We start from the raw sequence: 144,179 nt of genomic DNA on the forward strand, positions 1-144,179 counted from the left end.
GTCTACTGATGTAGATCCATCGTCAATCCTGCCGCCACTGCCGGACCTGAAAAAAAATAAAAAAGATGATGGATCTACATTGGGGGACATTGTTTTTTATTTTTTAATAATGTAATTGTCAAAAATGTATGTACTGTCTTTATTCACTTTTTATACTTTTTGGGAGAATGGGTAGCCATATTCATTCACATGGGGGGCTCCTTGTTAAAGGAGACTTCCAGATTCTGATAAGCCCCCCCGCCCGCAGACCTAGAGGTCTGGGGGGCACTCACTCGCACCTTTCCGCCTCCCCCCCACCTTTCCTGACCTGCTGGGCTGCATGCTCAGATAAGGGTCTGGTGTGGACTTTGGGGGAACCCCAACGCTGTTTTTTTAACATTTTCTATTGCTGGTATTGTTTTGTTTACATTTCAGCTATCAGTGGGGAAGCCCGCTGACAGCTGATGAGTCTTTGGTTGTTAAGCTGTGGGCCAGGAAGCCGTGTCTTTAGCAACCAGCTATTCTTCACACAGAATCAGTTGATCAGTTTTTCGACTGATCCAAATTCAAATCATTCTGACAATGTGGAATTTGTTAAAATTTGTTTAGTTTATTCATTTTGTAACGTATTTCATTCAAAGATTCCAATACATCCGTATCTCTGAATAACCAAAAATGTGTCAGACTTTGTATTCGGACCGAAATGAGTTGCACATGTATACTTGTAACTGTCAGCCTTGCAATGCCTCATTGGAGTTCTGTCACAGCTGGAAGGCCACAGGTTGAGCACCCAAGGCAAAAGTCAAAACTTATTTTTTGTTTTAGATGGAGTAGAGTTGAATTAAAACAACTTTCAGCCTTTTATTGCTGTCTGTGTTCTCATTAGGGATATTTACCCTCTCCATGTATTTGTCCTGGTGACCGTTATCACAGAGAGTGAAAGAGAAATCTGTCACCAGAGCCAGAAAAGAGGGGACACTAGTTGTGGTGACTCTGATGACAACCAGGGATTCCCTCACTTTGGAGGGATTTTCTCTCACTTCCTGTTTTGGCTACAGAACAGGAAGTGAAGAGAAATATCCCGAATGGAATGCAGATGGCAAACAAACTTCCCTTATGCAGGCCATACATCGTCGAATTTCGAACAAATTTTCTTTTCAAAATCAGAATTTTTTATTTTTTTTGTGATCCAAAGATGCCACCATTGATTTTCGAAATTCGGCCGACCAAGCCTTCAATTTCACCTCATGTTGCTACAGAAAATAATTTTCTTGGCCGGGAATCTTCTTTTCTCTCCGTAAATTTTCTTTTCTTATTACATTTCTCGCACGATTCTTCCAAAAATTTACAACATGTCCGATTCCTCAAATTTGATTTCTGTACGAACACGGCTGTTGCTGCAGCCCACTAATGGTGCGAAATTCATACGAAAATTCTTAGATACGATTTTTGAAAGAAAATTCTTTCAAAATTCAAACCATGTATGGCCGGCATTACCCTACGCTATACAAAATGTGGGAAAAAATGTTTTGCCTTTAGTTTTACTTTAACCACTTCCCACCCGGCCAATGTATATATACGGCGGGTGGGAGCCGCCTGCTCCTGATAGGACGTTCAGGAACGTCATTCAGGAGCAGCGGGATCGCGCCCGCGCAGCGGCGCGATCCCGATGTGCTCGTGTCACCCGGACACGGCACATCTCAGATCGGCAGGAGGGCTCTGTGATTGGCCCTCCTGATCACATGACGGCCGTGTCCAATCACGGCCGTCATGTGATGTAAACAAACAGCCGGTTGCTAGGCAATCGGCTCTCCTCTCCTCACACAGAAGTCACCGCTGAGAAGAGGAGAGCAGAACGCTGCAGCCGGCTGATGATCAGTGAGTATGGGCTGCTTTTCACAGCTTTTTACTCACTGATCATCAGTGTAGTGTAAACACACAACACACCACACAGTGAAAACACAGTCCCCACATATGTCCCCAAAACACACATGTCCCCAAAACATACATGTCCCCAAATAATAAAAACACATGTCCCTAATAATAAAAACATGTCCCCCACATATGTCCCACTAAAATCACATGTCCCAATGATTATCTGCACACATATGTACGTGATCACCTGCACACATATGTACATGATCATTTGCGTACATATGTCCGTGATCACACAAACCAATTATTATACACTTAACGGAATTTTTTTTACCAAAAACATGTAGCAGAATACATTTTGGCTTAAATTTATGACAAAATTTGATTTTATTGGATTTCTTTTCAAATAGAAAAAAAGAAAATATTGTTTTTTTCCCAAATTTCCGCTTTTTTTGCGCTTATATCGCAAAAAAAAAAAAACGGAGTCGTGAATAAATAACACCAAAATAAAGCTCTATTTGTGCGAACAAAATGATAACAATTTCATTTGGGTACAGTGTAGCATGACCGCGCAATTGTCACTGAAAGCGCTAGAGCGCTGAAAGCTGAAAATTGGGCTGGGAAGGAAGGGGGTGAAAGTGCCCTGTATTGAAGTGGTTAAAGCATTTACAGTGCAGTTTCTGAATTTCCCTTATTTACAGTGACAGGACAGACAACATGAGGGGAAATGTTTCCAATGTTTCCAATGGGGACGCAGACCTCAATAAGGCAGAGAAATAAAAGCTCAAACTCCATGAGCCCTTAATCAATTTATTTTACTCACATTTAATAGTATAAAAGTTACAGTGAATGAAATCCTATTAAAATTTTGCATCAGAGTGCTACAGCTTTTAGTTTTTTTGGGGGGTTTTTTTGTTACTTTTTTTCTATTATTATTTAATATTAAGGCCTATCTATCAGTTTAAATCTTGCAAATACTCAGAGCTTCTTTTAGCAATGTTCTGAATAAATGCTGTGCTTGTAATGAGATTTGTGTGCGTTGTTCTTGAAAAATGTGTACTTTTTGTGTCCAAGCGATGACCTTTTAGATTGCAGAGCTCCCAGAAATGTGGAAGCTGTTAGACTGAGCGCAGAGCCTCATCTCAGGGGCAGAAACCAATGGCCAAACAAGTGAGAGCAGCAGAGAAAGCAAGTGTCAGATTGCCCTTTACTAGACATATGGCTCTGAGAGGAAATGGCTTTTCTGTCATATACAGCTTTAGACAAATGATATAACTCCTCATTATGTCCCATACCTTAATGGGGATCTTAGCTGGCAATGTATCTAAGCATCTTTAACGTAATAATTAATTACATACACTGTCATTTTTGATCATGTCTACAGAAACTTTGGCAGGGGCTGCAATGTATGTATGTGTGAGGAAGGGGGGCGCTGCATGGTATGTATGTATGAGGAAGGGGGGCACTGCATGGTATGTATGTGTGAGGAAGGGGGGGCTACATTGTATGTATGTGTGAGGAAGGGAGGGCTACATTGTATGTATGTGTGAGGATGGGGGGGGGCTACATTGTATGTGAGTGTGAAGAAGAGGAGCTACATTGTATGTGTGAGGAAGGGGGGGGCTGCATGGTATGTATGTGTGAGGAAGGGGGGAGCTGCATGGTATGTATGTGTGAGGAAAGGGGGAGCTGCATGGTATGTATGTGTGAGGAAGGGGGGGAGCTGCATGGTATGTATGTGTGAGGAAGGGGGGGAGCTGCATGGTATGTATGTGTGAGGAAGGGGGGGAGCTGCATGGTATGTATGTGTGAGGAAGGGGGGGAGCTGCATGGTATGTATGTGTGAGGAAGGGGGGGAGCTGCATGGTATGTATGTGTGAGGAAGGGGGGGAGCTGCATGGTATGTATGTGTGAGGAAGGGGGGGGCTGCAATGTATGTATGTGTGAGGAAGGGGGGAGCTGCATGGTATGTATGTGTGAGGAAGGGGGGAGCTGCATGGTATGCATGTGTGAGGAAAGGGGGAGCTGCATGGTATGTATGTGTGAGGAAGGGGGGGAGCTGCATGGTATGTATGTGTGAGGAAGGGGGGGGGGGGGCTGCAATGTATGTATGTGTGAGGAAGGGGGGGGGCTGCATGGTATGTATGTGTGAGGAGGGGGGGGGGCTGCATGGTATGTATGTGTGAGGAAGGGTGGAGCTGCATGGTATGTATGTGTGAGGAAGGGGGGAGCTGCATGGTATGTATGTGTGAGGAAAGGGGGAGCTGCATGGTATGTATGTGTGAGGAAAGGGGGAGCTGCATGGTATGTATGTGTGAGGAAGGGGGGGAGCTGCATGGTATGTATGTGTGAGGAAGGGGGGGGGCTGCAATGTATGTATGTGTGAGGAAAGGGGGAGCTGCATGGTATGTATGTGTGAGGAAGGGGGGAGCTGCATGGTATGTATGTGTGAGGAAGGGGGGAGCTGCATGGTATGTATGTGTGAGGAAGGGGGGAGCTGCATGGTATGTATGTGTGAGGAAAGGGGGAGCTGCATGGTATGTATGTGTGAGGAAGGGGGGAGCTGCATGGTATGTATGTGTGAGGAAGGGGGGAGCTGCATGGTATGTATGTGTGAGGAAAGGGGGAGCTGCATGGTATGTATGTGTGAGGAAGGGGGGGGGCTGCAATGTATGTATGTATGTGTGAGGAAGGGGGGAGCTGCATGGTATGTATGTGTGAGGAAAGGGGGAGCTGCATGGTATGTATGTGTGAGGAAGGGGGGAGCTGCATGGTATGTATGTGTGAGGAAGGGGGGGAGCTGCATGGTATGTATGTGTGAGGAAGGGGGGAGGCTGCAATGTATGTATATGTGAGGAAGGGGAAGCTGCATTGTATGTATGTGTGAGGAAGGGGGTGGGGGCTGCATTGTATGTGTGAGGAAGGGGAAGCTGCATTGTATGTATGTGTGAGGAAGGGGGTGGGGGCTGCATTGTATGTGTGAGGAAGGGAGCTGCATTGTTTGTATGTGTGAGGAAAGGGGTGGGGGCTGCATTGTATGTGTGAGGAAGGGGGAGCTGCACCGTATGTATGTGTGAGGAGGGGAGGCTACATTGTATGTATGTGTGAGGAAGGGGGCCTGCATTGTATGAATATGTGAGGAAGGGGGAGATGCATTGTATGTGTGGGGAAGGGGGAACTGCATTGTATGTATGTGTGAGTAAGGGGGGGGGGGGCTGCATTGTATGTGTGAGGAAGGGGGGCTGCATTGTATGTATATGTGAGGAGGGGGGGCTAATTTGTATGTATGTGTGAGGAAGCGGCGCTGCATTGTAGGAATATGTGCGGAAGGGGGAGATGCATTGTATGTATTTGTGGGGAAGGGGAGCTGCAATGTATGTATGTGTGAGGAAGGGGGGGCTGCAATGTATGTATGTGTGAGGAAGGGGGGGGGAGCTGCAGTGTATGTATGTACAGTATGTGTGAGGAAGGGGAAGCTGCATTGTATGTATGTGTGAGGAAGGGGAAGCTGCATTGTATGTACGTATGGGGAAGGGGGTCTCCAATGTATGTATGTATGAGGAAGGGGGGCTGCATTGTATGTATGTGTGAGGAAGGGGAAGCTGCATTGTATGTATGTATGTATGAGGAAGGGGGTGGGGGCTGCATTGTATGTGTGAGGAAGGGGAACTGCATTGTATGTATGTGTGGGGGGGGGGGGAGCTGCATTGTATGTGTGAGGAAGGGGTGGGGGCTGCATTGTATGTGTGAGGAAGGGGGGAGCTGCACTGTGTGTATGTGTGAGGAGGGGAGCTACATTGTATATAAACTGAATTACCAAAAGTATTGGGACACCTACTTTTACACACAAGAACTTTAATGGATCTCAGTCTTAGCCAGTTGGGTTCAATATTGAGTTGGCCCACCTTTTGCAGCTATAGCAGCTTCACCTCTTCTGGGAAGGCTGTCCACAAGGTTTAGGTGTGTGTCTGTGGGAATGTTTGCCCATTCTTATAGAAGCACATTTGTGAGGTCAGGTACTGATGTGGGTGAGAAGGCCTGGCTCGCAGTCTCCACTCTAATTCATCCCAAAGGTGTTCTATCAGGTTGAGGTTAGGACTACCTCCACCCCAAACTCACTCATCCATGTCTTTATGGACCTTGCCTTGTTCAGTGGTGTGCAGTCATGTTGGAACAGGAAGGGGCCATCCCCAAACTGTTCGCAGTAAGTTGGGAGCATGAAATTGTCCAAATGTCTTGGTATGGTGACGCCTTAAGAGTTCCCTGCACTGGAACTAAGGGGTCAAGCCCAACGCCACACCATAATCCAGCCCAGGGCCATCTTTGATAGTGATTGGACTCTGGGCAAAAAAAATGTTGCCCCCCCCATGCAGTTTCGCTCCCCACCTGCTTTTAGACATACAATAAAAAGCAGCTAGACTCAAAATCAGTTTACTGAATCCGATCAGACAGCGATTGGTTGCCAGAGGTTACAGTGTATCATTACCTCTCACTGACTGGTTGCTAGCGGTTACAGCACATAATTTCTGCTTGTTGATTGGTTGCTAGAGATTACTGTACATCAATTTCTTCTGACTGGTTGCTGTAGGTTACTGCACATCATTACTGCTTACTGATTGGTTGCTAGAGGTTACAGCACATCAACTGCTCACTGCCTGCACACCATGGACTGGGGAGGTGAGGGGGCCCATTACTATACAGAAAACTCCTAGGGATCCTAGGACTCTTGGGTTCAGTGGCAGTGCTGGGGGGGAGGGGAGGGTGTGATCAATGGCAATGTTGATTTTTTTTTTATACTGACTACCAATATAAAGAGGAGTTTCAACACTGGCCACCAATGTAATAGGGGTTTACACTGACCACTATTGTAATAGAAGCATTCACAGTAACCACCAATGTAAGGAGGAATTTACACTGACAGTGACCACCAATGTAAAGGGGACATTCACATTGGCCACTAGTGTGAATGAAAGGATTCTACACTGACCACCAATGTAACTGAGACATTTGGCCTGCATTCACATTTGTGCGTGTTGGGAAAGCATGCAAAATCGCTTTCCTGACACCACAGAAACATGCAGATAGCAGATACACAGCAGTGCCATTAATTAATAGACATGTGCATTCGTTTTCATCCGAATGCATTTTCGTCCGAATTTCAGGTATTTTTGTTATCATTTTGACAAACGATAACGAAAGCACAGAATTCGAAAAACTAAAGATCTGACTTAAATAAATGCTTTATTTTCGTTTTCGATTTGACACAGTTCGATACAGATAGGAGATTCGACGTGTCTCTGACAATAACAATCTGTGTCTATTGAACTCGTATCATAACAGTCCATTCATTCACACAGGGGCAACACGACTTCCAACATGACTTTGGGAGGCAACTTGGACACGACTTGAGTGTGAATCACAGCGCGACTTACAACACGACTTTAATGTACAAAAAAAACGGCATGGGTTCCCCTTCAAGAGCATACTAGGCCCTTTGGGTCTGGTATGGATATTAAGGGGAACCTCGTGCCCAAAAAAATGGCGTGGGGGTCCCCTCAAAATCCATACCAGGCCCTTCAGGTCTGGCATGGATTTTAATGGGAACCCCGCACCCAAAGCCCCTCAAAGCACCTTGTCCCCATGTTGATGAGGACAAGGGCATCATCCCCACAACCCTGGCCGGTGGTTGTGGGGGTCTGCGGGTGGAGGGCTTATTGGAATCTGGAAGCCCCCTTTAACAAGGGGACCCCCAGATCCCGCCCCCCTGTGTGAAATGGTAATGGGGTACAAAACTACCCCTACCATTTCACCAAAAAAGTGACAAAAAAGTGTGAAAAATGACAGGAGACGGTCTTTGACGAGTCCTTTATTAAAATCTTCTTTCTGCTGGTCTTCTTCCTTCTTCCTTTCTTCATCCTTTGGTTTCTTCCTCCATCTTCTTGTGCGTCTGAAGGCAGGCGTCCCAATACTTTTGATGATGATAAAACACAAAAAACTTGTAATTGTTTATGTTCATATAGGGTTAGGGTTTTCTGCTTGAAGAACAAGTTTAGGGTTATGGTAAGTGTTATGGTTTCCCGTTAGGGTAAGGGTTTCCAATTAGGGTCAGGGGGTTATAGTTGGGGTTTTCCCCTTGAAGAACAAATTTAGGGTTATGGTAAGTGTTATGGTTTCCTGTTAGGGTTACGGTTTCTGGTTAGGGGTTATGGTTAGGGTTTTCCCCTCGAAGAACAATTTTAGGGTTATGGTAAGTATTATGGTTTCCCGTTAAGGTTACGGTTTCTGGTTAGGGTTTCCCATTAAGGTTAGGGGGTTATGGTTAGGGTTGGGGTTTTGCGCCTGAATAACAAGTTTAGGGTTATGGTAAGTGTTATGGTTTCCCATTAGGGTTTCTGGTTAGGGGTTAGGGTTTCCCATTAGGGTTAGGGGGTTAGGGTTAGGGTTTTCGTCTTGAAGAACAAGTTTAGGGTTATGGTAAGTGTTATGGTTTCTCATTAGGGTTATGGTTTCTGGTTAGGGTTTCCCATTAGGGTTAGGGAGTTATGGTTAGGGTTTTCCCCTTGAAGAACAAGTTTAGGGTTATGGTAAGTGTTATGGTTTCCCATTAGGGTTAGGGTTTCCGGTTAGGGTTCGGGGTTTCCCATTAGGGTTAGGGTTTTTTGCCTTGAAGAACAAGTTTAACCCTTTCCCGCCGAGCGTACGCAGATATGCGTACTCGGCTTCCGGGGGTTATACCGGGATGATGCCCGCACCTGCAGGCATCATCCCGGTACTGTTTTTTGCAGCAGGCGATTGGCTATCCAGGCATAACAACCGATGCGGCTAAAAGCCACTCGGCTGTTATGCCGGAGGAGCGGGAGGGGACGTCCCCCCCTCCCGCTGCCTCTCGCCGCTGTTACCGGTGCTCCCGCTCGATAGGGAGCACCGATCAGAGATCCGACGCCTCCGGCTGCTGCGGAGGAACTGGAACGAAGCCGTAATCGGCTTCGTTCCAGTCTCCTCATCGTAAACATGGGAGCGACGTCATGACGTCACTTCCCGTTTACTCGGCTGCCAATGGCGCCGGTTTTAAAAAAATATCCGGTATTCAGAATCGCCGTTTTCGGCGATCTGAATACATTGAAGTGTAAAGGAGGGGTGGGGGGTCTTTTAGACCCCCGATACCTCCATAAACAGGACCTGTCACCACCTATTACTGTCACAAGGGATGTTTACATTCCTTGTGACAGCAATAAAAGTGATCAATTTTTTTTTTTTTTTTAAAACAATTTAGTCATTTTAAAATAAATAAAAAAATTAAAACTTTTTTTTTTAAAGCGCCCGCCGTCCCCGCGAGCTTGCGAAGCAAAGAAAACGCATACGGAAGTCGGTGTTCAAATTACACATGTGAGGTATCGCCGCGATCGTCAGAGTGAGAGCAATAATTCTAGCGCTAGACCTCCTCTGTAACGCTAACCTGGTAACCGTAAATTTTTTTTAAAGCGTCGCCTATTGAGATTTTTAGGTACCGTACTTTGTCATCAATCTACAAGTGCGCGCAATTATAATGTGTGACATGTTTGGAATCTATTTACTCGGCGTAACATTATCTTTCACATTACGTAAAAAAATTGGGCTAATTTTACTGTTTTGTTTTTTTTTTATTCATGAAAGTGTCCCTTTTCCCAAAAAGTTGCATTTAAAACACCACTGCGCAAATACCGTGTGACATAAAATATTGCAACAATCGCCGTTTTATTCTCTAGAGTCTCTGCTAAAAAAATATATATAATGTTTGGGGGTTCCAAGTAATTTTCTAGCAAAAAATAGGGATTTTAACTTGTAAACACCAAATTCCAAAAATAGGCTTAGTCATGAAAGGGTTAAGGTTATGGTAAGTGTTATGGTTTCTGGTTAGGGTTTCCCATTCGGGTTAGGTGGTTATGGTTAGTGTTTTCCCCTTGAAGAACAAGTTTAGGGTTATGGTAAGAGTAATGGTTTCCGGTTAGGCTTAGGGTTTCTGGTTAGGGTTAATTAAAAATATTAAAAAAATTGCAAATAAAATTTGCATAAAAAAAGACAAAATAAATAAATAAAATATACTAATCAATTGCAATTTAAAAATGAAATATATATATATAAAAAAAAATTGAGATAGATACAAGTACACTGCTGCTCTCTTAGCTGCTGCTACTCATTCTGGTCTCACTGAATGGCAGAAATTGTTAAATAATACTGTTTTTTGGACTTTAGGAGGGTCCTATGATGTTATCGTAACCGCTTAAGGACCGCCTCCTGCACATTTATGTCAGCAGAATGGCATGGCTGGGCACATCAAAATACAGTTACGTTGCTCTTAAGTGCCGCCGCCGGCATGCTCACGACCCTGTCCTGAGCTCCGTGACCGTGGCCGCGGGATCCGTGGACCCGATCGCCGCTGGTCTCCTGTGATCGGGTCACAGAGCTGAAGAACGAGGAGAGGTCTGTGTAAACAAACCTCTCCCCGTGCTTCCTAGTGTGGCTGCCACCGATTGTCTGTTCCCTGTTATAGGGAAAGACGATCAGTGACGTCACATGCCAAGCCACGCCCCCAACAGTAAAAAAAACACACACGTCACACTTAACCCCTCCCCGCCCCCTTGTGGTTAATTCCTTCACTGCCAGTGTCATTTACAGAGGAATCAGTGTATTTAAATACCACTGATTGCTGTATAAATGACAATGGTCCCAAAAATGTGTCAAAAATTTCTGACGTGTCCACCATAATGTAGCAGTCACAATAAAAATCGCTGATCGCCGCCATTACTAGTAAAAAAAAATATTAATAAAAATGCAATAAAACTATCCCCTAATTTTGTAAACGTTATAACTTTTGCACAAAAAAATTAATCGCTAATTGCGTTTTTTTTTTTTTTTTTACCAAAAATATGTAGAAGAATACGTATCAGCCTAAACTGAGGAACAAAAAATGTTTTTTTATATATTATATTTTATTTGTTATAGCAAAAAGTAAAAAATATTGCATTTTTTTTAAATTGTCGCTCTATTTTTGTTTATAGCGCAAAAAATATAAAAACCGCAGAGGTGATCAAATACCACCAAAAGAAAGCTATATTTGTGGGAAAAAAAGGACGCCAACTTTGTTTGAGAGCCACGTCACAGGACCGCGCAATTGTGAGTGAAATCGACGCAGTGCCAAATCGCAAAAAGGGGCCTGGTCCTTTTGGCTGCAAATTGGTCCGGGGCTTAAGTGGTTAAATAAGGGCTCCTAGACGCAAACACGGCAAAACGTGGCATGCAAACTCCGCAAAATGAGCTTTTTTTAAATGCCGATTTGAAGCTGTCAAAAAATTTGTTCAGAGGAGGTTGCCTCAGCGTCCCGTGTACATTAAGCCTTACTGTGTGGTTTACCAGATGTAAATAAAAGGAAAAAGTAATGAGAAAAAAAGAAAACCAAAGCAGCCTCTTCATATAATGACTGGTAAGCCACAATATTTTTGGTTTGGGGTTTAGATGCTTTTACTATAGACAAATAGCCACTCTTCTCGTGGTCATGCATGCTCGGTCTCCTAAGCTCTCTATCTATTGGCAGGAACATAGAAGGCTGTAAATACAAAGCTGACATAATATAACAACCAATGTATACAAACTGCATTTCTTTATGCTGTCCTTATGTTCTTCATTATTTTTTGACCAAAATCCATGATAAGAGACAGATGGATGAATGGGCATATGTATAAGCCCTCACTTACTCATGTGTTAAGTGTCTGTAAATGCATGTAACTGCCTTTTGTGTATGAATTATTCATTCTGGCCTTTCTGGTTGTTTGCTTTTTTAATGCTCTGAAACGATGGGTGTATAATTAATATTATGGCAAAGGGACTATTAACCTAAAATATCTGGTACTGCAAGATGTTCCTCTTACATTGGAAAGTCTGGAAGCATGTATATATACTTTCAACATTTTTTTTGAGTCTAAAAGCTAAGGCCATTTATCCAATCTTGTGTGGAAATATTTGAAGATCTGTGTAGTGTTTACCCCCAAATGAGCCACTATTATTTTGGGTCCCATGTTGCCACAGGCAGGCAATTTTACATGTAGCACCACACTATCTGCCACACCCGGGATGAAGAGGGAATATTTATTGTAGCAAATTACTGTGTATGTGTGTGTGTGTGTGTATATGTATGTGTGTGTATGTATATATAATATCTCCAGCAACCAGAGAAATGAAAATTGCAACAACCCCTAAAAAAAAATACTGTATAAACAGTAGCAATTGGGGTATACAGTTGGTAGTAAGCCAATGGTCCAGAGAATGACCCCAAATGCTAAGGTCCTGCCTAAGGGACAATAACCGTCTTGTCAGCTGTTGTTCTTTCCTTTCTGACTACCATGTTGGGGCCCAGATCTGTCATTGGACACTCAAGTATAGTTCCTCCTAACGCAGTGTGATGATCTGGGGTGATTAAACTCTAGTGGTGCATGCAAATTGAAGAAATCGCATCAGTCCTGACTGCATTTTCAAGGGCATGGTAACCCATTTTTATTCAAAAGAAACAGAGTTAAAAAATAAACAGATTCCCTTGCAGGGGTATTCAGAATTACAGTCCTGCTTCAGAACAAACAGCATTCAGCCTTCCTGGCTAAAAACGCAGCATTCCTGCTCAGGCCATACACCTTAGGCCTTGGTCTGTCTTCCCCAGACCCAATGCTCAGCACCTCTGTGCTTGCAGCTTTGTGCTGCACTGGCTCCCTCCTGACTCCTAGGCCAGACCTCCTGTCTGCTGGGCAGAGCTGTCTCTAAGGATGAGCACTGACCTCTATTCCTGGGATGATTATGAAGCCAGCGCACAAGTGTGCAATTAGCAAGCCTACCAAAATCAGGCATACACTGCTCCTATGCACCTGTGACATGGGATCGCAATTTCCACAGCAGGTATAGATTTTCAACAGAGAATACTGTTCCTCTTTAATGGGGTGCAGTAGGGTATGGCCAGCGGCCTCTAACCAATTCCTGGGGTGACAGCTGGTCTCCCTCTGTTCTCCTTTTGGCAACATAGAGATGTCAGCAGCAACAGAGTTCTCCCCAAAATCAGGCAGCCTAACAAAACGGTGACAGTGGCATTCTCTGCAGCGATCAGGTGGCAACAACGATTAGCATCCGTGCATTTCTTGCCAATGATCAGGTGGTAGCACCAATCAGCGACAATGGAATTCTCATTTATCAGATGTCCACTACTCTACCTCACTTTGATTGGGATTCAATGCTGATATGTACTGCAGCTTGGTCTGTCTCACACAATATCCTCACCACTTCTACCTCAAGCCTGGGAGCAAACTTTTCTTTTCCTTTTCCTCGCCACAGAGCCCTGGTCATGTTGATATGCATACTCCCATCGTCAATCTGTAATGCATACTCAGTCTGTCTGGGGACTACATCTCCCCCAAGTCATGGTTGCACCCAGCAGGCTCTGTCCTTCATACAGCACCACAGTGTCCTCCTTCTCTCTGTGGTCCCAGGTGGTGGTCTCTCTCTGTGGCTGCTTACAATTCTGAACAACTTGAGAGGAGGAAAGGAAAAACATGGCCAACTTGAGAGGAGGAAAGGAAAAACATGGCAATAGAAAAACATGCAATAGAGAGCAGCACTGTGGACCAGGGGCTACATATAAGACTTACTCCTGACAAAAAAATTATATTGTTTTATTTTGGGATAGAGTGAGGAGGAGTTAAAATTTCTATCAAGTATCGTCTTTGACTGTGACCCCGTAATGGAGATTTCCCCACTTCTATCGATATGACACTCGTGCAAGACATAGGGGAAGTGGTCATCCCTGAAAAAGGAAGGTGCATACAGTAATACAAGAGCTTTTGATCCCTTTTCACTTTTTTAAAGTGTGTTTTTGTTTGTACTGCCAGTGGAGAAACATTCCATCATTTCCTGTCCTGGCAGGAAATAACAAGAAATCACTTCAATAGGGATATACAGTGCCTTGAAAAAGTATCCATACCCCTTGAAATGTTCCACATATTGTCAGGTTACAACCAAAAACGTAAATTTATTTTATTGGAATTTTATGTGATAGACCACCACAAAGTAGCACATAATTGTGAAGTGGAAGCAAAATGATAAATGGTTTTCAATTTTTTTTTTACAAATAAATATCTGAAAAGTGTGGTGTGCATTTGTACCCGCCCCCCTTTACTCTGATACCCTTAACTAAAATTTAGTGGAACCAATTGCCTACTGTGTGTAATATAATCTCAGTATAAATGCAGCTGTTCTGTGAAGCCATCAGAGGTTTGTTAGAGAACCTTAGTGAAAAAAACATATCATGAAGACCAAGGAACACACCAGACAGGTCAGGGATAGTTGTGGAGAAGTTTAAAGCAGGGTTAGGTTATTAAAAAAATATCGCAAGCTTTGATTATCTTACAGAGCACTGTTTAATCCATTATCTGAAAATGAGTATGCCACAACTGCAAAGCTACCGTCCACCTAAACTAACAGGCCGGGGCAAGGAGAGCATTAATCAGAGAGAAGCAGCCAAGAGGCCCATGGTAATTCTGGAGGAGCAGCAGAGATCCACAAAACCCTAAAAAGTAGGGTTGTAAGTAGGTCTTAGACAAAGTATTTTGGCTATCCTGGTCTATTAGGACCATTTTACTACGTTGTCCACTACACTTCACCACAATGCAGGCAATGGAACTTTACAAAAATGTTACTTGTAACATTTCAATAAAGTTCTCACAAAAAAGAAAAAAGTAAACCGTGTGATGTGGCAGAATTGGTGCATCAGCACGATTCCTCTTGGGGTATACCAATGGCGCAGCTGCTTGTGTGAATGAGCCTTTAAATCTTTGTTGCTTTAAAGGTTTAGGAGACTGGAATAAAGTGACAAGATGCTTTCCAATGAGTCTGGCTGGTTAAACTCCGCTTCAGTTATGCTGTCAGCAAGTAATCTTAGCCAGATGGTATACAGTAGTGGGAATGTTATTGATTTGGTGGACTTTGGGAATTCAGACCGGCTAATGAACAGTTGTGGTTAATCACGACGTACAATTTCCATTTCCCAAGAGTGGGGCATTTTGTTTCCTTAATTTCCTGGATTATCAGCTTTCCTACAATTCCCTCTCTTGAAACTGTTCATCAGAAGCAAACTGGGAGCAAATCAAGGCAAAGATGCATATAGTCCAATTAAAGTACGGTTATGTCCCACCGAGGTGATTACTACAGAATTGATTGGTAACTGGTCCCTAAATACAACTCCTTCTTCAGAATGCTTTTAGTAATACCTTCTATTTAAAACTAAAGTGATAATACATATTCCCCCACATCCTATGTATATGTTTTGCTGTATTTCTATTTTAATTATTTATTTATTCAAGCATCTATGCACTCTTTCATGCAAAAAAAAAATACACAAAGGAGAACCTCAAGCAATTATTTTGCTAAGACCCCCAAACAAATTCTACAGCATACACCTTGTAACATTCATGTTTTCTGATAACCCAGCATTTTATATGCAGATTTAGGAATAGGAGTCTTATGACCTGACATGAGATGACTGTTGATAATGCAGATCCCTCTGTCCTTTTACCATTGGTTTACAGGCCATCAGGAGAGGGGTGGGAGCAGGATTCTGATTGGCTGTACAGACATAACTCCGCCCTCTGCATCATGTGGGAGGGAGGAGGAAGGAAGGGGGGCTGTAATTGGTTGGAGGGCAAGTTTGGCCCCAGCTTTTAACCCAAGGAATTAGCCCCTTTACACACGGTCGGAGATTCTGCCAACCAAATTCGTTGGATTTAGTCCGACGGATTGTGTCTGAAACTGTTGCATACACGCGGTCGGACTAAGTTGTCGAAAAATCCGATCTTTCAGAACGTGATGACGTAATTTCGTTACGATGGGACTACATTCAGGCTAGTAGTCAATAGCTTTGATGTATGAATTTGATCTGAGCATGCGTGGCACTTGGTCCGATCAAAATTCGCTACACATGATCGGAGTATGTCCGATCAAACCAGTTGGTCGGGAAATATTTCCAACATGTTGGAAAATTGGGTCCGACGGATATTCGGACGGAATCAGTCCGATGCATACCACACACAGTCGGATTATCCGACGACACGGTCCGATAGGACACATTCCGACGGATTCTCCGACCGTATGTACAAGGGCTAAGAGTGTACATATGTTATGTAGGAGCCCAGAAAAAAAAAAAAAAGGAGAGCTGCAGAGGGACAGTGTGCACAGAACCTTACCAGGGTGAGAAGCCTCGCCAAGTCACGTGGGAACCCAATAGGATCCAGAGGGCCAAGCGGAGGAGTGCTAGTATAAGAACCAGGGCAAGGAGCCTGGCAAGAGAAAGAGCCGGGTGCTGAGCTAGAGGACCCAGGAGGGCACCAGAGACAGAGGTCCAGGGCATTGCAAGCTACATATTGCCTGGCTCCTAGAGACTTGTGAGCAACACAAGAGTGACCATTGAGAATTGGACTGCAGGCCTACGCATGTCGGAGGTCAGGGGCATTTGGCACCTTTTATTTGCTCCTGATATTGCCTCCTCTAAAACCGACCCATGAAGTTCCTTTTTAAACAGTTTTTTCATAGTTTTAATAAGGTATTAGTTTAGTTATATTCTCTGTGTTTGTTTGCTTTGCCTTCTAACGATTGGCTCACATATTGTGGCTGCAGGTTGTAGTGTCATGTCAAATTGATACCAATATTTTCATGTATTGCTGCAGCTAACCTGTCTATAGTGCATGCCTCGCCATTTCGCGCGTGTGTGTGTGTCTGTGTGTGTGTCTGTGTGTGTGTCTGTGTGTGTGTCTGTGTGTGTGTCTGTGTGTGTGTCTGTGTGTGTGCATGTGTGTGTGTGTGTGTGTGTGTGTGTGTCTGTGCATCATAAATGTGACAGTGCTAATATGATAAAATACATACTGTAACTATATGGTGATATCTCTGTTAATTGCTCTGCCTATTTTTGTCTGGGTCAGATCTAATTACTGTGTAGCTCTCCACTTGCATGAGCACTAGATTGAAAGACCAAGGAATTGTGGGAGATGTAGTTCATTCACAGGAACCTTGCTAGAATATATTAATTCGGATACAATCTTAAGAACAAAGAACACGGAGGAAAGATGGGTTTGCTTTAAGAGCATGTTAAAAAAGGTCATTAGCCAGTGCATCCCATTGGGAAATACATTTAAAAGAGCAAACAAAAGTCCTGGATGGCTCAACTCCAGTGTAAAAATGCAATTAAAAGCAAAGGAGAAGGCCTTCAAAAAATACAAGGCTGAGGGATCATCATCAGCATTCAGACCTTACAAAGAATGCAACAAGAAATGTAAGGGTGTAAGACAGAACGCGAAAGAGGCATAGTAGAGGAGAGCAAAATAATCCCAAGAAAATCTTTATATAAACAGTAAAAAAAGGGTGGGCAGACCATATTGGCCTCATAAAGAATGAGGAAGGAAATCTGGTTACAAAGTATGGGGAGATCACGAAGGTATTACATGTATTCTTATACTCCATCTTCACGGGGGAATTGGGGGGGGGGGGGGCTTCAGTAACCAAAACTGCAGTCTTTATCCTCGTGACACATCTCAGGAAGCACCCTCATGGCTAACAGAGGACAGGAATAGACTTGGAAAATGTAACATTAATAAGTCACAGGGACCAGATGGCTTGCACCCGAGGGTCCTGGGGGAATTCGGTCAAGTAATTGTCAGACAATTGTTCCTAATTTTTACTGATAGTCTACTGACTGGAATGGTACCAGCTGATTGGCTTTTCTCCAATCTAGCTATCCAATATTTAAAAAAGGGCCAAAATACATCCCTGGGAATTACAGACCAGTTAGCCTAACATATAGTATGCAAGCTCTTGGAGGGGATGATAAGGGACTATATACAAGATTTTAGTAATCAAAATGGTATCGTTAGCAGTAATCGACATGGATTCATGAACAATCGTTCTGGCCAAACCCTATTAACATTCTATGAGGAGGTGAGCTACCATCTAGATAAAGGAAGGCCCATAGACGTGGTTTATCTGGATTTTGAAAAAGCATTTGACACAGTTCCCCATAAACGTTTACTGTACAAAGTAAAGTCCATTGACATGGACAATAGGGCGAGTACATGGATTGAAAACTGGCTACAAGGGCGAGTGCAGAGGGTGGTGATAAATGGGGAGTACTCAGAATGGTCAGGGGTGGAAAGTGGGGTCCCCCAGGGTTCGGTGCTGGGACCAATCCTATTTAATTTGTTCATAAATTACCTGGAGGATAGGGCTCAATATGTATTTGCGGACGATAATAAGCTAAGCGAGTGCAGAGGGTGGTGATAAATGGGGAGTACTCGGAATGGTCAGGGGTGGAAAGTGGGGTCCCCCAGGGTTCGGTGCTGGGACCAATCCTATTTAATTTGTTCATAAATTACCTGGAGGATAGGGCTCAATATGTATTTGCGGACGATAATAAGCTAAGCAGGGCAATAACTTCTCCGCAAGATGTGGAAACATTGCAAGAAGATCTGAACAAATTAATGGGGTGGGCAACTACATGTCAAATGAAGTCTAATATAGAAAAATGTAAAATAATCAATTTGGCGGCAAAAATATGAATGCAATCTACTCACTGAGTGGAGAACCTCTGGGGGGATCAAGGATGGAAAAGGACCTAGGGGTCCTCATAGATGATAGGCTCAGCAATGGCATGCAATGCCAAGCTGCTGCTAACAAAGCAAACAGAATATTGCCATGCTTTAAAAAGGAATGAACTCAAGAGATAAAGCGATAATTCTCCTACTTTACAAGACTCTGGTCAGTGGCGTAACTAGAACCTTCAGGGCCCCGATGCAAGAAACCACGAAGGGCCCCCCTGGACCCCAGCCAGGGCCCTTCCCTCCGAGTCTGGCGGTGGAACTCCAGGACGTGGTCACAGGTATGATCTTTGTGAGCCCTGTAGTTCCACCACTGGTATCAGTATTTTTTTTTATTAGTTTATTTTTTATTTTTAGGTGCCCCATTGGGGGACTGTCCCTAGGCAGGATGGGGTCCCCATCCCCAGAAGAGATGAGGTCCTTTTCTCCAGGGCAGATGAAGTTACTGCCCCCAGGTGAGAAGGGATCCCTGTCCCCAGGGGAGGTGGGGGTCCCTGTCCCCACGTGAGAAGGGGTCCCTGTCCCCAGGGGGAGATGAAGGTGGTATGTAATGGTGTGTGGGGGATGGAGTCCTCCCAGAAAGACCTTTCATTGTCTGTGTATGATGGGGGAGGAGGGGGGCTGGCAGACAAGCCTTCAGTGTCCTCCAGGAAGCCGGCTCTCATAGGGCTGCACTGCATCTGTGTGCTTAAAGTTTGTTTACCCGGGAGAAGTATGCAGTGCAGTGTGGGCCGGACTGGGGGGGGCGGGACTCTGGCTGGGGAGAACAGACATTGGACTGAGCAGCAATGCATGGAGCAGGAGAGGGGTACTCTGAGGAGCTGGCCAAGGACACAGGTCATGCGGAGAATGCACAACTAAAGAGCAGCCAGTGCGATAGTCGAGAATGGAGCTCTGCTAGTCACCCTCCACCTCCAGCCACCCGTGTGCATGGTGCATTGGTACCCCTAGCTGCCTATGCTGCTGCCTGCCATATGTAGAGGGGGCTGCATGGGCCCCCTGCATCACAGGGCCCAGTTGCGGTCGCGACTGCTGCACCCCCTATAGTTACGCCCCTGACTCTGGTCCAGCCTCACCTGGAGTATGCTGTCCAGTTCTGGGCACCAGTCCTCAGGAAGGATGTACTGAAAATGGAGTGAGTAGAGAAAAGGGCAACAAAGCTAATAAAGGAACAGGAGGATATTCGTTATGAAGAAAGGTTACGAGCACTGAACTTATTCTCTCTGGAGAAGAGACGCTTGAGAGTGGATATGATTTTAATTTACAAATGGCATACTGGTGATCCCACAATAGGAATAAAACTTTTCCGTGGAAGGGAGTTTAATATGACACGTGGCCACTCATTAAGATTAGAAGAAAAGAGGTTTAACCTTAGACTGCTTAGAAGGTTCTTTACTGTAAAATTGGCAAGGATGTGTAATTCACTTCCACAGGCAGTGGTTTCAACGGGGAGCATCCATAGTTTCAATAAACTATTAGATAAGCACCTAAACAACCACAACATACAGGGATATATAATCATACACATAGGTTGGACTTGATGGCCTTTTTTTCAACCTCACCTACTATGTAACTTTGTAACCTGTGCAGTGCCATGAGACATGTCTCATTTTTGAACACACACTTATGACACAGGAGTGTGAAGATTACTATAGGCTTATTCATGGCTCCCAACTGTCTCTGATTTTGAGGGACTGTCCCTGATTTGGAGCAATGTCCTTCATTTTGGCCTGATCAATATAGATGTGTAGAAAATGCACTTTTTATCTATCAAAGTGTTTTCCAGCGCTAAATCTTTTATCTGATTTTTAAATTACTGTATTTGTAAATTCCCAAAAAGTCAATATAAAGGAATAGTAGTGGTACTTGTGGGTTTAACCAATCTTCTTTTTTTGTGTACAATTATCCTTTTTAAGGGGTGTGTGCTATGCCTGCATACTTTTGCGGATAGGTGTCCTTCATTCCCATCTAAAAAAGTTGGGAAGTATGGCTTATGCGTACAGGGCAACAAATTAAACTACATGAACAATGCATATCTTATGCAGTTGAGAACACTAGGTGCAGTTAGAAAGGTACATACTACCTAAGGCCCCTTTCACACTACCAATCCGTTCAGGTCCACCTGTCCGTTTTTCAGGCGGACCTGAACGGATGCTCCATAGAGCTCTATGGAGCGTCGGATGTCAGCGGATGTCACCGCTGACATCCGGCCCGCTCCGATCCGAAAAAGTGTGACGGAGGAAAAAGCTATTTTTCCATCCTTCATCGGATCGGATGACGACAGACACTGCGGTCCATCGTCACCCAATCTCCCATAGGGGAGAGCGGCGCTGTGACAGGACCATCCCTGTACAGTGTGCAGAGACAGACCTGTCATCTTCCTGCTCAGCTGAGCAAGCGGATATCCACGGGGTGGATCAGCACTGATCCGCCCCGTGTGAAAGGACCCTTTATGCCCACAGTCAGGTCTTCCTTGTTATGTTTACATGTTAGGTAGATTTCCTCTCACTTTCTGTTGCTCTGTAAATGGGACGGGAAAAAAAGGTCATCTCTTTGGAGACAGGAGCAGCTATAGAAAATAGATAAGAATTTCTGTCAGGGTTGTTTTTTTTTTTTATTGCTGTCTATGTTTCTATTAGGAAGATTTATTTTCAATTCCAGTAATGTATAATGTATAATATATGTGAGTTAGGGACCTTAGATTGTAAGCTCCTTGAGGGTAGGGACTGATGTGAATGTACAATGTATATGTAAAGCGCTGCGTAAATTGATGGCTCTATATAAGTAACTGAAATTAAAAAAAAAAAAAATATCCTGTATTTCAAGGCTTGATATGGGGATCACTGGGACTGCAGGTTAGGGGTGAGTTCCTGAAATCCTGAACTATTGCATACTTCAGTGGTCTAGCTTTGCCCAATGTAAGTAGGCATGTCTCATGCCTGATGGTCCTCTGAGGAAGCTGAAAATCATTGTAGTAGTTGGCACTATGTTATCTATAATCTTCTGGCTTGTATGCAGGTGCAGTCTGTATTCCCCACAGTAGGTGGCATTAAACTGGCAATGCAGGAGGGGAAGAAAGTTGTGAGGAACTTGGTTCCTCTATGATTTCATTGGTCACAGGGAGAGAGCTGTCCGACTGGACGTTGGCGTCATATGTGCCTTTGTGGCCATCTTGGGTGAGAGCAGATGCTATTTAACCACTTCCCGACCAGCGCACGACGATGTACGTCGACAGAATGGCACGGGCAGGCATATTGGCGTACAGGTACGTCCAATATTCAATGCCGCCCTGCCATCGGGAGCGCGCCGGCGGCGGCGTTCTCCCGCGCTGGTCGGGACCCCTGTGAGTCCGGTCGCGGGACCCGCGGACTCGATCGCCGCGGGCATCCCCGCGATCGTCTCACGGAGTGGCCGAATGGAGGAAATGCCGTGTAAACAGCATTTCTCCATTCTGCCTAGCAACTAGTGATGCTGATCTCTGCTCCATGTGATTGGAGCAGAGATCAGTGTTCACTAAATGAAAGCCCAACCCCCCCACAGTTAGTAACACACCCCTAGGAACACTTAACCCCTACACTGCCCCCCCCTGGTTAACCCCTTCACTGCCAGTGTCATTTACACAGGAATCACTGCATTTATATAGCAGTGATTACTGTATAAATGACAATGGTCCCAAAAATGTGTCAAAAATGTCCGATGGGTCCCCCACAATGTCGCAGTCACAATAAAAATCGCTGATCGCCGCCATTACTAGTAAAAAAAAAAATAATAAAAAATTATTAATAAAAATGCTATAAAACTATCCCTATTTTGTAAACGCTATAACTTTTGCGCAAACCAATCAATAATCGCTTATTGTGATTTTTTTTTTACCAAAAATATGTAGAAGAATACGTATCGGCCTAAACTGAGGGAAAAAAATGTTTTTTTATATATTTTTGGGTGATATTTATTATAACAAAAAGTAAAAAATAATGCGTTTTTTTTCAAAATTGTCGCTCTATTTTTGTTTATAGCACAAAAAATAAAATAAAAACCGCAGGGGTGATCAAATACCACCAAAAGAAAGCTCTATTTGTGGGAAAAAAAGGACGTCAATTTTGTTTTGGAGCCACGTCGCACGACCACGCAATTGTCGGTTAAAGCGACGCAGTGCCGAATCGCAAAAAGTGGTCTGGTCTTTGACCAGCAAAATGGTCCAGTCTGCAAGTGGTTACTGTATGTAGCACTAAATAATACAGTGATTGTCAGTTTCCCCAGCAGTCCCTCAAATTTAAGATTTGCATACCTAATTGCTGCAAGCCGGACCAATGCAAATAATTCCTGGAGTTCAGATTTGAATGGCTACTCATACCCGCTGTAAGCTTTTGATGACCTGAGTAGCGAAGGAGGTTTGCATGGTGCATTGGTCCGTACTTGACACCACAATCCTATTGTTCATAATTACCCTTCCAAGCTTGTGCTTGATGGAACTGAGAAATACAGGAAATAAAGTCCCAGTCTGTTGATGCTCTTCTGCATCCAGCATCTGTGTATACCAGACTTTAGCAGCACCTCTGACATCTGTCACTTGAGCCACACTGAATAATTCACTTTGATTTTTACTGACATGTGCTTGCTCTATTCTGGGGGATAATTGTCTCTACTTCAGAAGTCTTGATGCTTGTCTCTTTCAAGAAGTTGTAACAGTATAGCCCCCTGTTCAGGTGAAATTTGAACAGAGAACTGAAGCGGATCTAGAGACGTGGAAACTCTCGGAGATGGGGCCTGTCTAAGCTGAGTTCTCCTCGGGCTTCACTTTGAAAACTGTTCAAGAACGACTCTTCTCTTGTGTCATTACTTCCCCAAGCCCATATTAAATATCTATCAAGTGAAGCAAGAAAACTTTATGGAAACAATTTCTCTCTGGATTCAAAGTTGCCGTCAGTTGCTAAATATACAACCAGTTCTGAAGTGGGTCTTGTGAATTAACTAAGGATGTTCAGGCAGACAGAGTCTAAAGCGGTAATCCAGGCTCTGCCATGATGGAATAATGACATGGCCCCAGGGGGTCATTTCAAGGTAAACTATCTTTTTTTAAAGCATTCAAAACCACAGCTGAAATAAAATCCTGTGATCTTGTTTCAGTGAGAGGCCGGATAATTTACATGGCAGTCAGCCGTGGGGTAATAGGGTAGTCATGGCTAGGGTAAAAGTGAACTCAGGACAATGAGTTTAAAAGAGAAATTAGATCTTGTAAGAAGTTAGGCTAAGATGCTTTAAAGCAAAGCTTATTTTTATTAAATTTGGGTTTTGAATTTATGTGCTTGGCATATAAATTCAAAACCCAAATTTAATCATTTAATTTATTGGGAGAGACAGATTAGCTCCCTTTCATTCGGAGGATTCCTGTGCCAAGCACGTTCATGCAATACCTTATGCCAATATACATGTAGCCATTAGACAAAGTGGCCCTACCTGTCAAGGAAAATGGCCCAATCACACCAGTCTGGTCTGCTACGGTGCAGCATTAAAGTGTCTTGTGTTGCGCTTTAACATGCAGTGCAAAAGGGCAGCTAATTAATTTGAATGGATTGAGCAACACCCCACAGTGGACCAAAATTTTCAGCACTTTGGAACTGAACTGTAATGCACATTAGTCCTTCAGGAAAGTGTGTTGCATGCCATTCAGAATGAATAATTGTGTCGCACCAACACATGTAACTCCATGCGATATTTTGAATGAGCCCTAACACCCTACTTTACCCAATTATTTTTAAATTTAGGATAGAGCACTGAAGTGTTAGAGCACCTGCCAGGTTTTTATTGGTATCCTAAACTGAAACTATACTTGCCTTTACTCAAGCTCTGCAGTGTCCCGTAGCTCCCTCACCGAACAGTGAGGTCTTCTGTCAGACGCCTTCCCAGTACTGATCTTTGACTGTTTCTGTCACGTCCGGGTAGGGAGGCCGAGATGCTGAGAGGGCTCCCCTTGCGGCCGAGTGCAGTACAACCCTGAAGGTGACACAGGGATGCAGTGCCCACAGTAGCACAGGTTGCCAGGTAGCAGTAGCCGATGATCAGTCTTGGGGCAACTGTGCAAGGAAGTCCAAAGGCAGGGTCAAGGCCAGGCCGAGGGTCAACACGGAAGATCAGTCCAGAGGTCAGAACAACAGGTACCAAGCAGAGAGCCGGAGAGCGGAGGTCAAGCCAAGCCGAGGTCGGATACTGGGAGCAGACAGGGAGCGTCAGATGTAAGCCAGAGGTCGGAGCCAGGAGAATCAACAGAAGCAGGTCAAACGAGCCGGGTCGGTGAACGGGAGATCAGACAGCAGGAATCACGGGCACAGGTATTCAGAAGAAGCTGACGATAATCCAGCGATGAGGCTCTGTCAGGTGAACGTTTAAATAGGCAGGGTGGCTGGGTTACGTCGTGTGCGCGCCGTAGCGTTCGTACGCCTATGACGTGTAACGGAATGCGTTCGTCCTACACCGCGTACTCGCACTCGATCAGACGCAGCTTGGGACGTTCGTCTCGGAACCGTATAGCGCCTTCTTGTTTGCTGACGCGCGTTAACGCGATCGTACCGCGCGAGGTTACGCCTATTTCCCTGACAGTGCCCCCCCCCAAGGGGCAGCCTCCGGATGCCTAAACGAGCCCATTTTTCAGGGTGAAGGTTGCGAAATCTGTGTATGAGCCTAGGGGCGTGTACAAAACTTGCAGGTTCCCAAGAGTTTTCTTCGACAGAATACCCCTTCCACTTAATTAAGAATTGGATTGTCCTACCTCTCCGACGACAGTCCAGGATAGACTCAACTTCGAATTCCGTATCATCACCAACCTGAATCGGAGGCGGGGGCGCTTCTTCTCTTCCTGAAAAAGGACTGACAGTTACATGTTTGAGAAGAGAGACATGAAACACAGGATGGATTCTGAAAGATTTAGGCAAGGTAAGTTCAAATGCCACAGGGTTAATTTCACGTTTGATCTCAAAAGGACCCAGGAACTTGGGTCCCAACTTCCGAGATGGACATGACAATTTTAAATTTGCTGCTGAGAGCCATACTTTATCCCCTATCCTAAAGGTGGGGTTACTCCTCTTCTTCTTGTCATAGTGCTTCTTATATTCCTCCTGGGCTTTCTTCATAGTATCCTGGAGCATTTGATAGTTTGCTTGAATGAAGCTTACCCTATCTTGAACAGCTGGGACGGTAGATTCAGGAATGGTATTTGGTAAAAATGAAGGATGGAACCCGTAATTTGCCCAAAAGGGTGATTGGTTGGTAGAGGCGTGCATTGAATTGTTGTATGCGAATTCCGCACAGGGCAGCAAAGAGACCCAATCATCCTGGGAGAAAGAACAGAAGCATCGGAGGTATTGTTCAAGCGTCTGATTGGTTCTTTCCGTTTGGCCATTGCTCTGTGGGTGATAGGCCGAGGACAGACATATCTTAATTGACAGCAGCTTACAGAGTTCCTTCCAAAACCTGGAGGTGAATTGTACCCCTCTATCTGACACAATGCTGTCAGGTACACCATGTAGTCGGACGATCTCTTTTACAAAGATTTTAGCAGTATCCAAGGCAGAGGGGGTCCCTTTCATTGGCAGAAAATGCGCCATCTTGGATAAACGGTCCACCACCACTAAGATGGTAGTATATTCTTCAGAGGGAGGTAATTCTACAATGAAATCCATGGAGATTTCCTTCCAAGGTTTTTCTGGGACTGGTAGCGGCCTTAGTAGGCCCCAGGGTCTGGCGTTCGACCCTTTGTTACGCTGGCAGACTGAACAGGAGTCAACATACTTCTTACAGTCCGATCTTAGGGTAGGCCACCATAAGGACCGCTGTACTAGGTCAATAGTCTTTCGGACCCCAAAGTGGCCGGCTAGTTGATGATCGTGAAAGGTCCTTAACACGAGTAACCTGACTTGCTGCGGAACAAAAATTTTATTCTGATGCCATAGAAGCCCCTCTTGGCTTCTCAGGGAAGAAGTTTCTGTTTCTGTACATTGGCTGGCGGCCTGCACTAATGAAGCTCTTAGATCCGGTTGGATGAGCAGGAAGTTTTGAGGAGACAGGATTGTACTGGGTGGGATTCTCTCTGGGGAATCTGGGAACATTCGGGACAGAGCATCGGCCTTACCATTTTTTGATCCTGGGCGATAAGTTACGTGAAAGTTGAACCTCGAGAAGAATAGAGCCCATCGGGCCTGTCGGGGTCTTAGGCGTTTGGCCGTGCGGAGGTATTCTAGGTTTTTATGATCGGTAAAAACCAGAATGGGGTGAGCGGCACCTTCCAGGAGATATCTCCACTCTTCGAGGGCGGTCTTGATCGCCAGGAGTTCCCGGTCCCCCACATCGTAATTTTTCTCCGGAGCGCTCATCCTTCGTGAGAAAAAGGCTACAGGATGTAGTAGTGCCTTGGAGCCTTGGCGTTGGGAAAGAATCGCTCCTGTGGCTACCTCTGAGGCATCAACCTCCAGCACATAGGGTAAGGCGGGATCTGGGTGTTGCAGAATTGGTGCGGTGGTAAAGAGGGTCTTGAGCTGGTCAAAGGCGGACTGAGCTGCTGGGGACCAAAGGAACTTGGTATGCTGGCGAGTGGTCTGAGTAATGGGTGCTACAATAGTGGAAAAGTTTCTTATAAATCTTCGGTAGAAATTTGCGAAGCCAATGAATCTCTGGACACCCTTCTTATCAGAAGGGGCGGGCCAGTCTAGGATAGACTTCACTTTCTGGGGGTCCATGGCAATTCCGCCTGTGGTGATGATGAGCCCCAAGAACTGGATAGATTCCTTTTCGAAGTCACACTTCTCGGCTTTAACGAATAGGCCATGAGTCCTGAGAATGCATAATACTTTCCTAACGTGTATTCTGTGGAGCTCCAGAGTGGTTGAGAAGATGAGAATGTCGTCAAGATAGGCGACAACGAAGTGGTCTAAATACTCCCGGAAAATGTCGTTAATAAAATGCTGGAAAGTTGCTGGGGCATTGCACAATCCGAAGGGCATGACTAAATATTCGAAATGCCCAAACCTCGTCCTAAATGCCGTTTTCCACTCGTCCCCCTCCCGGATGCGGACAAGGTTATAGGCTCCACGTAGGTCGAGCTTGGTAAAAATACGTGAAGTATGGAACCTCTGAAGAAGTTCGGGGATGAGCGGGAGTGGATAACGGTTCTTCAGGGTGACACTGTTTAATTCCCTATAGTCTACACATGGTCTTAAAGTTTTGTCCTTCTTTTCTACGAAGAAGATGCCTGCACCGGCAGGGGGACGAAGAAGGACGAATGAATCCCTTGGCCAGGTTCTCGTCTATATACTGTCTTAGGGCCCCAAGCTCGGTTTCGGAAAGAGGAAATATCCGGCCAAAGGGAATGGGAGCTCCTGGTAATAGCTCGATGGGGTAGTCATAAGGGCGATGTGGTGGTAGGACATCTGCTTTCTTCTTGTCGAATACATCTCTGAATTCCTGGTAGGCAGCTGGTATGTTGGGGGCTGGACTGGGTATGGGTTGAACGGTCAGGCAACTGGACAAGTCCTTAGATTCGGGATCCAGACAATATTGTTGGCAGTAGGCGGAGGTAAAGGATATCTCCTTCTTAGGCCAATCAATCCGAGGATTGTGTGCCTGCAGCCATGGGATTCCTAGGATAACGGGAAACATAGGAGAGCATAGGACATCAAATTTAAGGAACTCCCGATGACCCGAGTCTGTGGTCGTTAGAATGGGTCTTGTTTCCCTGGTAACATGGCCAGAGCTTGGTAGGGAGCCATCGGCCAGACGGACAGTCAGTCTTTGTTTCTTGAGGAGTAGTGGGAGAGCGAGATTCTTGGCTAAGGTTAAGTCCAGAAAACAGCTACAGGCCCCAGAATCGAGTATTGCCTGTAAGTGAACTTCCCGACCTGCCACCATCAATGTGACAGGAAGGGTGATATGGGCCGAGGCGGGCTTCGTTACTTGGAGGTGAAGTGGAGGATAGAGGCTTGGTTTGCTTGGTCTTGTGGGACAATTGTTTATCAGATGTCCTGGCTCTCCACAGTAGAAGCAAAGGTGTGCCTGTCGGCGGTAAAGTCTTTCCTCGGAGGTTAAGGGAGAACGAAGCAGGCCTTTCGGAGCGGGGGTTGCCGAGGGGCAGACCAAAGGTGGCGCCAGGATAGGAGAAAGGGTCCGAGCGCGTTCAGACTGGCGTTCCCGTAGACGCCTATCCAGCCGAATGGTAAGTCGGGTAAGATCCTCAAGTGTGGGGGGAACCTCTACTCTGGCTAATTCATCCTTGAGGACTTCAGACAGCCCCATCCGGTATTGATATTTCAGAGCTGCCTCATTCCAGCCAGAATCTGCAGACCATGTCTGGAACTCCACTGTGTAGTCCTCCGCAGGCCGCTCACCTTGACGCAGAGAATACAAGGCTGCCTCGGCTGTTGCTGTCCGAAAGGGGTCGTCATATAGGTGAGTCATGGCTTGAAAAAACTGGTCCAACGTACTGATGAAGGGGCTGCGTTGTTCTAGTAGGCCGTGGGCCCACGTCTGGGGATCGTCCCTTAGCAGGGAGATGGTGAACCCCACTTTGGTTACTTCGGAAGCAAAAGTCTGGGGTTGTAAGGAAAAGTATAAATAACATGAGTGCCGGAAAGATCTAAATTTCCTTCGGTCCCCCTGAAAATACTCTGGTGCAGGAACTCGTGGCTCCGGCGGGGTTGTAGTTATGGTGATAGCACCTTGGCAGGAGGAGTGCTGCAGATGTTCTTCCAGCCGGAGGTACTTTTCTTGGAGTCCCTTAATTGCTGGAGTAAGAGCCATAACTTCCTGTAGGATGGCCTCCATCGGGGAGTCGCCTCTGTCGGCCTCGGACATGGCTGGATTATACTGTCACGTCCGGGTAGGGAGGCCGAGATGCTGAGAGGGCTCCCCTTGCGGCCGAGTGCAGTACAACCCTGAAGGTGACACAGGGATGCAGTGCCCACAGTAGCACAGGTTGCCAGGTAGCAGTAGCCGATGATCAGTCTTGGGGCAACTGTGCAAGGAAGTCCAAAGGCAGGGTCAAGGCCAGGCCGAGGGTCAACACGGAAGATCAGTCCAGAGGTCAGAACAACAGGTACCAAGCAGAGAGCCGGAGAGCGGAGGTCAAGCCAAGCCGAGGTCGGATACTGGGAGCAGACAGGGAGCGTCAGATGTAAGCCAGAGGTCGGAGCCAGGAGAATCAACAGAAGCAGGTCAAACGAGCCGGGTCGGTGAACGGGAGATCAGACAGCAGGAATCACGGGCACAGGTATTCAGAAGAAGCTGACGATAATCCAGCGATGAGGCTCTGTCAGGTGAACGTTTAAATAGGCAGGGTGGCTGGGTTACGTCGTGTGCACGCCGTAGCGTTCGTACGCCTATGACGTGTAACGGAATGCGTTCGTCCTACACCGCGTACTCGCACTCGATCAGACGCAGCTTGGGACGTTCGTCTCGGAACCGTATAGCGCCTTCTTGTTTGCTGACGCGCGTTAACGCGATCGTACCGCGCGAGGTTACGCCTATTTCCCTGACAGTTTCCTTTTTCCTGGCCAAGATGTTGTCATTTCTGCACATGCGTCAGAGTTCATTAATTTCAGCAGATGCCAAATTTGTATGTAGCAGGCATGTTGTAATGTAATGTCTCCTTTTGCCCACAAGATGGAGACAGAGAGATGCTGACTGGCCCTTCCAGAAAACAGAGAGAGAGAATGAGAGAGGAGTTTCAGGAAGTGCGGGAAGTACTGAGGTAAAAGAGAAAGAGAGTGCTTAAAAGAGAGGGACATATCAAGGCTCATAAAGTCCTTTGCTGAGACACAGTGACACTTAACAGTGAGGAGAGGAGGAGTGTGTGAGGGGAAGGAACTGAGGTGCCAGAGTGAGGAGAGAGACACAAGCTGACACCAGGGACTGTGTTCCCCAACAGAGGAGGAGAGATATCCTGAAGCCCGGAAAAAAAAGGTCTGTTGAGGAGAATGAGGAGAGAGAGTGAGTGTGGTGAGGTGACAGGTGTGAGGAAAACCGCTGAGACTGAGAGAGACTCTGGCAGTATCAGAGGGGGAGAAAGCCAAGCTTTTCCAGAGACTGCCAGAAGAGTGTTGCCTGGAGGCGGTGGAGTGAGGACACTTGAGAGGAGCCAGGAGCAGAAACAGCCGTGTGGTCCTCTACTATTTAGTCCAGGGGCCCTACTCAGCAGCCCAGCACCACTCGGCTCAGCAGAGATGACCCACGCCTTTCAGGGATCGAGATACCCATCCGGGTATCGGGTAGGCCACTGCCTGTTCACCTTGCGAGTTTCGCTACCAGTCATCTCGATTGGCCATCAGCAAAGAGATTCAGTGCCTTACAACATCGCTAGGAGCATTAGGAGCCTGAACCAGCACCTGGGACCATTTTTGTGACATCGTACAGAGGACTGGTGAGCGGATGTAAACCCAACATCCTTCTTGACACCATACTGACACTGCATGCAAACACCAATTTCCCTTTTTAGTGTCACTGGATGCTTGTTTGGAGCTGCCATCTCTAGTATTTTTTCCCTTTTAAATCTCTAACGCAACATTCTAGCAGATGACTGCTCCAGGTATGCTTGTTTAAACCCTCTCCTAGAAGGGCCCCACCATTTGCTAGCAGAAGACACTAGTATTCTTCACCTCAGGACCTTCAACATTACAGAACTGTGCTTATTGTACTTGTGTAACCCTTTTTATTTTCGTTGTGTGTTTGCCTCTCAAAGGTGTTTGTGGCCCAGAAGGAGCTGAGAAGTTGACAAGTCTTCTCTCCTGCCTTTCAGCACCTGTGTTAAAGGCATACAGATTACTGCCCTTTCTATACCTGCAGTTGCTAAATATTGAACGTTGTCTTTTCTAATGTATTAGTTATTTGTAGCAAGGTTTAACAGTGTTATAAGTTTCCATATGCTTTAAACCATGCTAATATATTCAACTTGTTTATCACTAACCGGTGTGTGTCTATTTTTGGTGATAATCCACAGCCAGGATAACGGTATTTACCACATGTCCTTAAATGTGTTCGCAGTAATTTTATTTAACCAGGTGTGTCAGAGGGGCTGAGGTCATTCTTGGAGTTGAGGCACAGATCAGAGAATCCAAATTTACCAAGTGCGTCCTTCGGGTTGGCGCTACATTGAGCTGCTCATGCCAGCTCCCACCCATCCAACATCCTTCAATTAAAAAATGAAGGGACTGGGTGGTATATTGTTGACCAGTCGGATACAGATGCTGTTTGTAACTACGTTTTTTTTTTTTTCTTAAAAAGAAAAAAGGCAGCCTGTTATCCAGATCTATGAGATACCCGCTAAAGGTCACATCTTTGTTTGGCCATAAAATAGCTTCTGTATAGGATGAATTATGGTACCCTGGCATTGGGGCCTTATCATGTAGACTATACCTTGGTGCACCTTATTATCTTATTACAACAACACACACAAAAAAACTAAGATTATAAATATAACAACACAAATCATAAATATATCTTTAAAAGTGTAAATATCTGACTTGGTATGAGATTCTGCGCTATGGAAAAGTTACCACCTTGGCTTTGCTGTCTATCAGGATTGGCTGAACATAAATCTAACTGTAGGTAATACAGCTACCATATATGCATTAAGCTGTTTACCTGGAATTCAGCTTCAAACAGAAAACCCATCTCTCTGCCTCTGAAACACCAATTTTCTGTCTGTCATGCTAATTTAATGGCTTCAGAAATTTTCTGATTTGCCAACCCAGAAGTAATATGCAGATCCGAATCTTTTGGCATTACCTGCTGAATACTTTTTATAGTTCATGGCTGAAGTCAGAGCATCAACATGACAGCCAGGCAACTAGCATTTTTATAAAGACTTCTGTGGCAGTGCCCATATTCTGCTTCTTTGATTCAAATGACTGGGCATGGAAACAATGTAACGTTTATATGAGATGAGTATCAACATCTGTTTTAATTAACATTCCCTGCAATAGAAACCTTTGAATACTTGGCACTCCCGTAGGTGGCAAATTGAAACCCTGATGTCTTTAACCGCTATATCCTATGGCAGAACCTTCAAATTCTTCACACTTTCAAGTGCTTGATCTCCTGCTGTACTCTATGGCTTCTACATCTTGACCATGTCTCATTACGACATAGGGCCAGCAGGTGGAACAGCATGCAGCAGGGTACACCAGCATCTGAAACACCAGAAGTGTCAGACTGAAGACTTTGAAGAAGACGGAAATGCTTGGGGTGGTATTAAACCCAAAAGCAAACATTTATTATATTTGTAGCTTGCCAATTCCTAACCGTGATGGCTGCATTCAATTTATTTTTTAGGCTGTATTCCTTTCTTCATCGAATGATGTGACCAGTTTTTATTATTTTTTATTTTTTTTTTTCAAAAGAACAACCTCTCTTGAAGATGTATCACATTACAGAGATGATACAAACCATTTACCATTGACAGGGATGCTTACAATGATCTGTTTCTTGTAAACATTTATCCCAAATGGGAAAAAAAACAGCTGTAACTACTTAAAAAGTATTAGTTTGCCTTCAGCTTCAATTTGTTAGTGTATTTAACCACTTCCTGCCTGGCCTATAGCAGAATAATTGCCAGAAAGTGGTTCAATTATCCTGACTGGGCATCATATGATGTCCAGCAGGATAACATGCCAGCATGTCATATCTCTGATTGTGGTAAGACATGGCGCATCCCTGATTGTGGTAAGAAGCCTCTGGTAGAGGCTTCTTACCACATGATCAGCCATGACCAATCACAGCTGATCATTGCGTGAACCAGGAAGTGCCAGTTAACATCATTCCTCCGTTCACGCTGACAGGAAGAGCCAATCGACAGGTCTGCCTGTCAGGGGGGATCTGTGCAGATAATCAGCACAGCTGCCAGTCAGTGCCCATAAGCTGCCAGTTAGTGCCCCATAACAAAAGACGACACTGCCCATATTCCTGCCAATTGGTGCCCACAACAGTGCCAATCAGTGTCCAGCAGTAAAACCTGTGAGTACCTCATCATCAGTGCTGCCCATCACAGCCGCCTGCCAGTGCGCATTAGTGCTGCCTATCAGTGCCCATCAATTCTACATATCAGTGCCCATCAGTGCTGCCTCATTAGTGCCCATCAGTGAAGGAGAAAACAAAATTGTATAACCGAAGAAATGTTTTTTTTTATTTTTTTTTAATGTTGGTAGTTTTTTAGTTTAGCAAAAAATAAAAAATGCAGAGGTGATGCATCTGTTCCCCGCCAGCTCTAACACTGAAAATTAAGCGACCAAACACTGCCGATTGCTCAGGGAGCTTTGAGAACCGAGCAGAGAGCTGGTGACTGTCAGTAACCAGCTCTCTGCTCTGCCCTCCTGCACTCACTGGAGTGCTGGACTGTGGAGGAGGTGGGGACGGTCAGCTTAGGCTCTCAGCCTGGACCAAACAGGTGAATCTGAAATATTACCTCTGTGCAGTGCCTATTGAGTCTCAAGAACACAGCACATGGCCTGGGAGGTTTCTGCAAACCTCCATGTGCAATCCGTGCAAAAAAGCGAGAAACAATGGTGCTATGGAAGTCAGCTAAAACATCGTTTTATTATAGCATGTGACAAAAAAGCCAACGTGTTTTGGCCATCATCTATTAGATTGTAAGCTCTTCTGAGCAAGGTCCTCTTAATCCTCTTGTATTTTATATTATTGTAACTGAATTGTCTCACTTTTATATTGTAAATTGCTGCATAAACTGTTGGTGCTATATAAATCCTATATAATAATAATAATGGTTCTCAGCCTGGACCGGTTTGGTGGTGTCAGCAGACAGTGTGCTTCAGCCTGCTGTGTGCTGAAACCGGGTCACAGGAGTGCAAAACAAACGGCACTCTTGTGATCCATAATGAGAAGTACAGCCAAACAAGCTTTGTCTGTACTTCTCCTTTAAATCTGCTAGTGCTTCTGTCCAAAGGTGTCTAATATAGTCACCAGATCTAATGATTGTTAAGCTGCAATATATTTTGTTTCTCTTTTTTGGGCCTGGACTCACTATTTGCCAGAAAGGTATTTGGAGGCTTCTATTGAAAAGACCTTTATTTTTTATGACCATCACTTTAAAGCGGAGCTCCACCAAGAAGGGGCAGCCCTGCTTGTCTCCCCCCCCCCCCCCCCCCACCGCTGCCACATTTGACACCTTTTGTGGGGGAACTGGTGCCTGGTTTTGATAGGTACCCACTCCCACTTCAGGCTCACCCACCACGGGTGGTTCAGCCCCCCTTCCATCCCCCGCAGCCTTCTGGGACTGGGACACTTCACAGGTCATGGAAGACTGCAGCCTATTCAGAGCACCACACACTTCACGCATGCACAGTAGAAGAATTGCTGTGAAGCCAAGATGGTGGCGCCAACAGTCAATTAAAGAATCTCCCAAGGGTTTGGACGCCACTGGATGCCTGGACAGGTAAGTACCCTAACATTAAAAGTCAGTAGCTACAGTATTTGTTTTTTGGGAAGCCCGGAGCTCCTCTTTGAGCATTGCCCTAGTAGAATAGGCAGAATGGAGAATGATGAGGAGACCTGGATGGAGCGTGTCTGACTTAAGGGAGGTCACCTGCAAAGAGAGTTTTAGAGGGCAGGAAGACCACTGATCATGCATAATGGATTGCCATCAATAGTTTTGTTGTGAGCTGTACTCTATTGAGCATATAGCCTTTTGGGGTGGTGGGTATCCAATATGATAAAGTTAATGGTGCCATTTGAATAGACCAAGAATGAACCAGCACTCCAGTGACTTTTGTCACACTGTTGCCCATGAGGCCCCAAAACGGTGGAATTTATTTGTGTCAGAAATCCTTCCCAAGTGCTGGTGAATTTCTATGTACATTATATTACCAAAAGTGTTGGGACATCTGCCTTTACACGCACATGAACTTTAATGGCATCCTAGTCTCAGTCTGTAGGGTTCAATATGGATTTGGCCCATCCTTTGCAGCTATAACAGTTTCAACTCTTCTGGGAATGCTGTCCACAAGGTTTAGGAGTGTGTCTATGGGAATGTTTGATCATTCTTCCAGAAGCACATTTGATGTGGACAAGAAGGCCTGGCTCGCAGTCTTCGTTCCAATTCATACCAAAGGTGTTCTATTGTGTTGAGATCAGGACTCTGTGTAGGCCAGTCAAGTTCCTCCGCCCCAAACTCGCTCGTCCATGTCTTTATGGACCTTTGTTTTGTGCACTGGTCCAAATCATTTGGTGGAGGTTGGATTATGGTGTGGGTTTTTTTTTTTTCAGGGGTTGGACTTGGCCCCTTAGTTCCAATGAAGGATACTCTTAAGGCTTTAGCATACCAAAACATTTTGGAAAATTTCATGCTCCCAACTTTGTGTGAACCGTTTGGGGATGGCCCCTTCCTGTTCCAACATGATTGTGCACAAAGCAAGGTCCATAAACATATGTATTAGCGAGTTTGAGGTGGAGAAACTTGACTGGCCTGCACAAAATCCTGACCTTAACCTGATGGAACACCTTTGGTATGAATTTGAGTGGAGCGTGCGAGCCAGGCCTTCTCATCCATATCAGTGCCTGACCTCACAAATGCACCTCTAGAAGAATGGTCAGCCATAGGCACACTCCTAAACCTTGTGGACAGCCTTCCCAGAAGAGTTAAATCTGTTATAGCTGCAAAGGGTGAGCCAACTCACAATTGAGCCCTACGGACTAAGGCTGGGATGCCATTAAAGTTCATGTGCATATTAAGGCAGGCGTCACAATAGTGTATGTAGGTTTGCATTTATTACTTTTCTGAAGCGATCAGACTCTTTTGTGTGTTATGTCTAGCCTTAGCCCTGCTTTTGCCAAGCGGCTGGGTATTATGACAGGTGGACAATTAAGCAAGCTAGTTGGCACAGTCCTACCTATACAGCTTCTAGACTTGGTTCTGCTAATGAATTTAGCCCTAAAGGAGCTATTTCAACTTTGATCTAATCTTTCAGAAGAAATAACAGCACAATTGAAATACATTTTACTCTTCTGTAGCTAATGACTTGCAATGATATATTCTTCATGGGCTGGTGAACTTTCCTAAAAATAAAGCCATCATCTGCTTTCCAGTGAGTCAGATGCTTGGCGCTGCCAACTTATTCAGCCTCAGAATATTTCCCTACTTCAAGAAACATTTAAAAAGCAGAGCTCGAAAAGATTATTTCTTACCTGTTAACTTTGAGGCATTTATTTTCTGGACTCTGGAGATGGCAGACAATCTATATATCCATCTTCGCAAACATAACCCAATGAGGGAGCGAGAGGGGGAAAAAAAGGGCTATGATATAAAAAATAAAGAAAACTGCTTGATTTTCTAGGGTGGATTAGCATAATACAGCTGTCGCCTTTCATTTGTCAGGGTTTGCGGCCATCGTCCTCTTCAGGGAATACAAGCTATGTGAACCATTTACAGTTTTCTATATGGCTGGAATGGGAATATAGGGTACAGTATATAGACACACACAAGTTAAAGTACTTTGTGTTTAAAGTGTCCACCTAAAATAACCTCAGTACAAGTACAGAATAACTTTACACTAGTACTAAGACTCTGGCTTCTGGTGCTCAAAGTTTTTTTTTTTTTTTTTTTAATAGCACATAGCAGCTGCATAGGTCTCCACCAGTATAAAAAAAGGTTTAGTGGTCTATACATAAATACTTTAACACACAGAACTTGAACCCAAGATTTACACATTTCCAATTGAAAAATTCTGTGAACTCTTGGTGAAATTTTGTTTATCTTGGGTAAAAAACATTTATAAGTGGAACCCTTGAAGTCCCAGCATAGTTTTATTCATTTAAAGGGTAACTACCCTTTCATGGAAAAAAAAAGCAAATACAAAAAAAAATATATAGCATATACAATTGCAACCTTTCCTTTTCAATCTGCGGCTCTGTAATTTTCTGTAAAATGCAATGCAATATGGCTACCTGGAGGTTTTCTGTACACAGAATGTGTACAGAACGCTCCCCCCCCAGAAATATTATTTCCTGCTTGTGTGATTGGCTTACTGATTTTCCCAGAAGTCTGCACTAAGAAGAATAATGAAAGGTAGTAATCTGCAACAAAGTTTGTTAAAATTCCTGCAATGCACATAGATCACCCAGATGGGAATTTTGTTTTTTTGTTTTTTTTGTTTTTTTTCCCAACAATAGTAGAGTTACTCTTTAATAAATCACTAGCCCAACAAGTGTAAGATAAAAAAAAGAAACTTGCTCTGCAATACTTGCATCCGACACTGGTCCCGTTCTTTGATCCAGTGCTGGTGCTCTTCTGGGTTGAACGACACCCAGTGTCATTCAACCCACTTCCTGGAGTGCAAAGCAATATAGACCCGCTTTCTCAAGGGGTGTCATAGTGCCCTGAATTTTTGCAGTACAATGAATGAGAGGGTTGTGCTTACATTTTGATGTCAGTGATGCTTTCAGAATTTAGGAGCACCCAGTGTCAGAGAAGAGGTGAGGACCCTGCATGCCAGATGACCAGCCTAAAGAATATACTATTAACATTTTTTATTTTTTTTTCTTATATCTCTTCAATAAAGTTCATAAAATAGCTGAAATCTTGTGAGCTGATGGCTTTCTGTGCTCTCTTGCCTCTTTGCCTGAGAATTTCCTGATTTGGGTTTAGATCTACTTTAAGCATCCCTACTGTAAAGTGAACTTTTTATTCCGCCCATTATGGTGACATACTGCTTGCCTTTTATGTTTTACTCTATTTTAATATACATTATGCAACTGAATATACTCGTCAATAGAAAACCTTGATGTATTTGTACTAGCTGTGGTACTCCCCTTTGCATTACTTTTAGTAGGCAACAAGGGAGAAGATGACACTACATAAATCGATGATTGTGACATAGTGGGCTCAGGAGACAGTCAGGCAACAGCTGTATGTGAGAAAAAGTGAAGCATGGAAAATAGCATTTTGGTGAGAAAATGTATATTAGGATTCACAGATTCTATCAAATTGACTGATGGTAAAAAGGAGATTTCAAAAGACCTAGTTTCTAATTTAAACAGTGTTTACTTTTTGGAATGAATTTTATAAATTCATTGATAGAGTTCATATACACTTTAAAGAGACCCTTCCATTAGAACATTCCTGTCAACAATTTTCCCAAAAGATTATATTTGCACTTAACATATTTTAAGCTTGTGATTTACCAATAAAAAGCTTCCTTGTGTAGACATCTCAAAGCCTTGAGAATGTTGATTGGCACTGCCATCTGGGATGTGATGTCAATGGGAAATACATGAGATGTCACTCAATTTAGAAGAAAAGGTTAAACTGACGAAGGTTTAAAATGGCAATTCTCAACCAGGGGACCTCCAGAGGTTGGTAGAGTTTCCTTGATCTGTGGGTAACTGACCTCCCTTCTGACGGTGCCTGGATCATTCTTGGTCCATTTGCCACTTGGCAGAAAATTTTAGTTATCAGAAACATTATTTTTATTTATTTCCCAATGGATTCATTTTAGCATGGGTTGGCTGGGACCTGAAAATAATTTCGAGGATTCCTCTGGGTTAAAAAGGTTGAGAAAGGATGGTTTAAAATGTTGCCTCCCCTTGCTTAAATACATGTTGTATACTGTTTGTAAAAAATCTCAGTGTAAATTTATATTTTCTTGGATTGCAGTCACCCAGTCGTACAGTTATGGCTACCTCCCAGGCTCACCTTCCCTCTATACATTAGCATGCATGTGCTTATACTATTGAGGCTCTCATTAATTTACAAGAGTTAGGGCTGCAGAAATATTGGGGTGCCTTGGATCAGCTCTGCAGCTTACGTATGTGTAGCACTAACCCCCGAAGGAGCTGCTGAATTTATCTGGGCTCACTGATTACCTCCGCCAGCTCACACTCGTTGTTCTTGTCTAGGGGTTCCCAGGGTTAATGACCCAGTAACTGTAGAGACCGACACTTGAATTCCTTGTTAGGATTTTTATTTTGCATAAAACAGTTGAACAAACTCAGTCTCTAAGTTGGGAATAGAGGGTATCAGGGTAAAGTTTAGCTCAGGTGCTTGGAACTGCTGACTTCAATAAAAGTCTCTCTCTCTCTGTACACAATCCAGGGAACAGACACTCGCAACTGGATTCTTTAACTGTTGGATAAATCCTTAAGTTTGGGTTTAGCAGCCAACAGGTAATTCTAGCTTTTCAAAGTCTCTCATACAGACTTGGTTGGAAACTTAGTTATAATTGGAAGGATAGAAGTAGGAACCTTTCTTACTGTACCAGAATCTTTCATCCGGTCCAGCGATACTGTAAGAATTGTGGATTCAGTCAATGTCCATAAAAGATCAGCTTCCAGGCTCTAACCGAGCAGCCAGCCCTGTGCGTGGCTCTCTTACTGAAAAGTCCTCCCCTGGTCGCGTGTAGAGTTGCTGGGCTTCTCCAAACCCGAGACAGCACCGGAACACCTTAGAATCCTTCTTCCAGTTACTGCGCCTTGAACTAGCCAGTTCTAAGGCTCGGAAATGGATGGATCCACACCCCAGGCCATGAGGGCCCCTGGGGGCTGGTCAGGAGGACCAGGACCACGGAGTCAGCAACAACTTCTGGACCCAAACCCAGAACCACGTGACTTCGCTACCTTAAGTACCCTCTCCCGGATTACACAGTGAGACAAACGCGCCCACTGATTGGCTCCGAGATGAAGATCGGTACCCAATGCGTCAAACCAGACTGCATTCTAAAGCCTCCCACAAGTGTACAACCCCACCTATGACCAGGCAGAACTTCTATACAGCCCAGCCAAACTGATGCCAAAGTACAATTTAGCACAATTAACCCCAAAACTTACTATAGTTTTGAGCAAAAACAAAATTTAAACACATAGAGCATACTCGTTAGGAGTACCGGTGCTACACATGTATTTGCAAATGTGTGCAAACGAAATCGTTGTTTTTAACGCATACTATTAGACAGAATAATTTGGTTGGTAGAGTGAAAAGAAAAAAACACGCCTCCTAAGTGCAGAAATAAAACTTTATATTTCCCAAAAGGGTTATAGGTGGGGGCAGTGTCCAGTTGTTTTGTTATGGCTCCCTTTTTTAATGAGAGGCTGATGGAAGGGAACTCTCTCAACACCCAATGGGTGGTGTCCCATTGTTCAGCCACTCATCGACACAGGAGCCAGAGTTGTATTACTGCTTAGAACAGCCTTTCTCAACATTTTCAACACAGAGGAACCCTTTAAATTGTTCTCCAGTCTCGGGGGAACCCCTGCTAAAAATTAGAAATCTACAACTCATGATACATTAGTGTGATGGTCAGTGGGAAGAAAGGTCCTTACACTTGTGGTCATTGGGAAGAATTACCTCCTTACAGATAGCTAAAAAGATAAAAGGTGTCAGTGGGAAATTATCTGAGGGGCAGAAATGGCCCAATGCTGAAGGAACCCCTAGCAACCTCTGGAGGATCCCTGGTTGAGAATCACTGGCTTAGTGATTCTAAAAAAAAAATTTGGATGAGGGGAGGAGCTGGGCCTGTACATAGAGTATTTGGGCACTCCCAGCAAAGCAGAGGGTTATGGTATGCGCACAGGGAGGGGGCTATCCTATTGAATTGACTATTTTGAAGTAGCAAATTTTACTAGCACGTTCAGAAGCACATTGCAAGTCAATAACACATTGTTAATAAAAAGGAAATCACTGCAAGAAAGCATTGAAAATATATTTCTGTGCTTTAACCTGCAGCTTTTAAGTTGTTGACAGGGTCTCTTTAAACATTTGTCTATGAGTAGCTTATGATCTCTTGCTCCAGAATGCCATTTGTCCATGATCTCTCTCTCTCTCGTTCTCTCTTTTTCTCTCTCTTGAAAGGAAAAGGTAAGCTGTAACTTTATCAGGCACTTTATCCCACCACGAATGATCAGTGCTGCAGTGGCTCCCCTGAGAAGAACACTTGGCCTCTCAAACATCTGGCATTAGATGAAAACAAAGCAAATGAAAATGTCTAAGGTGGAACTAAGCCTATTTTCCTGTGCGCATAGAAGGTGAACTCTACTGGATTTATTTTTCTTGGCTTTCAGAGCGGCTTCGTTTACTAAGAAGAAATGCTTTACATGTTGCTGACATGTGTCATAAAAGTGGTGAGCAGCGGTATAATGTTGCAGTCACAAACTAGATTAGAGCCACATGTCCCTGTAATTTTGGATTGCCGAGCGATTTGTTTGTCTGGGTTTGTTGCCTTTCCAATGCGTTTATTCCGTTGTCATCTCCTGTCAGAGATGACAAGGATGTTTGGTGTCATGGCCTTAACTATCTAGTTGGCTGCATAATCTGAGTTCTAGAGCAGTGTTTCTCAACCGCCAAGCCATGACCCGTTGCTGGGCCGCAGCCTCCCTATTGCTTAGAGTTGCCACCTCATCCCTTTAAACCCAAACACATTAATTACACAGGTTGGCTGATTAAGATGGCAATTAAATGCACTTGGTGCCTTATCTGCATTTGATTAGCCTCAGAACCTGTGTAATTCATATGTGTGCGGGTTCAAAGGGATGAGGTGGCAACCCTACTATTGCTGGGCCATGACTTGATGGCTGTCACATTGTTTTTATGGTTCTTTGCGGAGCCGGTGGTGGTTGTTTATGTGTGCCTGCATTGACCACAGATTGATAGCTACTGCTGTTACAGTCTCTGCAGAGTCTGTCAACGTGTCACGCTTACCCCTAACGCAGGTGGTCACACCCTATAGCTGGCTACTGTGTTCTTCACCTATAGCAGCCCCCTTTCTCATAAGGCAAGCAGGCCTACCGGTACGCAATTGGACCCAGTTCTTATACACAATGTTATAATGCCTGGCTACCGCGCCAGAGCAGGCTCGAACTGGGCAAAGCAAACAGATATTTGCGGTTGGCAGACAGGCAGAGTGGTTCAGGGACAGTTGAGGTTGAGAGATGCATAAAATGCAGTTTTAGGCCCATGTCATGCTTAAAGGGTAACTCCACATTTGAGGGGAAACCAAATTATATTTAAAATTACCTTTGCTTTTCAATCTGCAGCTCTGTAATTTTCTTTTACAATGCAAAGCAATATGTAGAATGTGTACAGAACGCCCCCCAGAAACATAATTTTCTGCTTGTGTGATTGGCTCACTGATTTTCTCAGAAGTCTGCACTAAGATACAAATCAGATTTCAGGCATCACCTGCAACAGAAATTTCATTTTTTGTGGGATACACCCAATAGCAAATGAAGTCTAAAATGGATGCTGGCCCAGCAGATTTCCTCACTGGTGCCCTGCAAGTGCAGGAGCTGATTGATAATTATGAAACCACTCCAATGGACACAGACAGGGATTTCTTCGGAATAACAAAAGGTAGGAATCTGCAACAAAGCTTGTTTAACTCCACATTTGTTAAAGGATTTTATCTTTAACGATCTTTGATGCTGTCAGCAAATGACCAGGAGACAAATTAAGCCATATGAATACATATTTTACATTCTACGTAAATATATTTACTCTATTGGCATACACTTCTTTTTTTGGGGCATGGAAGCTTTTGAAATTTTCACTGTTGGTGCATGGAAGCTTTTTGAAATAAATAAAAACAGGTCTTTGCCATTCTCCAGAAATCGATCTATTGTCCCTGTTAGGGAGAGTTACTCTTTTTCTCTCTCTCTCTCTCTCCTTGTCCTGGTGGCCATTAGCATCAGGAGGTGGGGGAAACTCCACAATTTTGAGTTGTCCACTGTAAAACGAATAGAGGGGAAATCTTCCAATGGTGACAGTAGGGACTTCTTTGTTACTTTTTGTGAAAATAATAAATAATAAAAAATATTGAAACCTAAAACAAAATGTGCCGATTCCCCCATCCACACATTTGAAGTGGATGGAAGAATCACTCCTGTGGCGCTATTGTGCTCTTCTGACAGGGAGCCTTCTCCGCTGGCATAATGCAATGATCACTGTTGCCTGCTATAGCTTGCCGCATTGATCGGGCAAAAAAAGACCTGGCAGGTTGGTTGTACAAAAATCGATTGAGAAACTCCCCATAGATAAATTGAAGTTCGGCCCTGCTGAACCTCGATCCATCTATGGTCAGCTTAACCACTTCCCACCCGCCGTATACAGAATGGTGGCTGGGAAGTGGTCCAGTTATCCTGACAGGGTGTCATATGATGTCCAGCAGGATAAGCCGCTATAGCTGGTGTGGTGTGTCAGTCTGATGAGCTTTTGGCGAAGGCTCTTTACCACGTGATCAGCTGTGTCCAATCACAGCTGACCAAGGTGTAAATAGGAAGAGCCGTTTTCAGTGTAGCCCCCCCCCCCCGAGGATGCCCACCCAGGACCACTAGGTATGCCAATCAATGCCCAATAGGGATGGCACTGAGTGCCCATCAGTGATGCCTGCCAGTGCTCTCTGATCAATGCTGCCTAACCGTACCATTTATCAGTGCCTTCTATTAGTGCCACCTATCAGTGCCCAGTGCCACTTATCAGTGCTGCCTATGAGTGTCTGTCAGTGCTGCATATCAGTGGCGCCTATTCTTGCTGCATGTAAGTGCCTCATCATCAGTACCATTGTGTCAATCAAAATGCGACAGCACTGAAAGCTGAAAATTGGTCTGGGCAGGAAGGGGGGGGGGGAGTGCCTGGTATTGAAATGGTTAAAGTGGATATAAACCCAGTGAAGATAACAGCCTCAGATGATACACAGAGATTAAGCAAATCTCTCTACATAAGCTTTACATGTATATCTTCTCTTTTCCTCTTTATATACTGTTTAGAATGTACAGGTCCTGTTCGATTTTTCACTTCTTCATTTATCTGTAGGAGTGAATTATTGCTAGACACTGAGACTGCTGACAGCTCCCCACACATGCAGAGGTTGCCTGTGAATAGTTTAGCTGTCTGCTAGATAGATGTGCCCAGCTCAAATTTCATGAATTGGGGTGCATCCATGTTAAAGAGGAGTTCAACCCAAAAGTGGAACTTCTGCTTTAAGTACTCCTCACCCCCTGACATGCCACAATTGGCATGCCATTTATTGGGGGGGGGGGGGGGGAGGGACTGGTTACCTGGTTTGAAGTGGGAGTTCCTGTCCCACTTCTGACTTCTGGCCCCCTAGGCGACTCCTAGGCGGCCCCTTCCTCCCGGCAATGTTCTGGGACACGCCACAGATCCCTGAACATTGCCTGGCCGTTGACGGGGTGCATCTGCAAACTGTCACAGCTGGGTACCCACACTCAAAATGTCGGCACCATGAAGAGGAGGGTCAGAGAATGGAGGCATCAGGCGGCTGCATCGCTGGACTGGTGGAACAGGTGAGTTTCTGTTTATTAAAAGTCAGCAACTATACTTTTTGTAGCTGCTGACTTTTAATAAACTCAAAAACCGCTTTAAGCTGACCATATAATCTTGATGCACTTTTAACCACTTGAGGCTTTTAAATATAGGATATAATACTCTAAAAACGTAATAAAATATCCAGCTTCACACCTCGTGTTGCTGCCTACCTTCACAATCACAGCCAGGAATTGTATTCCATAGCAGGACTGGCTGGCAAAATACAGCTGCTCATGGTTAAAATGCCACTTACAGATAGTCTGAAAATTGTAATTGAGTAGTACAGTGTTACTATGTATTGTTACATTGTCTATTTCATGCATATTCTGATCAACGTTCATAACTTTGATCTGCATATGAATAAAATGGCAAATACAATGTATAAAATACATAGTTTCACTGTATTGCTCAATTCAAACCCCAATGTCTTCAAGCTCTATAACTTATGGCAGAACCTTCATATTCTTCACTCGTTCAAGTTCATAGTCCCCTGCTGAACTCTATGGTTCCTCTCATTTGCTCCTACATCTTTACCATGTCCTATTGTGACTAGGGGCCAGCAGATGGAACCACAGCATGCAGCAGGGGACACAGGCATCTGAAACTCCAGTAGACATGTGCGCCATCAATAAATGTGCTTCGTTCCGTTTTGTATTAGAATTAATTTGTATTTCCTAATTCGTGTCCAAAATTTTGTATGAAATACAAATTTTCGTTAGGTTAGTTAACTTTTCATAGCAATTCCGAATGTTCGTTATGATGAATTTATCATTGAGGGGCTCCCACCATCCCTGTGCAGTGCTGACTTCCTTGCTTTTTAACTTTTAGGATTGTTAACTTTTCGCAACAATTACAAATGTTCGTTAGGAATTTAGATCCGAAATTTGCAAATTACATTTCGTATTTCGTACAAAATTCAGAAGCATAGTGATTCGTATTTCGGATCCTCCCGAATGTACAAATTTACGCAAATTTGTACGAATTTTCAATTCGTGCGTAACTAATCGCACATGTCTAAACTCTAGAAGTGTGAAATTATGAAGACTTTGATGAAGACTGAAATACATAGGGTGGGTCAATCTAAAGCCTAAACATTTTTTTTTACCTTAATGCATTCCTTGCATTAAGGTAAAAAATGTTTAGGCATCGAATGTGGCCCCCCTCTTATACTTACCTGAGCCCTCATTCGATCCAGCGCTGTGCATGTCTGCTTCTCTTCTTTCCCCTTCCTGGTCTCGCTTCTTTTTTAAGCGTATAAATCTATTTTACTCATTCCTTTCTTTTTAACATTAATATATTTGTTTTCATGTGTTTGTTTTTTAGTGTTGCTGCTGCCTCCTGAGCCTTTTTTTTTATTATTTTTTTTATTATTACATTTAGATCATTTTTTTTTTTTTTTTAGCAACTTTGTCTTGTGGGACTGTGCCGGCAACTGCAATCCAAACAGCTCATGGTTGCAGCATGGCCCCATTCACATACATGGGAGAGTTTCACAGGCTTGTAGCGTTAAATTGCTGTTGTAATGTGTACTCCTCTGAGTGGTCCCATGTATACTTGTAGGTGGGCGACCCCCTGGCCCCCCATATGAAAGGAGCCTTATGCGCTCTTAATTCTCTGTTGACATTACGATGCATTGAAGCGGGGAGGACACAGACCGGATAATGAATGTTTCCCACAGTGAAAGAAAAAGAATAAAATTTGTTAATTGAATTTCTAGTGAATTCAGCAGTTCCTTGTTTTGTTTTTCTGCTTTTCCATCGGACCGAAGTTGTTCTTTAACACCGTCATTTATAGTTTAGCCTCTTCTAATAAAGAAATTCTAAGCTTACATTTTAGTACAGAGTGGAGGTCACAAGTGCCACTATTGAGACTTTTATTAGCTTTCACAGGCCTAAAAAAAAAACGACGACTGTGCTTGTATAACGTTACTTACCATCGACTTTCATTGCGTGGACCTAAAACGAGAAACTACTGATTTAAAGTTAAGAAAACATTTTGCTCTAAATTAATTTTATTGGGCAAGAAAGTCCAATCAAACACAGTACTGTTTCTATACGAGGATTTAAGGGAAGGGGGATAGAGTTCACAGCTGCCAAAATAAATGTCTGTTCACCTAGTCAGAGCATTGTTTATTATTATTTTCCCCTGTAATACGACTTAATTTGCACAAACACACGATGACTCTTTACAGACAAACACTTTCTGTTATGCGTTTTAGATGGAGCTAATGAATACCACATTGGACATGATTAGTTGAAGCTCCCTTGTTACAGCTTGAGAGGGGGCACAACATGGCATCAGAGAGCAAAAAAGAAAAAAAAAAGAAAACATGAAAGATATATTAGACGTATGCAATTCGTTTCGTAACGAATTGAAATTCGGGCAAATTTTTCATCTTTCGGACATTCAGATGCATCCGAATGTCCGAATAAAAAATATGAAGTTCAACTAATACAAAATAAATTATAGTGAATATAATGAATGGATTCGGTAAATCGTTAAAGATCTAATGAAACAAAAGGTCAACTCAAAGTAAAGCTTACAGTCCAATCAGCTGATTAATTTTGTGCTGGAGGTTGGATTACTGACAAAGTGCATTCCTGAGAACTGAGTGAGACGGGTGTTGTATTGTATTTGAGCAGAGGAGAAGAGATATTGTCATTGTGTGTGTTAACAGATTCAATAAATTACTTTCCAAACTACGAATTATTATCACGAATATATATACATACATAAATATCGAATTTCAACTAATACGAAAGAATTTGACATGATTCGAGATTCAGTATAATGAATATCGACACTCTACAGAAAAAACTAATTATCTGAATATGAATTAACATAACATAACGAATATAACAGAATGAAATTATGTATTTTACGAATGACAACGAACCAAAACTAAACCAAATTTTTCGTTGTGCACAAGATATACAGTGGTGTGAAAAAGTGTTTGCCCCCTTCCTCATTTCCTGTTCCTTTGCATGTTTGTCACACTTAAGTGTTTCGGAACATCAAACCAATTTAAACAATAGTCAAGGACAACACAAGTAAACACAAAATGCAATTTGTAAATGAAGGTGTTTATTATTAAAGGTGAAAAAAATCCAAACCATCATGGCCCTGTGTGAAAAAGTGATGGCCCCCTAAACCTAATAACTGGTTGGGCCACCCTTAGCAGCAACAACTGCAACCAAGCGTTTGCGATAACGTGCAATGAGGCTTTTACAGCGTCCTGGAGGAATTTTGGCCCACTCATCTTTGCAGAATTGTCCTAATTCAGTTACATTAGAGGGTTTTCGAGCATGAACGGCCTTTTTAAGGTCATACCACAACATCTCAATAGGATTCAGGTCAGGACTTTGGCTAGGCCACTCCAAAGTCTTCATTTTGTTTTTCTTCAGCCATTCGGTGGTGGACTTGCTGGTGTGTTTAGGATCATTGTCCTGCTGCAGAACCCAAGTTCGTTTCAGCTTGAGTACACGAACAGATGGTCGGACATTCTCCTTCAGGATCTCTTGGTAGACAGCAGAATTCATAGTTCCTTTTATCACGGCAAGTCTTCCAGGTCCTGAAGCAGCAAAACAGCCCCAGACCATCACACTACCACCACCATATTTTACTGTTGGTATAATGTTCTTTTTATGAAATGCAGTGTTCCTTCTACACCAGATATACTTGGACACACACCTTCCAAAGAGTTCCACTTTTGTCTCATCGGTCCACAGAATGTTGTCCCAAAAGTCTTGGGGATCATCAAGATGTGTTGTGGAGAAATTGAGACGAGCTTTGATGTTCTTTTTGCTCAGCAGTGATTTTCTCCTTGGAACTCTGCCATGCAGGCCATTTTTGCCCAGTCTTTTCCTGATGGTGGAGGCATGAACGCTGACCTTAACTGAGGCAAGTGAGGCCTGCAGTTCCTTGGACGTTGTTGTGGGGTCTTTTGTGACCTCTTGGATGAGTCGTCGCTGCGCTCTTGGGGTAATTTTGGGCGGCCGGCCACTCCTGGGAAGGTTCACCACTGTTCCATGTCTTCGCCATTTGTGGATAATGGCTCTCACTGTGGTTCGCTGGATTCCCAAAGCTTTGGAAATGGCTTTATAACCCTTTCCAGACTGATAGATCTCAATTACTTTCTTTCTCAATTGTTCCTGAATTTCTTTGGGTCTCGGCATGATGTGTAGCTTTTAAGGATCTTCTGGTGGACCTTACTGTGTCAAGCAGCTCCTATTTAAGTGATGCCTTGATTGTGAACAGGTGTGGCAATAATCAGGCCTGGGTGTGGCTAGAGAAATTGAACTCAGGTGTGGACAACCACAGTTATAGTATGTTTTAACAAGGGGGGCAATCACTTTTTCACACAGGGCCATGATGGTTTGGATTTTTTTTCACCTTTAATAATAAACACCTTCATTTACAAATTGCATTTTGTGTTTACTTGTGTTGTCCTTTACTATTGTTTAAATTGGTTTGATGTTCCGAAACACTTAAGTGTGACAAACATGCAAAGGAACAGGAAATGAGGAAGGGGGCAAACACTTTTTCACACCACTGTATATATAGGGTCTATTTTTATTTTCATGTTTAGTAAGGCTTTACTTCCTCATTAAGACACTGTCTATATATTTATTATATATATCTATCTAGATAGAGATATATTTGTATATCTCTATCTAGATGAGATATAAATCTTTCTCTCTCTCTCTCTATCTATATACAGTGTGTGTGTGTGTGTGTGTGTATGTATGTATATATATATATATATATATGTATATATATATATATATGTGTGTGTATGGAGAGAGAGAGAGAGAGAGAGAGAGAGAGAGAGAGAGAGAATATATAGACAGTGCCTTAATGCGGAAGTAAAGCCTTACTAAACATGAAGGTCATCAAGCGCTCAGGGCAAAGACGCCAAACTGCGCCCCCCTTTCCCTCAGGGTTAGGGTGCCCCCTACCCCTGCAATAAACCATTGCGCCAGGGGCAGCCGCCCCTTCTGTCCACCCCTTGACCCGGCCCTGCCTGCAAGGCAAAGTCATAATGAGCTAGTATGCATGAATAAATTACCTAAGATGGAAGCCCCCAAAGCGACCCTCGTCGTCCTTCTCCGACACCACCATGATACCCGGAGTGACTTCGGGTATTGCGGCTCTGGCACTGTGACTGGCCGGAGCCGCAATGACGTCACTCACGCGCATGCGCACGGGAGCCGCCACTAGCGGCATGATTGCCATTAGCAGTGCCATTCTTAGTGCGCCTGCGTGCCGCTGTCTACAGCTTAGACAGCAGTGCCTGTCATTTGCAAATATCTCCTAAACCGTGTAGGTTTATATTTCTTGGACCTACACAGGTCAAAGTGGTCTGTAAGGGTTTACAACCACTTTAAAAAGCATTCATGCCCCTTGAAACTTTACACAGTTTGTCATGTTATAATCAAAACCATACATGTATTTTATTGGGATTTTATATGATAGATCAACACAAAGTGACACATAATTGTGAAGTGGAAGGAAAATGATAAATGGTTTTAGACATTTTTTACAAATATATATCTGAAAAGTGTGGCGTGCATTTGTATTCAGCCCCCCTGAGTCAATACTTTGTAGAACCATCTTTCGCTGCAATTACAGCTGCAAGTCTTTTTGGGGATGTCTCTAACAGCTTTGCACATCTAGAGAGTGAAATCTTTGCCCATTCTTCTTTGCAAACTAGCTCAAGCTCTGTCAGATTGGATGGCAAGAGTCTGTGAACAGCAATTTTCAAGTCTTGCCACAGATTCTCAATTGGATTTAGGTCTGGACTTTGAGGCATTGCAAGGCTGGCAGTTACAATTACTCCCAGAGGCATGATGGGACTTGTAGTTCTGCAACAGCTGGAGGGCCCCGGGATGCCTACCCCTGATCTAAACCATTCCATTGTAGCTCTGGCTGTATGTTTAGGGTCGTTTTCCTGCTGGAAGATGAATCTCCGCCCCAGTCTCAAGTCTTTTGCAGACTTTAAGAGGTTTTCTTCTAAGATTGCCCTGCATTTGGCCCATCAACTCCGACCAGCTTCCCTGTCCCTGCTGAAGTAAAGCATCCCTTCAACATGATTCCGCCACCACCATGTTTTGCGACGGGGCTGTTGTGTTCAGTGTGATGTTCAGTATTAATTTTTCACCATACCGAGTGTTTTGCTTTTAGGCCAAAAAGTAAAATTTTGGTCTCATCTGACCAGTGCATCTTCTTCTACATGTTTGCTGTGTCCCCCACATGGCTTTTTGCAAACTGCAATTGGGACTTACCATGGCTTATGGCTTTCTTTCAACATTGACTTTCTTCTTGCAACTCTTCCATAAAGGCCAGATTTGTGGAGAGCACGACTAATAGTTGTCCTGTGGACAGATTCTCCCACCTGAGCTGTGGATCTTTGCAGCTCCTCCAGAGTTACCATGGGCCTATTGGCTGCTTCTCTGATTAATGCTCTCCTTGCCCAGCCTGTTAGTTTAGGTGGACGGCCATATCTTATTATGTTTGCAGTTGTGCCATACTCTTTCCATTTTCGGATGATGGATTGTACAGTGTACTGTGAGATGTTCAAAGCTTGGGATATTTTTTTATAACTTAACCCTGTTTTAAACCTCTCCACAACTATATCCCTGACCTGTCTGGTGTGTTCCTTGGCCTTTATGATGCTGTTTGACGACAAAGATTTTCTAACAAACCTCTGAGGGCTTCACAGAACAGCTGTATTATACTGAGATTAAATTGGATGCAGGTGGACTCAATTTACTAATTACTGTCTTCTGAAGGCAATTGGTTCCACTAGATTTTAGTTAGGGGTATACGAGTAATGGGGGCTGAATACAAATGCATGTCACACTTTTCAGATATTTATTTGTAAAAAAAATTGAAAACCATTTATCATTTTCCTTAAAGCCACTTTGTGCTGGTCTATCACATAAAATCCCAATAAAATTAATTTACATTTTTGCTTGTAACATGACAGAATGTGGAAAATTTCAAGGGACGGCGCTTCGTGGGGTCGGTTGATGATGGGATGTGGGGTTCCAGCACCTCCAGTGGGGTTCCAGTACCTATGTACCCCTTTACATTACACAACACCCTGCACCTCTGGACCCCTTTACATTACACAGCACCCCACAGCTCTGGACCCCTTTACATTACACAGCACCCCACAGCTCCGGACCACTGTTTGTTACACAGACACCCCCCTAACAATTCTGGGTCCCCTACATGTTACACAGACCCCCTCCCTACAGTGCAGACCCCCTCCCTACAATACAGAACCCTCACTACAGAACCCCCCCCCCCCACACTACAGAAGCCCCCCTAAATTACAGACCCCCTTACAATACAGAATCCCTTTTACATTACAGACCCCCCTACATTACAGAACCCCCCTACAATACAGACCCCCCCTACAATACAGACCCCCCCTACAATACAGAACCCCCCCTACAATACAGAACCCCCGCTACATTACAGACCTCCCCTAGATTACAGACCCCCTACAATACAGAATTCCCCACATTACAGACCCCCCTACAATACAGAACCCCCCCACATTACAGAACCCAACCCACCTTGCAGAACCCCCTACTTTACAGACCCCCCCACATTACAGAACCCCCCTACAATACAGAACCCCCCCTTCAGACCCATAATGTACCTCAGATCAGCATGGGACTGCATGTCGAGTCCCCCTCCCCCTGTGTAGACATAAAGGAGGAGGGAGAGGCGGCTTCACTCTGCTCGGCTGTGTGAAACAGCCGAGCCGAGACTGATCAGAGCTGCAGCCACCGTGCCAGAGAGAAGGGGATCGTTGTGGGTCCCGGCCCCCTGATCTACCGACAGGTGTCACTCGAGTGTGCCGAGGATGCTCGCACGAACCCAACCCCCACTGCAAAGCGCAACTACAGTGCTTAGTACACCACTGGTGGAACATCAGTGGCCAGTGTTAGAACACCGGTCCTGCATGTCAGAACCTGCGGCCGACTCTGCATATCTCAGACATGCAGCCCAGCAGCCCGGCGGCCCCCGGCCCACTGGGAAAATGCCCGGTCTGCCCTATGGCCAGTCCGGGCCTGACCACAAGCCTGTTTGTGAACAACATTATCACCCAGGGGTACAATTTGGAGTTCTCAGAAACCCCTCCAAGCAGATTCAGGTCCAGATTCAAACCTACCTCTCTGTGTCTGTTCGGACAGCTATGGCAGTCTTGGGACTTCTCTTCTTCCATTCCAGCCATACAGTGGGACAGACTTCATTCCCAGGCGCTCCAGATGAACATCCTTCAAAGATGGTCTCACCAGGAGCCTCTAGAAAAGCAAATTCAGGTCACCTCAAATGTAAAAAGACTGCTTTGGTAGTGGCAGGATTTGACCAACCTAATAAAAGGGTCTTTCCTCTGGACAAATGTCTAACAACGGATGCAGGTGCTTGTGGTTGGGGAGCCCATTTGGACAGCCAGATGGCACAGGGTTCCAGGTCCAAAACTGAAGCCCTGGAAGTCCTAAAATTTGCAAGAACTGAAGGCCATCTTTCTCTGACTCCTATCCTTCCATCAGATAGTCAGGGGATAGCATGTGCAAGTACTCTCGGACAATACAACAGCTGTAGCCTATGTCCCTTCCCTATTCCTCTCAATTATCTTTATAACATTCCGGGTAGGGTCCGTTTATTTAATAAATACCGGTTGGTACCCCCAAGCCCATTTGGGATTAACTTTATATTCCTTAATTTTATTTTTTCATACATTCCTTAACCTCATGGTTTTATTTTTAATTTTTATTTTTTTCCAATTTTATCTATTTATACACACACAAGTATTCTGCATCCTATGTTGCAAAGATTTATTGTATATTTGTGTTTTAATCTGATGGCATCTGTATAAACTGCCTCAAGTGGGATGCAGGGCTCCACGTAGACTGTCATTACGAAATGTTGTTTTCGATTAGCTCTTACATATGAGCGGGGAAAACATCTCACCACACCCGCAGTCAATATGAAATCTTCGGCTCCAAATACCCACAATGCGGACGAATATTCAGCCTTATAGATAGGGCTGGCATTTCCCACAGTTAAAATGGCGTCTCGCTCCGCGCAGACGCAGTAGAGCACTGCACCCTATTTAACCAGAGAGGTGCACCAATATGGCCGCTCCAGAGGACGTCGTAGTCACGAAACACGTAGGGCGTGGCCATAGTGCGCACTCTCTCCGGCTTAGAACACCGCGGCGGACGGCTGCTGTATTTTGATATGCGATTGATACATTGTGTAAATGTGAGTACATTTTTTAAACAATAAAGTGAGTTTTGAGATGGTTTTACACTATGGATGCCCTTCTCTTTTACTGATACTTGCCAGAGGTACCCCCAACGGAAAAATTAAAGGAACCCCCCCAGAGGAAAACCAGACAGCGACACAGGGGCTCACACTGTGGCAGCGAGTTCACCCCCAAAGGGGGCAGGTGATCTGGTGAGGGCAACAAGAGCACTCTTTTGGATACACGTGTTGGGGGATCTTTCTCTTTGAAGTGGCAACACCCTTTTTCCTTGCACTGTTTGGACTGATTGGCTAATCCTGAGTTGGATTAATTATTTTTTTAACACATTATATTTCACTTATTATGTATTTTGTTTTCACTATAGTTATTAATTAACCATTAGTAGGTTTGATCACCACTTTTACAATATATTTTTCACCATCACGCTTTTATTATTTTTGTGGAAGAAATAGTTTGTCACATTTTATGGATCATTACACGAGAAGTTATTTATTGCATGTATATTAACTATATTTATTCGAGTGGCACAAGCATTTAGCATATTATCCATGCACGAATGGAGTTGGTGTGTGTATATATATATATATATATATATATATATATATATATATATATACATATATAATTTCCCTTTTTTTTTTTGACTCCCACCTCTTCCTATTAGGTTATATTCCACATTTCATAATATTTGCCGGTTATCAATTATACCATTCTAGGGATTTCAAAGGTATAGCGCCACATCTACATTTGTTTATTTATACTATGCACCAGGCATCACCAAATTTTGGACCGTGGCTCGGATTTGGACTATCCCAACTGCAGCTTAGCCAAATAAATGTCTGAGTGTCCTCTTGGAAAATGCCACCCTCCCGATGGCTCGCCACTGCCATCCTTGAGGAAGGGCAAAAGATTGTAGGTGCGACAGGTCTGAGTAGAGGGCGGGGGCTTTCACATTAAGAAGCGGGTGATTGGTTGCTAAGCCACGAAGTCCCGCCCACTATTCAAACCTGCTGCGCCAACAATCTTTTGCCCTTCCTCAAAGATGGCAGCAGGAAGCCAGTGGAAGCGCCACCAAGAGGGCGGGTGGAATTAGATGACACTCTGGCATCCTGCCCACTATTCAGACCTGCCGCACCTTCAGCCCTATGTGTAAGGTAGGACAGTGAAGGTAGCTGGGTGGTTGCTGTGATATGAAGGGGACTTTGGTATGAAGGTACTGTGAGGAAAGAGAAAAGAGTCTGCAATATGAAGAAAGGACTGCAGTGTAGAAGAGGATTGTAATGGAATGGGAGGGGGGTCTAGGAAGAATGTGAAGGGGGGACTGAAGACACTGATTTAAGGGCTCATTCACTTGTGCAGAGAGCTATGTTTTCCTGCACTAGAAAAACATAGGTCTCTGCAAGGGCATTGGAAAACTTTTTTTTGCATGTGCCCTGGTCACACTGCATTTTTTGGCAACTCACTAGAGCTCACCTGAAGGCTCGACAGTCTGTTTCTATGCATCACAACTGAGCTGTGGTGCATAAAAATAAATTAAATGTAATTCTGACATTTCAATAAAGTTGAAATTTTAAAAAAAAGACACAGTGCGACGGATTTAAATGCACACTGCACCACCATCTCCTGGACCACACAATAACAGGTGCCCACACAGAAAAACCCTACATTATACCATGAGGGCCAGGGTCATCAGGCCCAAAGGGTGGGTAGAACTGTGATGCACACAGAAGCCTGTGATGTAAAGAATGTAAATGTAAACATAGCACAACACGAGACTCGGGCCTCCGCTGGTTGAAAATTCTATGGACTTCTGTGAATTTTAATCAGCACCCCTGCTGTATACTCATACTTCCCAACTTTTTGAGATGGGGAAAAAGGGACACACCCCCTGCCACATCATAATTAGTTAAACCCAATTTTTTATTTTATTTTTTAACCACTACTATTCCTTTTATATTGGCTTTTGAAATTTACAAATGCAAAAATTTAGAAATGGGATGGATGAAAGGTTTAGCAATGGGAAACACTTTTTGGAAGACAAGTAGTGCATTTTATATACAATTATTTAGATCAGACCAAAATGAGGGACAAATTTAGGAGGACAGAGGTACTATGTCCCAAATCAGGGACGGTCCCTCGAAATCAAGGACAGCTGTGCCCTCTGGGAGAAGGTATTTAAGATGCGGACGTCACGTGGTTCGGGGTTCCGGTCCAGTATGATGTGCTGACTTCATGGTCCTGGTCCTCCTGACCAGCCCCCAGGAAGGCTATGGTCTGGGGTGCAGATCCACCCAACTTTTAATGCCTCAGAGCTGCCTAGCCCGAGGCAAGGAAACTAAAGGAGGATTCTGAGGTGGCTGGGTGCCGTCTCCGGTTCGGGAGAGACCCAGAGTACTTCAAGCCTTCCAGGGGAGGACTCTTTAGAAGAACACCACGTACGGGTTGGTTTTCTTAACAAGAGCCTGGAAGGGCTGAAGTAACCGAGAGAATCCGGTCTTGTGGATATTGCCAAGCAGGCTGAAAGATCCAGGTATCCTACAAGCATTTCAAGTTTAGTTTCCCTACATGTTCTACAGCAACGTCAGTAGCAGAGACATTATGTTGTATGTTCTACAACAACGTCTGTGGCAGAGACTTGTTCCTGAGTAAGCACCTTGTTGGCTGCTAGGCCTTATGAGAGAGGGACTGTCCAACCTGGGTGACCATCCAGCTGCGAATGGCTATTCTCTGGATGCAGTCAAAGTAAGAAAGTTCTTCAACGTTTTTGACTTTTACGCTAAGAGCACCTGAACTTTCTTTTCCAACCCTCTGATCCCAAGTTGAAAGACTGTTTAATTGACTGAGTTTTGCAAATAAAATCCATTCAAGTGGATCTGTTGTCAGTCTCAAGTCACTGGGCTATTTACCACGGGACATCCCCTAGACGTGCCACAAGGAGAACAGAAGGCAACGGTAAGCCCAAAAATAACCAGCAGCTCCTTCGGGGGTTAGTGCTACATATATATATAAAAACATTATACGGCCGGGTGGTGGTACAGTTAAACTATGACGTCCAGCAGGATATGCCGTAAAAGCACACCCGCAGGGGCACGCAATGCGTTGATCATAGTGGGGTGTGTCAGACTGACGCAATGCATCTTCCGATCCCAGCCTCTGATGGAGGCTTTTTACCACGTGATCACCACAATCACAGTGTAAACAGGAAAAGCCTTGCATCTGCTTTTCCTCTATCGCGTCTGACAGACGTGAGTAGAGTAGAGCCGATCGGGACCCACCCAAGACCACCAGGGATGCCAATCGGTGACCATAAATGATGTCAATCACTGCCCATCAGTAATGCCTGCCATTGCCTCCTCATCAGTGTTGCCTATCAATGCCACCCATCAGTGCTGCCTATGAATGCCCATCAGAGCCACCTATCAGTGCTGCATATTAGTGCCCATCAGTGCCACCTTATCAGTGCCCGTCAGTGCAGCCTCATTAGTGCCCATCAGTGAAGGAGAAAAACTTACATATTTACAAAATGTTATAACAGAAACAAAGAAAAAATATATTAAAAAAAAAAAAAAAATTGTTTTAACAAATAAAACCCCTAGTAATGATCAAATACCACCGAAAGAAAGCTCTATTTGTGGGGACAAAATTATAAAATTTTTGTTTGGGTACAGTGTTGCATGACAGCGCAATTGTCATTTAAAAAGCGACAACGCTGAAAATTGGCTTGGGCAGGGAGGGGGGAAAGAGCTCAACTTTTTTTTTTTTTTTTACTTCTTAATCTAAGCAGTGGGATGAGGCCAGGACAACTGTATTATTTATGTCAGCAGTATGGGGAGCAGATTTGTTCTCTAACAACATGGCTACCTGGGAGTGCTCCCAGCTGCCTCTGGGCCTATTCTGCAATATGTTAATGGACAATAATTTACAGCCTGTGCGAAGAACACGTCTGTCCTTCTGATTTTACGCAAGTCTTTCTGCGAACGCGGCCTGTGTGAGAATCATTTCTTCTCTGCAGCATTTATGCTACTTGTTTTATTTTCCTGTTGAGCTGTGATAAAAGAAGGCGTTTAATATGCCAGCCTTTTCTCATCTGTCATCTGTTTCAAGAATGTCAAGTGTCTGTAAATTAAACCTATTCTGCTTCTCAGCCAGCCTGCAGAGATACTTACTGATGTAAACAAATAATTACTTTGGTGGAAAAATACACTAGAATACATAAACGATAAAAACAAAATGTATAAATTTGAATAAAGTATGTTGAAGATCAAATATTGAGCAAGATAAATGTATAATGTGAAATCAAAAGAAGCCAAGGAGGGGACCACATGCGGTCTGTGAATTCTGCCATTGTCCCTTTTGACCAACGCTTGGTCTTGAATTAAATAATATTTGAGAATGTCTCACCTTGATTTTAATAACCCAGTTAGAATTTAATGCCCGACTCCAGCCAAAACATTTTTTCTTTCAGTTTTTGATAGTATTACTTAGGTAGAGGCCAAAATGACAAGATGGCTTCCAGATACCCCTGGAGTGGAGCACAGGGAGTGAAAGGGCACATGGGCCAAGAGTCCAGTCTATGAAAGCTGACTACTTGAGGAACACTTCTACAGACTGACAGGAAGGTCCCCGAGGGAAAGCAGTTGCAAATTATAATTATACACAATTTATATAGCACCAACAGTTTGCACATCACTTTACAATATAATGGGAGACAATACAGCAACAATACAATTCAATACAAGAGGGTTATGAAGGCCCTGCTCCTGGGAGCTTACAATCTAATCTAATAGTTGCAAATGGTAGCACTTACTCCTGAAAGGGCCACTGAGTTGTGTCTGAGGTTCTTTTCCCTTTGTGTAGTGGTAGGCAGAAAAACCTCAACATTCACTCCTCTGGTTCGGAAAGCAATTTAGGGGTTGCCTTTATAAAAGCTTTTTTCAGATTAACTGGGATGGAGTTCGGGGAGCTATGGGATACTCCAGAACACTATACAGTACTGTGAGGACACTCTTCACTTTGCAGCTACTTCCTAACACAGTCCTTTCAGCAGCAGGATAACAAAGTGGACAGCACTGAGACACCATTAACAATGTTCCAAGCCAGGCAGGCCTTAATTTAGTGTGCCAGAAGTTAACTCTGTGTGCCCAGGGCTTGGACGTCTCCCTTCAAACTCAGACAAGCAGACCCCTTTTTGAAGCTTCCAGATCAGATCCCCAGTGGAAGGAACTCCTCTTTTTGGCTCCCACAGAACTTGTAGCAGGATAGGCCCCCCAGCTAAGCCCGGCTGGGACCTCAATGAGACAGGCAGAACCTTCAGTAGGAGGGACAGGAATGGCAGCAGCCTGGGAACTTCTCCTTTTGGTGAGAACATTGCTCTCCCAGGATCCAGAGTATTTATGCACTCTCCCAGCCACCAGCTGGGGCCACATAAATATTCAGGCTGCTCATCTGATTCTCCCACCCACTATATTCTGAAAGCCTACAGAAGACAGAGGGAAGCAATCAAACTTGCAGCTTGTAGAGCCCTGAGAAGACCAAAGCAATCACATGCTGCTCTGCTGATTACAGAACCACAAAACTACATTTTCCTATCCTAACTAGCTGACTATCTGGAGGGTGCTACACAGTTGTAAGGGTGTCCATGACAGGCTGACAACATAGACTTGGACAGGTGGTGCTCAGCAACAGACAGCAGGCAAGGTTGAAGGCACAGGCATGTCAGGAGGCATGCTGAGGTCACCTGCAACAGAGACCAGCCATGGTCAGGAACTAGCCGAGGTCACCATGGAAATCAGCAGAGTCTAGCTGTTGGACAGGAACTACCTGAAGTCAATAACAAGAAGGCAGAGCAGAGACCAAGTCCAAGCGGAGGCCATGTCAGCAATGTAAAGAAGATCTCAGAAACAGATTTTGGTTAAAGTAGAAGGGTAACAGCTGATGATTATCCTGGAACTGCCTACTTAAATAGGTTGTCTGGTGCCAAACCTGTAATTGGGTGTGCTTGCCAATGCGTCTGTCCAGGGTGCCCATGCAAATAGTCTTCCAATGCCATGCTGACAAATATTGTGGCAAAAGGTTGAAACCTCTGTCAGCACTGTACAAGATTTGAGGGAAAAAATGAGCCAATATATGGTCAACAGTCTACAAAAAGTTTGCCACCGAAACCAGGTTTCAAGCAGCTCACATTTATCAGGGCTTAATAATGCTGGAAAGAAAAGGTCTGGGCAAAACACCCTGGATTCCTCCCTCCTTAGAGTGGGACTGAGTGGCAGAGGACGTGGCCTCCTTCCCCATAAACCATCACAAATGTTTGCGCACACGTGGCGTGCTGACGCCGCTGGCCGTGGGGTGGTTTTGGTGCCGTGGGGGGTATTTCAAGAGGCAGGCCATACGTTACTCCTGGTTCAGGAGCTAGCAAGGGTGTTACTTATCACTCAGTGCTTTTCTATTGTTGGATTTCTCATGTTGCTGCGATATATCAGCCTTTGGCTGTATTTTGGTGTGGGATATATATCTTATGGCCTCCCAAGATGTATTTGTTCTATCTGTAGACTTATCTTGCCTTAAAGGAACATTGTAGCCTACTTCCTGTGATTTATGCCTCTGATGTTAGTCAATCTATATATCAGCCATTGGAAGCTACTAAACAGGTGAGTCAGGGACGTGCAGTCAGGGGAGGCAGGTGAGGGGCTGTTGGGGCTCCTACGACCTATGACTCCAGTGATACGGGACTCCTTGTGCAGCCTGTCAGAAGCTAAATACAGAGTGGCCTCTTTAACCACAAAGTGGCACTGGGGCGCAAAACAACGTACCCATACATCACTCTGTCATGGGCCACTGCAGGTCCCGCAGACTTGATGACCGCCGGTGGCCCGCGATCGTGGCATGGAGAGGCAGAATGGGGAATTGCCTATTTCCCTGTTCTGCCTAGCAACGTGACAGGGATGTACTGCTCCCAGTGATCGAGAGCAGTGATCGGTCTTGTTCTAGTGAGCCCATCCCCCTACAGTTAGAACATACTGAGGGAACACACTTAACCCCTTTATCTCCCCCTAGTTTTTAACCCCTTCCCAGCTAGTGACATTTACACAGTAGTCCATGCATTTTTATAGCACTGATAGCTGCATAAATGCCATTGGTCCCAAATTAGTGTTGAAAGTGTGACCTGTCCGCCGCAATGTTGTAGTCATGATAAAAATCGCAGATCCCCTCCACAACTAATAAAAAAAAATGAATAATAAAAATGGCATAAATCTATTCCTATTTTGTAGACGGGATAACTTTTGCACAAACCAATCAATATACACTTAATGCATTTTTTTTTACCAAAAATATATGTAGAAGAATACATATTGGCCTAAACTGAGGAAGAAATGTTTTTTTTTTATGTATTTTTTGGGGGTATTATAGTAAAAAGTAAAAAATATTGTTTTGTTTTTTTCAAAATTGAAGTTTTTTTTATTTATAGCGCAAAAAAAAAGAAAACGCAAAGGAGATCAAATACCACCAAAAAAAAGCTCTATTTGTAGGAAAAAAAGAACATCAATTTTGTTTGGTTACAACATCGCACAACCGCGCAATTGTCAGTTAAAACAATGCAGTGCCGTATCGCACAAAAGGGCTTGGTCGGGAAGGGAGCAAATCCCTCCGGGCTGAAGTGGTTAAATACAAGCTGACATACTTTGCAGCAGACTGAGAGGTTGAGCTCACAGTGCCGCCTCTTGTCAGAGGCACTGAGCTCAATGATCAGCTTGGAGTCTTGGACCAATAGTAAAGTACCATTGGTCCCAGATGTCCAATAAAAATGCTGCAGTGGAGGCACACCTCTCACTGCAGTGTCATAGAAGGGGCATGTGTTGAAAAGACAAATGCTCCCTTCCAGCCCAGAACTCTTAAGGTTCTTTCACACATGCGGACGTTTAGGTCCACCTGTCTGTCTCTCTTCCCCTGACCGAGTGGTGATCTGTTTGTTTACACTGACAGATCCCTGTTCTGCCTGTTTCTGGAGCGATAGCCGGTGGCCGGTGGACATAGAGTCCGCTGGACCCACCGCTTGGCATACCCCCCGCTTGTGAATGGGTGAACGCATGCCCACAAATCGCCGTGTACGTGCCTGACGCACAATGATGGCCATTTGTGCAAGGGAGCCAACTTGCCACAGTACAATTGTGGCGGTTGGTCAGCAACTATTTAATTTCAGTGCAAATACAGCTGTTCAGTGAAGCCCTCAGAGGTTTGTTAGAGAACCTTAGTGAACAAACTGCCTTATAAAGGCCAAGGAACTGGGTTGGGTTATAAAAAAAATATCCCAAGCTTTGAACATCTCATGAAGCACTGCTCAATCCATCATCAGAAAATGGAAAGAGTATGGCACAACTGCAACCTACCAAGATATGGAGGTCCTCCTAAACTGACAGGCCGAGCAAGGAGAGCATTAATCAGAGGAACAGTCAAGAGGCCCATGGTAACTCTGGAGGAGCTGCAGAGATCCACAGCTCAGGTGGGAGAATCTGTCCACAGGACAACTATTAGTTGTGCAAAAAGAAATCCATTGTTGAAAGAAAGCCATATGAAGTCTTGTTTGTAGTTTGCGAGAAGCCATGTGGGGGACACAGCAAACATATTCTTCCAGTCCCAGGGGAGTCTTGCTCTCCTGTCCCTATCTTCACTGGGATGTCCCCCCCCAGGCAAGCATATTTTTCTGTTATATATGGTTGCACACACCAATATATTTAATGAAACAATTGATAAGTTTCCATGTGTGATTTTGATATATATATGTCATTTTATGTATCTCTGAATCTATAAACAGCACCCACCCAATCAGTCCTAAAGAAGCAATTGTACCTTGTAAAACACATAGACGTTCAAAGTATGGAGTAACACACTGACCGTGATCCTTTGAACTGTTGTGACTTCTGGTTTCTCCATACTTTGGGATTGGATGGAGGGTGTTTTTAATTCCCCTTGGGTACAACCAGCTTGTAAGATTTTGCATGCAATTTATTGCTAATGGCTGTTATAGCCACATGCAATATACAGTGTTCTTCCGGTAGGGATAGCACCCCCCACCGGGAGAAAACAGTCAGTGTTGATGAGGGAATCCAGGGATTTTTCTTTCCTGCATCCACGTCTATTGCAAACCTAACTGGCTGAATCACCAGGTGAAAAAAATGAAAAAATAAATAATAATAAAAAAGAACGAATGCAGCCATCACATCTAATAATTGGTATGCTGCGATATAACAGGATTTTTGCTTTTGGGTATAATACCCCTTTTAAATGTGTAGGCTGACATTCTAACAAATGCTTGATACCTGGTTGTCTTTAAGGCGTTTGTTACCCCAACACTTCATATTCTTGATATGTGCCTGCTGTATTGTATGAGAACGTATCCTGTGCTCTTTGTAGTGCTTCCTTTTATGTGAAATCCCTGGTGTTCCCTTGCTTTCCTGTTAAAAACTGACCACACAAAGCAGGAAATGCTGGGAACTCAGTATGCTCTTCTCCAATGACCAGAATTGTCCTGACATGCCCCCCCCCCCCCCCCCATTCACAGCCATTCACTGGGAAGCTCAGTGTGCTGTTGCTACTCCTTCAACAGCTTTTATGCAGCTGAGAACAGAGGGAATGTGATCACTTATAAAAAAAAAGGGCAAACAAGTGTATTTATAATGTCCTTTGTTTTTTTTTTATATCTATATACCCATATTTTGCCTTTCATTTCTATTTTAAACTGGATTGTTTACAGTCACTTTACCTACACACTTGTAAGCCAGCATGGGACTGCCCATTATATTGATTGGCCAATAGAAATTTGTGAGGAGAGCTTAAAATGTTCCTAAAGCAAACTCACCCTTTTTTGGAAAAGACAAGGTTACACCATGTCCTACCTTAAAGTGTATGTAAACCCTCACATATACGCAGTGAAGTGAATAGTCTCAGATGATACACAGAGATGAAACAAATCTCCCGACATAAGTTTTACATGCATATCTGCTGTCTTCATCTGTATATATCCTTAGAAAGTGCTCTTTGCGTTAGGAGATTTTACTCGTTATGGTTAGCACTGCAGTGAAGCCTGGGCATACAGCCAAGACTGCCGATTGGAGGAAAGGCACACACCCCCTCTAATCATTGGGGCAAAGGAAGAAATTAATGTGCATAGCTCTGTTCTTAGATGGCAAGCTGACTGCTAATCTATTGATAGCAACCACCCCCAACACACACACTTCAGGCTGCCTTCTTGGAGAACTTGTCAAAAGTTATCATGCTGATAACAGAGCTACTGTGCAGCTACTGCAGTGGTCATAAACCCTGTCCTCAGGGCCCACTAACAGGCCAGGTTTGCAAGATAACTGAAATACATCACAGGTGATTAGTGATGGACGAACTTCCGACGGGACGTTTCGCGAACGCGAAACGCGAACGGACACAAACGTTCGCGAAAACGACCGTTCGCCGCGGGCTCCATTGACTTCAATGGGAGGCGAATTTCGCAAACCTTTAGGTCGAATTTGCGGCCACGGGGTAATTATTAGGGGGTAGCACGTAGTCCCACCACCTGGACAATAGCATAATACATGTATGAGGTGAATTTGGGATCGATAACTACAAGCATTTTTTTTTTATTTGGGAAATTGTTCTGACAATTCAGGACTATGGAGCTAATGAAGGCAATGGAGGAGAGGGAAGGTCAGGGACCAGGGTAGGCAAACAAGAGGGTGCAGGAGATACAGAGCACTGACAGCAGCACCGTAATACAGAGCACTGACATCAGCACCGTGACATACAGCGCTGACAGCAGCTCCGTGACATACAGCGCTGACAGCAGCTCCGTGACATACAGCGCTGACAGCAGCTCCGTGACATACAGCGCTGACAGCAGCTCCGTGACATACAGCGCTGACAGCAGCTCCGTGACATACAGCGCTGACAGCAGCACCGTGACATACAGCGCTGACAGCAGCTCCGTGACATACAGCGCTGACAGCAGCTCCGTGACATACAGCGCTGACAGCAGCTCCGTGACATACAGCACTGACAGCAGCTCCGTGACATACAGCGCTGACAGCAGCTCCGTGACATACAGCGCTGACAGCAGCACCGTGACATACAGCGCTGACAGCAGCTCCGTGACATACAGCGCTGACAGCAGCTCCGTGACATACAGCGCTGACAGCAGCTCCGTGACATACAGCGCTGACAGCAGCTCCGTGACATACAGCGCTGACAGCAGCTCCGTGACATACAGCGCTGACAGCAGCTCCGTGACATACAGCGCTGACAGCAGCTCCGTGACATACAGCGCTGACAGCAGCTCCGTGACATACAGCGCTGACAGCAGCTCCGTGACATACAGCGCTGACAGCAGCTCCGTGACATACAGCGCTGACAGCAGCTCCGTGACATACAGCGCTGACAGCAGCACCGTAAGCAGCCCCAGGAGGAAGTCAGCACAGCACAGGGATGGTGTGATCCCCTCATAATAAGAACCCCCAGGAGGAAGTCAGCACAGCACAGGGATGGTGGGAGCCCCTCATAATAAGAACACCCAGGAGGAAGTCAGCACAGCACAGGGATGGTGGGAACCCCTCATAATAAGCAGCCCCAGTAGAAATATGACACCGCTCAACCTCTTCAAAGAGGAGGGTAGGGGCATATAGTACGGTGTGCTTTTTTGGGTCAGGGAAGTGAGCCAAATGAATTAAGAAGGTCTGTGTGCTTGATTCCAAAAATTGTTTATAGACATATACATGGTCTACTGATCACATGTGTTGAATTCCTCCGAGATCCATGCCTCATTCATTTTTAGAAATGTGAGGTAGTTAACACTGTGGTGAGCTAGGCGAGTACGCTTATCGGTCACAATCCCCCCTGCTGCGCTGAACGTCCTTTCGGACAGGACACTGGATGAGGGGCAAGCCAACAGTTCGATTGCAAATTGGGCAAGCTCTGGCCAGAGGTCAAGCCTGCCCACCCAGTAGTCTAGGGGTTCATCACTCCTCAGAGCGTCCACATCGGCCGTTAACCCAATGTAGTCGGACACCTGACGGTCTAGGCGTTCCCTGATGCTGGATCCGGATGACACCTGTCGATGGGTCGGCTGAAAGAATGACCTCATATCCGAAGTCACCAACACATCTTCAAACCGGCCTCTTCTTGCAGGCGCTGTTGGATTGGTACCCGCAAATCCTTCTCTGGGAGTGGGAATTGCTCCTCTGCCAGCGCACGCAAAAGCAGAATGCAGCATTTCTCGAAGCAAGGCCTGGAAGTGCTGCATTCTGACAGCCCTCTGCGACGGCGGTAACATTTCCGCCATTTTGTGTTTGTACCGGGGGTCTAAGTACGTTGCCACCCAGTACTGGTCCTTGACCCTCATGCTTTTTATACGGGGGTCCCTATTAAAACACTGGAGCATGAAGGCCCCCATTTGCACTAAAGTGGAAGCGGTGTGGTGGCCTGGCTCCTGCTCATCATCCAGGATAATGTCGTCCTCTTCATTCTCCTCTCCCCATCCTCGCACAACAGGGATCCCAGAAAGGTTTAAAGCATGCTCTTCTTGCTCCTGCTCATCCGCCCCGGCACCATCCTCCTCTGACTCCTCATCAGACTCCTGTTGTTGACTTGTCTCAGATAGAGTAGCCCCCCCTGGGAATTCATCCAGCATTGCGACTTCCTCATCTTCCCGCTCCTGCTCCTCCACAGCCTGATCAATGACACGACGCAATGCACGCTCCAGAAAGAAGGCATAAGGTACCATGTCACTGATGGCGCCATGGCTGCGACTGACCAGTTTGGTGATCTCCTCAAATGGCCGCAGAAGTCTGCATGTGTCGCGCATGAGCAGCCACTGGCGCGGTGAAAAAAAACCCAGCTCCCCAGAACCGTTTCTTTCGCAGAGTTCATACAGGTAGACGTTAACTGCACGTTTCTGCTGGAGCAGCCTATCAAGCATATAGAAGGTTGAGTTCCATCGCGTCGGGCAATCGCAAATAAGACGTCTGACCGGCAGATGGTGTCGCCGCTGAATGTCAGCAAGGCGAGCCATGGCCGTGTAAGATCTTCTGAAATGGGCCGAGATTTTCCTTGCCTGCCGCAAGATGTCCTGGACCCCAGGGTATTTGACAAGGAATCGCTGCACGACCAAGTTTAAGACGTGTGCCATGCACGGCACGTGCGTGATTTTGCCCTGTTTCAATGCGCTAAGCAGATTGGCACCGTTGTCACACACCACTTTACCAACTGTCAAATTGAGCGGTGTTAGCCACTCATCTGCCTGTGAACGCAAAGCTGAAAGGAGTGCCGGGCCAGTGTGGCTCTTTGCTTCCAGGCACAACAGACGCAGCACGGCATGGCAACGTCTCACCTGGCATGTGGAATAGGTTCTGGGGAGCTTGGGCGGTGCAGTGGAAGAGACGCTAGCAGCGGAAAAGGAGGAGGCAGCTGAGGAGGAGAGGGAGGAGGATGGAGTAGGAGGAGGAGAAGAAGAGTCAGGCCTGCATGCAATCCGTGGCGGTAAAACCAAATCTACACGGGTGCCACGGGTTACATGCTTGACGGCCGTCAGAAGGTTCACCCAGTGGGCAGTAAAACTGATATACCTTCCCTGCCCGTGTTTGCTAGACCACGTGTCTGTGGTCAGATGTATCTTGGCACCGACACTGTGTGCCAGAGATACATTCACTTGCCGCTGAACATGGCCATATAGCTCTGGGATGCCCTTCTCTGAGAAATACTTCCTTCCTGGGACCTTCCATTGTGGTGTTCCAATGGCCACAAATTTGCGAAAGGCCTCCGAGTCCACCAGTTTATATGGCAGTAGTTGGCGGGCTATGAGTTCTGACAAGCCAGCCGCCAACCGTTGGGCAAGAGGGTTATCCGGCGTCATCATTTTTTTACGCTCAAACATTAGGCCCACGGAAGCCTGCCTTTTTGCAGAAAAATGTGAGCTTGGCGTGATGGAAGGTGGAGTGGAGGACAATTGTGAGGAGAGAGGAGAAGGAGAAGTAGAAGACGAGGCTGGACGGTGAGAGCCTGCAGTGTGGCTTTGTGTGTTCCGTTGCTCCCACTGGGCTCGGTGATGGCTGCTCATGTGCCTTCTTAAGGCGGTCGTCCCTAGGTGAGTATTGGGCTTACCGCGACTAACGCGTTGACTGCAAAGATTGCAGATGGCAACGCTATTGTCAGCAGCGGACACGTTAAAAAAAGCCCACACTGCGGAGCCATGTGCCGGTGTCCTGGGAGCGCCAGATGTGACCGTACATGGTCGATGACTCGCTCCTGATACATTTGCAGTCTGCTTTGTCCCTGCTGTGCAATGTAAGTCATTGCTGCTTCTCCTCCCTATCTGCTGGTCCATATCTCCCTCTGAACTCCCCTCCTCTTCCTCTCTTGTGGGCACCCACGTGACATCACTAGACACGTCATCATCAACGTCACCTTCCCCACCGCTATAAGTAGAGTAGGCAGCAACACCGGGGACCAACCTCCTCCTTGGGCTGATCTGGGTACTGGCGTCAGACTGCTGAGTAGCGCTTGTTGCTACCTCCTCTTCCTGATCCAATACCAAGAGTGGCTGCGCATCAGAAATGTCCTCTTGATATGGATCGGAAAATAATTCCAGTGACTCAAGCGGAAGGTATGTGGTGGTGGTGGTGGTGGTCGTGTTGTTGGTGGTAGTGTCTTTGGGGGTGCACATAGCAGAGAGTGAAGAAGAGGGTGCAGATCGAGAGGATGAGGAGGGTGCAGAAGAGTAAGGCTGAGCGAGCCACTCAACCAAGTCTGGTGCATCCTTTAAAGTAATTGAACGCACCTTCTGCAACTTCCCACTTTGGCTCAAGCCTGTTGCTCCTGCCCTACCCCTACCACCCCTGCGGAAGGGCCTGCCTCTTCCTCTGCATGTCATTTTTTAAATGACCCTGTGACAAAACTCTTAGTCCCTATACCGCTGAAGGACTGCTGCAGTATAGGTGAGCGGTCAGCAGTGGTGCACGTCAACCCTATCTATTGTGGACCTATAGCGGTCCTTACAGAACAGCAGACTGTACCGCACTCAAGCCTATGTACCGTAGCACCCTATACCAAGTTACCAGTCCTTATAAGAACTTTTGTGGACCAAGCAGGTTGTGTATTAGTGTTTAGCAGACTGTACGTCAGTCCCTATACCGCTGAAGGACTGCTGCAGTATAGGGCAGCGGTCAGCAGTGGTGCACGTCAACCCTATCTATTGTGGACCGATAGCGGTCCTTACAGAACAGCAGACTGTACCGCACTCAAGCCTATGTACCGTAGCACCCTATACCAAGTTACCAGTCCTTATAAGAACTTTTGTGGACCAAGCAGGTTGTGTATTAGTGTTTAGCAGACTGTACGTCAGTCCCTATACCGCTGAAGGACTGCTGCAGTATAGGGCAGCGGTCAGCAGTGGTGCACGTCAACCCTATCTATTGTGGACCGATAGCGGTCCTTACAGAACAGCAGACTGTATCGCACTCAAGCCTATGTACCGTAGCACCCTATACCAAGTTACCAGTCCTTATAAGAACTTTTGTGGACCAAGCAGGTTGTGTATTAGTGTTTAGCAGACTGTACGTCAGTCCCTATACCGCTGAAGGACTGCTGCAGTATAGGGCAGCGGTCAGCAGTGGTGCACGTCAACCCTATCTATTGTGGACCGATAGCGGTCCTTACAGAACAGCAGACTGTACCGCACTCAAGCCTATGTACCGTAGCACCCTATACCAAGTTACCAGTCCTTATAAGAACTTTTGTGGAACAAGCAGGTTGTGTGTTAGTGATTAGCAGACTGTACGTCAGTCCCTATACCGCTGAAGGACTGCTGCAGTATAGGTGAGCGGTCAGCAGTGGTGCACGTCAACCCTATCTATTGTGGACCGATAGCGGTCCTTACAGAACAGCAGACTGTACCGCACTCAAGCCTATGTACCGTAGCACCCTATACCAAGTTACCAGTCCTTATAAGAACTTTTGTGGACCAAGCAGGTTGTGTATTAGTGTTTAGCAGACTGTACGTCAGTCCCTATACCGCTGAAGGACTGCTGCAGTATAGGGCAGCGGTCAGCAGTGGTGCACGTCAACCCTATCTATTGTGGACCGATAGCGGTCCTTACAGAACAGCAGACTGTACCGCACTCAAGCCTATGTACCGTAGCACCCTATACCAAGTTACCAGTCCTTATAAGAACTTTTGTGGACCAAGCAGGTTGTGTATTAGTGTTTAGCAGACTGTACGTCAGTCCCTATACCGCTGAAGGACTGCTGCAGTATAGGGCAGCGGTCAGCAGTGGTGCACGTCAACCCTATCTATTGTGGACCGATAGCGGTCCTTACAGAACAGCAGACTGTACCGCACTCAAGCCTATGTACCGTAGCACCCTATACCAAGTTACCAGTCCTTATAAGAACTTTTGTGGAACAAGCAGGTTGTGTGTTAGTGATTAGCAGACTGTACGTCAGTCCCTATACCGCTGAAGGACTGCTGCAGTATAGGGCAGCGGTCAGCAGTGGTGCACGTCAACCCTATCTATTGTGGACCGATAGCGGTCCTTACAGAACAGCAGACTGTACCGCACTCAAGCCTATGTACCGTAGCACCCTATACCAAGTTACCAGTCCTTATAAGAACTTTTGTGGACCAAGCAGGTTGTGTATTAGTGTTTAGCAGACTGTACGTCAGTCCCTATACCGCTGAAGGACTGCTGCAGTATAGGGCAGCGGTCAGCAGTGGTGCACGTCAACCCTATCTATTGTGGACCGATAGCGGTCCTTACAGAACAGCAGACTGTACCGCACTCAAGCCTATGTACCGTAGCACCCTATACCAAGTTACCAGTCCTTATAAGAACTTTTGTGGACCAAGCAGGTTGTGTATTAGTGTTTAGCAGACTGTACGTCAGTCCCTATACCGCTGAAGGACTGCTGCAGTATAGGGCAGCGGTCAGCAGTGGTGCACGTCAACCCTATCTATTGTGGACCGATAGCGGTCCTTACAGAACAGCAGACTGTACCGCACTCAAGCCTATGTACCGTAGCACCCTATACCAAGTTACCAGTCCTTATAAGAACTTTTGTGGAACAAGCAGGTTGTGTGTTAGTGATTAGCAGACTGTACGTCAGTCCCTATACCGCTGAAGGACTGCTGCAGTATAGGGCAGCGGTCAGCAGTGGTGCACGTCAACCCTATCTATTGTGGACCGATAGCGGTCCTTACAGAACAGCAGACTGTACCGCACTCAAGCCTATGTACCGTAGCACCCTATACCAAGTTACCAGTCCTTATAAGAACTTTTGTGGAACAAGTGAGTTGTGAATGTTTAGCAGACTGCAGCAGAAGGGCAGCAGTCAAGTATAATATCCTTTCTATATTTGGAAGAAAGAATATTATACATGTACAAGCCTATTACTGTACCACTGATACCAGTCCTGAAAAGAACCTTTGTGGAACTAATAATAACAGCAAGTCTTTAAAATTACCCTCACTGCCTGACAACACTGCTTCCTTCCTGTCCCTATACAAATTGGCAAAAAAAGAGAACGATTAGTGGTTACTGGAACAGCTCTTTTGTGGACCTTGATAGTAACAGCTAATGATGATGATGATGATGATGATGATGAAAGACTAATCTGGCTGTCCCTGTAGCATACACCGTCCTTTCCCTTTCTCTAAACTAACAAAAGACACTCAGGCTGCTGCAAGAATCAGCAGCACAGCAAACCTATCAACACCTAACACCTATACCAGTCCTGAAAAGAACTTTTGTGTACCAAATAGCTAGTGGTTTATCTCTCCCTACTCCACACAGGAACCTGTCCCTATCGTAACAGAAGAAAGAATGTAAAATGGCCACCGGATCGGGTGTATTTATAGGTTAGGGGGAATGTACAAGTGTCCATGTGCTGTCATGTCTCAATTGGCTGTCCTGTATCACATGATAAACGTGTCACCAAAGGTTAAAGTTCTTGTATACATTAAACACGTAAGTCCGCCGCGGCGAACGACGGAAAAAGGCGTTCGAACGTGCGGACCGCGAATGTCGGAAATTCGCCGCGAAACGACCGCCGGGCGAACCGTTCGGCCATCACTACAGGTGATATCATTTTCTGCTGTGATTGCAGTATTCTAGTCTACATCTCCCCATGGTAATACTTAAAACCCGGCCTGTTAGTGGGCCCTGAGGACAGGGTTGATGACCACTGAGCTACGGGACTCGTGCTTTGGAGAGCAAAAAGAAAACATTGAAGCTATATGTGCCCAGCTCAAATTGCATGAATTGGGTTTACATCTACTTTAAGAGTTGACACATTTCAGATTGCAAAAGAAAAGAAAAAGAAAAAAAAATGCAAATATTGTGGTGCTGTATAATTTCCTTGTGAGAGTGTAATAACTGGACACTTTTTTTTTTTTTCTGCCCAGAAAAAGCATCCTTTGACAATTTCATGTGCCGCTTACAGGAGTATTCTTACCGTCAGATCCCTGACACATGTTCCTGATAAGATTAAGTTCAAACTAATAAACGTCAGCATGTTTTGGTGTCAGTCCTGTCATTCGTTTGTCATGCTTGGTGTTTGGGGTTTTGTACTAGCAAGGAATTCGCTTTTTCGCTGCTTCACTAGCCATGGCTACAGATTGCAACCTGCACCGGCTAATGTAGCTTGAAGCCTCTTCTTTGCACATTTGACTGATTCAATTAAAGTTCTGGACTCCTCACTTTGTTTGATTAGTGGTGCATTTAATGGCTGCGATCCACCAGGGCCTGCTGCACCATGGCTGTCAATCAGTGACATAGATTAGCTTTAGATTAACTCCTCAGCTAGCTTCCATTTTCGTAGATTGTTGGGCTGATAGCTGAGCAGCACCAACTATGCCTTTGTACATGACTGCTTCACTTGCTATCAAAGGCACCTGAATTAATTTCATATTAACCCCTTCAATCTGAGACATGTAAATGGAGGTGTTTATCAAAAGTGCCAATATGTGACTGACATGTTAGCTCCTGGACCGTGAAATAAATGTATGGCCTAAGAATGAACTCCAGGTAGACAATGAACATCATTTAAAGCAGTAATGGTCTAGATAGGAGGTACGGGGGCCTCACATGTGGCCCTTGACATTACAGATAGGTCACACATTAACTTCTATATACGTAATGCTAAAAAAGAATGCCAGAGACTGTGGATGTCCTGCAGGAGGTGGTCAGAGACTATGGACTTCCTACAGGAGGTGGTCAGAGACTGTAGAGTTCCTACAGGAGATGGTCAGAGACTATGGATGTCCTACAGGGAGTGGTCAGAGACTGGACGGCCTACCAGAGATGGTCAGAGGATGTGGACAGCTTATGGGAGATGGTCAGAGACTGTGGCTATGTTAATCTCTAGGTCAGGGGTCTCAAACTTGTGGCCCTCCAGCTGTGGCAAAACTAAAGTCCCATGAGCCATTGCAAGGCTGACAGTTAAAAGCATGACTCCATCAGGCAGAGGCATGATGGGACTTGTAGTTTTGCAACAGCTGGAGGGCCGCTAGTTTGAGACCCCTGCTCTAGGTAGACTGCTAGAGACTGCTAACCTTACAGTGTCTTTACAAATCAATTCTCCCTCTACTGGCTGATGGTATTTGAGGGCCACACAGTAAGTACCAAAGGGCCACATATGGCCCAGTGGCAGCAGGTTGAGCACCAGATATTTAAATCCCAACTCCAGCAATATCAGAAAGCTTTCATTACTTGAGTGAAATGTCTGTGTTTGTGGCTTTTCTTGTGAATTTTCACCTATACTTGTCAAAATAAATAGAGATCGGTACAAATGCCACTGTAGATAACCTTCTAAAGGTAACATACTTTCCCTTTAGTTATTTCCAGCAATCCACAGTAGCCTTAAAATCTTTTACTCTCTCTATCTATTATGCGGAATGCTTTAGCCTTTCCCCTCCCGTGCCATACTATTACCCAAATATGCTGCCTACAACAATAAAGAACCAAGACTTGCTTTCTAGCTGAAGTCAATCTCTAACTAATAGCGTTTAGTCCTTTTGTCCTGAGTGTCAGAAGGTGTCCTAGGGTGCAAGGAAGATAAATGAAGGCATGAGCAAGCTCCTTTGTGGTACCTGCAGTATTAATCAGATGTTCCTTTTTACAGGTACACTTCCAAATTTTTACTGTAGATGATCAACTTATGTTCAAAGTGAAGAAATGTTCAGCTTAAAGTGATAGTAAACCGCATTGATGAAAAAAAATCCCCTGCAAGGCAATGGCATAATGTGCTAGTATGCATCACATACTACCTACCTACACCGATCTACCTGACATACATACACTGACCTACCTGACATACATACATTGACCTACCTACCTGACATACACACACTGACCTCCTACCTACCTGACATACACTGACCTACGTGACATACACACACTGACCTACCTGACATACATACACTGACCTGACCAGCACTGACCTACCTGACCTGCACTGACCTACCTGACATACACTGACCTACCTGACCCACACTGACCTCCTACCTACCTGACATACACACACTGACCTACCTGCCCAGGAGAAAAAACGTCATGTCTCCAGGTCCTGCAGCAGCAGCTCAGCCGTGGTGTGCGAGGCAGGCAGATGAGAGGAGGAGAGCTGCCTGCCGAGCAGAGATTGATGTGGCGTGGCAGCTGCATTGTAATTCCCGCCTTCTGGAGCCTGCAGCGCCTATGATGGATAAAATAAAATAAAAATTTCTTTGTTTCAATTATAACATTTTGCAAATAAGTAATTTTTCTTCTTCACTGATGTGCGCTAATCTTGCTGCACTGATAACCTGTACTGATAGTCCCTAATATGCTGCATTGATGGGCACTAATGGGGCTGCACTGATAAGTGGCCTGATTAGCACTTTAAACAAACTACTAACAGGCTTGCTGATTAAATGACTGACGATTAGCAGCAAATCTGTTTACATGTGATCAGCTGTGATTGGACACAGCTGATCATATGGTAAAGGGCCACTGTGATGCCCATTCTGGAAAACGAGAGAGCTGCGCTGTAGCCGTCTTTCAGCAATAGCACAGTGTTAAAGTGGTTCTAAAAGCAACATATATTTTGACATAAAGTGTCACTATATACTTCTGTAGGTTATGCAGAAACTGTAGTAGTACTAATTAGGGATGCACCGAATGGGTTTTTTGGTGCCGATACCGAAAATAAATCTTCCTTGATCCCGAAAACCGAAACCGATACCGAAATTGACTGTTTAAAAAAAATATTTTTATACAGGAGATGGTCAGAGACTGGGGACATGCTACAGGAGATGGTCAGAGACTGGGGACAAGGTGCAGGAGATGGTCAGAGACTGGGGACAAGGTACAGGAGATGGTCAGAGACTGGAGACATGGTACAGGAGATGGTCAGAGACTGCAGACATGGCATAGGAGATGGCCAGAGTCTGCGGACATGGTACAGGATTTGGTCAGAGACTGCGGACATGGTACAGGAGATCAACCTCACCAGTGCCCATCATATGCAGTCTCACTGTGCCCAGCAGCTTACCAGTACCCGTCATGTAGCCTGCCTGTTCCTCACCAGTGCATATAAACATACACATATAAAAACACACACACACACACACACACACACATATATAAAAAACATGCACACATATAACACACATACACACATATAATCATGCACACATATAACACACACTAACACATATAACACACATACACACATACATATAACACACACATGCACACACAGAGGCATACAAACATATATATAGACAGTCTTTTTAAAAATTGGCAGCTGCAGCTCTGTACCTTATTCTCCATGCTGGGTACTGCACTTTAGGGGGAGACAGAGAGCACAGCACACACTGCTAGACGCCTCTCCCTTGCTTTCACTTTCATAGTAAACAGCGTGACCAAGCTCCTGCACAGCTGATTTACACATCGGCTGAGGAACCATATGCAGCTACCGCTGGGGAGAGGGGGACTTTACAGCGAGACCCCACGGGCGCCTGCAGCATGGGTGAGGAGCAGGGCCGGGACAAGGGGTGGGCAGGAGGGGCGGCTGCCCCTGGCGCAATGGTTTATTGCAGGGGTAGGGGGCACCCTGATCCTAACCTTAAGGGAAAGGGGGGGCGCAATTTGGCATCTTTGCCCTGGGCCCTGGATCACCTTGTCCCAGCACTGGGGAGGAGGGAGGGGAGGAGGAGAGACTAAAGACAGAATGAAACCCCCTGATGGGCGGGGCCAATCCCAGCAGGCCCCGCCCCATTTTTGGCACCAGTATCTGTGAAAATTCTATTTTGGCTTTTTGCCGAAAGGGCCATTTTCGGCCGATATGTTTCTGTGGATCCCTAGTACTAATGATTATGATGATCAGGCTTGTATACTGTCAAAAAAGTTCTTGGAAAAAGGATATGACGATCATCATATCGAAAAAGCCAGAGACCGTTATAGAGAAGGAATCCTGAGTAAGAACAAGATCACATCTGGAAAAGATCAACACTATACCCTCTTTATCATGACCAACACTGGGCCATCAAAAGAGCAGTCCAAAAGCATTGGCCTATTTTGGGGCAGGATAAAATACTTGGAAAAATCCTCCCTAATAAACATCGGGTGGTCTGTCGGCGTGTTAAAAATGTAAAAAGTCTAATTGCCCCTAGCCACCTTAAAGACAAACAGAATGTAAAAATTCAAAATATTCCCCAGTTTTTTAGCATCATAGGATGCTATAGCTGCAAATGGACTATATGCAAAGCGTGCAAATTTAATTCTCATGGACAGAAGTCTTTTAACAGTAAAGATGGTCGTACCTTCCAAATTAAACAATTTATATGCTGCAACACGCAGTTTGTCATTTATGGTCTAAAGTGTCCATGCGGGTACCTGTATGCAGGTAGAACAGTGCGGGCTATGAGGACCCAGTTTGGCGAACATCGTAGATATATAGAAAAAAAGAATGAGAACCATAGTGTGCCCCATCATTTTAAACAAAAACATGATGGTAGCATCGTGGGGCTGGAATTATTTGGAATAGAATCAATTCCTATGTCCATTCCAGAAGGTGAACGTTTTGCCAGACTGCGCAAGCGTGAATCTTTTTGGATTTTTACTTTAAGCAGCATATCACCGGAAGGATTAAATGAAGAGCTTGAAATAAGTACCCTCGTATGATCAAATATCAAATTTAGAATGCATTTTAGATTACACCTATATATCATATTATATTCTATTAAATTTTGATCTATTAATATTCACATCAATTTTTTATATACATACTTTTGTATACTTATATTTATCTTTAAGCAAAACATAATTAACAAAGCAGACATATATGTGAAAGAAAAAATAATAACAAAACTTTTTTTTTTTACAATCAAAATGAAACTAAGAAGACCGAATTACCCACACGGACGGAAGCAGCAGACCAAAGGACCCATCAAATTCCCCCCGCGGCGGATACGGGGGATTGTACCTAATAGACTCTGTTTATAAGATAACCGTCCTTTGTTACTCCCAGCCCATGCAAATTTGTTGGCCAGCTGAAATAGCTTGGTGAGTGTTTTTTCAGTGGAGTATAGATCCTCTGGTGGACAAGGTGGTGATAATGGGTTTGTTTTCTTATTTTGTCTTCATTTCTCCTCATTCTTCCTTCCATCATACCTCTCCTCACGTTTCCAATTTTTTTCCCCCATTTTTAAATTGTATTTGCTATACCCCCCCTTTCCCCCTCCCCTCCCCCTCTGCTCCCCTCCTTTCCTCTCTAATCCCCTCTGCAGTCCCTTCCCCCCTCCCTCCCCCCCCTTTTTCCATACCCCTTCCACCTGTTCCCCTTTTTTCTTCTTTTTCCCCCTTTTTCTCTTTCCTTCTCCCCCCCCCCCCATCTCACTTCCCCTCCCTCTTCAATTCCCTTCCCGCCCCCCTTTCCCACTCCCTCTTTTTGCCCTACCTTTTCTTCCCTCGTCCCTTTCATGTTTCTATCCTATTCTACTTTCTCGCCTTAGCTTTTTCTTCCCCCCTTTTTCTTCTCTCCTTTTTTTTTTTTTTTTTTTTTTCTTTTTCCTCCTTACACCATCCATCACACATTCGGTTTCTTTGCCACCTGGACACACCTTGTGTGTCCTGAACCTTTCTATAACACAATCCCAAATTCCATCATTATCTTCTAATCAGAGTCTATTAGGTACAATCCCCCGTATCCGCCGCGGGGGGAATTTGATGACTCCTTTGGTCTGCTGCTTCCATCCGTGTGGGTGAGCCGGTCACCTTAGTTTAATTTTGATTGTAAAAAAAGTTTCATTATTCTTTTTTCTTTCACATATATGTCTGCGTTGTTGATTATGTTTTGCTTAAAGATATTATCTATTCTATAGACTATCCTCCTGAAGAAGCGGTTTGCCACAAAGCCGGTTGAGGAATTTTATATACCCCTCTTCAACATAAAACTCTACGGGGGAACCTGACAGTAGCTTGTTTAATTGTGGTGTATATGATTTTAAAGATGTATTGTTTGTATTTATACATTTCTTGTCTTCATTAACTATTATATATTTTTTTATTATTCTTTATTTGTTATTCACTAAGAAGTACCGAGATAGTCCATTCAAACGCAAAGTCTTATAGGTGTGGATGCATAGGGGTCAGCAACTGCCCAGACACTTCCACATCTTCTAGCAGTCTACAACTACAAATTTGGATGATGGTACTTTTATAAGATTGATGTATGTCCTATTTGAATCTGAGGCTATACTCAACATTTGGCTGATTTGAATAGAAGTCGCACCAGAAGTGGGATCATGACGATCCGACTTGCGGTGCGACTTGTGTGCTGAGGATGTTGAAGCCCCTGTCAAAATGAAAAAAAGTTGGCGTGGGGTCCCCCCCAAAATCTATACCAAACCCTTATCCTAGCATGCAGACCATACTAGGCCACATGCAACATGGGGGGTGGGTGCACCTTGTCCCCATGTTGATAAGGACAAGGGCCTCTTCCCGACAATTCTGGCCAGTGGTTGTCGGGGTCTGCGGGTAGGGGCTTATTGTAATCTAGAAGTGAGCAAATTACGATATGTGAATGAGTATGGGGTACATTGTACCCCTACCCATTCACCAAAAAAAAAAAAAATGAGTCAAAAATAAACACGCTACACAGGTTTTTAAAGTATTTTAACCACTTGAGATCCGCGCTATTGCCAAATGACGGCATTAGCGCGGACCTACATTTCCAGGACTACGTCTATTGACGTCGTCCTGGTTACGAGCGGCCTGCGCGCCCCCTGAGGGGCGCGCGCGGCGCGCTCTGTGATCGGCGAGTCCATGAGACTCGCCTGATCACCGATCCGTGTAAGGGGTCGATCCCGACCCCTTATCACGTGATCAGCTGTCAGCCAATGACAGCTGATCATGTGACAGAACGGAGCCGGTAATCGGCTATTATTCCTCCTCGCGCTGACAGCGCGAGGAGAGAAAAAAAAAGCCGATCACCGGCGGCCGTGATCGGGACATCAGTCCCGATCACGGCCAGCAATACAGCTGACCACCTGCCCCCTGCCAGTGCCCACCTGCCCACCGCAGTGCCATCCTGAATGAAAGTAAGTGCCCCCCATCAGTGCCACCCAGCAGTGCCCATAGTGCCCCCAGCGCCACCCACAGTGCCACCCACAATGCCACCCACAGTGCCATCCAGCAGTGCCACCAACAGTGCCACCCACAGTGCCCACAATCTGCCGCAAAGGTGCTGCACCCCAGTGCCGCCCATCAGTGCCCAGCAGTGCCGCCCATCAGTGCCCAGCAGTGCCGCCCATCAGTGCCCAGCAGTGCCACCTATCAGAGCCACCTATCAGTGCCACCTATCAGTGCCCATCAGTCCCATCTATAAGTGGTACCTATCAGTGCCCATCTGTGCCACTTATCCGTGCCACCCATCCATGCCATCTTATCTGTGCCCATCTTTGCCCATCAGTGCCGCCTTATCTGTGCCGATCGGTGCCGCCTTATCTGTGCCTATTAGTGCCGCCTTAACTATGCCTATCAGTGCCCACCAGTGCAGCCTATCAGTGCCCACCAATGCAGCCTATCAGTGCCCACCAATGCAGCCCATCAGTGCCCACCAATGCAGCCCATCAGTGCCCACCAATGCAGCCATCAGTGCAGCCTAATCAGCGCACTTCAATGAAGGAGAAAAATGACCCGTTTGCAAAATTGTATAACAAACTATTAAAACATGATTTTTTATTTTTATTTTTTTGCATCTTTTTTTGTTTGTTTAGCAAAAAATAAAACTCCGAGCTGTAACTAAATACCACCAAAAGAAAGCTCTATTTGTGGGAAAAAAATGATAAAAATTTCATTTGGGTACAGTGTTGTATGACCGCGCAATTGTCATTCAAAGTGCATCAGCGCTGAAAGCTGAAAATTGGTCTGGGACTGAGGGGGGTTTAAGTGCCCAGTAAGCAAGTGGTTAATAAAGCAGCTCCGGCCCTTCTCCCTCTTCTGGCGATGTGTTCTCTCCTCTCCGGTTCTCATCCCCTCTGCACTGCTCTCTCTCTCTCCGCTGTCTTCTACTCTTTTGCTGGGTCTTCTCCCCTCTCCGGTTCTTCTCCTCTCTGCACTGTCCTCTCTCTCCGCTATCTTCTGCTCGTTTGCTGGGTCTTCTCCCCTCTCCAGTTCTTCTTCCGATGTTGACTCGACGCAATCTCCCGGTGTAATGCTGGGTCCGCCGTGTGCAATGACTTATATTGGCATGGGACAGGGCCACCTGCTGACCCACCTCCTTATGACGGTATCGTCCCATCATGCCCTGGGTGGTGACGTCATAAGGAAGAGGAAGAAGAGCCGGAGCTGCTTTTATAAAATACTTAAAAAAAAAAAAAAACACACACCTGTGTGTGTTTATTTTTTATACTTTTGTTTAGGTGAACGGGTAGGGGTACAATGTACCCCATACTCCTTCACTTAGGGAGGGGGGGCAGGAATTGGGTGCCCCCTTTTTAAATTCTCATAAGGGTTGTCGGGACGAGACCCTTGTCCTCATCAACATGGGGACAAGGTCTTTTGGGGTGGGGGCCCCCCATGCCCCAAAGCACCAACCCCCCATGTTGAGGGCATGTGGCCTGGTATTGTCCGGGGGCACTCACTCATCCCTCCCTTATCCTGACCTGCCGGGCTGCGTGCTCGGATAAGGGTTTGGCATGGATTTTGGGGGGACCATTTTGTTTACATTTTGGCGAGGGGGTTCAGCTTCAACATCCTCAGCACACAAGTCGCACCGCAAGTCAGATCATCATGATCCGACTTCTGGTGCGACTTCCATTTAAATCAATGGGCTCCCATAGGGAACCATTGATTTTGAATAGAGGCAGAGAAACGTGGCAAAAGCTAGCACGGCTAAACACGCATTGAAGCCAATGCAAAAAGCTGATAAAATCGTGTTTTTAAAGCTGTGTTTTCCTGCCAGCAATCCTCCGTCCAGAATAACTTTTTGTCCTGTATGCATGGAGCCTAAAGCCCCATACACACTATTAGATTTTCTGCAGATTTTTGTCTTCAGATTTACCAAAACCATGTAGTGCATGGGCCTGCCTGATTGCATGCAAATCGAAAATCCTAAAGTTTGACCTCATATTATATGGTTTTGGTAAATCTGAAGACAAAAATCAGCAGAAAATCTGTTAGGGTCCTTTCACACGGGGCGGATCAGTTCTGATCCGCCCCGTGGATGTCCGTTTGCTCAGCGGGGATCACTCCGCCGATCCCCGCTGAGCAGGGAGATGACAGGTCTGTCTCTGCACACTGCGCAGGGACGGACCTGTCACAGCGCCGCTCTCCCCTATGGGAGATCGGATGACGACGGACCGCAGTGCCCGTCGTCATCCGATTCGATCCGCAGACGGATGGAAAAATAGCTTTTTCCTCCGTCACACTTTTTCGGATCGGAGCGGGTCGGATGTCAGCGGACATGTCACCGTTGACATCCGACGCTCCATAGAGCTCTATGGAGCACCCGTTCAGGTCCGCCTGAAAAACTGACAGGCGGGCCTGAACGGCACGTTGGTGTGAAAGAGGCCATAGTGTGTATGGGGCTTTAGAATGGAGCAGAGTGGTTGGTGTTGGGGGGGGGGGGGGGGGGCATTGGGGCAAATGGTGGATGTGGCAAAACTATGGGAGGGGCTTAAAGCGGTATTAAGCCCCAAACCAAAATGTAGCATATTGCAGGTTACTTAATCATTATTTGTTGCTGCATTATTTTATTTTTTTGGGGGCTTTTTTCCCTCTTTTTTACTTGGTGAACTGGCCAGTAACACACCTGTAGGAGTGTCTCATTCTGAATGAATGAACACAGGGGGCGCCTTTTGGACAGCAAAATTTTCTAGGAGGTAGACTCCATTCAAGGATATGTACTATAAAATATAAGAGAGAGGCTACATGGTGCAGTACTCAAATTTTTTTTCAAAAGTTTCCATGGGCACTGACATCCAACAAGAGTGGTATACAATGTTCAAAATGCTCAAGCCAGCCAGCTGATGCAGACCTTTAGCTCCATCCAACGCATTTCCCCATAAAAGGCATCGACTGGGAAAGGAGGCTGTCTCCTTTCCCAGTTGATGCCTTGTATGGAGAAATGCAAGGGGTTGAGCTACAGGTCTTGGTGTAGCCACGCACTTAGCAATTCTTAGTGCAATAATAACCCCAAAAAAAAACAAAGTGACTTGTGCTCTTTAAAAGTGTCCAGCGCTTTGCAGAATATAATACTTTTTCTTATCTTCTTAATTGGGTTATAATGATGTTGGTGATCTTATCCATGTTCTTATTATGAATGCACTCACCAAATAGCCTTACCCCCTCCCCCCCCCCTGGGGTACTGTGCAGACACAGTATATGCCACTGTGTAGCACACTCTTGAGAAGCTCGATCTGTGTTTTGCTAATAGTGTTCCCCCGTTTACCATATGGAGAAGAGAAGAATGTCCATAGCATAATACCGTTTTGTAAACTATTTATTGTGTTAAAAAAGAAGATATACTCACATTTCCTTTAAAAATTACAAGCATGTAATCAAAACACAGGCGCCCGAGAAAAAACCCTGTCTACGGCCCTGACCGGAAGTGACGCAAAGACATTCTGTAACTCCGCCCTACGCGTTTTGGCAAGACGTTATCTGGAGCGCCAGCTGTGCACCCTGTGCTCCTTCATCCAGAATAAGGGCACTCTGATAGTGGAGGTGTATTACTGACCAGATCACCAAGTGAAAACAGAGAGAAAAATCTGAAAAAAGAAAACAAATGCAGCCACCATATCGGATTGGTAAGCTGCAATATTAGATTTTATGTTTTTGGGCTTAGTACCACTTTAATCTATAAAGCCCAGGCAGATGAGTGATATATGAGATCCTGAACCCTTTGTCTTTGGGAGTTTTCCTAAGAATACTTTTTTTGTAAGCTATGGTAGTGTTGTGCCTATCTACTCTGGTGTCTCCATTACTCTAAACCGTGGCCACAGGAGACAGTTTGTTGGTTGGTTTATCTGCCATTTAGAAAAGGCATGTATGAGATTTACAAAGTACAGCATGCAGAAAACTTTCTGAGGTTTTTTTTTTTTACATATTCATTTATCTTGAATTAATTTATTTTATTTGGAATTTAGCCCAAAAGCCTCTTTTGTATTTATTCATGCCAACAGCTTCACAATCCCACAACAAGTTTACATGAATTTGTAGCAAATAAATAATCTATTCAAGATAGAAAATGGCATTTAAGATGTATTGCAAGATAGGAGCTCCTGGCAGATGGGCTAAATATACAATCAAAACCCATAACTGGAAGCTATTATATCTGCCAGTGAATTTGTAATTTTGTTCAGCCAGTCTACAGCTTTACACGGCCCTTCCAAAGCAATAGAGCTTGGATACCACCCTCCCTCAACCTGTAATTGGGCAGTGAAGGAGCAGCAGACTTAGGAAGTAATAAGTGACAGCACAGGTGCATGCAGCAGACCCTGATTGGCTCAGAGTACTGCCCCTCCCTCTCCCAGTCTGTAATGGTTATTATAAGAGGCTGATATCAAGACAGATTCAAGTACTTACAGTAACTTTATAATGTTGTTATACTATGTACTCCAGTTCTGCGATCACACCTGCAGAACCCGAATTGGCATGATGGGGGGAATGAGCAGGAAAGAGGCGTATATTATGTCACTTCTGGGTTCAGCTGTCACTTTCCATAGTCTATGCTCCATTCCAGTGGCAGCTGATGTTTTTTTGTTTGGAGGGGGGGTGCGGCAAACAACCTCCCCCCCGGCGGTACCACAAGCCCCCCTGATTGCTGTCTGCCCGCCCACCGGCACTTTCCCCATCTAGGCGGCGAGCATTGGGCATTGAGCAGCTGCAGGGATCGGACATCAAGGACTTGCGCGGGTATGCAGGTATCGGGCAGCTGCAGGGATTGGACAACAAGGATCGGGGCAGGCATCTGGGCATTGGGTAGCTGCAGGGATCGGACAAGGATCGGCATAGGCATCAGGGCATCGGGCAACGGCTCCTGTGTCTGACTCTTCTCCTCCTCACTTCCGCCGTTGTGGCCTCCTCCTAGGCATCCAATAAGATCACCTGTCCTTTCAGCCAATCGTGTGATGGGTATCGGATCTGCTTTCCGATTGACCAGGGGAAGGATAAGTGTTGCAACACCGAATGGATGGGCTGCCCCTGCTCCATTTGCTTCAGTGGAGAGGGTGAGAGACATCATAGGTCTAATAGACAACTGATTCTTTTGGTAAACCTCTCATTACAGCATGCTATCACACCTTTCCTCTTAGTGTATGGCCTTGACTCTGTGCAGTCACTTCCTGAATGTAGAGTGACTGAGCTCTAAATGCAAAGCAAAGTATCTTGGGAGGTGTAGTTCAGGAAACTAGGATTTCACTTCTAGCTGGACTGTTTTGAACTAAAACTACTAGACAGCTGGGAGAGAAGAACAGACTGCTGGAAGAGCTTGTAAAAAGGCTGTGCTAGGCCTAGACGGCTCTCTTGGGATCCTGGCCTGGATCTGCAAGCAAGGACTCTGGGTCTGAGGATGCTGTGGCCGGATCGCAAATTGTGCAAGGAAGAGTCGTTGGGTGTGTGTTCGAGGGGCATTCTGTCAGGGAAGTCATCCACGGGAATACAGCTGAAATTCTCAGGCGCACACCTGTGCGCAGCTGCCGACAAAGTATACTCAGATCTGCCAGGGGCGCATCAGTAGATGCGCATGCGCGTGAGCCTGTCACCAGAACTGGCGCCAGACGGCCTATTTAAACACAGAACTCAGTACTGTCTGGTTGCTGCTTGGTCTACAGCGTTACCTGAAACCTTGTTACTGTCACGGTCGATCTGTCGTTCCGGTCGTACATAGGAGACCTGCCCGCAGGTTTCCTTTACGGAGAGCTCGTCGGTATCCTCAGACGCGTGTTAGCGCGAACGAACGCACGCGAGTGCATGTAGATTCCAACAGGCGCACGCGGGTGCGCGTCGGCACGAACGAGCGCACGCGGGTGCGCGACGAAGTGAACGGCCGTACGCGGGTGCGCGGGGTCACGAACGGGAGCACGGTTACCTGTGGGGGCACGCAGACTCGTCGTGCGACCGTTCTTGGCGCCCAAAGGGCTACTTAAGGAATCAGCTTCTGTTCCTTCTTGCTGTCCTGTCTACAGCGTTACCTGTGACTTCTGCTATCTGTTCCTGCTTGTTCCTGATTACCGTACCCAGCCTGTTCCTGACTTCGTTTGATTGCTGCCTGCCACCTACCTCCTGCCTGCCTGACTACGTCTCTGCCCTCTCCTGTGTACTTCTGCTGCCCGCCTGATACCGACCCGGCTTGTTCCCGACCTCGTCTGCTGTCACCCGCTGTTCCTGTCTGTTTGCCAGTGCCTGCTGTACCCGCTGTTCCTGCCTGATTGCCAGTGCCTGCTGTACCCGCTATTCCCGCCAGATTGCCAGTGTCTGCTCTGCCCGCTGACTGCTCCAGCCCGTCCACCTGTGCCTGCTGTTCTCTCGGACTGCTGCCGGCTGTTCCAGTCACCCACCTGTGCCTACGTTGTGACCGCATCCCGTCTGCCATCGGGTTCCTACTCTCTTGGGCTTCTGTGGATCTCTGCTGCTGCATACCCGGCCTGGCACTTGTGCCCTCCGAACTCGTGAATCCCTGTCCCCACTTCCAGGGACTCTCGAGCCGGAGGCTTACGAGGAGCCGCTCCCTGCATTCTGGGCTCTCCAACCAGGTACATGACAGTTACCGTGTGTTTCCTAAATACCGTTCCGGCTTGCTTCCTGACTTCTCTCCTGCCTGCTGTCATATCCGATCTGCCTACCTGTTGCCAAACCTGCCTGTGACCTGACTACGTTCCCGTCTGCTGTCATACCAGATCTGCCTACCTGTTGCTGAGCCTGCTTGTGACCTGACCACGCTCCTGCCTGCTATTGTACCTGATCTGCTTGTCCGCTGACAAGACCTGCCTGTGATCCAGCTACGCTCCACCCTGCTAGCAGTCAAAGTCTGGCTTTCCACCTGTATGTTCCTGGCTACTACCTACACAGACTTCAGGACTTATCCTAGGCACTCTTACTCCACCGTGCTCCAGAACCAGCTGTCCCACTACCAGCGGCTCTTGAGCCGGAGTTGTACGGGAGGTCTTCCTCTACACGTCAGGCTTACCACCAGGTACGTAACACATTCAGTGCCAACATCATTTGGTTGATCGGAGGCAGCCTGGAGGCCATATCTGCTCTACACACATCAGATCCAGCTGGGCTGCGGTGCAACGCAAGTTCGGACACTATCTCCTGAGCAAGGACCTTGAGGAGCCAGGACCCTGAGGGAGTCGCTGTAAAGCTCCACATCTTGTCGCTAACACCACTAGTTGCAGAGATTGGTGAGTGGGCACTTGCCCATTTTCTCCTGATAGAGACAACGCTGCCTACTTCAAGTGTCTATCACTGCCTACATCTGAAACACTTTGTGTCACATTACACCTGGCCAAGCAGCTACAGCTTTCATCTTGTGTCAGAATATCCCAGGCATACTGTTCACCCATTGTTTGCTAAAATACACCAGTTTGAGTTGCTTTGAATTATTCTGTGCACAGAACAACCTCTAACATAAAACACCTAAATTGCTAGCTGAAGACCTAAGGATCCTACTTCTTTAAAGGAACTACATCTAACCTCCCCCCTCCCCTGCAGGAGATTTACATCTTGGTGCCAGAATGGTCTTGTTTCACTTAGGACTCTTTAAAAGAGCAAGTTAAATAGTTTTTTTTTTTATTGAACTTCATGTAATATTGCACTTTGGGGCCTGTGGGTTGAGTTAAAGGAGGGAGTGGTCTGACACTGTCATAGATCATTCCCCTGCCCCCCTTCTGCCTGTTCACATTGGTTTTTCTATTTCTAAACAGGGGTTTGACGGTATCAAATTTTTCCTTTTATCCTGCCATCAGAAATTGTTTGTTGCCATTATTGTCTCTACCTTCGGAGGTGCTCCTCTAAGGTACTGTTGTATGATACAAGTTAAAGACCGTTACCCTTATTGCCTTTATTACAACAGTAAACAAAGCTTAATTGGTTTATCAGATTTGTGTGTTTTTCATTATCTTTGTCAATGATAAAAATATCTGACTCCAGGGTGTCAGAGGTGGCGGAGGACTTGCAGGGTCGGGGGAACCAGTGGGGTACCGATTCAACTAGCAGCCCCCAAGGGGGTAGTGTTACACAGATAACATAAAAAAAAAACACAAATATATAATCTTCTGCCCCCATGTACATGCACATAAGAACATAAATGAAAGTGATGGGTGTGCCTGTGTACGAAAAACATATCGTTGTGAACTTTGAAATGCAAGCAATTCTAGGGCCATCAATCAATGTTAACGCTAAAGTGATAACCTGTAAAGAATTTTTGGGCGAACCTTACGGAGAATTTTGGGTACCAAAGTTTGTCGCCATTTCACAGGCATACACAATTTTAAGACTTGAAATGTTTTGTATCTACTGTACTTACTTGTCGCAACCTCATCTTTTATATTTTGCAAATAATTGGGTAATATATTGTTTGTGTTTACTGAAATGACGCACTTCCTGGTCCGCCTTCTGTAGCTTTACTGCTACAATGTGGCCCCACTGCATTGGATCATGTATATATCCGTGATCCAGCATTTCCGGGAAGGGGGCACATGTCCGTCGCCCCCGGCTGTGCTGTCATTCACTACAGCACAAGCTGTTCAGCAGGTCCCTGCCAATAATTTATGGTTGGGACCTACTGATCGGCTGGGCGAATGAAAGAAGAGAGCACCGTGTGTTGGTAAACACACAGGGCTCTGTATGGAGAGCAGTGATGTCGCTGGTAAAAATAGTCACATCGCTTAGTAAAAGCAGCACATGCTACACACTTTACACTAGTTAGGCACACAGTTAACCCTTAGATTGCCCCTAGATCTTAACTCCTTCCCAGCCAGTGTCATTAGTACAGTGTATATTATTAGCACTGATAACTGTATTAGGCCGGCCATACATGGTGCGATTTTCTTTCCTGCAACCACAGGGCTGGCTTTAGTATCACTGGTGATGTCAGTGTCATTTAGTCAGTTCCCACCCAGTGTCAGTCACTATAAGTCACTGATCACTGTCAAAAAAATGTGTTCATTTTCGATCCATTTGTTTTTATTTTTTTCGAAAATTCGGCATTCTGAAATTTGAGAATACGAACATTTCAAAATTTAAAATTTTTCTAAATTCTGAAATTCTGAGATTTGAAATTCAGAAATGTGAAAATTTGAGAATTTTCAAATTTTCAAAATTCGACAATTCTGACATTTGGAAATTCTGAGATTCGAAAATTTGAAAATGTGAAAATTTGAAAATCCCAAAATAAGAAAGGAAAATCCGAAAATTAGAACGAAAATCCAAAAATTCTAAATAATAACTAATTAATAATAATAACTAACTATTAAATTATAGGTATTGGAATTTTCTTTCAAAGTTGGCTGTTAGTGAACTCAACAAACACAAATTTATCTGAAGTTACAAATTATCAGAAATCAAGAATGCTGCATCTAAACAAATGGAAAGGACTGAAAAAATAAATAATAATAAGAATCAGTTTTTATTATTATTATTATTATTGCTATTTATTATTATTAATTCATTACATTCCATCCATTTAGATACGGCATTTTTTATTATGGATCATTCGTAACTTCGGATAACTTCATATTATTTACGTTCACTAAAAGCCAAATTTGATAGTAAATTCCAATACCTAAAATTTGCTTAATTTTAGAATTTTTGCGTCTTTGAATTTTCAGATTTTCATTCTTTTGAATTTTTGTATTTGAATTTTTTGGGGAATTTGGAATTTTCGAATTTCAAATTTTCGAATTCCCGAATATATTTATGCACAAATGTTTTGCCTTTCATTTCAGTTCTGAACTAATGGGTTGTTTTACAAGGTGATACTTTACAATCACTTTAGTGTATTTTTTATACTGAAAATTTGTTTTATAAAAGTGCAACCATTAAATAGATGGTAACATAGTAAATAAAGTAAATATTGGACCAGTCAGACTCTTCTTTTATTCTAACATGTACTAGACAATGACAGCTGGATTCTGACTGCTATGGGTAAGACATATACAGTATAAACCATATGATCATATACACGATGCCCAGTCTTTTCACAAATCATTCCCAAACTTGTTTCTTTAAGCTGGGCATCCAAGCTTCCAACGTGGCCCACACTTGCTTCTGACATATGGAAATGCTGGGAGCAGCTGAAGCATCTGTTTATAAAATGAGATGTTTTGAAGTCTTTAATTTTCAGAATGCCACATAATTCATCCAGTCCAAGCCGAAAACCAACCTGCTTCCAGATGACCGCAGCCTGCAGGGCATAATTGCTGAATGTATGACGCGGGCCAAGAGAGAGATGTCAGATGTTAGGACAAGAACATGAACAGAACTGAGTATCTGAAATATAATGAGTATAATTTTCTGATTGACATCATCTGGCTAGCCTGTCGTATATGTCAAACTCCAAATTTTAATTTCTATCTAAAACTGACAGGAGAGTGTGTTGTGCCGACCGAGTGCTTTTCTTGCAATTTAAAAATTTAAGTTAAAGCGGACCTTCAGTAATTTTTTTCAACTTTTCATCTATTAAATATTCTGCCCTTGTTGTTTTAACTTTGGATAGTACAAAAAAATTTTTTGTCAGTAAATACTTTATACAGCCCACTTCCTGTTTCTTATCTGGTCATTAGCTTAGGCTTATGACACCATGCAACTCTCGTGAGAGTTTCCCAGGAAGGGAGGGGGATGAGTCATAAGAGGACCAATGAGAGTTACAGAGCTGGAGGTGTGCCTCTATGTGTCTGTGTAAATCCAGGAAGTGGACAGGCAGCAGCCTTAGCTGCCCACAGTTAAAATGGTTGCCGTTAGACTCAGTGGAGGAAGATTTCTGCAGAATTTTTGGCAAGTACAGGATCACAGTATATATAAAATAATATGCAAAGTGGTTGGAGGGAAGCTTCAGAATGGCAAAGATGTTTTTATTAAAAATTATGTGAGCAGACTGCAGTTTCTCTTTAACTTTAAAAGCTGTATTTAAAAAGGCAGAGTGATGGCCAAAAAAATAAAAAATAGCCACCAATATTGCTCGTGATCACCTACCAACTAATCTTTTCCCATTACTGACTTACCATGCCTTGTTCTACACTGTGTCTCTGTATGGGGAGGGCCACCTTGATAGCAGTAATGCTTTGCTTCCTCATGTCAGAGCCTCCAGCAAGGAGAACATTGAGCAGCACAACAGTGACATCCCCAAATCTCACTTCAGATTTTCTGAGGCTAGTAAGAGGCAGCAGTGCCCTAAGTTTACACTGCAAGTACACTAATACCCCGTACACTAGAGCTGCACGATTCTGATTAAAATGAGAATCATGATTTTTTCTGCTTAGAAGATAGATCACGATTCTTACAGCATAACATCTTTCACATTAAAACAAAAAAAATTGTGCTCACTTTACTGTTTCTTTTTTTTATTTATTGAGGTGTATTTTTTCCCCAAAAAATTGCATTTGAAAGACCGCTGGGCAAATAAAGTGTGACATAAAATAGTGCAGCAATTGAAATTTTATTCCCTAGGGCAGTGATGGCGAACCTTGGCACTCCAGATGTTTTGGAACTACATTTCCCATGATGCTTCACTACACTGCAGAGTTCATGAGCATCGTGGGAAATGTAGTTCCAAAACATCTGGGGTGCCAAGGTTCGCCATCACTGCCCTAGGGTCTCTGCTAAAATATATATAGATTTTTTTAAATATATGTGTGTGTGTGTGTGTTTGTGTGTGTGTGTGTGTGTGTGTGTGTGTGTGTGTGTGTGTATGTGTATGTGTGTATATATATATATAATGTTTGGGGGTTCCATGTAATTTTCTAGCAAAAAATATTGATTTTAACTTAAGAAAGAAGTGTCAGAAAAAGATTTAGAATTTAAGTGGTTAAACTTCCTGCATTTACACTATTGAAAGCTTGGCAGACTGCCCAGATTATTTGTTTACACAAGAAGTTCTATCCCTTTGATCTAAGAAGTAAGATTTAGTTACAATGTTTTAAGTTCTAAACTTGGCAGAATGCCCAGGATGCTTTCTTTTGACAGCAAGTGATCAGATAATCTCTCCACTTGTTTATATGAAAGAATCGCCTACTCTCAGCAGAAGAGATCGTCGGGAGGGGGAATCGAGATCACGATTTTGTAACGATTAATCGTGCACCTCTACCGTACACACGATCGGAAATTCCACCAGCAAAAGTCCAATGTGAGCTTTTGGTCGGAAATTCCGACTGTGTGTATGCTCCATCGGACTTTTGCTTATGGAATTGGCGGAGATTTTATTTTAGGGTCTGCTGAAGCACAATTATGATTTCTATATGTTCCCTGTAACATAGTACATTTTCACTTTGAGTCCAGCTCTAATTTAAACGCCTACGGACCGCCCGCCACAGTTTTACGTTGGCTGTTTGAAGGAGGATATCGAGGTTATGGCAGCAGTTAGCTGCCATAACCCCAGTATCCTCTTCGTCCATTACAAGATATAAGCGGTCCCTGTGGTGGATTCACCACGAGATCACTTTTATCAGCGGCGGGAGAGGGCACAATTAATTGCCCCTGATGTTAACCCCTTCCCTGCCAGTGTAATTTAAACAGTGTTAGTGCATTTTTTTTTTAGCACTGATCGCTGTATTGGTGTAACTTGGTGTCCAATTTGTCCGCTGCAATGTCACAGTCCTGCTAAAAATCACTGATCGCCGCCATAACTACTAAAAAAAAAAAAAAAGTCCCTAAATCTATCCCATAATTTGTAGATGCTATAACTTTTGCGCAAACCAATCAATATACGCTTAATGGGATTTTCTTTTTACCAAAAAATATGTAACAGAATACATATTGGCCTAAATTATAAAGAATTTTTTTTTTTAATTTATTTATTGAAAATGTTTTATTGTAGAAAGTAAAAAATATAGTTTTTTTAAAAAATTGTTGGTCTTTTTTTGTTTATAGCGTAAAAAATAAAAATCGCCTAAATGATCAAATACCACTAAATGAAAGATCTATTTGTGGGAAAAAAAGACAATCAATTTTATTTGGGTACAGTGTTGCACGACTAAGCAATTGTCAGTTATAACAATGCAGTGCCGTATCGCAAAAAATAGCCTGGTCAGGAAAGATGTACCTTTCCGAAGCTGAAATGGTTAAAGAGTAACTAAACTTTTGTGGGGGGGGGGGGGGGGGAAGGCAAATAAAGAAAAAATAATATAGTGTATACAATTGCGACACAAGTCCTATTGTAATTGAATGCTATTAAAAATGACCTTTCCTTTTCGAACTGCAGAGCTGTAATTTTCTGAAAATGCAATGCAATATGGCTACCTGCAGGTGTTCTGTACACACAATAATTTCCTACTTGTGTGAGTAACTCACCAATTTTTCCCAGAAGTCTACACTAAGATACAAGTCAAATTTTTAGACATCTCCTGCAACAAAAATGTCATTTTTGGTGAGATTCTCCCAATAGGAAATTGCATCTGAGTGATGCAGGCCCTGCAGCTTTCCTCATTAGATCCCTGCAGGTGCTTGATCATTATGAAACCACTCCCATCAGACTCATTTCCCCACACATGGGTATTTCTTCACAATAACAAAAGGTAGGAATCTGCAACTAAGTTGGTTAAAATCCTTGCAATGTACATTGAACACCCAGAGGGGAATGTTTTTATCTCAACAAAAGTGCATGTACTAAAGAAATTTAACACGTTTGTGAATATTGTCATTTTAATGAGCCCTGCCTGTGTTGTTTCTGGCTGATTCTGCCTGTGCACATCCTCCCAAGAGTAAGCTGACCATGCTAGCATGGCTGCTGATCCATGCTAGCGTGGTCAGTTTACATCCTGTGTCATGCCACTGCTAATACAGGCATGTTGTGCTAGAGCACAGCATGCCTGTATCTTCTGTGTCTGTGGAAAGCCACACCCCCTCCAGCCACTACTCCTTTCTTCTCATTCAGCAATTGTCTGGGGAAAGGGGGAAGTGATGCTGCCACCGTTTCTGACTGCATTTCATTGCTATAGAAATGCAGAGGCTCGGCGACAACTTAATTTCATGCAATGACATCATGCCCCACTCTCTGGGCATGACCACCAGCAGGTCCGTGGATCGCTCAGTAAGCTAGAGCATTAACGTGACCTGAAATTTGGCACGGAATAACGTTAAAGCCTTGGAGTTCAGGAAAAATATAAATAAATACTTTTAGGATACTATAGCATTTATCCTTTCAACTTGGTGTCTGTGTTTAGTTGACTTAACCACTTTAAAGCTGAAATCTAGGTATGATCTTTATTGTATAGTTGTGTAGCATAGTCCCGGGCCCCTCGAGGCATAATGGTAACCTCCAGAGCTGACATCCTTATGTGTAGAGTGGGTTACAAGCCATGGTGGGAGTAATGCAAGATGAACAGGTGGGCACCAGACACTTTTTGAATGCAGAGATTTATTGTCTCTTAAACAGAACTGTAGGAGAGAGTTAGGGCCAGGACACCCTTAGATGCAAAGATAATTGGCAGACTCCGAGACTTCTATAGGCAGACAGCTATACAGATGAAGGACTCCAGCTGGACCACACTTCTGTATAGGTAGGACCTCTGTCTCCTATGGCGACAATCTTATAGCAGTTACTAACGGCAATTGAAGTCAACTATTTGCAACACGAATAGTTTTTAGTTTACCCCACCATCACTTATTGTGAGTCTTCATTCAACAAGCTCCCAGTCTCTCTCACTAGACTTCAGATCCACTAGCCACTGGATCCCCTGAGCTCTTCCTCTGGTAGCACTCGGTATCTTCCTCAAGCGGCACCCGCGCTTTCCTGCTGGGTCCCTGGATTGGCACTCACAGATACTCTTCAAGCATCAGCCCTGCAGACACACTGGGTCCCTGGCTTGGCTCTCACTGATGCTCCGCAAGCGTCACCTCTGCTGTCCCGCTGGGTCCCTGACTTGGCACTTGCTCAAGCCTTCCCACTTCTTCACTGTCCCCAGTTGGTGCGAAGTCTTCTCTGGTACTGGCCTCAGCTTACTCACAGTGGTCTCTGGTAGCAAGTTGGATGGACCCTTAGTGGCAACAGCTTCCCCTCTACCTCCGACCACAACTGGTTCCCCAGCTGGTGGAACCGTTACTTCTGGTTGGACTACAAGCTTGAAGTCCCAACTCTATGCTGCTCTCCTGATTCTGGATAGGACCTCAGACAGCCTAGCAGCCAGATGTCCCCGGGATAGGCCATAGGTTTCTGGCATTGCAGCCCGGGTAACACACGTCCACCCGGACAGCTATCCAGGTGGCACAGAACCCCGATCACCTGACTCCACCCGAATAAATAGTAATAGTAATACAGTTACATTAGTCTAGCAGTGCCTTCTAGAACATAAAGTGAGTATATCACTGCCTCCTGCCACTTTCTTTATGTTCCTCACATTATTGCAGAATTAACCGGATGCTCCCTAATTCATGGTACAGTCACAATTTATGCAGATAAGGCAAAAGACCAAGATGTTGTTAGATGATAAGAAACAGCCTTTTAAAGCAGGAGAATGAACCGGCTTTTGGCTCGCGAAAGAGAATTATGGTCGCAATATACCAGAAACAGGCTGGGCCTATTGTTTCTGTGGCTTGAGCACAGAGTCTCAAAGCTCAAGAGGGACCCTACAGGGTACCTTGAGTTTAGTTCTAGAAAAAAAACTACTGAAATACAAGCAGACTCCAGCCAGGATGCCTAAGACCCCTTTCACACTGGGGTGCTTTGCAGGCGCTACATCGCAAAAAATAGCGCCTGCATAGTGCCCTGAAAGAGCCGCTGCTGTGTCTTCAGTGTGAAAGCCCCGAGGGCTTTCACACTGGAGTGGTGCGCTGGCAGGACGCTAAAAAAAGTCCTGCTAGCAGCATCTTTGGGGCAGTGAAGGAGCTGTGTGTATACCACTCATCCACCACTCCTGCCCATTCAAATCAATGAGGCAGCGCGGCTATACCTCCGGCAAAGCGCTGCTGCAACGGCGCTTTGGGGATGGTTTTAACCCTTTTTCAGCCACTAGCGGGGGTTAAAAGTGCCCCGCTAGCGGCTGAATACATCCGCAAATACAACGGTAAATCACCGCTAAAAATAGCGGAGCTTTACCGTTGACGCTGCCCCCGCCCCAGTGTGAAAGGGGCCTTATTCTCGATGTGTCATGTAAGTAGCACCACAGGTTCTGTTGCCATGAAGGCTTATGATTTATCAAACTTGATGATGTATGTTGGGGAGCGGTGAGATAGAGGCAACCATGTTAATATCATATAGAGATCTAATTAATTAAAATTTCTGTAGTGCGGTCTCATCTTCTGGCAAAACCACCAGCAGAAATTATGCTGAAGCTAACAAGAAGTCTTTTGTTTCAGTCTCCTTTGAACTTGAGTGACATATCTTATATAATCCAATTAAGCACAAGAAGGTGGTCTTTTTTGTTGTATTATATGACAGTCTTGCAATAAGATTGTGTTCCAGAGGGAATCAAGAGTTGAATAGAAAGGAGGAATTTGTATTTCTACTATAAGGCGCACGGTCGATTTTGTGAGAAAATTTAGGCTTTTACGTGCGCCTTATAGTCCGAAGGTTAACGTCAAGAGACTTGATCTGTGACTCCATGCGCGCCCATCTGACAGATACTGTTAACAAAGCACTCCAGCGATGTCAACAGGTCATATATAAGGTGCACCGGATTATAAGGCGCACGGTCGTTTTGGGGAGAAAATTTAGGCTTTTACGTGCGCCTTATAGTCCGAAAAATACGGTATATAACGTGAATAAATATATAATGTCCAACCATATAGATATAACTAAAATATATGTGACATCCACCCGTACAAAATTAGTGAAATAAAATCCATCCACAAATAAGATGAATCTTCAAATGTTGGTATAAAGAAGACTGTGCTGAATCCACCACCGCTATATAGAGACTCACTTCTTACCAGAAGCCCATGATCCCCCATTACAGAGGGTCAGGGGAAGCCTGTAGTAATGGTATACTCTCCAGGGCGTACCAAGCATGACCCATGCACTTCAAATCGCCTGTGCTAATAGTACAATTTCCGGAGTACACCAAACAAGACCGCTACTCTTCAAACCGCCTCATTGAATTCAAGCCCATAGGTGGATAATATACATGGCATGTAAAAATATAAGTACACCAATAGTGTAAAACCTTAAGATTTATTAAAAATACACAAAAAAAACAAAGTATCAGACTTACAAATGTAGTATCAGTAAAAGCGGCTGAAGTCTGGTGCGCCGGCCAGCACACACAACAGACAAGCCTGTCCTTCTGGGAACACGAGGTGACGCCAGCCCGTCGCTCCGCCCTACGCGTTTTGTAAGATAATTACCTCGTCCAGGGGCACGATGATCATTTGTTGTAGCCATGATAATAATTATATATTATTGCAGTTCTGTGTTCGTTAACCTATCCTTGCAATCACTTGTACAGCAGAGCTCAGACTGGGAGAGGTAGAAGCTGCACGAATGGCTAATCAACTGTGCTGCAGTGCTCCATGTGCTAACAACGATCATGCATATAGGATGAAAGAGGAGAGTCTGAGATAAGCTCATCAGTCTACTGTTTCTATTTTCACTAGCTGGGGAGGCACATGATTTGTAAATGCTATTTAACCACAGCAGAGAAAAAAAAGTTTCCTGCCCTGCCAGATATGGCTTCACTTTTAGCAGAGCTGTGTAAATCTTGGCACTGGGTGTACAGAAATACAAATGCTTTGATGACTAAAAGCCTCGGTATTTTCTCAGTATAGATTTTATTTTAATTTAAAAAAAGCACTAAATTGTTTAATCTTCACAGTACAAAAATCTGATACATTCTCCTCTGCAGCATTGTTTGCAACACTGATAGGTAAACTTTGAATCGTGCAAAGCTGGAGTAAGACATGACTTGCTGCCACATACAACTTAGCTGCAGCTGGAGCATATTAGGCTGAGAATTAGACATAAAGGATCCCCCTCTATGAGGCTTCCTGGAAGCTATAATTTGGTCTGTTTTAAAAATATATTCCACTACGGGGATATAATTACTGCATGAAAGTATGCTTTTATAACCACTAATTGTAACATTTTTTGTGGCACATACTAAAAATACGGCATTATTCTCTTCAATGCTGGAAAGGTTAATCATCCCATAGAGGTTGATGGCTCATTATCAGTCTCTGTCTCAGCCACTGAGTAATGCTTTGTGAGTTTTTGTCTATTTGGGATAAGAAAAGACGCAAGCTCTTTGCCCAGTACTTTTTTCTTCCCGTGTATAAACACCGCACAGATGGGATACAGATGAAGCGATCAGTGAGTGGGCCATTTACTGATATTTGTGTTTAATTCTTATTTGGCATCTTCACTCCTTGTTCTTATGTGGTTATGGCTGTAAATAGGCACAACATGACAAATGCTGCCTTGGGCACTCTTGGTTCTACAACAGAGGCCTGGCACTGAGACGATGAGCTGACTTCCTTTTAAGTTTGTCGTACATTGTTGTATGTCTGTATTATTATTCACCCAGCCCCCTATCACAATCCTTTTTTTAAATTGCACTGCCAACATATAGAAGAGGAAAAGTTGGATGACCAAACTGCAGGTGGATATCATGGTACAATCACTGATATATTGAGAAGAGCGACAAAAGTGGGACTTTACCTGAAGTGCGTGAGTGCAATAAGATAAAATTTGGTGAACAATTAGGAAAATTTATTAAATGGTTCATAAAGTTAATCAATATACATATAACTTTATGAACCATTTAATAAATTTTCCTAATTGTTCACCAAATTTTATCTTATTGCACTCACGCACTTCAGGTAAAGTCCCACTTATGTCGCTCTTCTCAATATATCACTATAGGGATGGAAACATATGACTTTACCAAATCATTGTTTCATTCAAAGTCCCATGGGATGGAAATAGGTGGCCTTACCAGGCCATAATTTTATAAAAGTCCCTAAACTCTTTCCTCTAATTATGGTACAATCACTGCTACTTCATTCTCTTAGCCCTTGTACACACGGTCGGAGATTCCGACAACCAAATCCGTCGGATTTTTTCCGTCTGATTTTGTCCAACGGATCTTGTCCAAAACTGTTGCATACACACTGTCAGGAATCCGTCCGTTCCGTACGATCGACTTTCCGTACGCGCACGCGCACTCGTGCCGCGGGTCGTCGTGGGTACGAGCGTCTTCCAACGCGCGCGGGTGCACGTCGATCGTATGTGCGCGCGGTACACGCACGCACGGAGGAGCGTTAGCTCGATTGGCGCCAGTGGCCCTTTTTAAAGGCGCAGCTACAGTGGTTCTGTGCTGTCTCGTCTGCAGCTAGTGCCTGAAAATACCTGCTTACCTGCCTGCTACCTATCTGATATCTGACCCGGCTCCGTTTGACCTTGCTGACCTCTCCTGCTCCGACCCCGGCTTGTTTGACCCTTCTTGGACTGATTTCCTGTTGCCGAACCCCTGCTTGCACCTGATATCTCTGCTGTCTCCTGCCTGTTCCTGTATCTGCTACCTTGCATCCAGAGGTTCCATCCATCCTGATCCAGTGGCCTGCAGCCTTCTGCTTCCCTGCTACAGAGAGTTCCTGCTTCAGAGGATCCTCATCTCCCGACACCTGCTGCTGCACCTGGCTGGACTCTCCTACCCCACTGCGCTCCGGTCTCCCTGTTTCCATTCCAGTGAGACCAGAACCAGAGCCGTAAGAGAGGTCCCCTTCCACTAAGTCAGACTCAATACCCAAGGTTCTTAACAGTACGAGACAGCCATGTCTGAGTCTGCGGAAGGGGCCTCCGCCATGAAGGAGATTTGCTCTCACCTTGCGGCTCTCACCCAGGCCGTGAAGTCCCTTCAGGATGGTTACACCAGATTGGAGGAGCGGGTCCAGCATCTCTCCATTTCGGGGTCTCCAGACACCACACCTCAGCCTCCTGCTGCCCAGCCTGCAGCTCATTCGGCAGTCATGATGCTCCCACCTGAGCCTAGGGTTCCCATTCCGGAAAGATTTTCTGGGGACCGCTCCAAGTTCTGGGCTTTTCGCAACGCCTGCCAGCTTTACTTTGCCCTCCAGCCCAGGACTTTTTCGCTGGAGGCAACTAAGGTGGGATTTGTCATTTCTCTCCTGCAAGAAGAACCTCAGTCCTGGGCCCACCATCTCCTGGAGAATGACAGTCCCCTTACACAGACTCTCTCCACCTTCTTCGAAGGGATGGCACAGCTTTATGATGATCCCCAACGGGCTGCCACCGCAGAATCCGCATTAACTGCGCTCCAGCAAGGCCGTAGGACGGCTGAGGACTATGTCTCGGACTTTAGACGCTGGAGCGCAGATACCCAGTGGAATGAGTCGGCCCTCAGACACCAATTCCGCATGGGCCTGTCTGAAGGTCTCAAGGACGAGTTAGCTCGCGTTGGCACTCCCGACGCCTTAGAGGACTTGATTGCTTTGGCCATTCAGATAGACCACAGACTTCGCGAGCGTAGGGCTGAACGCTCTTCCCAACCACTGAGACCTGCCTGGATGACGGCCAGGACCCCATCTTCCACACCTTTCTTCTCTCCTCTCCCTCAAAGAGGACCTGCCAGTGTGCCTCCTGCTCCTGAGGAACCTATGCAGCTTGGACTTCTCCGACCTTCCCTGTCTCCTGAAGAGCGAGCCCGCCGCCGTCAGATGAACTTGTGTCTATACTGTGGCGGCTCCGGACATTATGTGGCCAACTGTCCGGTGAAGTCACGTAAGTGCCTCTCTTCAGTGTCTCGCAGTACCTGTATCCTTCCCTCCAACTCTCTCCATGTTGCCCTTCTGCTCTCGTTTCAGCTTTCGGGAAGAACGATCCACGTCAACGCCATCCTTGACTCCGGAGCCTGCGGTTGCTTCATTGATTCCGCCTTCACCGACCTACATTCCATTCCACTCAAGCAAAAGACTCATGGACTCGCTATCTTCTTGGCTGATGGTTCCCAGATTAAGTCCGGCCGAGTCACCCAGGAGACCCTTCCACTACCTACCTCCACCTCTTGCCAACACACGGAACTGTTGATCCTTGATGTAATTTCATCCCCACTCTTTCCTGTGATTCTGGGCATCCCATGGCTGCAGGCCCACAATCCCTCCATTAACTGGACTTCGGGGGAGGTGAAGTTCCTCTCCTCTTACTGCCAGGACCACTGCTTTTCAGGGGCTTCTGAACAATCCGGAACTCTTCTCTGCCTAGACCCAGATCTGGACTCATGTCAATCCGTCCCCGAGCCTTACCATGAGTTTCTGGATGTTTTCAGTAAACGGGGGGCTGATTCCTTACCCCCGCATCGCCCCTACGACTGTCCCATAGAGCTCCTCCCTGGGGCAGAGATCCCGTTTGGACGTGTCTATCCATTATCCGAGAAGGAACAGGAGGCTCTGAAGACATACATCTCCGAGAATCTCCAAAAGGGGTTCATCCGGCACTCTACATCTCCGGCCGGGGCTGGAATATTTTTTGTTACTAAGAAGGACCAGACCCTTCGACCCTGTGTGGACTATCGGGAGCTGAATAGGGTCACAATTAAAAACCGCTATCCCCTACCCCTGATTCCAGAACTCTTCCAAAAACTAAGGTCGGCCACTATCTTCACTAAGCTAGACTTGAGAGGAGCCTATAATTTGGTCCGCATTCGAGCAGGTGACGAATGGAAGACTGCGTTCCGAACTCGTTTTGGGCACTACGAGTATCTAGTGATGCCTTTCGGGTTATGTAACGCCCCAGCTACCTTTCAGCACTTAATTAATGACGTCTTCCGGGATTTCTTGGACATCTTTGTCATCGTATATCTTGATGACATCCTGATCTTTTCTGGGTCCCTGGAGCAGCACCGGGGACACGTTGGCAGAGTACTACTTCGGCTCCGGCAACATGGACTCTACGCTAAAGCCGAGAAGTGTAAATTCGAACAACAGGAGATCCAATTCCTCGGCCTTGAAATCTCCCCAGCGGGCATCAGGATGGACCCGCAGAAGGTCGCTGCTGTCCTCGAATGGCCAGCCCCCTCTGACAAAAAAGGCATCCAACGCTTTGTGGGCTTCGCCAACTTTTATAGAAAATTCATTAAGGGTTTCTCAGCCATTATCTCGCCCATCACCCAGCTCACCAAACTAAATACGCGCTTCCATTGGGGCCCTGAAGCCCAGGCCGCCTTCAAAAGACTCAAGGACTTGTTCACCTCTGCTCCTATCCTCAGTCACCCGGATCCATCTAGACCTTATATTCTGGAGGTAGACGCCTCTGAGATAGCAGTAGGGGCAGTGGTCTCCCAACGCATAGGTAAAGACGACCTGATGCACCCCGTGGGGTTCTTTTCCCGAAAACTCTCTCCGGCGGAGAGGAATTATGATGTGGGCGACCGGGAATTACTTGCCATCAAGTCTGCTTTGGAGGAGTGGAGATACTTACTCGAGGGGGCGGTACACCCCGTGCTCATCTACACGGACCACAAGAACCTCGAGTACCTCCGTACCGCAAAACGCTTAAAACCTCGGCAGGCTCGCTGGGCCCTCTTTTTCTCCCGGTTCTGTTTCCACATAACCTATCGCCCTGGATCAAGAAACGTCAAGCCAGATGCCCTTTCCCGTATGTTTGACAGCCCCAAGGACATCACACCCCCGGATACCATCCTCCCTGCTAACTCCTTCCTACTCATCCAGCCAGACCTAGTGTCTCTGCTAAAGAGTGCTTCTTCTACATCTTCCTGTCCCCCGGGACTCTCACTAGCGTCCAGAGAAGGCTTGTTTTGGAAGGATAACCTGATCTTCGTCCCTGAAGATGTGAGAATTAAGGTTTTGGGCCTCCTTCATGACCACCCACTCGCTGGGCACTTTGGTGTCCGTAAGACTTTAGAACTGGTGCAGCGCTCCTTCTGGTGGCCAGGCATGAGGGAGTTTTGCAAACAGTATGTAAGTTCCTGCCCTGTATGCAATCGGAATAAAGTTCCCAGAATTCGGGCTTGGGGGCTGCTTAAACCTCTTCCCGCACCCGACCGCCCTTGGCGGATGATCACTATGGATTTCATTGTGGAACTTCCCCCGTCCGAGAACTGCACTGCCATCTTTGTAGTTTGTGATCGTCTGACCAAGATGGCACACTTCTTACCCTTAAAGGGAACCCCTTCCGCGACCGAGACTGCCCATATTTTTATTAAAGAAATAATAAGGCTCCACGGGGTGCCCACCAATATTGTGTCTGATAGAGGGGTTCAATTCACCTCCCGTTTCTGGCGAGCCCTATGTGAATCTTTAAAGATTGAATTGGCCCTGTCCTCTGCCTACCACCCACAGACCAATGGGCAAACGGAGCGCACCAATCAAACCCTCGAGCAGTATATTAGGTGCTTTTCTTCTTTTGTCCAAGACAATTGGGTCTCCCTGTTACCACTGGCGGAATTCGCCTACAACAATGCCAGCCATGCCACCACCGGGCAGTCCCCGTTCTTTGCCAATTACGGTTTTAACTTGTCTTTTCTTCCCGATATCCTTAAAGAATCTCATGTGCCAGCAGTACAGGATACGGTATCCTTTCTCCAGCAGAATAATCGGACCCTGCAGGAGGTCATAACCAAGGCTCAGGCTGACATCAAGAAGAGCTTTGATCGAGGAAGAAGGGGAGAATTGATCCTTCAAGTCGGGGACCAGGTATGGCTGTCTTCTTCTAATTTAAAATTAGCATGTCCCTCCAGGAAATTGGCACCCAAGTTTCTGGGCCCGTTTCCCGTTAAGAGGAGGATTAACGAGGTGTCTTATGAATTGTCCCTGCCTGATTCCATGAGAATACACCCAGTCTTTCATGTAGCTCTTCTTAAGCCTGCTGTACCTGATCCCTTCCCTGGAAGAGAAACAAGACCACCTGACCCTGTGCTGGTTGATGGCAGCGAGGAATTTGAAGTGGAGGCCATTCTGGATTTCAGAAAACGACGGGGACAAGGTCAGTTTCTAATTAAATGGAAGGGCTATGGCCCGGAGAATAATTCTTGGGAACCTGCTTCCAATGTACATGCTAATAGACTGATCCGAGCCTTCTTTGCTGCACACCCGGAAAAAAGAGCCACTTGGGGCACCCGGAGGTTGCCCCTTGTGGGGGGGCAATGTCAGGAATCCGTCCGTTCCGTACGATCGACTTTCCGTACGCGCACGCGCACTCGTGCCGCGGGTCGTCGTGGGTACGAGCGTCTTCCAACGTGCGCGGGTGCACGTCGATCGTATGTGCGCGCGGTACACGCACGCACGGAGGAGCGTTAGCTCGATTGGCGCCAGTGGCCCTTTTTAAAGGCGCAGCTACAGTGGTTCTGTGCTGTCTCGTCTGCAGCTAGTGCCTGAAAATACCTGCTTACCTGCCTGCTACCTATCTGATATCTGACCCGGCTCCGTTTGACCTTGCTGACCTCTCCTGCTCCGACCCCGGCTTGTTTGACCCTTCTTGGACTGATTTCCTGTTGCCGAACCCCTGCTTGCACCTGATATCTCTGCTGTCTCCTGCCTGTTCCTGTATCTGCTACCTTGCATCCAGAGGTTCCATCCATCCTGATCCAGTGGCCTGCAGCCTTCTGCTTCCCTGCTACAGAGAGTTCCTGCTTCAGAGGATCCTCATCTCCCGACACCTGCTGCTGCACCTGGCTGGACTCTCCTACCCCACTGCGCTCCGGTCTCCCTGTTTCCATTCCAGTGAGACCAGAACCAGAGCCGTAAGAGAGGTCCCCTTCCACTAAGTCAGACTCAATACCCAAGGTTCTTAACACACACGGTCGGACAAAGTTGTCGGAAAATCCGATCTTTCAGAACGTGATGACGTAATTTCGTTACGATGGGACTACGTTCAGGACAGTAGCCAATAGCTTTGATGTAGGAATTTGATCTGAGCATGCGTGGCACTTTGTCCGATCTAATTCTCTACACATGATCGGAGTATGTCCGATTTTGTCTGAAAATATTTCCGGCAAGTTGGAAAATTTAGTCCAACGGATCCTCCGACGGAAACAGTCCGATGCAGACCACACACAGTCGCAATATCCGACAAAACGCTGCGATCGAACACATTCCGTCGGAATCTCCGATCGTGTGTACAAGGGCTTACTTAGCCCTTGTACACAGGGTCGGACATTCTGATGGAAAATGTCTGATCGGACCGCGTTGTCGGATAATCCGACCGTGTGTGGGCTCCATCGGACTGTTTCCGTCGGAATATCCGACGGACCAAGTTTTCCAGCTTGGCTATAAAACTTTCCGACAACATGATCCGATCGGACCTTGTCCGATCATGTGTAGAGAATTCCGATCAGACAAAGTGCCACGCATGCTCAGATCAAATTCTTACACCAAAGCTATTGGCTACTAGCCTGAATGTAGTCCCGTCGTAACGAAATAACGTCATCACGTTCTGAACGATCGGCCATTCCGACAACTTCCAACTGTGTGTATGCAACAGTTTCGGACAAAATCCGTCGGACAACATCCGTCAGACAAAATCCAACGGATTTGGTTGTCGGAATGTCCGACCGTGTGTACAAGGGCTTAATCCTTTTCTCTGGCACCTTTGGGGCATGTTACCATACAAGTCCAAATGTCCTCTGGCCCACAAGCTGCCAGCCCTAAAGTGATGCTTAAGATAGTAGATTGATGGTGATAGAATCTTATGTAGGTATTTCTTAGTACATGAGATTCGTTTTATTAAGACTATATAGACAATGTTCCAATGGGGCATCTTGGTAATACATGGGCGGCAACCCTGCACCGAGCAACTGCCACAGAAACCTTGGGATGTAAATGTTAACACAGTAATTAGTTTGGAGTTTTGAAGATTGCTTTGAAGATTGGAGCACCACACCAAACTAGTGGAGTTCAAAATAAGGTTTTATTCCAAACATGTAATGGACACAAGAGTTAGTGTGTGCATACATAGTGTGCACCCGCCTCAATCCAAAGCACCTACAGTCATGGCCAAAAATATTGGCACCCTACATTTCTGTAAAATAATGCACCCCTTCACCCAGAAAAGTGCTGCAATTACAAAAGTTTAGGCATTCTCCTGTTTATTTTCTTTGTTTGTATTGGTAAAAAATTGGAGAAACAAAAAGCCACATTCTATGCAAAACTCCAAAAATGGATTGGACAAAATTATTGACACTCTCAATTTAATATTTGGTAGCACACCCCTTGGAAAAATTAACTGAAATCAATTTTCTTACACCTTTCTAGTGGTATTTTGGACCACTCTTCTTTCTCCAACTGCTCCATGTCTCTCAGATTGGAAGGATTCCTTTTCCCAACTGGTGTTTTGAGATCTCTCTACAGGTGCTCTATGGCAGTGGTCTCCAAACTTTCTAAACAAAGGGCCAGTTTAATGTCCTTTGGATTTTGGGGGCCGGACTGTGGCCAGCAGAGGAGTGGAATTTTTCCTGGCATCAGTGGGAGTAAGCATCACCACATTTGGTATATGATAGAGGACACCATCATTGGGAGGCCCATTGTTGGTGTCAATGAAAGAAATGATGCCCCATTGTTGTCAGTTGGCAGAATAGTGTCTTGTATCAGTGGGTGATTAGAGCCTCGGATAATGGCAAGCAAAGGACCGCATTGGGACACTGGGCTGTAGTTTAGAAACCACTGCTTTATGGTATTTAGATCTAGACTCATTGCTGGCCATTTCAGTGCTCTCCAGTGCTTTGTCCTAAACCATATCTAGGTGCTTTATTTTTTTATTTATTTTTTTAACGGGTGCTTTGGGTAATTTTCCTGCTGTAAAACTCTGTAAAACTCTCTGACAAAGCCCCAACTTTCTGACACTGGGCCCTCTATTGCTCCCCAGAATGCTTTGGTAATCTTCAGATTTCATAATGCCATGCACACAGTCAAGACATCCAGTGCCTAAAACAGCAAAGCAATCCCAAAACATTAGTGAACCTCCACCATGTTTGACTGTAGGGTCTGTTTTCTTTTCTTTAAAGGCCTTTATTTTTCTGAAAACAGTACAATGGTGGGCTTTACCAAAAAGCTGTGATTTTATTTCATCAGTCCATGGCACATTCTTCCAAAATTATTTTGGCCTCCTCAGTAAAGTTTTGGCAAACTCTTTGATTATTATTTTTTTCTCTTTTGTCCACGTCCAGGGAGATTAGCTACAGTGCCATGGGCTGTACACTTCCTAACAATGGTGGACACAAGAACATTAAGACCTCTGTAACCTTGAGATTGTCCATGCTTTTCCACAAATTTTGTTCTCAAATTCTGAATAACATTTTTTTGCTGCTCTTTCTCTTCTCCATGCTCTGTGTGGCAGAAAGGTAGATTACATTTCTCACCATTTTAACAGTTTGCCAGTGTGATTTGGTCAGAACCTGTTAATTGACACAGGTGAGTTTAATTACAAATTACAGGAGCATCACAAACTTGCAATTATCTCTTACAATTTTGAGAAGATGCCAATAATTTTGTCCAGTCCATTTTTTGAGTTTTGGGTGTAATGTGAAAGATCTGGATTTTGTTTCTCCGCTTATTTTTGTGTAATACCAATATAAACAAAAGTAATAAACATGAGAATGCCTAATCGTTTGTAATTGCAACAATTTTCTGGCTGGTATATTACCAGACAGAAATGCAGGGGTGTCAAAAAACAAACAAAAAAAACCTGACAAGGTTTCTAATAGACATGGGCGGACAATCCCCCTGTTCGAGAGTTCTGCTGCGAACCAAAACAAACTTTTCTAACCTGAACAGCAAACCCTATTGAAGGCTATGGGAGCCGAGTAGGGAAAACAAAAAGTGGCCATTTTGAAGGGTTATATGCAAGTAATTGGCCGTAAAAGGGGTATGGGGGTCTGGGTACTGCCCTATGGGACGTGTATCAATTTTTTTTCTTAAACGATTGTTTTTTCAGGAGCCGTGATTTATTTATTTTTTTTCCATAATATTTTATTGAGAGATCAAATAAAAAAAAACATGAAATAAGGTTTACAACATCTTAGTTATATAGACAAAAGCAATACAAAGATATCACATAAGCGATGGGTTGAAATTATCATCAATATCAGAAGTAGGATATTATCTAGTTCATGTTATTGTTAGTCAAACACGTCAAAGGCCTGAAGTGTAATTGTCGATGGTCTAGTAAACACTTAGGTCCCTCAGTTTCATAGAACTGCTAGTGGATAGTCAGCATGTTCGTTACGTGGATCTGATTGGACAATTGCTGGATCTGAGAGCATTAGCCAACTTTGACTAGGTAGTTGTATCTAAGGGCTAAGCAGTCAAAGTCAGTTACATGACATTGCTTGGGAGCAGGGAGTTTTGTCAGATGGGGGAGATAGTTTGTCGTGTAAACCCAGAGGGGGAGGAGGTACAGAGGGGGGGAGAGAAGGAGAGAGGGGGAAGAGTAAAGAGAGAAAAAGAAAAAAAAAAGGGGGGGGGGGAGGGGAATGATCAGGGGGGGTTGGTTGAGGTTTGGGGTACCTCACAGTCTCCGCCACCAATCTCGGAGGGTTGAGATAACGTAGGTAGAGGAATCTAGTCTGAAGATACTTGGATGTTCTTATGGATAATTTGACAAAGGTCCTCCCTCTGTCTCCCCTTGTTAGGGTGAGGGAGGTCACTTGTCTCGTGTTTTGCTGTGAATACTTTCTAGATAAGGTGAGGAAATCATTGGGGGTCAGGAGCCGTGATTTTAATTATGGTTAAAATGCAACAATAAAAATGAAAATTTCCTTTAAATATAGTGCCTGGGGAGTAGGGGGAGTGTGCGGGGCTCAATGTGCCTGTAAAGTCTGTAGCATGTACAGAACATGCTGCAGTAAACCTGACATTTCTAAAGAAAATAAAAGTCAAATCGCATTTAAAATGACTCGCGGTTACAAATGCCGTCACCCAGCTATTGAAAAGATAAATTATTAAAAAATGTCGTGGGGGTCCTCCCAGTCCATACCAGACCCTTCGGGACTAGAATGGATTTGGAGGGGAACCCCACACCAAAATTAAAAAAATGTAAAATTCTCTGCCCACCCACCCCAAAGCACCTTGTCCCCATGTTGATGGGGACAAGGGCCTCATCCCCACAACTGTGGCCCCCCCAGATCCCTCCCCCCCATGTGAATGAGTACCGGGGACATAGTACCTCTACCCAGTCACCAAAAAAGTGTCAAAAAGTAATAAAAACAAGAGAGAAGTTTTTGACAAATCCTGTATTTAAAAATGTGCATTGTGTAGTGCTCAGTGCATTGTAGGGGGTTCGTCTGTGGCGAACACCGAGCAAATTAGGGTGTTCAGCAAACAGTCAAATGCTTGGTGAAAACCCCTGTGCGTTCCGAACCATTCTCCCATCCCTAGTTGCTAACCTTTTCTTGCTTTAACCAAATCAAAGAAAAATTAAATAATAAAATAATTGGAACTTTAGCTACAGTAAAAAATGTAGAATTTGTTATGTAGAAAAAATATTTTTCCATATGTAGCTCCTGTCAGCAGCTCACAGGCAGAGGAGCAGCCGCGGTTTACTGTGTTGCTTGCTGTCCATGCTTGTGTTCATAGGAGACAGCTATTGTGAAACGTGGCAGTCAATGGCTGTGGGCTGCTACGATTGTGAAAGATATAGTCTCACACAGACTGAGCTGGTCTGAAAGGCTGGAAAGAGGAAACTACAGATCACACAAGGCACTGGGGCACAAAGGAGAGGTGGTCTTTCCTGTTGCATTTCCTAGGCTGAGAAGGATAATGTCCCGTACACACGGTCGGACATTCCAACAACAAAATCCATCAGATTTTTTCCGACGGATGTTGGCTCAAACTTGTCTTGCATATATGCGGTCGCAGAAAGTTGGTCGGAAATTGTGAACGTCAAGAATGTGGTGATGTAGAACACGTACGATGGGACTATAAACGGGCCAGTAGCCAATAACTTTCGTCTCGTAATTTATTCTGCGCATGCGTGGCACTTTGTCCGTCAGAATCTACATACAATCGGAATTGAAACGATCAGCATTTGTTGTCGGAAAATTTTAGATCCTGCTCTCAAACTTTGTGTGTCGGAAATTCCGACGGAAAAAGTCAGATGGAGCCCACACACGATCGGATTTTCCGACAACACAGGCTGATCACACATTTTCCGTTGGAAAGTCCGACCGTGTGTACAGGGTATAAGTGTGGAGGATATCCAAAGAGAATTTGTGCACATAAGGCTGCTAGAGACTGCTCCATGCTGCACTTGAGAGAGGCACAAACCAGACATTCTGGGATATTGGAGAACACCACGAATGCTGCAAGAGTTTACTGCCTGATCAAGGGGGATGCAGAGAGAAACCCTCTGCTAATACAGGAAGTTGCTGAGAGGCCCCTGGCCAAATCTCCATTAGGTCAGTGCCATCATCACTGCTGAAAGGGACATTATCCTGAGTGCTCCAACATAGTTGGTCCCAATAAGCTGGCCAGTAGAAGATAAGATAAATATAATATATAATTACAGATTGTTGAACTGTTGTGCCGCATACACATGGTTGGAGTTTCTGACAACAAATGTTCGATGTGAGCTTTTTGTCGGAAATTCCGACCATGTGTAGGCTCCATCAGACATTTTTTGTCGGAATTTCCGACAAACAAAATTTGAGAGCTGGTTCTCAAATTTTCCGACAACAAAATATGTTGTCGTAAATTCCAATCGTGTGTACACAATTCCAACGCACAAAATTCCATGTATGCTCGGAATCAAGCAGAAGAGCTGCACTGGCTATTGAACTTTATTTTTCTCGCCTTGTCGTACGTGTTGTACGTCGCCTCTTTGTTGACGTTTGTCATTTCCAACAACATTTGTGCGACCCTGTGTATGCAAGACAAGTTTGAGCCAACATCCACCGGAAATAAATCCAGGATTTTGTTGTCGGAATGTCCGATCGTCTGTATCCGGCATTTGGATGGTATTGCTCTCCTTAGCTCAGATTGCCCAGTATAAGGTTTAGGAGGAGTGGATTTATACACCCATTGATTGTTATTTACAGTTTATTTGTTTCAACTGCTCGCCTATTTGCAATAGATATTTCTTGCATAGTTTACATGTTTGCTATTGTTTCATCTCCTTTGCTACCAGGGTACTGCATATACATCTGCAAGAAATATTCCCCAACCAGCCAGGTATATCAGAGTGTGTGGTGCTATTTTCAGAGTCATAGGCACAGGAACAGGGGGCCCAATACATCCATTGTCTTCTGCACAAAGAACCAGCACAGGAATGTAATTGTCATCATCTCAGCCTCCTTTTAAATCTCTGCAGAGCAATACATATATTGTGAGAGGCAGGGCCATACTTACCATTAGGCTTGACTGGGCTCAAGCCCATGGGCCCCGCCGAAATACATAGACGAGTGTACTCGGTTTGGCTCCGCTCACAGTCACGCCCAGTCCCTCCCTATAACGGACATAACACAGGGACTGGGCGTGACTGTGAGCCGAGCCGAGTACACTCGGTTACTATCGGCTCCGCTCGACTGCGAGAGGACCCGAGAGCCGATGTAACGACATATTCGGCGACCCATCGCAGTTTGCTACGGTAGTGACGTTCCGTTGCCACCATCTTGCTACACCCCACACTCGTCCACAGTAAGGATACACTAAGAAAGGGTAAAGCGGACATGTTGTTACACCCACCAGAGTTTTGCATTTTAGATGTATTTATAACATTAAAGTTAGTATATAGTGAAAAATGCAAATGACAAGGCTTCATTGACAAAGCTGCAAATTACACTGACAAGGCTGCAATGACACTGGACAAGGCTGCAGATGGATGGGCGAGGCAGCAGATGGACACTGATAAGGCTGCATTGATGGGCATTTAAATGTAAGTTTTTTTCCTTAAACTTCCCTCATAAAAGTTTTTTTTCCTTAAAATTCCCTCCTAAACTTGGAGTCCGTGTTATATGCCGGTGCGTGTTATACGCCGATAAATATACGGTAATGTATAAAAGGTAGGGCCCGAAAGTGACTCAAGCCCAGGGGCCCCCACCACCCTAAGTCCTGCCCTGGTGAGAGGTAGACCAGCACTTTGAGCTAATCAGGCTCATCTGTTTTGCACAATGTGCAATAAACACGATTACAAAAGAGGGGAGCATAGGGGGTGAACTTTTTTAATGTAGTGCTGTCCTTTTCTGTCCAGTTACAGGATAAGGGCAGGTCCTAGACCAGCTCTACTGCTTGACTGCAGTATAGTCTTCAATGGGGTGATGGACCTGGTTGTGCTGCCTAGTAGGGATATCTTTGGACCACAAGTCTAGCTCAACAGAATTACAATCCCTTTTACAAGTAATTCAGTTCACATAAATGTCTTTAAGTTGGGTTCTAGCCAAATCACTAAAGTCATAGTCGCCAAAATTCCCGAAACATTTATAAGGACACTTTTTTGTCTGTTGGCGGCCTACAATTAGGGGGTGGGGCATTCATTTGTATGCATAGTGTAGCGGGAGTGGGAAAATGTGGCGCGCTCAGTGGCGAAAAGGGCGACATCTAAACGAAATATTGGGCTTGGCTTAAAGGGTGTGTGGTTAGAGTCTGAGATGAAAGAGGGATAGAGGGAGAAGAAAGAGAGGGATGGAGGGAGAAGGAAGAAAGGGGTGGAGGGAGAAAGAAAGGAGAGAGAAAGAGATAGGGAAAGAAGAAGAGAGAAGGAAGAAAAGAAAGAGGGATGACAGGCCCAGATCCTACACCACAATAGCATTATGTGTATTCCAGAAAGTTTAACAATCAGCAGATAAAGATACTCCAAACACTCAATCATCATAACACCATGGTTGTTATGGTGTCAGGATGATTGAAGCGCATTGTTTTTTATATCACATTGTAATATAAAATTAAATGGTTCAACTCACCATAATGCAGAATCAGTGGGAGCCCTGAGCGTGTCACTTGCCATTGTAGCCTGCCACCAGATGCAGCATGTCACCTGCCACATCACTTGACATCAGATGGAGCGCTCACTTGTCACCAGTTGCAGCGCTCACTTTTCACCAGAGATGCAGCGCTCACTTTTCACCAGAGATGCAGCGCTCACTTGTCACCACAGATGCAGCTTGTGTCACTTTTCACCAGAGATGCAGCGCTCACTTGTCACCACAGATGCAGCTTGTGTAATTTTTCACCACAGATTCAGCGTTCACTTGTCACCACAGATGCAGCCTGTGTCATTTGTCACCACAGATGCAGTGCTCACTTGTCACCACAGATGCAGCTTGTGTCATTTGTCACCACAGATGCAGTGCTCACTTGTCACCACAGATGCAGCTTGTGTCATTTGTCACCACAGATGCAGTGCTCACTTGTCACCACAGATGCAACGCTCACTTGTCACCACAGATGCAGCTTGTCACCAGATTCATTATGAGACATCACCTCCGTGCTGCTGTATCTCGTCATTTAGAGAACACCAGCTCTCATGGAGGCCGGAGGGAAGAAACAAGAAGCGGAGCCCAGGTGGCAATGAAAGCGGCTGTCAATAGAAATGGAGCAGGGCAGGGGGTTGGCGGCAGCTCCATTTCTATTGGCAGCCACTTTCATTGCCACCTAGGCTCCACCTCTTGTTTCTCCCTCATGAGAGCTGGTCTTCTGTAAAATGGTGGCGTAGACAAAGTCAACAGTGCTGGCCCCAGATTTCTAGTGGCGGCTCTGGCGATATAACGGGATAACGCCAATTTCCCGAGTAATTTCCTGGGACATGGTAAGACTGGGACAAGGGTTTAAATACTGTGAAAATTGGGACTGTAGATCTACTTTAGCATCTATGCTAAAGTGTCTATAAAGCCTAGATTTATTTTTACCTTAATGCATTTCCTGCATTGAGGTAAAAAATGTTTACGTATTAATATCAACCCCTCCCCCACTTTTACTTACCTGAGCCCTCATTAGATCCAGGGCTACTTTCTTCCCACTTCCAGGTTTTACTGGCTTTGCTGTGGCAATGGGAGTCATTGGCTTTCACTTCTGTCAACCAAAACAAATGTTGAGGGGGGCACCAAGTCCCACTGTCTGTGTCAATAGACACAGACAGGGAAACTCAGGAGCAAGCTTTCTATGGGGGAACTTTGCGGAGGGAAGAAGTCAGAAGCAGCGGCGGGGGACCCCAGAAGAGGTAGTTCGGGGCCACTCTGTGCAGGAACATATAAACCTATTTTATTTTTAAACAAATTTACATTTACAACCACTTTAACCACATTCCGACCACTGCATGCCGATTTACATGCAGGCAAAAGGGCATACCCATATGTCCCTTTAAAGTACCTCTGCGTGAGCGTTCATGCAAACTTGATGTTCACCGGCGGCCCACCATTGTGGGGAGGAGAGGCAGAATAGGGAGATGCCTATGTAAACCAGGCATTTCCCTGTTCTGCCTAGCAACATGACAGGTATCTACTTCTCCCTGTCATTGGGAGCAGTGATCTCTATCATGCTGTAGTGAGCCCATCCCCCCCCACAGTTAGAACACACTGAGGGAACACACTTAACCCTTTGATCATCCCTTAGTATTTAACCTCTTCCCTACCAGGGACGTTTATAATATAATCAGTGGCTATTTTAGCTCTGATCATTGTATAAATGCCAATGGTCCCAAAATAGTGTCAAAAGTGTCTGATCTGTCCGCTGCAATGTTGCAGTCACGATAAAAAAAAAACGCAGATCGTCGCCATAAATCTAGCCCCTATTTTGTAGACGCTATAACTTGAGCAAACCAATCAATATACACTTATTGTGATCTTTTTATTTTTTTTACCAAAAATATGTAGAAGAATACATATTGGCCTGAACTGTAGAAGAAATTTTGTGGGGATATTTATTATAGCAAAAAGTAAAAAATATTGCTTTTTTTTCAAACTTGTCGCTATTTTTTTGTTTATAGCGCAAAAAATTAAAACCGCAGGTGATCAAATACCACCAAAAGAAAGCTCTATTTTGTGGGAGAAAAAGGACATAAATTTTCTTTGGGTATAACATTGCACGTTATGACGCAATTGTCAGCTAAAGAGACGCAGTGCCAAATCACAAAAAATGAGCTGGTCAGGAAGGGGGTAAATCCTTCCAGGGCTGAAGTGGTTAAAGATATATTCTGCAATGCAAAAAAAAAAAGTTATAATAAAAATCAATATATGGTGCTGCGCTCAGAGTAATAAAAAACAATAAAGTACTCAGTGATTCATATAAAGTGCTACAAAGATAATGAACTCCATATAAAGTGTACAAGATAATGGACTCCAAAAAAAATAATCAAATTCATACACTAAAAACACATTAAATACAGAAGCTAAAGTGCTAATCATTCCCTGATGAAGTCATGTGATCATGACGATACGTGGCGGAATAGATGGGCATCGGAAGTGACATCAGGCCACATAGTATAGATCAAAATGGGGATTTATTTCTAGAAACCGATATTACAAATAAAGTGATTACTAATAAAAACAAGACAATGAGGAAAAAAGAATGAATGCCAAGCCCTATGCGTTACGACCTATGGGTCTTCTACAGGGGCAGTTTTATATACTTCACCATTGGGGCTCCCCGGTCTCTTTTGTCTCCATCTGTTGATAGGTCCACCTGAGAAGATCTCCATTGCTAGTAAACTATGTAAAGGTGACACGTATAAATGAGAAGCATTCACCAGGATACCAGGCTCCATCCACAAAGAAATATTCAGGGAGACCAGCTGCAGGAACCTGAAATTTGGATTACCCTTTGATAGCTTTACGCTGTTACCTTACAGCGGTAAGGTAAGGAGCCACTGCACCCTTAGGTGTAACCGCACTGAAGAAAAAGGATCACCCATTCGCATCATCACAACACAGAATACTAGAACACTGTAATCACTAGCACCACTTTGACGATATATGCTTTCTTTGAACTTTGTGTCACTTGCACCTTATCCTATTGCAGCGCCTAGAGGCGATTCAGTTCGCATTGTGCGCTATACAAGTATTTCATTAATTCATTCATTCATTCATTGTAGGTTAGCGTCAGTTTGGACGCTGTACTATATTGGACTATTTGCACCTATTGCACATGGGAAGTTCATCACCTACCTTTTATTATTCAGCACTTTAGTTTCTGTATTTACTGTGTTTTATGAATTTGAATATTTTTTTTAAGTCCATTTCTTGTACACTCTATATGGAGTCCATTATCTTTGTAGCACTTTATATGAATCACTGAGCACTTTTTTGTTTTTTATTACTTGGAGCGCAGCACCATATATTACATAGTAGGTGAGGTTGAAAAAAGTCCATCAAGTCCAACCTATGTGTGTAATTATATGTCAGTATTACATTGTATATCCCTGTATGTTGAGGTCGTTCAGGTGCTTAATAGCTCTAATAGTTTCTTGAAACTTTCGATGTTCCCCGCTGAGACCACCACCTGTGGAAGGGAATTCCACATCCTTGCCGCTCTTATAGTAAAGAACCCTCTAAGGTTAAACCTCTTTTCTTCTAATCTTAATGAGTGGCTCGTGTGTTATTAAACTCACTTCCATGGAAGAGTTTTATCCCTATTGTGGGATCACCAGTATGCCATTTTGTAAATTAAAATCATATCCTCTCCCAAGCGTCTCTTCTCCAGAGAGAATAAGTTCAGTGCTCGCAACCTTTCCTCATAACTAATATCCCTCCAGACCCTTTATTAGCTTTGTTGCCCTTCTTTGTACTCGCTCCATTTCCAGGACATTCCTTCCTGAGGACTGGTGCCCAGAACTGGACAGCATATTCCAGGTGCAGCCAGACCAGAGTTTTGTAGAGTGGGAGAATTATCGGTTTATCTCTGGAATTAATCCCCTTTTTAATGCATGCCAATATTCTGTTTGCTTTGTTAGCAGCAGCTTGGCATTGCATGCCATTGCTAAGCCTATCATCTACTAGGACCCCCAGGTCCTTTTCCATCTATATTGATTTTTATTATACTTTCTGCTGGGTAGTGTTTGACCCAATCAGTGTCTGCCGCAACCAAGCACCATATTTACTTATTATAGTTTGGGCAGCGCGGGAATATTTAAAAAAATTAAATAAAAATTGTTGTGGTTAAAATGTGCATATTCTTCAACCACCTCTCTGAGTACCTCCCATGCCTGTTCATTTATTTGTTTGAATCAGCCTTCTTATTGGCTAATAGCTTTGTGTTGTGGATAAGCTCATTACCGCTAATGGCTTACTGCCTTTACCATGCGGCAATCTGACGATCTTGAACCACCAATGTTTGCATGAACTGCAATAACTTTGTTCATCTGTAATCGGGTTTTTCAGAGTACAATATCTCAAAACGAATCTGAATAGTGAAGAGAATTGTTTATGGCTGATGTATGAAACATCCTGAGTACAGTACTGCTACTTGCAGTCTCTTTGGCATTAGATATTAATCAGCTGCCTGCTACTCCCAGCAGATAAGTGTTCTCATCACAAAATTACTGCAACAGTTTTGACACTAATTGACACACGAGGAAGATATTCCAGTGTTGGAAGCCTACACTGAGTCAGAGTCCTTGTATGATTCATTGTTGATCAGGTTGTTTTCAATAAGTTTATCTGTTCATGAAGACTGGTGACACCGCCATAGGAAATGGATAAGATCCCCATGATCTCTGCAACATCTGGTGCAGGTGGAATCTGTGCTCACCCCCATGCGGGCTAGTCTAGCCGGTGTGTAGTGTACCCTAAGGAGTATATAGATCTGGGATAATCTCTGTGCCACATTCAGCAAGCACAGGGGTACCGCTCCCTCAAACTCTTGAATGGCCTTTGCTTCACAAGCCCCTTCACAATCCCCTGTTGCTTGCACACCTTTTTCTACCACTTTTTCCTTCCACTCAACTTTCCATTAATATGCTTGGATACAGCAGTCTGTGAACAGACAGCTACTTTGGCAATGGCCTTTTGTGACTTGCCCTACTTGTGGAGGGTGTCAATGACTGCCTTCTGGACAACTACTGAACCATACTGAGAGACCATTTAAAGGCTCAGGAAACCTTTACGGGTGTTTTGACTTAAATAGCTGATTAGAGTGTGACACCATGAGTCTACAATATTGAACTTTTTCACAATATTAAAATGTTGGGTTTTAACTAGCTGTAAGCCATAATCCTCAAAATTAAAATAGAGAAATGCTTGAAATATTTTACTCTGTGTAATGAAACGATATCATATGAGTTTCACTTTTTGAATTGAATTACTGAAGTACATTATTGATGATATACACATTTTATTAGATGCACCTGTACAGAGTCCTGCACCTCCCTTACAGTGTACAATGCTGCTAGACATAAAAGACATAAAAGCAAGAGCAAAAATCAGTGCTATATTCATTGCATTGTTTCCCAAACTGCAAGGTAAACCTAACCTGTTAGGATCCTTTACATGGAGCGGACTCCATCAAGTAGATCCACCAGCTCAGTGGGGAATCTGTCCATTATCCCCGCTGAGCAGGCAGATGACAGGTCCATGTCTACTTCCCTATGCAGACTGCTGTTCTCTATGGGGCTGTGGGATGGAAATGGACCGCCTGTCCTTTTCTATCCGACTGTCATCCGATCCAATCTGCCAGACTTATGGGATCACCATGGGATGATTTGAAACATGTTCCAGGTCCGTCTGATTTTTTAATTTTTTTTTAAGAAAAATTATCGGATTATCTCACACATGATCAGAATGTCCAACGGACTGATTCCGTCGGACCTAGTCTGCCGGAAAGTCCGGTCGTGTGTACGAGGCATTAGAAGTTATTGGCAGGGTCTCCATTCCATGGAGAACATTTGTTTGGTGATAATCTGGATAAATATATCCAAAAGATTTCCAGAGGAAAGAGCTATTTACTTCCTGTAAAGAGAAGGACCAGGCATCCCTTGTTTAAAACCTCAGGGACTTCCTCAGGTATTTCAGCGCCAAGGCAGTTCCACCGCCAATAGGGCACTAGAGCCAGGGGCAAGCCACGGGGCCAGAAAAAACCCTGGGTCCAGAACTCTTCTAAACCCGGCACCAAACCCTCCTTTTGAGGGGATGCCCCCACTCTATAGGGTGAGGGGAAGGCTGCTTACATTTTTTGGACATTTCAAAACATTTGGAGAACAGTGGTGCAGGACAAGTGGGTCACCTCAATAGTGTCTTGCGGTTACAAGCTGGAATTACGGAGGTTTCCAAGATCCAAAGTTTCTGCGGATCCTCCAAAAAGAAAAAAACGTATTGCTTCAAACACCAGAGCAATTAGTGCATCAGGGAGTGATCATACAAGTGCCTGAAAGAAGCACAGGGTTTTATTCAAACCTGTTCACGGTTCTAAAACCAAATGGGGACATACGGCCAATCTTGGACCTAAGATTCCTGAACTAACATTTGTTAATCCGATCATTCAGGATGGAGTCAGTCCCAGTGGCGGCTCATGCTTATAAATTTTTTTTTGGGGGGGGGGGGGGTGCACAAACTAACTAAAACATTCTAAAAAATACTGAAATAAAAACATCAATTGCAGCCACTGTGCCCATCACATGCAGCTAACTGTGCCCATCATATGCAGCTAACTGTGCCCATCAAATGCAGACTCTGTGCCCATCATATGCAGCCAACTGTGCCTATAATATGCAGCCAACTGTGCAAATCATATGCAACCTCTGTGCCCAGCAAATGTAGTGAACTGTGCCCCATCAGTTGTAGCATCTGTGCCCATAATATACAGCCAACTGTGCCCCATCAATTGCAGCCTCGGTGCCCATAATATGCAGTCACTATGCCCAGCAAATTCAGCCAACAGTGCCACATCAATTGCTGCCTATCCATACTACACAGAGGGGGTGGCTGGAGAGAGGGGGCGGTGCCTGTGCGCCCTTAATGGACGCACCGCCACTGGTCAGTTGCTCCAGATAGGAGACTTCTTAAGGCCCATACACACGATCAGACTTTTTGACAACAAACATGCAAATTAGCTGTTTTGGAGCAACATCCGACCGTGTGTACGCTCCATCGGACAAACTTTTTTGGTTTTCATCAGACTTTTGTTGGCTGTGCGAACGGACAAACTTTCTGGCAACAAAAGTCCGATGGAGCAAAGTCTGATCGTGTGTACGGAAAACCATAGGACTTTTGTACAAAGTACAAACAGGCATGCTCAGAACCAATGCAAAAGATCAGACAACAATACAGAAGTTGACCAAAGGTGGCGGTAAAGAGAAGAAAAACCACGTGATTTGGTGAAAGTTGGCTGAAAAAGTCCTGCTGTGTGTATGCAATACAAGTTCAGGGCCGACGCCCTTTGTACAAAAATTTCAAGGGAAAGTTTGTACAAAGTCATATCGTGTGTATGAGGCTTTAGCCTCCATCAATATCAAGGACGCGTATTTACATGTACCTATCTTTCAGCCTCATCAGAGGTTCCTGCGATTTGCAGGAGAGGAACATAATTTGAAGTTTGTGACACTGCCCTTTGGGCTTGCCACAGCACCCCTGGTGTTTTCAAAGATCCTAGAACCTTTACTGGGTCTTTTAAGGGCCCAGGGGATCTTGATGCTTGGATACTTGGATGATCTCCTGCTCTGAGATCACTCACTACAGGCCCTGGAACACAGTGTAGCCTGCACAGTGCAATATTTTGAAAACCTGGGCTGGGTCATAAATACTGAAAAGTCAGCCATAAGACCAGCTCAGAGTCTCAAGTATCTAGGTCTGATGCTGGATATGGTCCCAGGAAAGCTAATTCTTCCACCTGTAAAAATCGGTGGCCTGAAGGATCAGGTACATCAGGTAAGGGGCACCAGGCAACCCTCCATTTGGCTCTGTTTGAGTCTTCTGGGAAGTATGGTGTCCTCCTTCAAGGCAGTTTCCTATGCTCAATTACATTTCAGCCCTATACAACGGGACATCTTGTCAGCTTGGAACAGGATAGCACAAGCCCTGGATTACCCCATGTCCTTATCTCCCAAGACACGCTTAAGCCTAAGCTGGTGGTTGCAGGATCAGAACCTGCAAAAGAGAAGATCTTTGCTCCTGGTGTCTTGGAGAATACTGACCACAGATGCAATTTCTCGGGCTGTGGAGCAACCCTAGAGGGGCTCTCAACTCAGGGGAGAAGTCCAGAGCAGAGCCTGCCCACCAACATTCTGGAGTTACGGGTGGAACATCTGGCCCTACAGTCCTGGACTGTAGAGCTTCAGGACTGCCCCATCAGGGTACAATGCCACTGCAGTGGCCTAAATTGACCACCAGGGTGGTACCAGGAGCCATTCAACTCGGGAGCAGGTGAACCATATATTAACCTGGGCAGAGGGACATGTGCTGGTTCTATTGGCGGTCCATATCCTGGAGTAGAGAACTGGAAGGCAGATTATCTCAGCCGCCAGCAGATCTGCCCGTGGGAATGGTCCCTACACCCGAACGTGTTTTGGGAAATCTGCCAGTGTTGGGGATGGCCAGTGGTCAATCTATTGGCATCCAGGTTCAACAACAAGCTACAACAGTTTGTGTCTTGAACAAGGGATCCCCCTGGCAATCGGAGCAGATGCTCTAGTAGTTCCATGGAACAAGTTCTCCCTGGTTTATGCTTTCCCCCGATCCCTCTCCTTCCACATTTGTTGTGCAGGATTCACAGAAAGGGGGTTCCAGTCATCCAGCCTGGCCCAGAAGTCTCTGGTTACCAGAGATCGTGAGATTAGCAATAGACGGGCCATGGACACTTCCATGCTGCCCTGATCTACTGTCTCAAGGTCCTATATGGTGTTAAAGGATAGTGGCATCTCGGGACCTGTGGTGTCTACTCTAGTGAATGCCAGAAAAACGGTCACCAGGAAGATCTACTATAGGATTTGGAAAGCCTGTATTGCTTGGTGTGAAGCCAGAAAATGGCATCCTCCGAAATACGTGATTGGGAGAATTCTCTCTTTTCTACAGTCAGCTGTGGAAATCAGATTGGCTTTAAGTACAATCAGGGGTCAGATTTCGGCCCTGTCAGTATTCTTCCAAAGCCCCTTAGCCTCTCATTCACTGATCCAAACTAGGGATGAGCTTCGTGTTCGAGTCGAACATACGCTCGACTCGAACATCGGCTGTTCGCCCGTTCGACGAATTCCGAACGTTATGTGCCATTCGTGCCAAATTCGTGTGGCGCTCACGGCCCACAATGCACTGCGCCATCGCAGTGCATTGCTGGCTCATGATTGGCCAAGCATGCACTGTGACCCCGCATGCTTGGCCAATCACAACGCCGGCAGCGAGGAGAGCCATGATTGGCCACAGGCAGGATGCCTGTGGCCAATCATAGCTCAGGCTGTGTAGTACACGCCCCACACTATATAAGGCCGCCAGCCCGGCGGCCTTGTCTAGTGTGTTGGCGTCTATAGGAGTTAGTGGGTGTTCTGTGTACCTTCAACACAGTATACACCGATCGTTATCGGCCGATTTTTCGTTCTTGCTCTTCTGTAGTGGTTGTTGTCTGCGTGCCCTGACTGCAGTATACTCCGCTATATTCACCTATATAGCTAGCTATATTTCTCTTTTTTAATAGAGCTTGCAGTCAGTGTTAGGAGATTGTGCATGCTGTCTGCGTGCTCTGAACCCAGTATACACCGCTATATCCACCTATATAGCTAACTATCTTGCTCGTTTTAAATAGAGCTTGCAGTCAGTGTTAGGAGATTGTGCATGCTGTCTGTGTGCTCTGAACCCAGTATACACCGCTATATCCACCTATATAGCTAACTATCTTGCTCATTTTAAATAGAGCTTGCAGTCAGTGTTAGGAGATTGTGCGTGCTGTCTGCGTGCTCTGAACCCAGTATACACCGTTATATCCACCTACATAGCTCTTCTCTGTTGATTGTCTATCCTCTTCCTCCTCCGCTGATATGTTGGAAGAACATTTTTGGTTCTGGGTGATGCCATCGGCCCAATTTTTCTGCCCCTGTTTAACAGGGGCGTTTAATTAAAATTTTTGATGCAATGCTTTGCAGCAGGGCTAATTCCTCCACTAAAACTAGAGTATATGGGAGAGGTTGCAGTGTCGTGGCACCAGCACCAGTGCCTAAGGCCCAATTTTTCTGCCCCTGTTTAACAGGGGCGTTTAATTACAATTTTTGATGCAATGCTTTGCAGCAGGGCTAATTCCTGCACTAAAACTAGAGTATATGGGAGAGGTTGCAGTGTCGTGGCACCAGCACCAGTGCCTAAGGCCCAATTTTTCTGCCCCTGTTTAACAGGGACATGTAATAACAATTCTTAGATAGAAGTATGGAGAAAATAGAGATATCTAGAAAACACTTAGTGGCTCAATAGTGGATATCTCAAAATTATTTTTATATGAAGAGGGTGCCATCATCCCTGATGAATATAGATTTTAAAAAAGAAAGAAAGGGGACTTCAGGACTAAAGTCCTAAAGTCCCCTTTCTTTCTTTTTAAAAATAAATAAATAATTAAAATTCTTGATATAATATTTCACAGGAGGGCCCGTTCCTGTGCCCACCCAGAGTAACTGTGAGGACTTATAGTGTTGTGGCACCAGCACCACAACCACCAAAGGTCAATTTTTCTACCACTGTTCAACAATGGCATGTAATTACAATTCTTGATATAATCGTTCACAGCAGGGCGCTCCAGCGCCCACCAAGAGTCACTTTGAGGGCTTACAATGTTGTGGCAAAACCAACACCTTGTTCCGCCATTTCTGCAGAGCATATAGGGCAGGCCCCTACTTTCAAACATCCAACTTACAAACATCTCCTACTGCAAACGGAAGGAGACAACAGCAAGTGAGATGAAAAAAGACGGACGTCAAAACAAATTATACAGGGGTGATAACCCTTCCCTATGTTTTCCAAAAAGCTTAAAAATAGTTTTTTTGACTGGAGCTACACTTTAAAAATGTACCAGTCGAAAATTACAAACAGATTCAACTTAACACAACAAATCTACACAGTCCCTGTCTTGTTTGCACCACCTGTATACTGCTGTTCTGAGTATATAGGGCCTGGGGGCCACACGTATTTCCTTTTTTTAATATGGGTACCGGGTTCCCCTTAATATCCGTACAAGACCCAAAGGGGCTGGTAATGGGCAGGGAGGGCTACCCATGCCATTTTTCTCAATGATTTTCAACCATATTGCAGGAACCAGATATAACATTAAAACCGCAAGCAGTTTTAAATGACGTTATTTCCGTTAAATGTCATTTTGTGCAGGAACTGTTCTTAACACGGGAAACACGTGGCACTTCACAGGCATACTATAGACACCCCCAGGTACGATATTTAAAGGAATATTTCACTTTTTTTTTCACTTTAATCGTCATTAAAATCAGTGCTCCCGCCAAAACTGCAATTTTTAAAACTTTTTTTTGCATTGAGCCATGTCCCCTGGTACAGGAGCCAGGTCCACAAACCCTTTTTAGGACAGTATCTTGCATATTAGCCGTTAAAATTAGCACTTTTAATTTCGAACGTTCGAGTCCCATAGACTTCAATGGGGTTCTAACGTTCGTACGAATTTGGGGTCCGTTCGAAAGTTCTGGTGCGAACTGAACCAGGCGGTGTTCGGCTCATCCCTAATCCAAACCTTTATGCAGGGGGTAACTCATTTGCTTCCCCCCATTAGGTAAACTATGTGTCCTTTGGACTTAAACCTGGTACTGTCTGTGTTACAGAAGCAACCGTTTGAGTCTATAAATGTAATTCCATTAGTCTTGCTGTCACACAAGCTAGCCTTCCTGATGGACATCACCTTGGCTAGAAGGGTGTTTGGAGTTGGCAGCCCTTTCATGCAGGGAACCATAATTGATCCCTTACCATGACAGGGTCGTGTTACGACCTATTCCATCCTTTTTGCCAAAAGCGGTGTCGGCCTTTCATTTGAATCAGGACATTATTTTTCCTTCTTTTCTCTCTCTCAGCCTTGTTCGGTGGAAGAGAAATGATTGCACTCCTTAGATGTAGTGCGAGCAGTCAGTTTATTTGTCTAGATCTGCGGAGATCTGGGGATCAGACTCCTTTTTTATTTTACCAGAAAGACCTAAGAAGGGGCAGGGAGATTCCAAGACTTCTATCACCCATTGGGTCATTCAAGCCTAAGGTCTGAAACATAAAGCTCCTCCCTTCAGGGTGAGAGCTCATTCAACCAGGGGTGTAGTAACCTCCTGGGCTTTTCACCATCAGGTATCTGCGGCTCAGATTTGTAAGGCTGCTACCTCTTCTTCAGTGCATACATTCACAAGATTTTATCAGGTAGATGTTAGAACAGTCGAGGAATCAGCTTTTGGCCGTAGTGTACTACAGGCTGACATTTAAAGTCTGATGGCTATTTTTGTTTGGCAGGGTGTCTCCCTCCCCTCAAGGTTATTGCTCTGGACGTCCCAGCAGGTAATTAATATTAGCCTAACTCTGTGTCCCTTGAGATGATAAAGAAAATAGATTTGCCTGTAAAATAATTTTCCTTGAGTACATCACAGGACACAGAGGTCCATCCCCTTTTTTTGGAGATTAAGTGCTTGCTACAAAACTGAAGTACTTCCTGTATGTGAGGGGTTATATAGGGGATCACTTCCTGCCCAAAGACCTTTGTTCAGGGGCAGACTGACAACTCATGGGGCCCCCGGGGCAATAGGGGATTATGGGGCTCCCAGACAATAGGAGAAGATTATGGGGCCCTCGGGCAATAAGAGATTATGGAGCCCCCAGGTAATAGATTATACACTCACAGACACACAATATACACACACAGAATACACATACACACACTGAAAAGGTACTGGAGAGGCAGGGCAGCTATAGTCTTGGGATTAAAAAAAAAAAACCTCAGATTTTTACATACTGTCCCTGGTTTTATTGAGGCTGGCAACCCTGATGGGGCCCTTTGGTGGAAGGGGGCCCTCGGGCAGTGCCTGAGTGCCCGAATGGTCAGTCCTCCCCTGCCTTTGGTCTATCAGTGTCCATTCACCTGGAGCTGAAGTATGACCCAGTAGGTAATGAATATTAGCCAAACTCTGTGTCCTGTAATATACTCAAAGAAAAGGATTTTACAGGTAAGTATGATGAAAAAAAAAACGATTTTTCTCCTTTAAATATAAATATAATTTGTGTTACCAAGTAATTGAACAGGTGTACCTATTAAAGTGGCTGGTGAGTTTATGTTGCTGTTTCGAAATATCAAAGACATATGAAAAGGGTCTGAAAAAGCCCACCGTGTCATACATTTAACTAAAATATCACTTTTGGATGGACTGATTCTTTAATGCTGAAAAACTCATCATTCATTAAACATTAAACCTGAACACCTTGCACTGCAGTTTTTTCGAAACTATGATAAAAAAGTGTCAGTGGGCCATATTTACCGATTTGAATAGCTCTGAAAGATATGGAATCATTCTTGTTTAGACTGGAGTTCTTGTTCAAATTTGCTATTTGTCTATATTTAATGCTAAAACAGTGAAGCCAGATAGAGGACTAAAACGCAGAGAGATTGATTATAACTGCAGGTTTGTACTGAGTGTATATGGAGCCTGAGACTTTTCACTCACAGGTTAAATGATGAACAGTTCCCAGCTTTGAACCTATGGACCCATGAGAGATATTTTCTCACCTTTTAAGTTTCCAGTTTATAAATCTGTCTATGCTCAGCACTTTAGATTGGCAGTCATTGAAGGGCTGCTAAAAGATTTCTTTTACAAGTCCAATCCTATATGTCTACTCAGTGCTTAGGCAAAGGACGCACCTCTGGTTAAAACATTTTAAAGCCACCAAAGGCCTGACCTATCAAACCACATTAGAGGGTGACATTTTCTGGTTTGTGGTGTTGTTCTATAAAACTAAAAATAATGCCTTGCATTCCAGTGCATAGGCAGCGTATACACTATATTGCCAAAAGTATTTGGACACCTGCCTTTACACGAACATGAACTTTAATGGCATTTAGTCTTAGTCCGTACGGTTTAATATTAAGTTGGCCAACCCTTTGCAGCTATAACAACTTCAACTCTTCTGGGAAGGCTGTCCACAAAGTTTAGGAGTGTGTCTATGGGAATGTTTTGACCACTCTTCCAGAAGCGCATTTGTGAGGTCAGACACTGATGTTGGATAAGAAGGCCTGGCTCAGTCTCCACTTTAATTCATCCAAAAGGTGTTCTATCGGGTTGAAGTCAGGACTCTGTGCACGCCAGTCAAGTTCCTCCACCCAAAACTGTCTCATTCATGTCTTTATAGACCTTGATTTGTGCACTGGTCCACGTCATTTGGTGTAGGGGGATTATGGTGTGGGGTTGTTTATCAGGGGTTGTGCTTGGCCCCTTAGTTCCAGTGAAGGGAACACTTAAGGAGTCAGCATACCAAGACATGTTGGCCAATTTCATACTACCAACTTTGTGGGAACAGTTTGGGGATGGCCCCTTCCTGCTCCAACATTGCTGAACACCAATGCACAAGGCAATGTCCATAAAGACATGGATGAGGGAGTTTGGGTTGGAGAAAATTGACTGGCCTGCACAGAGTCCAGACCTCAACCCGATAAAACACCTTCTGGGATGAATTAGAGCGGAGACTCCATGCCAGGCCTTCTCGTCCATACCAGTGCCTAACTTCACGAATGCGCTTCTGGAAGAATGGCCAAACATTCCCATAGACACACTCCTAAACCTTGTGGACAGTCTTTTCAGAAGAGTTGAAGCTGTTATAGCTGCAAAGGGTGGGCCAATACAATATTGGACCCTACGGACTAAGACTGGGATGCCATTAAAGTTCATGTAAATGCAGGTGTCCCAATACTTTTGGTAATATAGTATATAAAAAAGCAGCATGGATGCTGGGAATAGCTAAGAAATACAAAATTTGTTTTAGAAAATCAATTTTAAATGTAGACTTGAATTTACTATTTTTACCATTTTATTCAAACTTGAAATGTGAATGTGATTGGCGTACTATAATGGGCAAAGTGAGGCTGCATATGATGGGCACAATGAGGCTGCAATCGATTGGCACATTGAGGCTGCATATGATGGGTACAATGAGGCTGCATATGATGGACACAGTTTTATCTAGCAGTAATGATACATAATAACTTGATAAATGGCTATTTACAGTCCTGCATTACTAACAGTTTAATTTTTTAGTTTGTTTGGGCCCCCCCAAAAAATTTTGAATACCAGCCACCACTGGTCTTCTTTCCTCAGGGAAAAGCAAAAAAAATGGATAGGCTAAAGGACCTTATGCAGAGAGTAATGATTAATGATTTATACTCTGAATGGTCTAAGATTATTTACTTTTTTTTTTTTTTAAGTGCTAGTAAACCGCAGTTGAAGGAAAAAGAAAAATCCCCTGCAAGGCAATGTCCTAATGTGCTAGCATGCATCACATACCAGCAGATTATGAGAGACTTGCCTCAAAATGAAGCCCAATTGCTGCATTATCACTGCTGAGAGGTCTTCCATCTTCCCCCAGTCTTCCTTCCTGGGTCGCGGCCTCCGGCTACATGAGTAGCTGAGGGCCGCGATGAAGTCACTCCTGCGCATGCGTGTGGGAGTTGCCATTTACGTCACAGGCTCTGAAGATCTGGTACTGTATGCCAGACTTTCCACTGCATACTTTATTACTACAAAAAAATGTAAAAATATACAGTACTATTGACATACACAAATCAATGAGGAGTGGTGCTTTACTTATCATACAGCTGTGTTCATGGTTTTAATTTAAAGTGAGACAAAAGGCCAGCAACTGCTGCTATGTCTCCCAAAAACCCACCGTGCTCTGTGAACCCTTTGTCGTGTATTAGATGTTTATTTGTAAAGCAAAAGTTGTGTCTGTGATCGTAGAATATTAGCTTAAAGCCCAACTTAGGTCTAAAAAAATGGCTAAAGAGGCTGCAATACTTGCCTTCAATACACAGCTGAACACATAGTATTTCATTATCCCACAAGATGTCCCCAGCCCTCAAGTTTGAAGGATCATTCAACCCGGAAGGCTGAGGACACTTTGTGAATGTAGAGCTTCATGGGCCTTCCCCCTTGAGGGGTGTCACTATGGCGCCCTTCATTCACAGGGTCACAATGCCAGCGTCGATCTCTGCATCTTTGAGGACTGACCAGTGTGCATCAAGTAGCCAGCCTGAATGCATCTGAAAAAGGTAAGTATATTTTAAAGAGGAAGTAAAGGCAAAAAAAAAAAAAAACACACCCTGTAAGGCAAAGGCATAATGAGCTAGTATGCATAGCATACTAGCTCATTATGAATAACTATTATGATCATTATAATCATTATGAATACCTTGAGAACGAAGAATTAACCTGAGAACGAAGCCTCCGAAGCGGTCCTCCGACTTCATGTCCGCCGCTGCCATGGATCCCGGAGTGACTTCCGGATCTCGCTGCTCCGGCGCTGTGATTCGCCGCAGCAGCGATGACGTCACTCCCGCGCATGCGCACGGGAGCCGACACACGCGGCCTGCCCAGTGCGCCTGCACGCTGCTGTCTTCGGGTAAATATCTCCTAAACCGTATAGGTTTAGGAGATATTTCTTGGACCTACAGGTAAGCCTTAATCTAGGCTTACCTGTAGGTCAAAGTTGGTTGTAAGGGTTTACAACAGGGGGGCCCAACCTGTGGCCTGGGGGCCACATGTGGCCCACGGAGCCCTCTGTTTTTGCCCGCAACCTCCTGCTCTGGAATAGAATAGAAAGAATACTGTTATTAAAGGTCAGTTTATTGCTAAAATCACAGTGTATATATGGGCATATCTGTTCTGCAGTGGTTACTGGGCTACTTTCAGACTGATCTGCAGGTGCGGAGCAGTTTACCTGCACTGAGCTATAGACTTCTATAGATTTCTATTATTACCTGCTAGTTTGGTGAGCTTTCTGAAAGTCGCTTAAGTGGCCCTCGCTCTTCAAAAGGTTGGGCACCCCTGGTTTACAACCACTTTAAACATATGTATTGCAGCACGAGGGACCTCCTGGGAGGGGATAGATCTACGGGAAAACTAAGCCCAGGGCTTTAAAAACCGATACCAACAAAAGATTAAACTTGACCCTAAATGGTTAAAGATTGCCTTTTAGAATATATAATGAACTCCCATTGTTTTCTGTTTCTCTTCTTTATAGTGTATTTCTAGAGCTTTTTCTTCTTTGAAAGACCGAAAGAGTGATGTTTTTCAGAGTAGAGTGGCAAGGGAAAAGCATACTGTGAATGAGCTTGGCTCTAAAGCTGTTTCTTCCTCTTCAACTGACATGATTATTAACCTGTGTGAGTTGAAACAGCTGAGAGGTTAAACAAACATATCCATGTGAAAAGTGGTCATCTACAGATGCAGTGACTTAAATTAGATTAGCCTTCAATAAATCACTTTATCCTCTAGCTTGACAAGCTCTGTTCAGGAGATTGGGCTTCTGTTCTTCATCTACCCTCTCTGCCTGCTCAGGCCAATCTTGGCCTGAGAAATAACACAAGCCCCATCAGGCCATTAAACAGCAAAGCTGCAATTTCCTGCAAAAGGGTTATGAAAGTGGGTGCTGCCGGTATACAGTCTAGTTAGCACTCACTGACCTTTAATAGATACCTCACCCGGCCAAGAATGACAGCATTATTTGATCAACATAATAAACTCCATCAATGGGTCTCTTTGAATGTATCTCCTGTGCCCTGAAGGTTGAATGACTCTACAGAACCTAAGACATTTTGAGCATTTGTTTTCACTTTGTAATGTTAACCCTTTACCTATGCCTTCTACCAGCTGTGAGAATTACAATTAATGGAAGTGCCAGAGTATCATACAGATTCCAGGCACAGGGAAGGCCATTTCTATGGAGGGCAAAGTGACGGGTTCACTGGAGAGCACGTTCTCTACCCTACCAATTCATACTTTCCATCTGCTCCCCCATCACTCTGTTCATCCAACAGAATCCCTTCCAAAACACTTGTTCTGCATCTGCTCTGGGTTGGCGCCTCTCTCAAGCTCCACATGCCATGGATGGGCCTGATGTTTAGGCTCCAGCAGGCAAATGGGGTGATGGGGGTTCACATAGAAGTATGCTCTGTGTGACAGATGACAGGTCTACCTTGGGGATGATCCCCCCCCCCCACAAACTTAAGGCTAGATTCACATGGGAATTTGTGTGCGGCTAGGGTCGGAACACACTGTGTCAGGCTTTCTGTGGAATTTTGGTTGCATTCTAATTTGGGCAGTTTTGGTTGCACTCTACTGTAGTCTGTTTTGGTAGTTCTCTACTGTGGCCAGTTTTGGTTGTGCTCTACTGTGGTCAGTTTTGTTTGCGCTCTATGGTGGTCAGTATTGTTTGCGCTCTACGGTGGTCAGTTTTGTTTGCGCTCTACAGTGGTCAGTTTTGTTTGCGCTCTACAGTGGTCAGTTTTGGTTGCGCTTTACTGTGGTCAGTTTTGGTTGCGCTCTACTGTGGTCAGTTTTGGTTGCGCTTTACTGTGGTCAGTTTTGGTTGCGCTCTACTGTGGTCAGTTTTGGTTGCGCTCTACTGTGTCAGTTTTGTTTGCGCTCTACGGTGGTCAGTTTTGTTTGCGCTCTACAGTGGTCAGTTTTGTTTGCGCTCTACCGTGGTCAGTTTTGTTTGCGCTCTACAGTGGTCAGTTTTGGTTGCGCTTTACTGTGGTCAGTTTTGGTTGCGCTCTACTGTGGTCAGTTTTGGTTGCGCTCTACTGTGTCAGTTTTGTTTGCACTCTACGGTGGCCAGTTTTGGTTTTTACTCTTCTGTAGTCAGTTTTGTTTCCACTCTACTGTGGTCAGTTTTGGTTGCACTCTACTGTAGCCAGTTTGTATGTGCCCATTGTAGAGACTGCTAATGTGTCCAGAGGCAGCATTTAGCAGCCTCTGAATGCAGCATACTATCTGCAGACAAACTCCAGGCAGAAACACTTTCATCATAAATATATTCTTCAATAGCCATGAAGGATATAAATCCACTTTGTATGCTTTAGATCCTTTGCAAACACAAATATGTTCTTGAACAAGTAGCAGTGAATCATCAATGTGCTGTACATTGCTCGTGCATAGAGCAGAGCTGTAAGTGGGACCTACTAGATCCTGTCCCTATATGCTACCCGCAGAAAACTACAGGAGGGGGCGGATGCAAGACAAGACCAAGACAAGAAGCTGTGACTGGTCTTTATTGCATTTTATTTAAAATGATCTTCCTTTTCAATCTGCAGCCACTGTAATTTTCAGAAAATGCAGTGCAATATGGCTACCTGGAGGTGTTCTGTACACAGAATGTGTACAGAATGCCCCCCAGAAACATAATTTCCTGCTTGTGTGATTGGCTTACTAATTTTCCCCAGAAGTCTGCACTAAGATACAAATCAGATTTCAGGCATCCCCTGCAACAAAAAGTATATTTTTGGTGAGAAACTCCCAATAGGAAATCCTGTCTAAAGGGATGCAGGCTCAGCAGCTTTTCTCATTAGTGCCCTGCAGGTGCTGCAGCTAGTTTATAATTATGAAACTACTCCCATTAGATTCCCTTTCCCACATGGGCACAGACAAACACACAGGGATTTCTTCAGAATAACAAAAGATAGGAATCTGCAACAACATTTGTTAAAATCCTTGCAATGTACATAGATCACCCAGAGTGGAATATTTTTTTCTCGACAAAAGTGGAGTTACTCTTTAAGCTTTAAAGGTACCCTTCCTTCTCCACTTGCCACTCCCTTTGCAATGAAAATGGTAAAATTACATACCCCGGATTTACTACCCTGCCTCCTATGTAACAGCGCCGATGCTTGGCGTCCCAGAGTGTACATGTTTAGAACACAATGGGGGTTGATTTACTAAAACCGGAGAGTGCAAAGTCTGATGCAGCTGGGCAGGATAGCCAATCAGCTTCTAAATTCAGCTTTTTCAATTAAACTTTGACAAAAAATAAAATTACAGCATATTGGTTTCTATGCAGAGCTGCACCAGATTTTGCACTCTCCAGTTTTAGTAAATCAGCTTCATTGTTTCTTCAGGTGTTAGATGACCAGACTTCAGATTACTGTGCTCCTTGTCTTCATTGTGTGCAGGTTCATACAAAGTAAGCTCCAGGGAACCAATTCCTGATCTTACTGATGTTCATAGAGAATTGCAACATATGGTAACCTGCTACAGGTACACACCTCCTACGTCTGATTATTTGGCAAGTGTTCTCTAGTGAACTTCATACAGGCATCTAAACTACTCAGATAAATACATATAAAGGAGCTGTTTTACGTGCCAAAGCATTTGCATCCCTTTCTGTTTACACAGCACAGCCAGGAGAGTGATGCCATGTTTGCTGTTAAAGCGGGAGTCCACCGGGACTCCGTGTTTTTTTTTTTTTTTTAAAAGCCAGCAGCTACAAATACTGCAGCTGCTGACTTTTAAAATAGTGACACTTACCTGTCCAGCGCGCCCGCGATGTCGGCACCCGAAGCCGATCTCTAGATCGTCTCGAGTGCTGCCGCCGCCATCTTGAAACCTTTTGGCTTCATTTCCCGGTTCCCTACTGCGCATGCGCGAGTCGCGCTGTGCAATAAGGACGGTCCCCGCTGCCTCTGGGATCTGTGTGTTTCCCAGCAGGCAGCGGGGCACTTGCGGAAAGGGGCGGGCACTTGCGGAAAGGGGCGTAATCTACGCCCCTTTCCGCAGAGAGCTATCCCGGAAGTGGGTGCAGAATACCTGTACTGTACAGGTATCTGCACCCCCCTCCCCACTGAAAGGTGCCAATTGTGACGCCGGAGGGGGAGAGGGTTCCGATGAGCGGAATGTCCACTTTAGGGTGGACCTCCGCTTTAAGGTTAAAAAGGAACTTCAGTCCCCTGAAATTGTTGCCCTGCCCCTCCTCTCCTGCATTATCAACTTTGAGTGTCTGGCACATGCACAGATGTGCCAAAAGGCTCTACCAGGCCTTCTGAACCTGGCAGTGATCTGCAGCATGACTGTACACGCACGGGTTTCCCTGTGCATGCATGCAAATGTTGCCGTTACCATGAATGCTATTGTAGCACCCTCTACCTAGGTAGGTGCTAGAGTTGAGATTTTTGTCAGTGCAGGTAGATTCAGGCAGGCCTAGCTGAAAGCTGGCCTGTTTGTTTTGATCTGTGGCTGGAAGTGGTTTAGAGTAGGCTGGTGACTCACTGCTAGTTTCATCTTTCGGTTACCTCCCTTCTGCTTCTAGAGGCTTCTAGAAGGAAGGAGTGGAAGAGAGGTCAAGCTGTCTGTGGTGTTTGAGGAGCCCTGACCAATCCCCAATCTGGATTGGCAGTGGAAGGCCTCCTTAAATACCAGGAGTCAGCCCAGCTGTGGAGTTGTTCAGGGGGAAGAACTGGAGATGGAGTATTAGGCTGTCGGGCCTTGGAGGAAGCCCCCCAGTCTGGGGGGGGTGACCTTGGGCCAATGGTTCGGAGCTGTGAAGGAACCCCACACAACCCAAGGGGTGTCCTGTACAGGAGCAAGAGAGGACAGCGGGAAATGCTACAGAGAAAGTCTCCAGGAGGGTTCTAGCAGGTGTCTGTGAGTGGCAGGCACAGTTGGGAGAGCTGGGAGAGGCATGCCAGAGAGGACTGGGAGGCAGCCAGAGATGGATGTAGAGCCAGCTGGAAAGACTTTGATGTTACTGGCAAAGTTGGGCTGCTGCAGCTGGGAGAGCTGTCAGGGTCTGCAAAGGGCTGACTGGGATCAGTAGTCCACTAAAAAGGTCAGCTAGCACTAAAGACTTTCCTATTTTGTGGCTACAATATAGGGGCCCATGGTCCCTACCTGTAATAAAGAACTTTGCTAAGGCCTGGGTGATCCCAGAGTTAGGCCCAACCATGTGCTAGCTGAGCCTAAAGAATTGTACTGGAGGGAGAAGGAGAGATAGTCTGCAGCAAGTGTTGTGCAGAAGGAGAATATCCGAATTGTCCCATACCATGCAAGAATCATTTTCTGGGCATCCAATGAATTCCTCTACCCCATTCAAGTTCTAATCCCTCAATAAAATACAAAAAACAAATCTGATGGACTTGTTCAGTGTCTTGGAGTGACTGGAAGTGAATGCAGGGCTGGGCAGGGTGACAGGTGGGCCACATCACTCAGCAGCCCCTATGGGGGTACCTCTACACTTGAGTCCCTGTGCAGATGTGCTACAGATCTCCACATACCTGCAGCACATGTGTGCATATGCTGAATTCTGTGGCGCACATGCTTCCGACAATAAAAGTGCCTCCAGGAATAACTGACATGGACATCCCAGGAGCAGGGCCGTCTTTAAGGCAGAGCAAAAGGAGCAGCTGCCCTGGGCCCTGTCATTGTTGTGGGGCCCAAAACAGCTGCCTCATACTTGCCAACTATCCAGGTTTAAATTCCCTTGTCCCTTGAAGTTTTATTCTTGTGCTGTGTCCTGATATCTGTGTGCAGTGCTGGTACTAATGCTGCCCAGCTCTGCCCTATTGTTGTGTGCAAGTGACCCACCTGCAGACCCTGTGTTTACATATAAATAACCGGCATTCATATGTAAATAGTGGCGACAATACTAAGTGAATAGCTGCGGCTGGCGGCATTGATATGTAAATAAAGGTTGCATTCCTATGTATATCATGCTCCCTTGCTGTGAGGAGGTGATGTGCTGTAACCTCTAGCAACTAATCAGTGAGTCGTAACATGTGCTGTAACCTCTAGCAACTAGTCAGTAAGCAGCAATGATATGCTGTAACTGCTGGAAACCAATTGCAATTGCTGCCTGATCTGATACAGAAAACTGATTTTAGGTCTAGCTTCTATTTGTTGTATGTCTCAGAGTAGGTGGAGAGGGAAATTGCATGGGGGGGGGGGGCAAGAAAAATTTTGCCCAGGGCCCAATCTATATTAAAGATGGCCCTGCCCAGGAGGCAGCAGGGGGTGCAATGTCATTCATACCTATACAGTGCTGCACCAAAAAGGTCAAATAACTTTAAAAAATGTATAGTTTTATCCAATTATGGGAGAAAGAAAAGGGAGGAGCAAGAAGAAAGAAAGAAGTTGTTTTGTTGGCTGAAATTGGGGTCATCTCCCCACCCCCTGCTTGTGATTTGATGGTGAAGGAGCAGCAGCAGACCTCTGGGGTCATCTCCTTGCTAAATTTGTTCTTTTATCTCGCAGCTTGTTCCTTGCCAGCACATTTACTGCAGTGCAACTAATTGTCTTCCAATGCTGTTCCTCCTTTTTCCAGTCTGGGTGCTGCTGTATATGGGAGTACAAGAGGCTGATACCAAATTCAGATGCTGCATTTAAAAGAAAATACATATACTGATTTATTAGGATATACATAACAGCATTCGTTCCTTTTTTTAATTATACACATAAAAAAAACTGTGCCATGATAAGGTGTGAGCAGGATTTGTAGGGCGACCTTAACACATAAATAGAGTGATAATGACTTTGGATTATAAAAAGCTCATCTAACCTTGACAAGACACTTTCTAATAACACTGGGGCTGAATTAGAACTTGATTTTAATCTGCTGCAGTTCACATACACTTATGCCTTTATCATTATATGCATTGATATCTCAATTTTGTCTTGATTCAATCTATGAGATAGAGTACATTTTAAAGCCCCTTTTGGGGATAGTAATGTACGCATTTGTGACATTGGGGGTTATTCACTAAAGGCAAATCCACTTTGCATTACAAGTGCAAAGTGCACTTGAAATTGCACTAAAAGTTTAATAGGAAGTGCAGTTGCTGTAGATCTGAGGGGGATATGCAAGGAAAACAAAAAACAGCATTTTAGCTTTCACATGATTGGATAATAAAATCAGCAGAGCTTCCCCTCATTTCAAATCTACCCCTCATATTTACAGCGACTGCACTTCCAAGTGCACTTTCAGTGCAATTTCAAGTGCACTTTGCACTTGTAGTTTGCACTTGTATTGCAAAGTGGATTTGCCTTTCCTTAATAACCCCCATTGTGTCATTAAGACAGGAAGTTAGAGGAAATCATCCCAGTGGATACACAGCAATAGGAATCCATTTTGCAAAACTTTAAGCCCCATACACACGATCAGATTTTCTGCTGGTTTTTGTCTTCAGATTAACCAAAACCATGTAGTGTAAGGGCCTGCCTGATTGTATACACATTAAAACTCCTAAGGTTTGACCTCATATTATATGGTTTTGGTAAATCTGAAGGGAAAAAATCAACAGAAAATCCGATAGTGATTATGGTGCTTTTGACTAGCTATGGATATATTTCAACTTGTTTGTTTTATTTTCTTAACCACTTCAATACAGGGCACTTAAACACCTTCCTGCCCAGACCAATTTTGAGCTTTCAGCGCTGTCGCACTTTGAATGACAATTGCGCGGTCATGCTACACTGTACCCAAATGAAATTTTTATCATTTTTTTCCCACAAATAGAGCTTTCTTTTGGTGGTATTTGATCACCTCTACGGTTTTTATTTTTTGCGCTACAAATAAAAAAATACCGAAAATTTTGAAAAAAAAATGTTTTTTTTTGTTTCAGTTTCAAAACTTTGTAAATAAGTTTGTTTTCTCCTTCACTGATGGGCACTGATGGGGCTACACTGATGGGCACTGATAAGGTGGCACTGATGGGCACCAATGTGGCACCAATGAAGTGGCACTGATAGGCGGCACGGATGGGCGACACGGATGGGCGACACGGATGGGCGACACGGATGGGCGACACGGATGGGCGACACGGACGGACACTGATAGGTGGCACAAATTGGCACTGATAGCTGGCACGGATGGGCATGGATAGGCGGCACAGGTGGGCATAGGCGGCACAGGTGGGCATAGGCGGCACAGGTGGGCATAGATAGGCGGCACAGGTGGGCATAGATAGGCGGCACAGGTGGGCATGGATAGGCGGCACAGGTGGGCACTCAGGCGGCACAGGTGGGCACTCAGGCGGCACAGGTGGGCACTCATAGGCGGCACAGGTGGGCACTCATAGGCGGCATCGGTGTTATAGTAATGGATGCCAATCAGTGCCAAACAATAATGCATGCCAATCAGTGATGCCCATTGTGGCCACTGATTGGCATCCATTATGGGCACTGATTGGCACCCATTGTGCTGACTGGCACCCTGGTGGTCTAGGGAGGATTATGGATTGTTATTACCTTTTCCCTGGTGGTCTAGTGGTGTCCCTGGTGGTCCAGTGTGGGCATCCTCGGGGGGGCTGTGCTGATAATCGATCAGCACAGACCCCCCCTGTCAGAGGAGCAGCCGATCGGCTCTCCTCTACTCGCGTCTGACAGACGCGAGTGAGGGAAAGCCGATCACCGGCTCTTCCCATTTACACTGTGATCAGCCGTGATTGGACACGGCTGATCACATGGTAAAGAGTCTCCGTCGGAGACTCTTTACCGAGATCGTAGTTGCCGGGTGTCAGACTGACACCCCGCAACAACGATCGCCGCGATGCGCGCCCCCGGGGGCGCGCAGCGGCTCATTATCCTAATCACGTCATATGACGTCCGGTTAGGATAATGAAACCACTTTGCCGCCGTCAATTTGTAATAGGGCGGGCGGCAAGTGGTTAAAGTCGTTGTAAAGCCTCAATGTTTTTCACCTTAATACATTCAGGCGGATGACAGGTCTGTGTCCGCTCCGCATATGTAGAGTGGACATGGACACAGCCTGATGTCCTTTATGGGCAGTTGGATGGAAAGGACTGCCTGTCCGTTTCCATCTGACTGTCATGTCATCTGATCTGCCAAATGGATTCAAAACGGATCCCCCATCCGTCTGTTTTTAGCGGACAGGATTGGATCAGATGTCGTCAGGTGTAGGGGCTTATCGCAATCTGGAAGACAAGGGTGCCCCCAGATCCCACCCCCCACCCTATGTGAATGAGTATTGGGTACATTGTACCCCTGCTCATTCACCTAAAAAAAAAGTGTCAAAAATAAAACTACACGGGTTCTTAAATTTATTAAGGCAGCGCTGGCGTTGCTTCCGATTTCTTCTCCCCTCTCTGGCTCTTCTGCTTCCTTTGCTGATGGTCCCTCATCAACATGGAGACAAGGTGCTTTGGGGTGGTATAAGGAATATCCAAGTGCCTCTTTTACAGGCAGGTAACAATCACCAGGCATACAAAAGCTGGCAGAGGTAGACCCAGAGTCCAGCTCCATACAATGAAGCAAAAAGGCAAAGTCTTATCCAGTGCGTATAATGGACACCAGGAATATCCAAGTGCCTCTATTACAGGCATGTACTGGCCATCGGGACTACCAGGAGTTTCCCGGTGGGGCCATGGCTCAGTGGGCCGTTTTCAGTGACAGCCTGTCAAAGTAATGACTGCGCAGCCTGCGGAGCCATTAATTTGAGCTCCACTGTACTGCCAGGGGCGGGCAGCATTTTCCCCTCAGGCTGCCTTAATTTACATACAAAACGGCCGGTGGCTGCCCGCTGAGGATTTTTTTTTCCTGGACAAAGTCAGGCTGGGGGCACAGCCAGGGTGGCTAGCCGCCAGCTAGCTGAAGCATGCTGTTGCATTCTGGGAGTTGTAGTCCACTCCGTGCATGCTCATGCTCCCAGCGGGTGGAGAATCAGCGAAGCCAGGAAACTACAACTCCCAGATCTTGGAGGCAGAGTGTGCCAGTGATTTGGGACATGGGACCCACGTGACTGGCTCGGGCTGAAACTTCACTTTACCCCAGCCCCCAGGACAGGAGCATCACCCCCCCAGGACTGGAGGAGGTTGTGTAAGGACCTGCTGAGCTGGCACTGGCAGCTGTCATCGCTGAGGTGAGAGACCCTGACACCCCCAGGTCCAGCTGACCCCACATGCCATCTATCTACCCCCCATTTACCCTGCCCCAATGCCCACCCAGTACCTCAAAAAAGACCTTAACACTGCGGGTCCTGCTGGAATCTAGCCCGTAGGTCCTGCTGGGAGCTGGCCATGGCCTGTGGCCCAGGCAGGACCCACAGGTCAGAGGCTGGCAGGACCCACAGGTCCGTGGCCAGCTCTCAGCAGGACCCACTGGCTGTGGGTCCTGTTGGGAGCTGGCTGTAGACCTGTGGGGCCTACTGGCCACTAGCCTAGGGTGGCCAGATATCCCTGGTTTCCAGGGACAGTCCCTGAACTGAGGACACTGTCCCTGGACCAAATTTGTCCCCGCTTTGCAGGGCCAATCTTGGGTGGGTGCACCGTGAGCAATTGCGTATAGTTTACATACTGTTTTTGTGCATGTTTGCAAAATTAAAGTAGGCCGGTCTGGATTAAGTCCAGAGCCACATTTTTGTCCCAGTCTAGCCCTGCTCTAGTATAGGGAACTCAAAAGATAACAGTTGCCAGAGACGCTCCCTTTGGTCTGTGGTCCAGTCGACGTATAGCAGCTGGGTCTCCCGAGGATACTGTTCCCCAGCATGTCCCCCCCAAAGCAGATCCTCCCCTGTATAACCAGTATAGACAGGGGAGGATCCACAGGGTACAGGCATTAGGTGGGGCTGCATCCATCTACAGTGCAAGCCCCCAAAAAAGCCACAAGATGTCCGCTGCACATGGAGAAAGCCCCCCCCCGCCCCAAAGCACGCACCCCCCCATGTTGAGGGCATGCAGCCTGGTATGGTTCAGGGGGGGCACTCGATCATGGACATGGAAACGGGGCCAAGCGAATGAATTTTTAAAAATGTATAAAATGTGTCCATGGTATGTCCACATAACAAGCTGTGTATGAGGCTGTCAGTGCCTCTACAGATGCCAAAACAAGTGTAGTGCTAACTCCCACAGGAGCTGCTGGTAATGATGGGCTCCCTGACCATGCACAGAAATGAGACCACAGACCACTAGATGGTAGATTAAGGGAATGTATTCTATAAAGCAGATAAACTGCATAGGACTTGTAAAGCAATAGGATACTTCAAAGTTGCAAAAATGAAAAAAGTGAACACTGGCCTATAACAGGAAGGGCTAACGGTGGCGTTAAATCAAGCTTTAACTGAGAGAGCTAATAATCAGTGGGATCAAACCCAGACAACGCAAAAGTAAAGAGAGTGCACTCAAGAGTGTGCACTCTATTAGGATTCCCCAGTTGTGGGTGTCTATAAGTGTTCCTGAGCGGGGTACCCCTAGATGGTGGTGTTTCAAGTACCTGGTGCCTTAACATTAGTGTTAGCCATCTTACAGTGGGACCCTTCTGTCGGTGGTTCACAAATGTTTGTCTCTTTAGGAGTATGTGTTTGATAGCTGCAGAGCTAGTAAGTAATGATCAGTCTAAGAACTAGATACATAGTAAGGGGTTAAATGTTTGTTTTCCTCTCACCACTCCAAACTCACTCATCCATGTCTTTATGGACCTTGCTTTGTGCACTGGTGAGCAGTCATGTTGGAATAGGAAGGGGGCATCCCCAAACTGTTCCCACAAAGTCAGGAGCATGAAGTTGTCCAAAATGTCTTGGTATGCTGACGCCTTAAGAGTTTCCGTCACTGAAACCCAAGGGCAAAGCCCAACCCCACACCATAATCCCCCCTCCACCAAATGATTTGGACCAGTGCACAAAGCAAAGTCCATAAAGACATAAATGATTGAGTTGGGGGGAGGAACATGACTGGCCTGCACAGAGTCCTGACCTTAACCCGATAGAACACCTTTGGGATGAATCAAAGTGGAGACTGCCCTTCTCATCCAACGTCAGTGCCTGACCTCACAAATTCAGTTCTGGAAGAATGGTCAAACATCCCCATAGACACACTCCTAAACCTTGTGGAAAACCTTCCCAGAAGAGTTGAAGTTGTTATAGCTGCAAAGGGAGGGCCGACTCAATATTGAACCCTACGGACTTATGCCTTGTATACACTTACTTGTACTACTCCTGGGAATTGTTTTGTTAACTTGTGCATGGGTTATCGCTGCTTATACCATTTGAGCTCCCTTACTATATATATATATATATATATATATATATATATATATATATATATATATATATATATCTATATATATATATATATTTTTATATATATATATATATATATATATATATATATATATATATATATATATATGTGTGTGTGTGTGTGTGTGTGTGTGTGTGTGTGTGTGTGTGTGTGTGTGTGTGTGTGTGTGTGTGTGTGTATATGTATATGTATATATATATATATATATATATATATATATATATATATATATATATATATATATATATACAGTGGTGTGAAAAAGTGTTTGCCCCCTTCCTCATTTCCTGTTCCTTTGCATGTTTGTCACACTTAAGTGTTTCGGAACATCAAACCAATTTAAACAATAGTCAAGGACAACACAAGTAAACACAAAATGCAATTTGTAAGGCCGCGTACACACGCGCGGACTGTTTGCCCAACCTTGTTCGTCAAACAGTTTGGGCAAACAGTCCGCTCAAAATTTGCATGAGCGGACTTGCCCACACACGAGCGGACTGTTTCAACGAACTGTTTGCCAAACAGTCCGCTCAACTTTTGAAATGAACGGACTCGCCCACGTAAGGCGGAGGCAAATCCGCCCATTTCGAGCGCGTGTACAGGTAGGCGGGGCCCGCGAAGGAAACGTCGCGGGCTCCGCCGCCTGGAATGGGCTTAAAGGGGAACCCCAACGCCGAAAAAAATCGGCGTGGGGGTTCCCCCCAAGTCCACACCAGACCCTTGTCCGAGCACGCTACCCGGCCGGCCAGGAAAGGGGGGCGAGCGAGCGCGCCCCCCCTCCTGAGCCGTACCAGGCCGCGTGCCCTCAACATGGGGGGTGCCTTGGGGAAGGGGGGGCCGCGCGGGCCCCCCCACCCCAAAGCACCTTGTCCCCATGTTGATGAGGACAAGGGCCTCTTCCCGACAACCCTGGCCGTTGGTTGTCGGGGTCTGCGGGCGGGGGGCTTATCGGAATCCGGGAGCCCCCTTTAAGAAGGGGGCCCCCGGATACCGGCCCCCCACCCTATGTGAATGAGTATGGGGTACAATGTACCCCTACCCATTCACCTGTGAAATAAAGTACAAAAAAAAACACAACACATGGAAAAAGTATTTTATTGCACAGCTCCGGGGGTCTTCCGTCTTCGGGGGTCTTCTCGCCGGACTCCTCCGCTATGTGTGTGTAGCTCTTTTGCTAGCGGAGGAGTCCGGCTTTCTTCCTCCCCGCCGCCGGCCTCTTCTCCCGACTTCGGGGGTCTTGTCCCCCTCTTCGGTTCTTCTGCCGGGCCACCGCGCCTGGTCCGGTGGCCCGGTCTTCTGTCGCCGTCTTCCGTTCTTCTGTCGCCGCCTTCGGTTCTTCTGCCGGGCCACCGCGCCTTCTTGTAGCTCTTTTACAGGCGGTGGCCCGGTCTTCTGTCGCCGCTGTCGTCGTCGCCGCCGCCGCCGCCTTCCGTTCTTGTTCTTCTTCTTGTTCTTCTTCTTCTTCTCCTGGAGATGTTGACTCGACGAGCTCTCCGGCTGGAATGCCAGGGACACGCTCCGCTGCCACTTATATAGTGACAATGGGGCGGTGTCACATGGTATATGTCACATGGGTTGGTCACATGGGTTGATGTCACATGGGGACTATGACATCGTAAGGGGGCGGGGTCACCATGTGACCAACCCATGTGACATATACCATGTGACACCGCCCCATTGTCACTATATAAGTGACCGCACAGCGCGGCTCTGGCATTCCGGCCGGAGAGATCGTCGAGTCAACATCTCCAGGAGAAGAACAAGAAGAACAAGAAGAAGAACAAGAACGGAAGGCGGCGGCGGCGGCGACGACAGCGGCGACAGAAGACCGGGCCACCGCCTGTAAAAGAGCTACAAGAAGGCGCGGTGGCCCGGCAGAAGAACCGAAGGCGGCGACAGAAGAACGGAAGACGGCGACAGAAGACCGGGCCACCGGACCAGGCGCGGTGGCCCGGCAGAAGAACCGAAGAGGGGGACAAGACCCCCGAAGTCGGGAGAAGAGGCCGGCGGCGGGGAGGAAGAAAGCCGGACTCCTCCGCTAGCAAAAGAGCTACACACACATAGCGGAGGAGTCCGGCGAGAAGACCCCCGAAGACGGAAGACCCCCGGAGCTGTGCAATAAAATACTTTTTCCATGTGTTGTGTTTTTTTTTGTACTTTATTTCACAGGTGAATGGGTAGGGGTACATTGTACCCCATACTCATTCACATAGGGTGGGGGGCCGGTATCCGGGGGCCCCCTTCTTAAAGGGGGCTCCCGGATTCCGATAAGCCCCCCGCCCGCAGACCCCGACAACCAACGGCCAGGGTTGTCGGGAAGAGGCCCTTGTCCTCATCAACATGGGGACAAGGTGCTTTGGGGTGGGGGGGCCCGCGCGGCCCCCCCTTCCCCAAGGCACCCCCCATGTTGAGGGCACGCGGCCTGGTACGGCTCAGGAGGGGGGGCGCGCTCGCTCGCCCCCCTTTCCTGGCCGGCCGGGTAGCGTGCTCGGACAAGGGTCTGGTGTGGACTTGGGGGGAACCCCCACGCCGATTTTTTTCGGCGTTGGGGTTCCCCTTTAAGCCCA

Source organism: Lithobates pipiens, unplaced genomic scaffold, assembly GCF_037356315.1.
Source record: "Lithobates pipiens isolate NorthernLeopardFrog02 unplaced genomic scaffold, aLitPip1_a1.2 Scaffold_30, whole genome shotgun sequence".
NCBI classification, from domain to species: domain Eukaryota; kingdom Metazoa; phylum Chordata; class Amphibia; order Anura; family Ranidae; genus Lithobates; species Lithobates pipiens.